Raw genomic sequence first — 144,179 nt, forward strand, 5'->3', positions numbered from 1 at the left:
TACACTAATCAGCACTCTGTGTCTAGCTCAGGGATTGTAAATGCACCAATCAGCACTCTGTCAAAATGGACCAATCAACTCTCTGTAAAACAGATCAATCAGCTGTCTGTAAAACAGACCAATCAACTCTCTGTAAAATGGACCAGTCAACAGGATGTGGGTGGGGTCATATAAAGGAATAAAAGCAGGCTGGCCGCGCCACAAGTGGCGACCTTCGGGTTCACTTTCACGTTGTGAAGCTTTGTTCTTTCATCACTGTTTGCAGTATATTTTGCTGCTGCTTATTCTTGGGGTCCATGCCACCTTAAGAACTGTAACACTCAACCATAAAGGTATGGAGCTTCACTGCTGAAATCAGCGAGACCACGAACCCACCAGAAGGAAGAAACTCTGAACACGTCTGAACATCAGAAGGAACAAACTCCAGACACACCATTTTTAAGAACCGTAACACTCACCTCGAGGGTCCACGGCTTCATTCTTGAAGTCAGTGAGACCAAGAACCCACCAATTCCGGACACAGCAGGATAAGAAAGGAAAATGGGGACTTGTTTTACACATGATTTGAAAGGTGAGATTTGTGTTTTTCAATGATATTTTTAAAAACAAACGAATAAACAAAACAGGGCAATGGGCTTTCAGTAAAAAGGATAAATGTGACCATGACTTGGACTTAGAAGGTTCTCTTTATGACTTGGGTAGGAGGAGGTCAGGATGGCAAAGGGTATGGCCTGAATACTAGGGCTTTCTGGTCCTGTTTTATCATGCACAACAGATTAAAAAGTTAGAAGAGGACTTGGGTTTCAGCATAGACCTGATAAATGTTTAAGCTTCTAATCCTGTCATTTTTGCAAAGATGGTATTGACAGCTTGGTGCAGTAGAAAGGGAATGGGTCTCATAGTTCAATACGGTTTCAAGCCACAGTTCAGACTCTTAGTCATGTGGCTTAGGAAATCTACTTTACCTGTCTAAGCCTCAGGCTTCTCATCTGCAAAATGGAGGCGCTAATGGAGTCTACTTCTGAGGGCTATGATAAGAGCAAACAAAAACTTTCATGAACTGTGCCTAGCACAGTGCCTGGCATGCAGTAATCACTCAATATTAAAGGTGATGACAGTACCTCTTCCTTCTCATCCTTATGATTACTGCTCTTATTTTGGCTAAACAGAATTAGTAGTGCATGATACAATGCACACAAGCCTGACTCAAGGCATTTTATTACCTGCTTAGGCTCAAAATAATTGTCTAGAAATAAGCATTTATAAACCCAAAGCCAATGGCTTAGCTTTGGGTGCCCAAAGACTTGGCTGTTTTACCTTGAACCAGGTAATTTCGTTAAGTTAACCTGAGCCTCACTTGCCCCATCTAATAATCTTCATAAGGTTGTGAGACTAGTATGAATAATTCATGTGTTATGTTTAACATAGTACCTGGACCTTACACAATTTCAATAAAAATAGTAACAGTAATAATAATGTGATTTTCTAGCAATTTCTGCAAGGCCGCCTTAGGTCTTGTGTAAAGAAGGGTTCTGATGGAAAGGCAGAGTTGTCTCGTGAGGGCAAAGCAGTTGTCACTTGATAAGCCTTCTCAACCATGTGGGTCATCTTTCTCATCTTTGTTGGTTGGAATCTGACATCAGAATCCAGTTGCCTGTTGGGTTCCTTTTGAGGCAGGGACTTTGACTCCATTCCACCAATGATTGATTGATTGATTGATTTTTGAGACGGAGTCTCGCTCGGTCGGTCACCCAGGCTGGAGTGCAGTGGCGCGATCTTGGCTCGCTGCAAGCTCCGCCTCCTGGGTTCGCGCCATTCTCCTGCCTCAGCCTCCCGAGTAGCTGGGACTACAGGCGCCCGCCACCATGCCCAGCCAATTTTTTGTAGTTTTTAGTAGAGACGGGGTTTCACCGTGTTAGCCAGGATGGTCTCGATTTCCTGACCTCGTGATCCACCCGCCTCGGCCTCCCAAAGTGCTGGGATTACAGGCGTGAGCCACCGCGTCCGGCCCCACCAATGATTTATTTTAAAATGCCTGGAAGTGGAGGGACACAAAATGTTCTGAAAAGTCAACGTGTGCATCTTGTCCCAGAGTGATTCCGTGACTATTCGTTTGATGTTTACATGGTTTAAACTGTCTAATTTATAGACTCTGAAAGCACCGGTGAAAGAAACAAACTAGCTTTTGGATCGCTTAATATAGTTTATAGTGCAACCGTAAATTTGGAACCATTTATGGAACATTATGAGTTGCAAACATCTCCCCCAGTTTTATTACTCAGGGAAAAAAAATGTGTGGTGCTTACAGTTCCGCTAAAAACTGTAAAAGCATTAAAAAAGAAAAAAAATCCGAACAGCATTCACGGACTACATAGTACAGGATGCAAGCTTTTATCTTGAGCAGTATATTGAAAGCCTAATTTTCTACTAAAATGTCAGCTTGTTTCAAAACACACGAGATGACTGGCTTGGAATCCTTGCTGAAAGGAACTCGTCTTTGCTCTTTTTCCGAAACAAAACAAAACAAAACAACAGAAAAAGAAATGCACTGTGCTTAAGGAGGAGTTTAACAATTAGATGATTGCTATAAAATAGCAGTTGACATCTGCCCTATATGTATTTTTTTCTTAGCATCAAAGATGTTTAATTTGAATAAAAGCTTTCTCCTCCACAATCTGACATTTTCCCTGAGTTTTACCTTACTGTGGAGTCATTATCTTACAATTAGATCTGAACTTAGGGATAAAAAAACAACAAAAACCAGGAACTCCAACACAGGGATCTTACTTGGGCTGCAGTTTTCTGATGTTATCTGAGTTGAACTGCTTTTTTAAATCATCCTGGCGTTTAAAGCGAAAAGTCTCTGTTCTGCCTCCTGTCCAACTACCCCCAGCCCCCACTTTATTCTTCTTTTCACTTGAACCTGTGGAGTAGGCCCAGACCTCTGGATGTCAGGACAAGATACTGCTATCATACAAATGAACGTGGAGGTCATACATTTATCTTTGTCTCTGTCTCCCCTGCAGGATCCAGAGAAAGGCAAATTATGGATGAGGTGATTTTATCCAAGCAAAGTTTGAATGGAGATAAATGGTATGGGATAGAAGGCAAATAGGAACAGAGCAAGGCTAGGGGAGAGCCTTTGGGGAGAAGATTCTGTTCTTTTGAGTCCCATGACTGGTACCACGGAAGGGACCCTAGAGACAATCTAATGAGGGTCCATCATGGTACAGAAGCATTGCAGCATGGGATATATGAAAGGGCAAATTCCTTCCACATTGTTCTTACACTAGACGTTAAGGGCACAGGGAGGGCATAGGTTAGGTGTGTGGGGTCTGGTGTCAGACCATTTGCTTTGAGTCTTGTTTGTGTTGCTTTTTGGTTGTGTGTGGGCAAGAAATGTAACTTTTCTCAGCCAGAGTGCCCCAGCTGCCAAATGGGGAAGAACAGTAGTTCCCACCTCATGTAGTATTGACTGCATGACTTGGAGTAATGGGTGGGGGAGGCCTTCCTGCCTTCCTTCCCTCATTCATCTCCTTACTCAACATATAATTATTGAATATTTATGATGTGTCTAACCTGTTCTGGGCACTGGGGTTATAGTGATAAACAAGATAGTTGGTGTTCCTGATCTCATGAATTTTATTAAAATTTTAACTACCATTATTATAATAAATGGGAAAACTGAAATTCCAGGAAGCTGAGTCATGCAACTATATTAATAAAAGGGCTCAAATAGAGTGGGGTCTTGAGTCTCCAGTCCCATGCTTTCTCCTCCACCCGGACTGACATGATGTTGCTCTCTACTTTATTAGCTTCAATTTTCTTCATTAAGAAAAAAAAAACCACAAACTTTATTTTTTAAGAAGTTTTAGATTTATAAAAAATTTTTGAAGCTAGTACAGATAAATTCCATGAACCTCACACTCGGTTTCCCCTATTATTAAGATCTTACATTAGTATTGGTACATTTGATTCAGTTAATGAACCAATATTAATGCATTATTTTACTAAAGTTTTATACTTTACATACTTTATTCAGATTTCCTTAGTTTTTTTTTTTTTTTCCTCCTCCAATGTTCTTTTTCTGATCCAGGATCCTATCCAGGATGCGACATTAAACATCTCTTTCTATGCCCATTTGCCATATGTATCCTATTTGCTATTACACCTTCTTTTGTGTGATGTCTGTTCAGATTCTTTGACCTTTCTAAAATTGGGTTTCTTAGTTCCTTATTGTTGAGTTTTAAAGTTTTTTGTATATTTCTGATACAAGTCCTTTTATTTTAGATACAAGTCCTTTTAAATGTGTTTTGCAAATATTTTTTCCCAGTCTGTTACTTGTCTTTTGATTTTTCTTAATACTGTTCCTCACAGAGCAGAAATGTTTAATTTTAATAAAATCTAACATCAAATTTCATTCATGGATTATGCTTTTGGTGTCAGACTCAAAAACTCATTGCCAAATCAAGGTTATTAGATTTTTTCCCCTACATTTTTATCTAGAAATTATTTATTTTTGCCTTTTACATTTAGTCTAAAATCCAGTTTTTCATGAAAGGCATAAAATATCCCTCTAGATTCATTTTTTTTTTCAATGTAGATGTTCAGCTGTTACAGGACTATTTGTTGACAAAACTAACTTTTGTCCATTTCAATGCCCCTACTCCTGGCCAGACTGGGTGGCTCATGCCTGTAATCCCAGCACTTTGGGAGACTGAGGTGGACAGATTACTTGAAATCAGGTTTTTGAGACCAGAACATGGTGAAACCTTGTCTCTACTAAAAATGCAAAAATTATACCTGGGCATGGTAGTGCACACCTGTAATTCCAGCTACTTGGGAGGATGAAGCAGGAGAATTGCTCGAGTCGGGGAGGCGGAAATTGTAGTGAGCTGAGATCAGGCCACTGAACTCTAGCCTCCATCTCAAAAAAAAAAAAAGCCCCTGCTTCTTTGTCAAGGGTCTGTTGCCTACATTTGCATGAGTCTATTTCTGGGATCTCTATTCTGTTCCATTGATCTATGTGTCTATAGTTTCCTCAATACCATGCTGTTTGTCAGTCTTAAAATTTGGTAGTATGAGTTACAACTTTGTTTTTCTTTTTTTTCTTTGTGTGTGTGTTTTTTTTCATTTTGTTTTTGTTCTTATTCTTTACTATTGTGTTAAATAGTCTAGGCCTTTTGCCTTAGTGTGTGTGTGTCTGTGTGTGTGTATTACATGCATTCTAATATATACATATTAGAATGTGCATTTTATATATATTTGAATTAGTTTGTCAATATCAACAAAATAGCGTGCTGGGCTCTTGGTTGGGGTTTTGTTGAATTTTGAATTCTAGATCAAATTGGGATAAATTGAGTTTTCCAATCCACGAATACAGAATATTTCCCTATTTATATACATGTTCTATGATTTTTTTATATCAAAGTTTTGTTCTTTTTCACATATAGATCTTGTACATTTTAAGATATATATATCTAAGTATGTTTTTTTTTGATACTACTGTAAATGGCAATCAAAAAAATCAAATTTCAATGGTTCATTGCTGGTATATAGAAAAACAGTCGAACCGCCAGGCATGGTGGATCACGCCTATAATCCCAGCACTTTGGGAGGCCGAGGTGGGTGGATCACGAGGTCAGGAGATCAAGACCATGCTGAGTAACACGGTGAAACCACATCTCTACTAAAAAAATACAAAAAATTAGCTGGGCGTGGTGGCAGGCGTGCCTGTAGTTCTAGCTACTTGGGAGGCTGAGGCAGGAGAATGGCATGAACCTGGGAGGCAGAGCTTGCAATGAACGAAGATTGCGCCACTGCACTACAGCCCAGGCGACAGAGCGAGACTCTGTCTCAAACAAACAAAAACAAAAACACAAAAAAAAAGAAAAAGAAAAGAAAAACAGTTGACCTTTGTATATTCACTTTTTATCCTGCAACCTTGCTATACTCACTTTTTTGTTACAGAAAGGTTTAAAAAATTATTTCGTGTTTTCTACATAGACAATCACATTGTCTACAGACAATTTGGTTTCTTTTTTCCCCAACTGTGTGCCTTTTATTTTAGCTTTTTATTCTGTTACACTGGGGGCTTCAAGTATGGTGTAAATACGAGCGGGGGGAAATCACCCATTTTCCCCCACTAAGGATGATGATTGCTGGAGGTTTGTTTGTTTTGTAGATGTTCTTTATCTAATTGAGGAAGTACCCCAGTTCTATTTTGCTTAAGGTTTTTATCAGCAATTGATATAATCATATAATTTTTCTTCTTTTACCTATAGATGTGGTGGATTACATTGATTGAGGAATATATTTTGCTAATATTTTGTTGAAGATCCTGAAGGATACTGGTCTGTATTTTACTTTGTTGTAATGCTTTTATGATTTTTGGTATTAAAGTAATATTGACCTCATAGAATGAGTAACAGTGTTTCCTGCCACTTCAATTTTCTGAAAAAGATTATGGGGAATTGTTATTTCTTCCTTATATGGTTGATAGATTTCATTTGTGAAACCACCTGGCCTTCGTTCATTCTTTTTGGAAGGTTATTAATTATTAATTTAATTACTATAATAAACATAGGCCTATTCAGATTATCTGTTACTCCTCATGTATGTTTTAGTAGTTTGTGTCCTTCAAGGAATTGGTTCATTTACCTAAATAATAAAATTTGTGTATATAGAGTTTGCTCACAAATGCCACAAGTATAATTCCTTTATCATACTTTTAATGTTCATGGAGTAGTGATGGCCTCTCTTTCATTTCTGATAGTAATAATTTGTGTCTTCTTTGTTTTTCTCTTGATTAGTCTAGCCAGGGGTTGTCAATTTGACAGATATTTCCAAAGAACCAGCTTTTGCTTTTGTTGATTTTCCCTTTGTTTTCCTGTTTTCAATTTCATTGATTTCTGCCCTAATTTTTGTTACTGTATTTTTTCCTGCTTTATTTAAGCTCAAGTTTTTCTTTTTTCTCTAGTTTTCTAAAGTGGAAGCTTAGATTATTGATTTTTGATTTTTCTACTTTTTCAATATAAGTATTTAATGCATAACTTCCCTCCAAGCTTTTAATGCATCTCACAAATTTTGATGTTATATTTTCATTTTAGTTCAAAATGGTTTTACATTTCTTGTAAGACTTCTTTTTTTGACCATGTGTTATTTAGAAGTGTGTTGCTTAATTTACAAATATTTGGGAAATTTCCAGGTATTGTTCTGTTATTAATTTCTAGTTTAATTTTATTGCAGTCTGAGAACATACTTTGCATGATTTGTATTCTCTTAAACTTATCAAGGTATGGTTTCATATCCCAGAATGTGGTGTCTCTTGGTGAATGTTTCATGTAAGCTTGAGAAAAATGTGTATTCTGCTGTTGTTGGGTGAAGTATTCTATAAGCATAAATTAGATTGATTAATTAGTGCTAGTCAGGTCAACCATATCTTATAAATTCTCTGTCTGCTTGATCTATCGATTACCGAAAGAAGGGGTTTAAATCTCCAGCTATAATAGTGGATTCATCTATTTCTTTTTGAAGTTCTATCAGTTTTTACCTCGTGTATTTGACATTCTCTTGTTAGGTGCATACATGTTTAGGATTGTTACGTCTTCTTAGATAATTGAGCTCTTTGTCATCATGAAATGCCCCATTTATATCTGATAGTTTTCTTTTCCTGAAGCCTGCTTTATATTTTTCATATGGGAGCTGATCCCAAGAATTGAGAGTGAGGGAGTAAGAAGGATGAGAACAGGAAAGGAACAAAAGCCAATACTGAGACTGCCACTCTGAGAAATGGTGGCTTGATTCTGCTGGGACATCTGAGAAATGTGTTGAATGCTTTCCAGAATTGTCTACCCCAAAAATGGGCTGGGGCATTCATCCACCCCAACCCCCTTTGGATGAGGGCTGCCCCTGGGAATTAACTTCCTCACCCTCAGGAGCTGGGCTTGCTCTGGGTCCAGTAGATTCTAGAAGTCCCAGAAAAGGTACTGAGGCAGAATGTAAGGTGTAGGGTATGCACTTGTGGTGAGTGCCAACTGCCAGCATGAGGTGCGTGGGAGTGACTGCAACAGGAAGCAAACCTAGCTGATAGAACACAGCAGACAAAAAGTAATCTGCTATGATGGGTTTCTATTACAATCCTTAGTGTGGAAAATTGTTCTAAAATACATCCATTTACTTTCCTACCTGAACACTACGCTTGAATGTGAATAGCACCCAGGTGCCAAAGGGTGATATTTATGCCTTTTCACCACGCTGAAAGTTATTCCAAATAAGCAAACTAAGAGAATACAGTGTGTTTACTATGATTGGTGGCTTCAAAGCAATTCCTTTGGCTGTTCATTTCCGCTTAGATGGCTGCTTATAAATTAAAATTCTGAAGGCTTGATAACCTGCAGGGCTGCTGGTGCAAGTCTTGAAGTCCAAAGAGCAGAGAACCTTGAGTCCTAATGTTCAAGGGCAAGCAAAAAAGGGTGTTACATCTCCAAAAAAGAAAGAAAATAAATTTTCCTTTCTTCAGCCTTTTTGTTTTATGCAGGCCCTCAGTTGATTGACTGGTGCTTGCCCCCACTCAGCCCACTGTTTCAAATGCTAATCTTGTGAACATGGACTGGAAACACCCTCACAGACATATGCAGAAATAACGTTTACCAGTTATCTGGGTATCCAGTCGAGTTGACTCTAAAATTAATCCAGTCAAGTTGATACCTAAAATTAACCATCAAAGGTATCTAGACTGGTTGGTGAAAGAGAAATTTATTGAATATCAATCACAGCCTCAGGACCAGCTGTAAGTAACATGATAACCTGGTTCATTAACGCCCTTGCACTAAGTCTTTGCAGAGATTGTGTTGGTTACCACCCTGAAGGAGACTGTGTATTTGAACTTAGAAGGCAAAAGCATAGCTGAGCTGTTCAAGAGGTGGACTATATCAAATACATCTCATGTACCATCTCAAAGCTTCTGACGTCCTTTTTTCCTCACCTCTCATTTCAGCCAGTTCAAGACAACTGGTTCCACTCATGCTTCATCCAGTTTCCTGCAGGAGAAATGTGACCATGTTGCATCTCTGACTTCCATGGCATGCTTCTTTCTTTCTGCTTTAGATTTTTCTTGTGTCATGGTATGAGATGCCCTTGGGAACCCATTTGGCACTCACATGGCATAGTCTAATCAACAATTGATCCACGAGAAATGGCAGCCAAGAGATAAATGGTGCCTCTTTTATTCCTCTGGGGTAGATCAAGCTTTTTCTGACAGTCCCATGGGGTTAAGTATCCAGTCTACTCCAGTAGTAACATCTTGATAATGCATACTTGTATTTTGTCTTCTCATTCTCTGTGTTTATCTATCCAACACCCTCAAAATAAGCTACTTGCACCTCAGTCTACTCTTGTGGAAATCCAAAACTAATTAAAATTAAAGCAGTTTGAGAAAACTATGATGGACAATTAACATTTTCTCAATTTTAGGTAAATTAAGAATAAAAAGCATCTTTAGAAATCTTTGACATTTTGTTTTAACTGTCAAATGTAATATTAAAAACATCAAGACTTCTATGCAAATACAATATCGAGATAAAGCCTCTTCCAACCAGATCAGAATCCCTACAGAGGATCATAGAGATGCCACTGAATCAGAGGTTCTAATATCTTGGGGAACAAGCACAGAATATGAGAAGGGGGCTAGAGAAAGGGTCTAGCTAGAAGTAGATTTACTGCAATTGGATGGTGGAGAAGTTTCTATTTTTAAAAGCACACCATAATTTTCCTTCTCTTTCTATTTGTCTCATGTTCTGACCATTGATGTTTCATTTAGGTACTGAAGAGAGGGACCCTTGTGTTTCTGCTAACATCCTTTCATCATGGTCTGAACTTCATTAAAGATTCATTAAAGATACTTTGCTAAAGATACTTCATTAAAATGAAACGTGCCACTTTTTGAGAATATGTATGTTTCAGTTATCCATTTGTGTGTAATGAACCATCCTAAATACAGTGGCTTAAAACAACATTTTTTGGCTCATGGTTCTGCAATTAAGACAGGATACTGTGGGAACATATTATCTCTGCTCCACCCGGTATTAGCTCAGGTAGGAAAGGCTGGAACCTGGAATCATCAGAAGGCTTTTGGGTCTAGAGTTTAATGCTGGCTATCAGCTGCGACTGTAGTAAGAACTGTTGGCCAGAGCACCTTCATGTGGCCTCTTCATATGGCAGGGGCTTTCTTACAACGTGGTGGCTGAGTTCCAAAGGTGAGCATTTAAAAACAGACAGTCAAGCAGAAGCCCTATTGCCTCTTCTGATATAGCCTCAGAAGTCCCATAACATCACTGTCATCTCATTCAATTCGTTAGAAGCAAGTCACCAAGTTTGGCCCGTATTCAAGAGAAGGAGAATTAGACTCCACATTTTCATTGGACACATGTCAAGGAATTTATGGCACCAGCACAGTGTTTGGGGGTATAACAGTTGCATTGCTCCTTAACTAGCTATGGCACTATTTATCATGTGAATCACTTGTTCCATGATGCTTAAGCTTATTTCCTAGAGCAACACTGCCCAACAGAACTTTCTATGATGATGGAAATGTTCTATATCTGCTCTGACCAATACACAGGTGGCTACTGAGCACTTGCAATATGGCTAATGAGACTGAAGAAGAGAATACAAATTTTATTTAATTTCGATTAATTCAAGTTTAAATAGATAGGCACATGTGCATAGTGGCTACTATACTGGGAAGCTCAATTGTAGAACAACAGGGAAAGAGAGTTAAATTCCAGAAGTGATGAAAGCATTGGGCCAACTTCCTAGTACTATGTACAACATTCCAATTACAAGCAAAATGCTTCCAGGCCTGACTGCATTCAAAGGTCCAAATCAAGATGATTTGGCATAGGATGTCCTAGAGAGAAGAAATTTCCTAATGTGTGAGTGTGGAAATGCAGATTAATTGTTGATGAGAAGTGTCAGGATACCTCCTCCGGTGGGCAAGAACCTGGAATCGTTTAGACATGCAGATCCTTGCTCAACAACCTATCTCTTCACACAGAGACTCTAGCCAACTGCTTTTGGCCTGAAGTATGAGGAATCTGCAACGCTGGAGCTCACAGAATGATGACTTCTGAAATTTCTGTGTGTGCCTGTCTTCCAAGCCTGCTTCCCTGAGCCTCCTTATTTTCCTTATCTTTATTCTTCTCGTTCTTTAGTTTTGAAACTTGTGATTTTGAAGTGTGTAGTCACAATGTTGAAAAATGCCTTGAATATCCCATTAAAATAATGAGCAATCATTATCTAAAAAATTCTTGATCACCTATTAAGTGTAAGGCTCCGTGATAGACAGGACAATAATCTTCACCCTTGGAATGCTATCATCTAATTGTGATTTAATAGAACAGTTAACTTTTATGGAGATGTTAGTGTGTGCCAAATACCATGCTACTATTTTGATGAATATGATCTTTTTTGGTCCTTTTAAAACCCTATGGCACAGATACTTTTTAAATCCGAACTTTACAGATGGGGAAACTGAGCCTCGATGAGGTAAAATAGCTTGCCCAAAGAAAAGCATCTATGATACAGTTGAGTAGAAATTTGAAGCTAGGCTGGGTGAGCTCCCAAGTCTATACTCATAACCACTCATCTCCAAAGTCCATACTCATAACCATGTCTAAATGATTCCAGCACCCACTCTCCTGTGCTTACCTCCCATTACACTGAATAGCATTTCCCACTTCTTTGGGGACTCATGTTTGACAAAGCCAGTTTATACATAGTTGGGAAGACCTAACAGAGTTTCTGAAGGACACTAAGACATTGGTATTTGGGGCATGCCAAAGAGTGAAGATGGCAAAATTTGCTTGTCTGTCCCAAAGATGATATAATAGGTTTGAGGAAACAGTTATCAGGAGAGGCTGTGAGAAAATTTTCTTTCTAGCATTACCTATCAGAGGAAAGAATCATAAGGAAAACAACAAGGTAACTGGGAAAGAGTAAGTGGTAAATGAGAGGCTCTTTTGAGAGTCACAGCCCTTGTGAAATGTTGAATCCTGCCAACTTACTCTACCTTGGAAGGAATGTTACATCAGGTGTACATGTTTCAACTTACTTAGCTCATTGGAAAGCCTCGAGGAACTGCATTCAAATGCCAGCATCGGCCCCCATAAGACCATGAACAGATCCACATCACCACAAAATCCAATTTGAAGGAAGCTGATAAGCTGTAGGGAGGGAAAAATATCTCCACTGAGGACACACAGAAAGATAAAGAATGTAATAGGATAATGATTTATCTAAAACTCAGTATAGCAGAGAGACTACTTACTCCAGTCCTGGATTCAGATGTCTGGATTCAAATTCCAGCTCTGTTAACTAGCTCAGTAACTGTGGAAAATATAGTTCGCCCTTCATATCTGCAGGTTCTGTATGTGTGGATTCCATCAACCACGGATCAAAAATATAATGTATTTTGATTTGTAATTCTTAATTATTGTGTTTTTAAAATATATTTTTATAACAGCATTACATTGTATTGTGTTATAATCTAGAGATGATTTAAAGTATACAGGAGGATGTGCACATACTATGCCATTTTATGTCAGGAACTTAAGCATCCACGGATTTTGGTATTGGTAGGAGGCCTGATACCAATCTCCCCACAGATACAAAGGAATAACTGTAATTAATTTCTGTCTTGCTCATTAGAAAAGTAGATGCAATTATAAGAACTATCTTGCAGGCCAGTTATGAGGATTAAATAATTAATGTAAAACGCAGTGCACATAGTAAGTGCTCAATAAATGGTAGCTTATTTTTAAAAGGTCAGTAGAGAACAACATGGACTCTGGACTCCATTATGTGGGTTTGAGTCCCAGTTCTTTAACAGTTAGTAGCAATCTGACCTTGGGCAGGTTTTATTTTTACCTCTCTGTGCCTCAGTTACAAAATGAAGATAAAAATAATCCCTCACACCTTTTACCTGTTAGGATGGCTACTACCAAAACAACAGAAAGTGGTAAGTGTTGGCAAGGTTTTGGAGAAGCTGGAATCCTTGTGCAGTGTGGTTGGGAATGCAAAATAGTGAAGCCTTTGTAGAAAACAGTTGTTAGTTCCTAAAAATGTTACACATAGGATAACCATCTGATCCAATTCTACTTCTGACTATCTACTCAATTAAAATCAGGGACTAAAGATAGTTTTCATGGCAGCTTTATTCACAATAGCCAACAGGTGAAAGCACCTCAAGTGTTCATTGATAGGCAAATGGATAAGTCAAATGTGGTATGTATGTACAATGGAATATTATTCTGCCTCAAAACCAAAAAAAATCACATATTCCACAACTAGAATGAACTTTGAATACATTATGCTAAATGAAATAAGCCAGTCACAAGAGAATACATATTGTGTGATTGCTTTAGTAGTCAAACTCATAGAGACAGAAAGTAGAATGGTGGTGGTCAGGGGCTGAGAAGAGTGGGGAATGAGGAGTTACTTTTTAATGGGTACATAGCTTTAGTGTTGCAAGATGACAAACTTCTGGAGATGGATGATAATGATGGTCATACAACTATGTGGATGTACTTAATGCCAGTGAATTGTACTCTTAAATATGGGCAAGACAGTAAATTTCAAGTTGTCTTTATTTCACCATAGTGAAAAAGAGTTAATTTGTATCAAGTATTTAGAGTGTTGCCTGGCACTTAGTATAGGGCTTTGCTATGATGATGATGGTGGTGATTGTCCCTATCATTATTTATTAACAACTTTATTTGTGCACTAGCCCTGTGTAATGTTGTATAAATTAATCCTCCTCACTTTGTCTCCATATGGCAAGGAAGATAATAAACCCAGAGTTAAACAGAAGATTAGTACTTGGCGTGACCTACCTACCTGCCAAATTCTTCACAATGCTGACTTTTTAATGTCTGAGAGAAATGAATATTAATGACTTCCAATTTCTTTCTTTGACCTTCATGACTAACCTTATGGCATCCAAATAAAGAAGATAGAGATGCAGGAAGATTAAACTGATTTTATTTTTTAAATAGCAATTCAAAAAATAAAGTGTCTTACTATTGGTAGAATCTAGAAGAGACTTTGAAAAATAAAGTATGCCATCCCATCATTAGTGAAAAGGTTAACGAAAAACTCTGCAAACCACTAGGCTGTAAGAAATTGCTCACATGCTAAAAGTAATAATGGTCATTTTCAAATAAGATGCCAAAATAGTTGAAGTGTCAACTTCTGGGAAATTGTGTGTTCCCACTGACAGTAATTCCTAATGCTGAGGAGAAAAAGAAAATAAAGTGAAAGCCTTGTTCGACTTTGCTAGTTTCAAAGGTTAAGGCTTATCTCTTGGGTGTGTCTGAGAACCAGGGTCACTGTGACCCCAGCTACTGATTTAAGGCAGTAGACTCCAGAATATAACAAACATTTATAATTTGTGTTGACAGTAGTGTTTGCATTTCCTTTATTCTTGTATCTCCACGACAGTATCTGGCACATACATAGTAGGTGCTCAGTGCAAGTATGATAAATGAGTAAATGTGGAAATAGTGACCCAAATGAATGCATGCATTGCACACTAATACTTTCTAGTGTTTTAGATTTATAAAGAGTTTCCATGTAATTTCACTCGATTCTCATAATATCCTTGCTGATGCCTGAATTTCTTTTTTTTTAAAATTATTTTTTATTATTATACTTTAAGTTCTAGGGTACATGTGCATAACGTGCAGGTTTGTTACATATGTATACTTGTGCCGTGTTGGTGTGCTGCACCCATCAACTCGTCAGCACCCATCAACTCGTCATTTACATCAGGTATAACTCCCAATGCAATCCCTCCCGCCTTCCCCCTCCCCATGATAGGCCCCGGTGTGTGATGTTCCCCTTCCCGAGTCCAAGTGATCTCATTGTTCAGTTCCCACCTATGAGTGAGAACATGCGGTGTTTGGTTTTCTGTTCTTGTGATAGTTTGCTAAGAATGATGGTTTCCAGCTGCATCCATGTCCCTACAAAGGACACAAACTCATCCTTTTTTATGGCTGCATAGTATTCCATGGTGTATATGTGCCACATTTTCTTAATCCAGTCTGTCACCGATGGACATTTGGGTTGATTCCAAGTCTTTGCTATTGTGAATAGTGCCGCAATAAACATACGTGTGCATGTGTCTTTATAGCAGCGTGATTTATAATCCTTTGGGTATATACCCAGTAATGGGATGGCTGGGTCATATGGTACATCTAGTTCTAGATCCTTGAGGAATCGCCATACTGTTTTCCATAATGGTTGAACTAGTTTACAATCCCACCAACAGTGTAAAACTGTTCCTATTTCTCCACATCCTCTCCAGCACCTGTTGTTTCCTGACTTTTTAATGATTGCCATTCTAACTGGTGTGAGATGGTATCTCATTGTGGTTTTGATTTGCATTTCTCTGATGGCCAGTGATGATGAGCATTTTTTCATGTGTCTGTTGGCTGTATGAATGTCTTCTTTTGAGAAGTGTGTGTTCATATCCTTTGCCCACTTTTTGATGGGGTTGTTTTTTTCTTGTAAATTTGTTTGAGTTCTTTGTAGGTTCTGGATATTAGCCCTTTGTCAGATGAGTAGATTGCAAAAATTTTCTCCCATTCTGTAGGTTGCCTGTTCACTCTCATGGTAGTTTCTTTTGCAGTGCAGAAGCTCTTTAGTTTAATGAGATCCCATTTGTCAATTTTGGCTTTTGCTGCCGTTGCTTTTGGTGTTTTAGACATGAAGTCATTCGGAAGTGCTTCAAAGAGAATAAAATACCTAGGAATCCAACTTACAAGGGATGTAAAGGACCTCTTCAAGGAGAACTACAAACCACTGCTCAGTGAAATAAAAGAGGACACAAACAAATGGAAGAACATACCATGCTCATGGATAGGAAGAATCAATATCATGAAAATGGCCATACTGCCCAAGGTTATTTATAGATTCAATGCCATCCCCATCAAGCTACCAACGAGTTTCTTCACAGAATTGGAAAAAACTGCTTTAAAGTTCATATGGAACCAAAAAAGAGCCCGTATCTCCAAGACAATCCTAAGTCAAAAGAACAAAGCTGGAGGCATCACGCTACCTGACTTCAAACTATACTACAAGGCTACAGTAACCAAAACAGCATGGTACTGGTACCAAAACAGAGATATAGACCAATGGAACAGAACAGAGTCCTCAGAAATAATACCACACATCTACAGCCATCTGATCTTTGACAAACCTGAGAGAAACAAGAAATGGGGAAAGGATTCCGTATTTAATAAATGGTGCTGGGAAAACTGGCTAGCCATAAGTAGAAAGCTGAAACTGGATCCTTTCCTTACTCCTTATATGAAAATTAATTCAAGATGGATTAGAGACTTAAATGTTAGACCTAATACCATAAAAACCCTAGAGGAAAACCTAGGTAGTACCATTCAGGACATAGGCATGGGCAAAGACTTCATGTCTAAAACACCAAAAGTGATGCCTGAATTTCTTTAGCTCAGAAAGCCTACCCAGGACTTGCAACTTCAAATCATGAATGCTCTCTCTCCCGCTACTAATCTTGGACCTGGCACTGTGGAGAGGCATTTGACTTGCAATCATATTGTTTCCTATTTCTCATATTTACTGTCAATCTCCTCCACTAGGCCATAAGCCCAATGAGGGCAGAGCTCCTGTCTGACTTATTCATTGACTACTAAATCCCTGCAGCTAAAAAAAATTTGTTTTTTAAATGAATGAATTGGAGCCTTCCCCCATTAGAAGATATGGGATCATGCTTTAACGTGGCAGTCACCTTCTTCGCTGTCATCATGCTGGAATTGGTTTGAACTCTGTTTACCTATTTGTTTTCCTAAGGAGCAAATTACTCTTCATATTATTTGTGCCTCATGGGCTCATTCAGCTCTGAATCCACATTCACAACTCAGGACACTGGGAACTTTATTCTTTGAGTGACTGAAAAACGTACATGTGGGTACAAGAGCTCTTTTCCCTGTATATGCAGAGGTATCCAATTCTTTCTTTACATCCTGCAAGACTGCTTTCATATAAATGGCAGCTAATTCATTCATTCACACATCCATGATCAAATAGTGTTTGAGCATCCACTATGTCAGGCAAGGTACCTGGGGGCCTGATCAGGGGTTAAAGCAGATGTGGTTCCTGCCCTAGAAGGATTTGAAATCTAGATGGGGAGATGGTGACAAACAGGTAAATGTGCAAGTGATCACACACAGGCTGGCTGTGAGGTGACCTTTTGATGTAGTTTTGTTTGCTTGTGTTTTACTTTGTGTGGCACCTTGTGTAAGAAGGTGATACCCACAGGAAGCCTCAAGTTAAAATAATTTGGTTAAACAAAACAGCTTTTACCCCTAAGAAGTTTCAACCACAGGGCGTTTACTGCTTTGCTAATTGGTTTTGTTTTCCTGGTTAGACTCCTACTAGATACTTGGTATTTAAACATAGGCAGCTGAGGTGGGGGTGGAAGATAAGGTCTAAAAAGTTATCTGAGCTCTGAGTAGAATACACAACGATATCGTTAAACCCATGTGTTGTAACATGGTTTTTATTCAACTTTTTAAGTGTTTCATTTTGTAATAATTCTAGACTTACTGAAAAGTTGCAAAGTTAGTACAGACAGCTCCTATATACTCTTTACCCAGTTTCCCCTAATGTTAACAGCCTACACTACTGAGGCACATTTGTGAAAACTAGGAAATTAACGTTAGTGCCTTTCTATTAAACTCCAGACTGTATTCAGTTGTCTCACTAATGACTCTTTCTGTTCCAGAAGTAAATATTGTATATAGTGTTATTGATTTGGGGGATAAAAAAATTATAAATTAGAAAGAAGTGCTTAAAACAAACCTCCAACAGTACATATGATTACTTTTTAATTTTATTTTTTAAGAGACAGGCAGGGTCGTAATCTGTTGCCTAGGCTGGAGTGCAGTGGCACAATCACAGCACACTGCAGCCTCGAACTCTTGGGCTCAACGAATCCTCCTGCCTCAGTCTCTTGAGTAGCTGGGACTACAGGTGTGTATGTACCACCATGCCTGGCTAATTTTTAAATTTTCTGTTGAGATGGGATCTCACCATCTTGCTCAGGCTGGTCTCAAACTTCTTGGCTGAAGACATCCTCCTGCTTTGGCCTCCCAAAGTGCTGGGGATTATGGGAGCAAACCACTATGCTGGCCACGATCACATTTTGAAATTACTTTGTTTCCGTACAAACATGTGTGAACGATAACTAAAGTATCCCAACTAATTTAAAATTTGCTTAATGTTCATGAGAGCCTATGCAGGTCAAAATAATTCATGATGTTTAACAGGGAAACTGACAAAGACAGAATAATTAGTTAGAAAAATTAAAAGCACAAACTTTTTTTTTTTGATAGTAATCACTAAAGAATTTTAAGCACGTGCCAATGTATAAGTAAAATATTATAGCACAGAGTAGCAAGTTTGCTTACCAAAACATGCATTTGAAACACAAGAAATGCCCTATGGCAACTATTTTGAGTGATACTTATTTAAGAAACAAAAATTCACCTAACCACTGCATGAGCTTTTCTTTTCTGTAAATTCTCAAACATTATTCTCAACTGGATTGCTTGCAAAAACATTTTGTACTTAATAGTCTGAGATTTTTCTCGAATTTTAGCCAATAATTCATTTTTATGGGCAAATCACAGCTCTTTAAAAGAGAAATGTTGATAGGCCTGAGGTTTCTGAATGGTGTTTCTGAGTTATACAGTTATCCCTTGTTATTGGTGGGTACTGGTTCCAAGACTGCGCCCCATTGATACCAAAATCCATGGATGGTCAAGTCCCTAATATAAAATGGCATAGTACTTACATATAACCTACTCACATCCTCCAATATACTTTAAATTGTCCCTAGATTGCTTATAACAGGGGTCTTGAATCCCCGGGCTGCAGACCTATACTGGTCCGTGGCCTGTGAGGAGGTGAGTAGTGGACAAGTGAGAGCATTACCACCTGAGCTCTGCCTCTTGTCAGATCAGTGGCAGAAGATTCTCATAGGAGTGGGAACCCTGTTGTGAACTGCGCATGTGAGGGATCTACATTGTATGCTCCTTAAGAGAATCTAATGCCTGACAATCTGAGGTTAAACAGTTTCATCCCCAAACTATCTACCCCTTCCCCTGCTGTCCCATAGAAAAATTGTCTCCCACAAAACCAGCCCCTGGTGTGAAAATGGTTGGGGGGCCACTGGCTTATAATACCTAACACAATGTAAATGCTATGTAAATAGTTATTATAATGTATTGTTTAGGGACTAATAACAGGAAAAAAGTCTATACTTGTTCAGTACATACACACTGTCCTTTTTTTCTGAATATTTTTGATTTGTAGATGGTTGAATCCATGGATGTGGAACCCACGGATATGGAGGGCTGACTTTGTTCAACTATGCTAATCCTTTGGCCAGGTCACATCCCTGTACTTCAGCTACTTTATAATCTGAAAGCTGTTCCTGCATGGAAAGGTAAGCTGCTCTTATCTTGCATACACACACACACGTGTGCGCACGTGCGCACACACACATACACACACACACACACGGTGGCAATTGCTTTCAAACCAGACTGCAATTGGTTTCCATTTGGTGCTTGACCCTGAGGTTAGTAATGAAATCAACATGGAACATTTTGAACTATGACAAGAGATGCATTTGGAATCTGTAAAGGCATTGGACATTATATGTTAATGTTTTCATTTTAGCCGTAGAGGAGGGTGGGTCTACTTAATGTTTCTCAAAGTATGTTTCTCATAAATAAAGAACAGGGTTGCGTGTTGAGAATATGAGTGTTGGAGTTAAGCAAAGTTTCAATTCTGACCTCTCCTACTTACCAATGGTGTGGCAATGAATCAAATTACTTAATCTTTCCAAACCTCAGTTTACCACTTTGTAAAATGAGAATAATAATCACCTCTTAAGGTTGGTAGAATTATGTGACATTTAAGCATGTAACACAGTGTCTGCAGTGTAGTAAGCACTTTATAAATGTTAACTGCCATTATTACTATCATTATTAGCCTGTGGAATATTAATAGGTCTTCTTAGGAAAAGAATATTTGGAAACAGTGGATTTCAAGAAGTTAGAAAAGGTTCTTTAGTGCGATATTTCTCTTAGTAGTTTTCATGTAAAAGCTCTAACAGGAGGGTGTGTGGGATTTCCAAAATTTATTTCATCAAGAGGCCCATTTTTCATAAACCACCCATATTAGTTCTCTATTGCTCCTATAACAAATTACCTCAAACTTAGGGGCTCAAAACCACAAATGTGATCTTTTATAGTTCTGGAAGCGAGGGGTCTGTAATGAGTCTTACTAGGCCACAATCAAGGTGTCGGCAGCACTGTGTTTCTTTAGAAGGTTCTAGGGGACAATCTTTTATTTCCTTGCCTTTTCCTACATTCATTATCTTGAAAGCCAGCAGGCAGTACCCAAATCTCTCTCCTTCTCCTCCCTTTCTTTGTCACATCTTCTTCACTGACTATGACCCTCCAGCCTCTCTTTTATAAGGACCCTTGTAATTAGATTAGCCCCCTCCCCTCATAATGTAAATAATCTCCCAATATCCCTAACCATAACTTAATGATATCAGCAAGGTCCCTTTTTTGCCATGTAAGGTGACATATTTATAGGTTTTGAGGATTAGGACATGAACATCTTTGGGCGGCGGTCATTATTTTTGTCTACCACTCCACCTAAGAGGTCTAGATTTTTGAGGAATCAACAAAAATCCTTGCCTACATTTCTCAATATCTTCATAGATTGGAGTGAAGCAGAGAGGGGAAATAAGAATATAATTGAGTAATACCACTTAAGTTAATAATACATATGGCTTGTATACCAGTCACAGTACTAACAGGAAATAGATGACACACTCAAAGGGCTTAATAAAGTGATTTTTTTTCAAAGGTGTTTTCCAAAAACAAAACAAGGCAAAAACAAACAAACAAAAAGGTGTTTTCCAGGGGTAGGAGAACCACAAGGAATAGTTCGAATGTCCCAATCTTTTTTTCCATTCTATCTCCTGCCAGGGCTACACACAGGTCAGACCCAACCCAAAAGCCAGAAGACAGGAGAGCCTGTGGATACTGACTAGTTGTTCTCAAACTTGGGCATGCATTAGAAACACATGGAGGGCCTGCTGCATGATAGACTGCTGGAGCCTATCCCCAGAGTCTGATTCCGCCTCTCTGTGTGGGGACCCAATGATAATTTGCATTTCTAACAAGTTCTCAGGTGATTCTGATGCGGCAGTTTGGGGTAACACTTTGAGAACCACTACAGTAGACGGAACAAGTCAGGCTCCAGGGGCACAGAACAGGGTGAGAAGGATGAAGAATGGGTTTAGAGGGGAAAACAGAAGATATCTGGCACAATAGACAATAAAACACAACAGATCGCGAAGTAAAAAGTATTAATTACATGTGTGATGGGAATTCAAGCATGGTTGAAAGCCAAGCAGACTGGAAGAGCTGAAGAAGATTTCATGGAGGAGATGGAATTTCATCAGAGGGATTATAGAGGTTTCAAAAGGAGGGGAGAGGGCATTCAGCGGGTAGGAAGCTCACAGACCAGGGTACATTGGCATGGTCTCTTTTAGGAGATTTAATTGCCTAAGGACAGCAATCTTGCTCAGTGAGAAAGTCAATTTTTAGGAACATTTAGAAAAACAGCTAATTCTGTAAGAGCAGGGCAGAAAGATGGATAATTTTGTCTGGGATTGATGAGGGTGAGAACAGGGAGCCAGTACAGGTTCCTGAGTAAGGGAATGTTAAGAAAGACCAGGATTACTAGAAGGGAAAAGAGGACTGACTTGGTGACCCAATTAAGAAAGCTGTTAAGATAGTCGACTATAGTAAAAATAAAAAAGAAAAAGAAAACATCCCCAATCAATTCGGGGACAAGATACCAGGGTTTAGGTAAGGCTTTTGTATTAACTAGCTGGATGAGGTTGATCTGACTGTTGAACCACTCTGAAGGGAGCAGATATATTTTATTATAAGAATGAGATGATTACCTGGAAAGGAAAAAGCAAATAGGAGACACATTTCAAATCCTACCCACATCCACACTTAGAAAACAGTGATGTCTGGCAACTAGGGCATAAATCTTTTCAGTCTTTGGTAAGAACAAACTAATCCTTGCTGGTGCTGACTTGTTACTGACCAAGTAAGGATTATGGCTCACACTTTGGGTAGATGAGATACATTACTGGGGCGAGGCACGGTGGCTCACACCTGTAATCCCAGCACTTTGGGAGGTTGAGACAGGCAGATCACAAGGTCAGGAGATCGAGACCATCCTGGCCAACATGGTGAAACCCCATGTCTACTAAAAATACAAAAATTAGGTGGGCATGGTTGTGCATGCCTGTGATCCCAGCTTCTCGGGAGGCTGAGGCAGGAGATTTGCTTGAACCAGGGAGCTGGAGTTTGCAGTGAGGCGAGATTGCACCACGGCACTCCAGCCTGGCGACAGAGTGACACTGTCTCAAAAAAAAAAAAAAAAAAAAGGAAAAAAAAAGAAATACATCTTTTTTTTTTTTTTTTTAAAAAGTAACAAAGAACAAAGTATTATACCACTGAGGTTAATTTACTTTGCTTTAAATGTTTTTATTTTATTTATGTTTTTAAATGAATTGCTACTATAAATACCAACACTAAGCCTTGGAGACTTTGAGAATAAGCCTTAAGTGCATAGTAGCTCTTGTTGAAGAAATTTACTATCTTCAAAGTAATAAACATGGAACTGACATGAACCATCTGTCAGCAGATGATGTTGGAGGTTTTGTGTATGTACTATAAGCATGGTGTCTATATTGCTCTAAAGGAAAAGGAGACTTTTTTTTGAAACAATTTTTATTTCTATTCAAATACATTTTTTTCCCAAATTTATTTGCTTCTGCTCTCCTTGGAATGTTTTGGATACAAAGAACTTAAGACAATCCAGTTAAATAAAGTAAATCATGTTTCTGATATATTTTAGAATAAAAAATAAACCAGAAAAGAAAAAATCCAATAAGCGTTGAAATGGTACTCTGTTCCCTGCAAAGTCAGGCAGTGCAGGTCAGCAGTGTGTGTCATGTTTACCTTCAATGAAGCGATCACTAATAACTTATACCTGTCTAGTGTCTGCGATGTGTGAATTAGGTATTTCCTGTTCATTTTATCTTTTGATCTATAGCAGCTATGTGAAGTAGTTACTATTATTTTGAGAACACAGATAAAAGGAGACATTGCTGCTTAGAGAAGCTAAGTGTTTGCCCAGGGTCACATAGTTAATAGGTGTCAGTGCTGGTTTCAAATTCATGTCTGATTTATCTTAAAAACCCATGTTCTTTACCATGACACTATTCTCTTTCAACCTCTCCTGCCTCCAACTCCACTCCACCACTTGCTGTCTTTTTTTTTTTTTCCTGTTCATTAAAATTTTTGGACTGGTGGTTTATATCTAATGTTTCTATTTTTCTTAGAGTATAAGCTATGCTCATAATAAATTACTCATAGACTTGGTGGATTAAAAAAACTCAAACATTTCTTATCTTACAATTTCTGTGGGTCAGAAATTCAGGAATGCCTTGCTGAGTGATTCTGACTCTGGTTTCTTGTGTCAGCTAGGGCTGCAGTTACCTGAAGGCTTGACAGGCTGGGGGTCGTCTTCCAAGATGGCTTGCTCATCTGGCAGCTGCCAGCAGGGCTCAGTTCCTCATTGGCTGTTGGCAGAAGGCCTCAGTTCTTTACCATGTGAACTCTTCCATAGGGCTTCTTGAGTGTCCTTATGATGTAGCAGCTGGCTTCCCCCACGTGAGTGATCTGAGACAGCAAGATGGAAGGCAGAGTGCCTTTTATGACCTAGCTCTGGAAGTTGTGCTCCCTTGTCCTGCAATATCCTCTTGGTTACATAGGCCAACTCTGTTCAGCATGGGAGGAAACTCTGTGAGGGTGTGCATACCAGGTGAGAGTGCTGCGAGCCTGGCTAAACACCACCCACTGGGAAGCTGTTGGACACACCTTGCCATTCATTCCCTTCTTTTTTCTTTCTTTCTCTTTCTTTTTTTTTAATTTTTATTTTTTGAGACAGAATCTCCCTCTGTCATTCAGACTGGAGTGCAGTAGCACAATCACAGCTCCCTGAAACCTCCACCTCCCAGGCTCAAGTGGTCTTTCCACCTCAGCCTCACGGGTAGCTGGGACTTCAAGCGCGTACCACCACTCCTGGCTAATTTTTGTATTTTATATAGAGATGGGTTTTGCCAGGTTGCCCAGGCTGGTCTCAAAACTCCTAGTTTGGGTGGAGCTCAAGTGATTCACCCACCTTGGCCTCCCAAAGTGCTGGGATTACAGGCATGAGCCACCACACCTGGCCCTTAATTCTTACTGATGTAGCTTTTCATCCTTCTGCCTGAGTTTTTAGAGACTTCCTCTTAACAAACTTAATACTTTCTTTCTTACTGATCTTACTTCGAAGTTTTTTTGCTGGATTTAACAATTTCTTATCACCTCCTCCTACTTGTCTTGGTTTTTCATTCACATCTAACGCTTAGCATAGTCCTGGGCGCATATGAAGTCCACCTGAATGGATATTTATTGAATGAATGAATCCTTGACTTTATCTCAGTTTCCTCCCCTGCTGCTCTTCCCTAGTTCTTCTCCACCAAGGCCCAGTTGCAGGTTGGCCCTATTAGGCCAACCAATGTGTTTTATTTGGCTCATATAGAGTTTTAAGGTTATGAGTCAACATTTGAGAGTTAGGAGGTTTCACACAAAAATATGAGTTCCTGCTCTTCTTGAACAATTAGAAGATCTGGCATGGAAACAGTTGCTAGAACGAAGGGAAGGGGCCCCTTTTAGAGATGACAGGTGCCCTTTTGTTCCTCATCGTCCCTGGCATTCTTGCTTATCTCTCCCTGACACCAAGGCTCTTTTAGCTTTTCATTTCTTACTGTGTTTACAATATTGTTGTTCTTAAGAGTGTAGAAATCATTCCAAAACACATGTCTTTATCAAAGTGGGGAAAATAAAAGATGAACCAGGTGTTCATGTGATTTTTCTCACACTCATCTGGCTGAAGTAGGCAAGAGAGTTGGCAATCTGTGTTCTGTACTCCCAAGCTGTAGAAAATGACCCTATCATGTAATTTGCCCAGTAGGCCTCCTGCCTCCTTATCTTTGATCTCTTTTCTTTCTTATCACTCTAGGTTTGAAACGGAGAATGAGGTCAGTGCTCCGCTGTAGGAGAGATTAACTTTTCTATTTCTATGGGGGCGGAGAGAAACCACTATAGAATGCATAGTCTTCTGATAAAAATACACATCACTCATGCACACACTTCAATTATTTTGTTTTGTTTGAGAAATCTATTTGTCCAGCCAGGTGTGGTGTCTCACACCTGTAATCTCAGCACTTTGGGAGGCCAAGACAGTTGGATCACCTGTGGTCAGGAGTTTGAGACCAGTCTGGGCAACATGGTGAAACCCTGTCTCTACTAAAAATACAAAAATAAGCCTGGCATGGTGGTAGGTGGGCATCTGTAATCCCAGCTACTCAGGAGGCTGAAGCACAAGAATTGCTTGAACCCGGGAGCCAGAGGTTGCAGTGAGCTGAGATCATGCCACTGCACTCCATCCTGGGCAACAAAGCGAAACTCTGTCTCAAAAAAGAAAGAAAGAAAGAAAGAAAGAAGAAAGGAGGGAGGGAGGGAAGGAGGGAAGGAGGGAGGGAAGGAAGGAAGGAAGGAAGGAAGGAAGGAAGGAAGGAAGGAAGGAAGGAAGGAATCTATTTGTCCAAGACTTCAGTTCCACTGTCAGAGACTGTTCTTGAATTTCTTCTCATCTTCCTATTCAAGACATCCTCACATGTCTAGATCAGAGCTCATGTTTCTGTGTGTCTATGTGTGGATCAAGGAAGAAAGGGAAGATGAGAGTACAGTATTCAATGAGCAAAGTTGTAGGTAACTGAGGGATATTCATCTCCCCAAAGGAAAAGTGAATCCTGGGTTAAATGGAAGGAGCAGATTATTCCTACAGAGGCAAGTGATGAATGAAAAGGGAGACAAGCTAGTTACACCTGTGCAAGTGTTTGTTGGCAGGTCAACAGGAAAGTGGATGTAAATTCTGAAGATTTTCAATATTTAGTGTATTAGTTAGAAATCACTTTTTGCTCTTGATAACAGAGACTCAACAATATTAGCTCAAACCAATTAGGGATGAATTTTCCCTCATTTAAAAGAACATTGGTGATAGTCGTCCAGGACTAGTTTAGAGGCTCCATAGAATCACTGTGGATCCAGCTTCCCACTATCTTTTTGGTCTGCCAACCTCAATGCATGGCTTCCATCCGTAGGTCCTGAGATGGCTGCTAGAGCTCCAACCCTCAGCTTGCCAAGCAGAAGGGAAGAGAAGAGCAAGGGCAAGGTTCTCTCCCAGAAGCCCTCTGCCCAAGGCTTCTGCACACATATCATTGGCCATTCCTATGTATAAGGGAGGGTAGAAAAGTAATTTTTTTCAGCTGAACACATTGCTCAGGGTTTTTATGCTAAAGACCAAAGGATAAATAAGTATAACAAGCTCTGCCAAATCTATTTAAGGGAAGATAAGAAAAGTAATGGTCATTTTCTGGCCATTTACTAAGTGCTAGCACTGTGCTATAAGTCATCAAAACAACCATATGAAATAAAGTTGTTGCAGATAAGGAAACTGAGGCTCAGAGAGGTTAAGTAACTTGGCTGAGGTCACATATTTAGTAAACAGGCCAGCATTTCCAAAAGCTGCTGAGTCATCCTTGGAAAATTTACAGGAGTTGAGATATCCTTTCTTGATAACCGTCTTGAGTTTCTCATTTCTTCTAGCATGGTAGAATTCCTGCAAACCAACATGAACTCCTACCATAAACTCTCCTACTCTGTACTATTAAGCTTTAAAGCCACAATAAAACAGTAGTAAAAAGCCTTTGGGAAATTTAGGCAAGTGATAAATTATCTTTGGATTTTCACCATTCCTAGACATTTAACTTAACATTTATTGAGGCTCTACAACATACAAGGTTTTTTTTTTTTTTTTTTTGAAGCTGTGTTCCTGTATATGTACTTTGCTTGTGCAAATCAATATTCTTTGCTCTTTGTTTATGCATTTTGTCATTTCAGGATAAGAAGTTGTACTATTCTAGTCAAACCAAGTATAAATTTTGTCCTATATACATACTCTTTGTCAATTGTCTACTGTAAAAATAAAAGCATAGTTCTGTTGTTTTAATATGCTAGTTCATTCTTATTTGTAAGATGAAACTCAGCAATTTATGAGTGAGATTTTCAAAGAAAGCGTATTACTCATAAAAGCTCATGATGGGAAGCTTGGAAATTCAGCCAGACTAAGCATAGTGTCATGGGCTTTGTGTTCTGTGGGAGAACAAAGGAGGAGATTTCCTCAAACCCAGGAACAAAACAAGTTGCACCTAGGAGATTGAACTGTGGATCAAATGTTCAGAGACTTAATCACATAAGTCATTGCCATCTCGACCAAACTCCTAGTGCTGAGTTAAAAAGATGTGTTACTCATAACTCATCCAAATTTTTCTCAGTCTCTTCCAGAAACAAAATTCAAAGCTTACTGTGTTAGCATATCTTCTGAGGAGTTTGAGTGTCAGTGTGCAGAATATACAGTTGACCCTCCATATCTGTGGGTTTTGTGCCCATGAATTCAACCAACTGTCATCTAGCATATTTTGGGGGAAAAAAAAACTACATCTGTGCTGAACATGTACAGACTCTTTTCTTTGCCACTCTATACCCTAAACAATACAGTATAATAACTATTTACACAGCATTTGCATTGTATTAGGTATTATAAATAATCTAGAGATGATTTAAAGTATATGGGAGAATGTGCATATGTTACATGCAAATAATACACCATTTTAAATTAGGGACTTGAGCATCCATGAATTTTGATATCTGAGGGAGGTCCTGAAACTACTGCCCCTCAGATACCAAGGGATGACTGTACTAGGATTGAAGCTTTCTAGAGCAAGTGATCATTGTATATCTGCTTCACTTCCTCTGGAAAGCCCCAAGCACATAGTGGGCACTCAGATATTTATTCAATGAGTGAATTAAAGAGTATCTAATTTCCTAGTTCCCTCTAAGTCTGAGGATCTAATTAGGGCCATACCTGTGGCTTCCAGACCTTAAAGGCACACCACCTTCAACTTATCACCTCTTATCCCATTTGATATCCACCCTCTGTGTACTTTGGTCTAATGAAATGGTCTTGAAAATCACCCCTTGCTTCTTACTCACCAACTACTCTGGATTTTCTCTCAGTCCTTTTCCTACCTAGTATGACAACAGCATTGGTCAAGGTTGGCTTGACCTTGTAGCAGTCTCCTCTCTTAGTTCCTGTGATGCTACATGAGCTTGATTCTCTTTCCATTTCTGACTTCACCTCTGTCATTCTTTGGTTTTTCTTCAATTGTTACATGGAAAGTCATAATGTTCAGTTGCCCACTGAGGTCTCCTCATACCTTTCTAAGGCCTCTTTTTTGAGGATCTTGTCTCTATAAATATTGTCTTTAAATATTTTCTCTCATTTGGTTCTAACCTGATTTCTCTGCCTTGTGTCTTTTTTACTTTCATCTCATACTTCCCATTATTCAGCAGCCTGGAAAGCTTCTGCAGGCTAAAGAAAGAGTGATTACTGCCTCTCCAATGCACCACCCCCGCCCCCACACTCCCACATCCATGCTCACACTCACACAAGCAGCTCCTCACTAAAGGCTTCCTAATCCTGGATCCTGCACCACAGTATCTCAAGGAACAGTCTTCAAGGTGGCTTTGACCCACCCACTCCTTCATTCCTCACAGCAAATGCATTAAGCACCGTGGATGCCTCCATTTGTGATACCTTTCAAAGATAATTTTCATGCCATTGAACAAGTTGTTTAAAAATAATTTCAGTCTTACAGAAAAGTTTAAAACTAGTACAGAAGATTCCTATGCATTCATCACCCAGCTTCCCTTAATATTAACGCCATACACAACCATTGTTCCATTATTACAGCTGAGAAGGTAATCTAAGTATAATGCCATGAACTAAACAATAGACTTTATTCATATTTCACCAGTTTTCCCAGTAATATCTTTTCTTTTCAGCTCCAGGATCCCAAAGTACATTTAGCTGTCATATCTCCTTGCCTCCAGCCTGAAACAATGATAATGTTCATCTTAATTACTTGGATAATATGTCTTCTGGGTTCCTCTGCCCTCAAGTTAATACTTTCTCCTTTGTAATGAATAAATATCTTAAGGAAGGTACTTTGAGATCTTACAGATATGCCGTTGTATCATTTTGTTGCCCACAATTTTAGCATCCATCAGTGGATCTTGCCTGTCTTATTACTGTGATGTTCTAACAGTGATTTTCTATTTCCCTCATTCCCTTTATATTTATTAATTCCTTCAACTTCATTTGAATTTAAAGTTGTTACTGTAAAAATAGTCATGAATAGTTTTTTTTTGAGTGCTTACTCTGTGCCAGGTATTGGACAAAACTCTTAAACACTCACGGTATCATTTGATGCCCATGGTAACCCTTTGAATTAGATACAGTTATGTCCATTTTGCAAATTAGCAAATGGAGGCCCAGAGAGGCCAGATAATATGATCATGGTCAACAGAATGGAGTCAGAATCCCACCCATGTTTGTCTGATGCTAAAACCTGTTCTCTTACTCCCTACATAATGCTGCATTGCTTTGGTTAAAACACTTGTTTTGTTAGAAGTTCTGTGAGAAATCTTGCTGCCACCAGAAACTCACCCTCAAATGCTTCCCAGAGTCTAACTCATTTCCCTAAACCTTAACATTCTGTCATGTTATTTTTCCCAAAACATTGCAATATTTCTCATTGAGGACAGGATGATGGCAGAAGTTCTTAACCCACACTGAAGGCATTTATTATAATATCTGACTCCAAACTGACCTTCCATGCCTTCCCTATATTAGTTCTCCACTCCAGTCAAATTTTCTATTTACAATGGCCTGCTAATTCATTGTGTTTTCTTTCTCTCTGCTTTGCTTTTCTATTTCATTTAGTTTGGATTTTTTTTTCTTTCTCTTCTTGCAAATCCTGCCCATTTCTTAAAGCACATGACCTAGTGGAGGTGGGAGGTAGAGCCATAGGAAGTAGAAATCCTGTGGGCTCTACCTTCAACACTTAATTCAGAATCTGGCCCAACCCTACTTCCAACAGCTATTACCCAGGTCCCAGCTACTATCAGCTCACTCTGGGATTGATGTAGTTGCCTCCTAATGCTTTTACCTGCTTCTGTTGTTCTCCAGCTACAGCCTGTCCTCTACACAGCAGCCAGAGTGATCCTTTAAAAATGTACATCAAAAGAGGTCACTCTTCTGGCAGACCCTGCAATGGCTCGCATTTCATTAAGGTTCTAAGTGTGTAGAAAGGCCGGGAAGACCCAACCAGGTCTGCTCCACTTCCCACTTCCCTACCATCATCTTCCCAACCTGATCTCTTTCTACTCTCATCTTTGTTCACACCAGCCCAGCTACACTGACCTCTGTGCTGTTGCTGGAATATTCTAGGTTCACTGAGGCTGCAGAGCCTTTGCCTTGGCTGGGCCCTCTGCTTGGAATGCCCTTCCTCCAGATATTCACACAGCTCATTCAGCTCCTTCAGTGTTGACTCACATGTCACCTTCTCGGCGAGGCCTGCTCTAATATTGCAGCATCTCCAATCTCCCTTACTTTACTCCATCTTTTCCCGTTTTCACAGTACTTATTGCCTTCTAATAAACTCTACGGTTATTTTTACCTCTGTGGTTTACTGTCTGGAATGTTAGTTCTAGAAGGGCAGGGATCTTTGTTCTGCTCATGGATGTTCTGGCACATAGAAGTTCCTCAGGAAATGATATATGAATGATTGACATGTCACATTCAAAATGACCTCCTCCTCCTCTGTTGTCCTGCGATATGCATCATGGCTGAACCATTCTTTTCACTTCATTTCACTGCCTCACTTCATTTCTGGTACCCATGATCTGTCTTCCCAACTAGATTGTAAGTTTGGAGTGGTAACATCTGTGGTTTCATCTTGCGAAAGATCCAATCTGCCTCCTTTGGCACAGCACTCTAATTTTCCTTAATGGAAGCTATCCTTTCTCCATCTCTTAATCCATGTGATTTTGGTTGGGGTAACATTATTCTGCCCCAGGGATGGATGTGTGGCCCAGACTTACCTAAATAGAACATGGCATTACTCTAACAACAGGGATTGCTTTGGAAATGTCTATTGAATCCATCAAGGTACTGATGGGGAAATACGAGTACTTTTTTCCTATTGAGATTGCTAGAAATTTCTAGTATATCTCTTTGCCATACTTTTTGAGTTCCTGTCTGGAATTAATGCTTTAACAGAAGAAAGCAGAGTCCAGAGATGTACAGTGGCAGATTTGTGACATTACTTAACTACCTAGATCCAGTTATGCCTAAAGTCCAGCCCTAGAGTTTTCCAGTCACCTGAGCTAATGTGTAATTTTTTAAGAAACTAAAGCCAGTTTTACTAAAGTCAATAGTACAGTGCCTTATGCTATTTATTTTCTTATTCATTTATTCTTAAATCTGTTTCATGAAGAACTTAAAGATGCTTACAGAGGTGCATACAACTGTAAGATCAAGAGTTTAAAAAATAGTCGAGAAAAACGAGATAAGGGAGCAAAAGAGAGGGAAAAAATATGTTAGTCTGCAAAGCATCTGCTAGGAAGTTCTGTACATTTTCATGGTGGGCCACACATTTAGCTCTGATATTTCAAGAGCCAAAGTTAAAGGTACAGTGAAATTGGTTATAATCCCAGCACTTTGGGAGGCTGAGGTGGGTGGATCATGAGGTCAGGAGATGGAGACCATCCTGGCTAACACAGCAAAACCCTGTCTCTACTAAAAATACAAAAAATTAGCCATGTGTGGTGGTGGGCACCTGTAGTCCCAGCTACTTGGGAGGCTGAGGCAGGAGAATGGCGTGAACCCAGGAGGTGGAGCTTGCAGTGAGCCAAGATTGCGCCACTGCACTCCAGCCTGGGTGACAGAGTGAGACTCTGTCTCAAAAAAAAAAAAAAAAAAAAAAAAGAGTCACCGCTTACATAAAAGACATGAAACTGTGAAATTCCAGACGAGAGAGATTGATCTTATTTATCACCTATTTCTGGAACTCCACAGGTTTATTAAAAAGAATTAAATAAATGAATGCAAACAAGTTGTATAGAGCTACCCAACTGCTCCTGCTGTTGAGGCCACAGGGAATTACCTGCAATAATCTATCTAACTCTTAGTTTCACAGTATTATTCTGAATCACAAAATTCACTCATCTAGGTTTCTCTTTGGGCTATAAACATTATAGTCACATAATGATTTGGACTTGAATTAAATAACAAAAACCCTCCAAATTTCATTTAGTGTATGGGTAAATTTGGCTTTGTGCAACAAGTGCGTTGTTTGTAAAGTAGATTATATCACAAACATTATTTATCTTGACATTTATGTGCTCCTTAAGGCTACAATATTATCCTTATTTGTTTTTATGTATTGTGCAAAACTTTGAAATTGTAGGTGATTAGGGGTTCTATGTCGAATGGTAACTTCTCATTGCTTTGAGTAATTTGCTCTTTTTCATGTTTTCTTTTTTTTTTTTTTTTTTGAGACAGGGTCTCACTGTGTCACTCAGGCTGGAGTGCAGTGGCACAATCAGGGCTCATTGAAGCTTTGACCTCCTATGGCTCAGGTGATCCTCCCAGCAGAACCTCCTGGGTAGCTAGCACTACAGGTGTGTACTACCACTCCCGGCTAATGTTTTTATTTTTTGGTAGAGACGGGATTTGCTATGTTGCCCAGGCTAGTCTCAAACTCCTGGGCTCAAGCGATCCACCTGCCTTGGCCTCCCAACATTTTGGGATGACAGACATGAACCACCATGGCTCAGTGGTGGCTTTTGGCTTCAATCTGCCAGCTCTATGATCGAAGCAACTCACTAGCTTCTCCATTCATTAACCTCATCACTTCCAATAATCTTTTCTTTCATCTACCTCAGTTGGCCCAGAACTACACTTATCAAGAAATATACTTCCTCCTATCCTTCCAAATCATTTTCCCAGCACAATAATTCCATCCATTCCTTTGTCTAGCCATTGATTCTACCACTTTGTCTTCTTCTGAGAGACCTCTCATATATTTTCCCCATTTGCCCAGGTGAAAGTCTGAAGTCTAACATTCTTACTCTTGTCTTCCTTATACCCTCAAATTTCTTGCCCTGGCACATCCCATCCCTAGTTATATCCTCAACCCAGCCCTCTGCCTGCTCCATGCTTGATCCCCAGCAAGAAAATGTGATGTGAGGAAATGCTGCTGATGGGTTCCACATTACATTTATAGCCACCATATCAAGTAGGAAAGAGTATAGTTCAGCAACTTGATTACATATCGTTAGTTGGTTTATTTGCTTACTCATCCAGGCCACTCATGTTTATTAAAGCTTTGTGTTTCCCTAATCCGGGGTGGAAGAGAACTTGCCCATCTTCCCAATCACCTCTGAACATGTACTGCATCTGCATTCTCCTTCTCTGTGTACTGGGTCTCTTCTTTTCTCATCTACTCATGCACTTCCCTCCTGTAGTTGACACCGCTCTTTCCTACATAATCCATTTCTCCCTGTCTTCTGGATTGTCTCTACCAGCTTACAAATGGGATAAGCAATCGTCCTTCTTGAAAAACCTCCCAAGTCTCCACTTCCATGTCCTATTTCTCTGCTCTTTTTTTAATAAAATATGTTCACTGGGATAGTTATCTCTACTTACCGTCCTTTCTTCTCCATGTACCATTCTTTCCTAACTCATTCCAATCCAGGTTTTCATCTCCACCACTTCACTGAAACTGCTTTTGTCAAGTTCACTGATATGGTTTGGCTCTCTGTCCCCACCCAAATCTCATCTTGAATTGTACTCCCATAATTCCCATAATTCCCATGTGTTGTGGGAGGGACCTGGTGGGAGATCATTTGAATCGTGGGGGCAGATTCCTCTGTACTGTTCTTGTGGTAATGAATAAGTCTCACGAGATCTGATGGGTTTATCAGAGGTTTCTGCTTTTGCACCTCTCTCATTTTCTCTTGCTGCCACCATGTAAGAAGTGCCTTTTTCCTCCTGTCATGATTCTGAGGCCTCCCCAGCCATGTGGAACTGTAAGTCCAGTTAAGCCTCTTTCTCTTCCCAGTCGAGGGTATGTCTTTATCAGCAGCATGAAAAGGAACTAATACAGTCACCAAGGGCCTCCATGTTGCCAAATCAAGTGATCCCATTACCTCCCACTGGGTCCCTCCCACAACACATGGTGATTATGGGAACTACAATTCAAGGTAAGATTTGGGTGGGGATACAGCAACACCATATTACCAACCTACTCCTGTCTCAGGGCCTTTGCACTTGCTGTACCTCCCCTGAAATCTTCCTCCACTAGATCTTCACATGACTTGCTCACTCATTTGATTCAGTGTTCTGCGCACGTCTCCTCTCCTCAGAGAGGCCTTCCCTGACACCCCATCTAACAGTGCCTGCTGCCTCCATTGTTCTCTATCCTCTTGTCCTGCTTTGAATTCCTTCATAGCACTTAGCACTAACTGACATGACTTTATAAATTTCTTTGTTTCCTACTTGGCTGCACTACTAGAATGGAAACTCTCTGAGGACATGGGACATCTTTCTCTTGTTCACTGTGGAATTTCCAGTGTTTAGAACAATTTCTGACAAATTGTACATATTGAATAGATACTAATTAGATAAATAGCTACTGTCATTTATTGGAATATGGATGTGTAACAGACACAGCAGTAGGTGCTATGAATACTGGGACAAGTGAGACTATTCCTGCCCTCGAGGAGTTGCCAGTCTCATGCGGTCATTCTTGACATGTTCTCCTTGGGCTATCAACATTGGCATCATGTGGGAATTTATTAGAAAGACAAATTCTCAGATCCCATCTGGACCTACTGAAATAGCAACACCATGGGTGGGGCATCTGTCTGCATCTTAACAGGCCCTCCTGTCAGCACTGATGTGGGGTGGAGTTTGAGAACCACTGGTCTAGTGGGAAAGTCAGATCTTAAACAAGCAGTTATGGTATAGTGCTGGCCAGTGTCATTAGCAAATGCTAGAAATTTAAAGAATTTCTTTGCTACAGGTAAGACTACTATGCCAGTGCAAATAAATTCCCCAGCATATTTGTCATTTTCCATTTTCTTGTTTCCACTTTTCTAAAGCAAGTGAACTTATACTCAACAGAAGGGAAAGAAAAACAAAACCAAAACCAAAACTGTAAAGACCAAGGGAGTTGTAGCCTAGTTTAACCAGTTTTCTAAATCCAGTTAAACTAGGTTATAACTCTCAGGGCTGGCCCACGCTCTGTGCTGTTTAAATTATAGAATCTCAAAGTGGATTGGAACAACAGGCCCAGTGTTGCCTGGTGTGAGCCCGTAGAGTACCTAGACAATGGAAGTCACTCACAAACAAGGACTTAATACATTGCTACGGATCAAAACCTCAGTGGAAAGTTAGCCTTGGTCCAAGAGAGCAGGCCAGCTCGATTTCAGCCCCACTCTATCTGCACTGTCCACATGTGAGCGTCTCTGCTTGAGGTTTCTGTTAATGAGTTATTAGAGTTTTTAGTGAACACTAGTGGGCTGTTTCCCCACCCCCCTTACAAACACCAGTTAGCCTGCCCAGACCTCTGATTTCAGCATCAGATAAAAAGACGACTTCCTGGACGTTTCCACCTCATGTTTACCCACTGAGCAATACTCTGTGAATCAGTTTAATTGGCTTGAATACCTCAGACATGCTATCAGCTGATAAATCAGCAGGAGGCTCTTAGAAAATTAGGTCAACCTTAACCGTATTTTAGAATTTGGAGTTGGAAAGAAAGAAAGAAAATAAAAGAAAGGAAGAAAAAGGACAGAAGTTTGACTTGGTTTCAGTGCGGTGAATTTATTGGCTATTTCAAATCTTCCAGGATGTCTGCTGAAGCCCATATGAAAACAGTTAAATGCTATTCTAACAGACTCCAATATGCTAGGAATATGATAGGGGATGTTGAATGGAAAATTCTCTAATTACTATGTTCATATTTCATGTTGAAATATATTCAAGATTAACTGTATTCTAATGGGATGGTACGTGTATCCAAAACATTTGGGGGCAGCTTGGTTGGGTGGGAAGGAAAAACAGCTTAATTAGGCCAGAGATAGAGTGTTTGTAGAATTTCTTGTTGTATACAGCTAGTTTTAAATTTCTTCTTTCACAAGTTTGAGCTACTGTTTATGAAATCAGCCTTGTTAGGAAATAAAGTAGGTCAGCATGCCCGTCTTTCCATTTCTGCACATGTGGGGCCATATTTGATGCAATGTGAGCCATAAGAGTCAGGACAGCCGCCTAAGGTAAGGTATGAGGTACATAGGCCCTCTGTGGGTTTCACAGTCATCTACTGAATTTGGAAACCAGTCAGTTTTTCTGAAAATATACTGAAAATGACGTTAAACTACAGGCCGAGTTTTCAATATGTTGTAAACATCCTCACAGCGAGAGCAAAAATAGCTTTTGATTCATTGCCTGCCAGTGCTTGCTCTTAAGAGTAGCCAAGAGGAGCAAAGAAGCTGGAAAGGAAAAAATAAAACCAGAAAGAGACAGAGACAGAGAGACAAGAGAGAAAAAGAGGGTCGCGGGTTGAGAGAGACAGAGAGAGAGAGTGAGAGAGGAAATTTTAAAGTAAACAGGCAGCTCTAAGTACCCTGGACTTAATTTGCTAAACACCTTCAGCGGAAAGGTCAAGCCTCACTTGGAGGATCCTTGGGTAATAAAAGACGTCTTGGTTTTATGAAGGTAACTGGCACTGGTAGAGCTGCTGGCTGCCTGCCTGCATAGTCCCACGACCTATAACTTAATTTGGATTTTGGATTCATGCAAATATGAGCATCAGAGAGGAAATAAAATCTCAGCTGACAACCAGAATGAATTTCCCAGCAGAGCTCATGAGTACGTCCTTACTGTGAAGAAATAAGGGGTTTTCCAGGGTTTCCCAATTCTCAATGCTTCTAGCACTTGGATATAAAATGATAAGCAGGGTCCATTTATAGATGACAGAGGGAGGGAAAAAATACAAGAAGAAATGATGTTCATAATATTTAGAGTATGCACATGGGAAAGATATTCAGAAGAAACAATGCTGATTATGTAAATATTTCACTCTAAAGTTTGATGAAGTTAGTAGTATTTGTTTTCTTTTTTTTTTTTTTTTTTTTGAGACGGAGTCTCGCTCTGTCGCCCAGGCTGGAGTGCAGTGGCGCGATCTCGGCTCACTGCAAGCTCCGCCTCCCGGGTTCACGCCATTCTCCTGCCTCAGCCTCCTGAGTAGCTGGGACTACAGGCGCCCGCCACCGCGCCCGGCTAATTTTTTGTATTTTTAGTAGAGACGGGGTTTCACCGTGGTCTCGATCTCCTGACCTTGTGATCCGCCCGCCTCGGCCTCCCAAAGTGCTGGGATTACAGGCGTGAGCCACCGCGCCCGGCAGTATTTGTTTTCTTATTCTCTACTATTCTTATTGCAAATTTATAGAATTTAACATTGTTTTCTTTTACAATGGCATTGTTTTTTTTTTTTTTTTATTATATTTTAAGTTCTAGGGTACATGTGCATAACGTGCAGGTTTGTTACATATGTATACTTGTGCCATGTTAGTGTGCTGCAACCATCAACTCGTCAGCACCCATCAACTTGTCATTTACATCAGGTATAACTCCCAATGCAATCCCTCCCCCCTCCCTCCTCCCCGTGATAGGCCCTGGTGTGTGATGTTCCCCTTCCCGAGTCCAAGTGATCTCATTACAATGGCATTTTTAATGGAGTTTTGCAAACCTTCAAGCATGTTTAATTCCATTGCATTCTTCTTTATTCCATATTCCTTTGAGTAGCTCACATCTTTTAAAAATCTTTGCTCCGGGATCTCATAGACTCAATTTTAGAAGTGATGTTCCCTGTTTCAGGCCACTGTATGTGCTCTATTTAATAACATGTTATTGTAGGGATTTCATAGGTCACCAAAGAAGCTCTAGTTATCTGCTTCAGCCCAGATTCCTGGGTCCACATCCCAGTTGCACAGTTTGATAATTGTTCACCTTTCACAAGTTACATATTTTCTCTGTAATTCAGGTTCCCCATTTTGGAAATGGAGACAAAAATAATACCTATCGCATAGGGTTGTTGTGGAGGTTAAACGAGTTGATATAAATTAAGCGCTAGAGTAATTCCTGGCACATGGTAAGTACCATAGAAATGTTAGTTGTTGTTCTGAGTCACTCAATCGTTAATTTATACATCCAAGTTTTATTGGGTTATCTATGCTCTACTCCTTTGGCTATAGGGCCTTGGCAACTATAGTTCTCTTCACCTCAATGTTTTTCCCCTCTTTACCTGAATAAACTATACTTTTCCTAACTTAACCTGAATGCCATTTTCTATTAGAGGTTCCCCTGTACCCCCCAGAATAGATCAGATTTTCAGTGTCCTGAGTTCTCTTCCTACATCACATTTATAACAGAGTTTGTAATTATGCACGTGGCTTTTATTATTTGGCAACTATATGCTCCTCCCTAGACCATGCACCCCATAAGAGCATGTACCGTGCAAGTTTTTGTCCACCATTGTATCCTCAGTGACTACCGGAGAGTAGATGTTCAAGAAGTAATTTCTGCTGAACCAGTGGGCAAATGTGCCATCACTGTACTGGGCACTAATGAGTAAAGATCAGTAATTCCTGCCCTTAAGGTGCTTGCAGACAACTAGAGGCTGGAGTCCAGTCTGGACTCAATTTCAATTGTCCAGGTGAATAATGAGGAAAAGCTCAACCTAGGGCAGTGGCAGTGTTTCAGATCAACTGGTTCTGTGGCCTCATCACCTGCCCTGGTGGCCTCTTGATGGCAGAGCACTTGATGGCAGGGTCCCAAGGACAGGCAATAAGAATCTGGCTAGCAAAGCGGGATAAAGTGCCTATGCCCTTTCAGAAAATTGCCCTTGGGAACCCTCAATTCATACTGACTCTCTAGCTTAATGATAGCAGGAAACTCCAAGAAATTTCTCTCCAATTTTTTTCTTGGATAATTTATTCAGGCTGCTACTGACAGTGCCTCTGCAAAGCTTCCTCTTCCTGTAAAATAACTTTATACTTAATTGTGAGTTTAGTGGTAGTTGTGATTCTTAGATGTCTATTATTTTAAGGAGTTGGCATAGATCTACTGTTCTATGCATAACATTTGACTGCATCTTCAAACTTTGCCTGGTGTTTCACTACCACATACTCAGTTCATCTATGTAGTGTGGAGAAAAACACAGATTGGAGGACTTCATCTCAAAACTTCAATCCAGCTGAGGTTGTATCTTCTATTTCCTTTCTACACTCACAGGAATAATAGTTTTACAGCAATGAACATCATCAAGAAACACTTATTAAGTATTATATCTTAGTAAGTAGGTCATGGCATATAGGACTTTAGGTTATAGGTCTTTTATATCTCTACTATATATCTCTACCATATCATATAACCAGCTATATGACTTCGGGTTAATTACTTAATATACTGTGCCCTCGTTTTCTTTCTGTATTATGCAGGTTATTATGATACTTGCATCACAGTTTCTGTGCAGTTCAAGTGTGAGGATGCAGTGAAGTGATTAGATCAGGGGTCCCCAACCTTCAGGCTGCAGACATATATGCGGGCCTATTAGGAACCAGGCTGCATAGCAGGAGGTGAGCAGCAGGCAAGTGAGCATTACTGTCTGAGCTCCACCTCCTGTTAGATCAGTGATGGCATTAGATTCTCACAGGAGTGTGAACCCTATTGTGAACTGTGCATGTGAGGGTTGTAGGTTAAGTGCCCCTTATGATAATCTAATGCCTGATGATCGGAGGTGGAAGAGTTTCATCCCTAAACCATCTCCCCCAACCCTTCCCTGGTCCATGGAAGAATTATCTTCCATGAAACCATTCCCTGGTGTCAAAAAGGTTGGGGATCAATGGCTTAGATAATACATGCACAGAATGCTCAATAATGATAGGAATAAGGCTGATGCTGATACTTACAATGTGCTCCTCATTTGTGAAGTTCATCATGATCTCAACTCAGGAATTTACATTAAAGTTGTCCAGGACTGCCTATGTATCTAGGTATGTACTAGAGGCAAACTCAAATTATCTCCAGAGGAAGTCATCTTCAACTTAAGTCACATAGAATCCCCTCAGATACTTAAGAGCAATGACCAACATACAGTTAAAAATAATCAAGCACATAAGGAAACAAGGAAATAAAGCGAAAAGAGTGAGAGTTGAGAGTGAGAACCAGCAGAGACAACAGAGAGCAAAAAATAAATAAAAACAAAGACTTCAGATATTGGACTAATCAATACAAAATTATAAAACAATGAATTCAGAGTATTTACATAAATAAAAAGCAAGCTTGAGAATAGCTACAAGCAATAGGAAACTCTAAAAATGGCAGAGACGAACTCTGGGTAACATTGTAGCTGAATCTTTTCATTAGCTGTTCCCTTTACCATAGCCCTTTACACAGCCTGGTCTGCCAATTTCCCATTTTAGGTCTGGGCCTTGACTTGAACCCTAATTTTAAAGTTGGGGTCCCAAAACATGCTTTTGATATGTTGCTTACTCTAGAATGGGATTGATTCCACTTCCTGTGCTTCCTTGGCAGAGTTGGAAATCTTGCTAGGAATGGACAGATATCCTGAGACCTCAACTTGTTGTAGGCTAGTAGCAAATCTCACTCCCTATTCTCTGTCCACTTTGGTTTATATTTCACAGAAAACAGATCTCAAAGTGGTTAAAACAGAAAAGAACTTTATTATTTCACAAAACAGGAAATCAAAAGGTAGCCTGGGCTGTAGGGTTGGTTAATTCAGTAGTTCAGCAATGAACTCAGATTCTTTCTTTCTGCCTTACTGTCCACACCATTGACTTGATTCTACAGCTGGTTTTACTCTTCATCTCAAAGTGGCTGTCAGGAGCAATCAGAAGCACGTGTATGTTTATTCAAACTCTATCAGGGAGAGAGAAAGCGAGGCTCCCCAAAACCGCTGGCTAAAAGTCTTTTATTTGTTCTGATTGGGCCAACACAAGTCATGTGACCACTCTGGTCTAAACATATTTACTGATTGGCTTAAATCCGAATTTCTCAACCAATCACTGGCACGAAAGAACTGATTTATAGAAATGGCTTAAACCAGTGAGTGGTTCCTGATTCTCCAAAGGGCTGAAACTAGCACTGTGAGGAAATGTAAGGGACTATTGTCACAATGATTTGAGAGAACAGGTGGAATAGAAGTTAAATGTCTTGCAAAGCATAAAGATGATGACAATATAGTCTCACACAGTAATACACTGTCCTCTGACCTGCAGGACATTTAAAAAAAGACCTTTATTGAGATATAATTTACATACCATAGAACTCAAACTCACCTATTTGAAGTACACAGCTTAATGCTTTCTAGGTTATTCAAAGAGTTTTACAACTATCACTACGATCAATTTTAGAACATTTTCATCTTTCTCTCTCCCCCAAAAAACCCCATACTTGCATACTCACTCAACCGCCCACTCTCAGTCCTAGGAAACCTCTAATCTACTTCCTGCCTCTATAGATTGTCCTAGTCTGGATTTTTGAAATGCAGTCTGGTGTCACTTAACAATGGCAATACTTTCTGAGAAATGTGTCTTTAGGCAGTTTTCTTGTTGTGTGAACGCCATAGAGTGTACTTATACTAACCTAGATGCTATAGCCTACTACGTACCTGTGATATATAGTATAGCTTATTGCTCTTAGGCTGCAAATCTGTACAACATGTGACTGTACTGAGTACTGTAAGCAATTGTTACACAAAAGTATTTATGTATCTAAACATATGTAAACATAGAAGAGGTACCTGTGTTAGGCTTTTCTTGCATTGCTCTAAAGAAATACTTGAGGCTGAGTAATTTATAAATAAAAGAGGTTTGGTTGGCTCATGGTTCTGTAGCCAGCACAGGAAACATAGCTCTGGCATCCGCCTGACTTCTGGGGAGGTCTCAAGGAGATTTTACTCATGGCAGAAGGCAAAGCAGGAGTGGGTGTGCCACATGGCCAGGTCAGGAGCAAGAGAGAAAAGTGGTGAGGTGCCACACACTTAAACAACCAGATCTTGTGAGAACTCACTCACCATCACAAGGAGAGCACCAAGCCACAAGGGATCCACTCCAATGACCCAAACATCTCCCACAAGGCCCCATCTCCAACACTGGGTTGAGATTTGGTGAGGAGATATATATACATACAACAACGTGAGATTTGGTGGGGAGATATATATATACACATACACAAATTATATTGGTACTGTAAAAATATGGTATGGTAATCTTATGGGACTACTGTTGTATATACAGTCCGTCATTGACCAAAACATCAGCAGCACATGACTGTAAATCGAATGAAACAATATGTGGTCTTTGGTAGCTGGCTTCTTTTAGTTAGCATGTTTTCAAGGTTCATCCATGTCGTAGTATGCATCAGTACTTCATTATTTTTCAGTGTGAATGAGATGTTCAGTGTGAATAAACAATGTTCCATTGTTTGGAGATACCACATTTTATTTATCCATGCATCGTAATGAATATTGAATCATCACTGATGGGCGTTTGAGTTGTTTCCTCTTTGTTGCTGTTTTGGACATTCATATACAAAGTTTTGCGTGAACATATGCTTACATTTCTTTTGGGTAGATACCTAGTAATGGAATTGCTGGGTCATAGGGTAACTCTATTTTTAAACTTTGCAGGAACCGCTAGACTGTTTTCCAAAGCAGCTGCACCATTTTTACATTCTTCCCTGATCTGCAGGTGGGAATATCTCCATAATCATTTGAGTGCATTATATGACTGATTTACATATAAACATAAAGCATTGATTTGCAAGATACAATTGGCAACCACACTATTCGTTGTATTTCAGCTACCAACAGAACATATCTTCTATCAGTCTATACCAGTGGCTGTCAGCCAGAGGAGAGAAATCTTTCCCCCAGAGGTGGTTTGCAATGTCTGGAAACATTTTTGATTGTGAGGTGTGTGTGTGTGTGTGTGTGTGTGTGTATGTGTGTTACTGGTGTCTAGTAGATGGGGTCCAGGGACGATGTTAAATATCTTACAATGCATAAGACAGCCTCCAACAACAACAAAAAGACTTACCTAGCCCAAAATGTCAGTAGTGCTGAGGCTGAGAAAATGTGATGTCAACTCATAGTTCTCAAATTCACAATGCTTCTTTTTACAAGTATACCACTTTCCTGTTATTTATTATGTACTTTCAAGGAGTCATGCCTGGGCATTTTCTGATTGGAATGCATATAATTTTATTATAGGAAATGTTTAAAATCTCTTATAGTTAGGAAATTATGTAGATTGTATAAAGTATATAGATTATACTAGCTTTGAATTTCATTTCTGGATAATACAACTGCTAGAACAGGAATCAATGGTTTGGATCCCTCAGAATTAACACTGGGAGCGGGGTGGGTGCAGCTTCCTCAGAGACCCTTGAGCCTCCAGGGGAGGGATGGATGCTGGAGGGAGACTGGGGCTCTGTGAGGGAGGAGGAAGAGGAGAATGCTGGACAGACAGTGAACAGGGTCTACTATAATTCCTAGTGTTTGCAAAGATCCAGATTTTAGCTCCTGGGGAAGCCTAATTGTATTTCCTACCTTGTGACTTTATAATCTCCTTTCTTTTGTAGCTTCAACTCATTTCAGTAGATTATGTTATTTACAACCAGAAAGATCCAGAAGTAAAACAAAGGCAGGTGCGAAGATAATGTAAGGGAAGGAAAACATAGTATGATAGTCTCATAAGTTTAAAGAAGGACTGTTACAGAGATGAATTAAAACTGTCTTGCCTGTTGGCTCTTATCAGCAGATGTGGCTATGGGGCTTATCCGTTTAAGAATTTGAAAAAGATGGAGAAAACTTAACCTTCATATTGAAGATGGTGCAGAGTTTGCATGTGGGCAACAAAGGCTTCACAACAAAAGAGGTGTCATGGGAAAAATTAGAGCTGAAAACGTTTCCTGCCTCTGGGAAGTAGGTGCTGTGAAACTTTCCTCTGCTCAGCAGTCAAGTAGCACATTTCTCTACCGGTCTGTGAAGAAGAAGGCAGGACTATGGCTGACGAGTTAAACTTTTCTTTGCAGCTTTGAACCTCACTGTGCATGAGAATCTCAGCATGTGTGTCCATGCCTATCTGTGCATGTTTGGGTTTAAATCAGATTCCTAGATACTGTCCTAAGGGATGACAATCTTAGTAGGTCCTGTGGGTGCCTTGGAATCTGCATTTTAAACAAATGCTTCCTCCCCATCCTTTATTCCCCTCTCCTCTCCGTGATTTTGATCCAAGCTTTGAGAATTTGGCTTTAGATGTAATGATTCTGGTCTTTTTCATGACTGAGGCAAGAGTTGGGAAAGACAGCGCTGCTAGTTTGTCGTGTTGCAGTGAGCTTACTCAGATCCGTTTGTCAGCTCAGCTTTCTGACTGCTTAGAGGGCCAGAGAAGCTGGCTCTTCTGGGAATGGCTGACATTCCCTCTACAGTGGAATTTCCTTTGCTGCAGAACCTGTGGCCTGCATCACGCTGTGCACAGATTTTGTTGCTACTCAGCAACATTTCCTTGAAGTGGCCTCAATTGAGCGATGGCTAGGAATGGGGCTTGCAGGTCCTGAGAGCACACTGATTGCAATGTGGACATCATGCAGGGTTTTGCAATGCAGAGGAAAATGGTGTTGGGCCAGTGATCATGTCGGCTGCCTTATGAAATGTACTACTTGTGCCCTCACAGAGGAGTTACTCTTGACACTGACCAGGGTTAGCGGAAGTGATGAATGTATTTATATGTGTATATAACCCCTGATGGGTTGAGGTTTCTGTGTTTCCAGTGGACTTTGATGTGGAGGAGAAAATACATTTCAAGAAGAAATCCCAGTAGGAGAGAAGGCTGGGTGCCTTCCCCTACCCCCAGAGGCATTCTTATCCAGATAGAAAGCAGGCCCTGAGGATATAAAAATTTGAAGTGCTGTGGAAAACAGTAATTTCAGCTGGGGCTGCTGGTGGGTGTGGAGAGATGACTCAGATTCATGAAAGAGAATCAAAGACATCCTGGAAAGAAGAAATGTGTTTGGTAGCATATGGTGGTTTTGCCTTTCTCTTCCCGGGAATGGGGGAGCTTTGAGAAGGAATAAAGGACATATACTAGTGCTAGGGAGGACTAGGGAGCTAGATGTCACTTGCCAAGGCCAGAGGTGTCCTCAGAAAGAACAATAGGCCATCTTGGTGACAGAAATGGTACCAGTGCTTCCTGGGTAGCAAATACCAGGAACTCTACAGCACTGCTCACCTCAGCCTTCCCCGTGACAGACATTGCCAATGGATCACAGTGCCCTTTTTCACTTGAGGCAGTCATTAGCAATAGGTCAGAGTTAGTACTCCAGATGAGGTTGAAGATACGTACGCATTACACCAAAGAAGATCAGAGAGAATGTCTCAGACCAGATGAAATGTAGAAACAAGACAAATATCACAGAATGGTTCCAAAGCTTCAAAATATCTTGGGGGATTCTCCGATTCCTTTCTAAGGACTGTGAGAAACCTAAGATAATTTATATTAGTGATAATAAAAGCAGCTATTATTTATCAAACACTTTCAATATGCAGGCACTGAGCTATTTTTGTGTCATTTAATCCTCATAGCAGTGTTGTGAGGGGCTGACATTCCCATTTTATAGGTGAAGAAACTGAGCTCAGAGAGGTTGATTGACTTTCTCAGGGTCACACAGCTGATAGGTTGTAGCTTATTGTCATTATTATATTTTACTCACCCTGTAGTTACCCTCTTATCTCATTCCTCATACTCTCCCTCCAGTGTTTATCTTATATTTAGAGTTTACCTGTCACCTATAGTCAGGCACGGTTTCCTACACTCAAAAGGGTGCAAAACTGCATGGGTGTGTTTATACAAACACACACATCCTCTAAGGGCAGCTTAGGTGTCCCTCCCCTGTACTCCCACAGTACCTTATGATTACTCCCATCAACGCACGTATCACCCTGTTTTTAATTCCCTTATTATTTATTTCCCCCATAAGACTGAAATCATTTAACACAGGGACTTTCTTGTTTATTTTTTGGAGGCTTTCAATAACTAAATTATTAAGATTCCAAGTTGTTCCATAACTTGGCAGAATACTATCTTGGTATCTTGAATATTGTATCTCATATTCAATGAGGAACCATATACGTGTTGCTCATTGAATATTCTGACACCTTTTTTTCACTAAACTTCTGTATAGAAACACTGTGTGAACAATACTGGCCAGCTGGTATTTTGAGCCCTCAAATTGGTGAGATTTTTGTAGGATAGAATAAGAGCTCTAAGTGAAATGCTATCATTCTTTCTTTCCCCACAGAGTATGAGGCTCTTTGAGCAAAACACATGTATATATGCATACTTCTGTCTATATACATTTTAATAATAACAATAGCTGTCATTGACAACTATTAATTGACAACCTAATATGTCGTAGGCCTGTGCTAAGACCTCAAGTAACATTCTCTCATTTATATTTTGCCTTAGGATCTGTTTTAAGCCTAATTTTCCAGAAGAGAAAATTGAGGCTCAGAGAAATTAGGAAATCTGCCTGAGGCCACACAGCCAGGAAATGATTGAGCTAATATTCCGACCTAAAAGGTTTACCTACAGAGTGTTGGTCTTAAGCGGGCGTTTAGAATCCAGAGGGCTTGGGCTCAAGATTATCTCCCTCAGTCTGGTGAATGCAGGGTAATGCAAAGGCTTAGCCCCAGTCAGACTTCTGACCAGCTCCCTGAGATTTGTTTATCCCCTAAATTACCTGTGCGAAGATTTCTGCCACCGCCATCTCCCATCTCTCTGCTTGTGGAGAGTGGGCTCGGGAGTGAGGGGAAGCATGCAGAAATTGTTAGCTGACACCTCACCCTGGTCATTCCCATGACTTATGAGTGCACATCAGACACACAGTTGCCAAACACTCTCGCGTGATACTTATTTTCCTTGGGTCCCAGCTGCCTGTGAGTCCAGAAAGAAAGCTGGGGCCAGCGCCAGGGTCAGCCGAACAAACAGATGGAGATGAGCAGAGGTGACACACGATCACTCCTCGGCATCTGCTGGGCCTGTCGCGGCTGCTCTGGCTGGCTGATGCCTTGACCCAGCTAATCCTGTTGGTCATCCTGGTGCCGGCTGTGTTGTGTCACTCATCCTACCCTTGGGGTGACTTCTGCTTTCCTTTGGAAAGACAGACCGATAATGCTGGACTGCTTGCCTCCGTCCTGGTCTTGAGTCAGCCAAGCCCTCGCGTGAACTAAAGGGCTAGCCAAGGTGCCAGTCTCTAGGGAGTTTACGGATAATATTAGTCTATCTCCAGGTACTTCTCTTCTTGGTGTTTTGTTATCTGACACCAACAGTGCTTATATGCCTGCTACGGTTAGCTAAGGTTTTAAGAATACCATGCTAAAAGAGTAAAAGACCCAGGCTTATGTAGGGGTGGTTCTTTGGGTCCATGGCTGCAAACTTCATCCCTCTACCTCTCTGATAGTTCCTGAGCACCTATGATGTGCCAATCACCGTATTAGGGATACTGCCAAATTGATAGTGAAAAAATCCAATTTCATTAGTGCCGCCACAGAACGTAGAATCTGCTAGAGGAGCTGAAAATTAAACTAGCTAGAAACAGATCGATATGATTACGATACGAGCAAAGCCATAAAGGAGAAGAGTGTTGCAGGAAGTGGTAGGTGAAGACCCAGAAGCAGACAACAGCTTGACTCCTTCTAGGAACTGAAAAGGGGCCCTGGGACTGGGGTGTGGTAGATGACGGGGAGTGGGGAGGAGATTGGGAAGGCCAGGCGGGCACAGGTCAGATCATACAAGGGAGCTTGAGCGTGTTTTTTTTTTTTTTTAAATTTAAGTTCCGGGATACATGTGTTGCCAGACATGCAGTTTTGTTACATAGGTAAATGTGTGCCATGGTGGTTTGCTGCACCTGTCAACCCATCACCTTAGGTATTAAGCCCCACATGCATTAGCTATTTATTCTGATGCTCTCTCTCCCCCGCCCACCCCCTACCCCCAATAGGTTCCAGTGTGTGCTGTTCCCCTCCCTGTGTCCATATGTTCTCATTGTTCAGGTCCCACTTATAAGCGAGAACGTGTGGTGTTTGGTTTTCTGTTCCTCCATTAGTTTGCTGAGAATAATGGCTTTCAGATCCATCCATGGATCTGATGGACATGTTCTTATTCTTTTTTTTTTTTTTTTTTTTTTTTTGAGGCTGAGTCTTGCTCTGTCACTCAGGCTGGAATGCAGTGGTGCAATCTCGGCTCACTGCAACCTCCGCTTCCCAGGTTCAAGCAATTCTCCTGCCTCAACCTCCTGAGTAGCTGGAACTACAGGCATATGCCACCACACTTGGCTAATTTTTTGTATTTTCAGTAGAGATGGGGTTTCACCGTGTTAGCTAGGATGGTCTCTATCTCCTTACCTCATGATCCACCTGCCTTGGCCTCCCAAAGTGCTGGGATTACAGGCATGAGCCACTGTGACTGGCTGATCTTGTTCTTTTTTTTATCGCTGCATAGTATTCCATTGTGTATATGTACCACATTTTCTTTATCCAGTCTATCATTGATGGGTATTTGGGTTGATTCCATGTCTTTGTTATTGTGAACAGCTTGGGTTTGAGTTTCACTGGAACATACTGAAGGGTTTCAAGCACGTGAACGACATAATCTGGGTGATATTTTAAAATAACTTGTCTTTCAGTGTGAAAAATATTTGGGACAGAGCTAGAGTGGAAGTAGTAAGATAAGAGGCTATCACAGTGCCTTGGGAAAACTAAGATAGCTGTAATAGCAGTGGAGAAAAGTCAAGGATCTTAAGATTATTCTTTGTGGTGATGTGGAAACAAAATGACAATAGGTCAATGGCCTGGGTGACTCAACTTCTCTTTTGCAAGTTAAAAATTCTAAAAATTAGTCTATTTAGAAATTACCATTCTCATCATGTATTAAGTGAAAGTAATGGGACAACTGAACACCGATTTTGTGTAAGAATATACATTGCAAAGCTGTTCGTAATAGCAAAAAATTCTCCATGAGTTTCCCAAATATCAAATCTAGGAACTTGTTTAACATATTACAGTTCACTATATAATGCTATTACATGAAACAGTTACCATACATCTATTTATTGCTATGGACAGATATTCATAGTGTAGTGAGTGAATAGAGCATATTTAAAATCATATGGACAATATGATGATGCCATTGTTTGGTTACATCTGCAAAGAAAACTCTTAAATAACATGCAGTGAATATATTAACAATGATGAATACTGTGTTTGAGAAATTATGGGTAATTACAAATCTTTTTATCATCTGTATTTTCTGTTTATTTCACCATATATTAGATTGTGTAATTTTAATAATTTAAAACTCATTTCGTATACATAGGTAGTGGATTAACTGTGATAAGCTTCCAATACACTATATATATTTATATTTATCTGTGTTATGGCTAAACACATTGGTTTACTCACTGAATCTTTGTACATGCCTTACTTTTCCCTTTCTCTTGTTTGTAATCTTTATTTATGTCATTTTGGAGTATCTTTCTCACTTTCCTTCCTTGTATCTAAATTCACTCTTCCATAAATATGGTGAGCACATAATTTCTTATACAAACTGCAACACTTTAGAGAATGAAAGGAGGCTGGGCACAGTGGCTCATGCCTGTAATCCCAGCAGTTTGGGAGGTTGAGGCAGGTAGATCACCTGAGGTCAGGAGTTCAAGACCAGCCTAGCCAACACGGTGAAACCCCGTCTCTACTAAAAATATAAAAATTAGCCAGCTGTGGTGGCGGGTGCCTGTAGTCCCAGCTACTAAGGAGGCTGAGGCAGGAGAATTGCTTGAACTTGGGAGGCAGAGGCTGCAGTGAGCCGAGATCGTGCCATTGCACTCTAACCTGGGCGACAGAGAGAAACAACATCTCGAAAAAAAAAAAAAAAAGAATGAAAGGAATGAATATGATACCAGGACAACAAGTATAAACTGATTTTTTACAGCCAAATCAGTATACTTGGTCAATCATCATAGCCCCTTACTTAGTTTGCATCTCCACTATAATACTCTCTCTGCCATTTTGAACTCTCATTATTCTTATTATTTTTTTTTAAGACGGAGTCTCGCTCTGTAGCCCAGGCTGGAGTGCAGTGGCTGGATCTCGGCTCACTGCAAGCTCCGCCTCCCGGGTTCACGCCATTCTCCCGCCTCAGCCTCCCGAGTAACTGGGACTACAGGTGCCCGCCACCTCGCCTGGCTAGTTTTTTTTGTATTTTTTAGTAGAGACGGGGTTTCACCGTGTTAGCCAGGATGGTCTTGATCTCCTGACCTTGTGATCCGCCCGTCTCGGCCTCCCAAAGTGCTGGGATTACAGTCATTATTCTTATATATCATCCTAGGCAACTGTTACAAACATACCTTTTGCTATTGGTTCTTTTTCAGATTATTATTTACATCTTTGATCGTCATTGATCATTTCATCTGCTTGTATATTCTCTGTTAACTAGATGCCAAACTCAGTAATAGCAGATACTCCGTTTCTACCAGGCCCCTCTCACTTCAATGCTAGTACAATGCCTCATAACTCATAAATGCTTAATAAATGTTGTGATTAGTTAGTAGTAAAATTGTTCCATTATTCCAGGCAAATGAAAAAAATATATAGTTAACTCAGGTCAGAAAGAGAGTGAAGGCAAGACCCCCTGGGAGGGTGCAGCTAGCAGAAACATTGCCACATCAAATCAGGTTTCCAGTTTACCAAGAGTCAGTGAGCCCTATGGACATACTCTAACCCAAACTGGGGAAATTGGGAACAAACGCTTTTGGAACCCCACATGTTTGGGGGTGGGGTGAGGAGACCTTCACAGGCTTGTAGGCCACATGGCAGTTTCAAGTTTTTCATACACAAGACTGGGAAGTGAAAGTCAGATGTGATTAAAAATACACGTCTTACAGATGTCTGGATACTGTTCAAATCCCCAAAAGTGCGTTAGAAAATGCAGTTGCTTTCCAGATTTTTAGGGCAGAAAAAAAGGCCACCATGGTCCCTTTGTCTCATTAAATGGGTATGTTCAAGTGACGTTTTAAATTTGTAGTGTTATGTCAGCTGCCTGTTTACCTTTTGAGCGGCCCTAGTCACTGCCCTGAAACTGAAAACAGGGTAATTGGAGGAACACGTGATGTGTCCCAGGAGATGAAAAGTCCGTATTATTTTTAGCATATGCCAAGTAGACCTAGGTAAGTGTAACATGCATATAAACATCATTTATGGAAATGAAAAATATAAAATCCTTGATACCGTCTCCCTGATACCAAAATGGAACAAAATTATCTTACCATTTTTCTACATTCTCATTTTTAAAAAGAAAATTTTGATTTTACTTATTTTACTTTTAAAAAAAGCCTCTGTAACCATGTGCAGCTGTTTGGCTTTGTTTATAATAACCTGTTTACTTATCAATTTAAACACATGATCTGAACATCTGTCTCCTTCTACCCCTACTTATTTGCTTTCAGTCTTTACTTAAGCTTGATATTGAAGTCAACATCTTTTTTTCTGGGGCTCAGAGGAGTTGCAGAGACCTTAGAGGTGTTTCCTTGCAGAGGACTTGAGAGGTATGTTTAATTTAAGAAGTCACATCCCCCTCCCTTCCCAAAAAAGAAAAAAAAAAAAATTGTCTCTGTTACACAGGCAGAGAACAAAATGGGAAAGAAAGACACTTTGTTTTGCCAGACAAAGATAGGCTATCAATTTTCATAAATCTGCATTCCCAAGACAACTGCTCATGTCTGGTAAGGGGTCTATTTCTTTGAACTTACATACCAGAAAGTATTTTTTCCCTGGTCTCAGAAAGCTGAAGAATACAGTTTAATAATAGTAGTATTTGTATAATTTAATCAATGTAAGACAGATAATTGTATTAATCTCAAAAATTCTTTCTCATAAGAATAGGGGTAGTGAATGTGGGAAGGGGGTGCAGAGCTGAGTAGGGAAGTCCTAAACGCAATGTATGCAAATACACTTTCTGATTGTCCAGAGAAGAACGCTCTTTGCAAATGTAAAAAGTTATATGTGTATGTGCTTGTTTGTATGTATTTATGTATATATATCAGTTGCTAATTATAATATGTACATTTACATACGGTAATTAAACAAGAACCCGGCACATCTGAAAGAGGACTGACAATCTGTGATTAAAAAATACTTTGCAAAGAGCCAAACATTCCCCAAATTTACTGGTTTTCAAGTCTTATAACCTTTCTTCTTGTTCTTTACCTTCTTCCCCTCCAGTTTTAACCACTGAGCAACTGACATGCTTGGACAAATAAAACCCTAGCCATACATAGATATCAACACCAAGCATGCATATGTATAGTATCTGTTCACCTTAATTCATTTCTCAGCAAAGTTTTATATCTGGGTCTTTGAGACAGAGGGGATCATGTTGTTAAGACTGCCTAGTATACATACAGTTAGTGGTATAACGAAATCCCATAAATCATTAAGCATAGATCCGTTACGACACATTGAAAGAGGGCACAACTTGGATTTTTAAAGTTGGTAGTTGTTCCTGTATATCCGTAGTATCAGAGAGTGTCAGGCTTTGATTTTTAGGGTAATTTAGACCAGGGATTAACTACCTGGTTGATGACCTGAGTCATTTCATGTGCCTGACAGATTTGTGGCTTTCCTGGCCTCTCTTCTAGAGATTTTGATTCAGCAGGATGAGGGGTTTCCTGAAAATGGTCATTTCTCACAGGTGTCTCAGATAATTCTTGTGACAGGTCAATATGGGAAAACAGCACTTTAGATCTGTGCTGCTAGAGTGAGGTCCATGGATCAGAAGCTTCAGCATCACCTGTGCTTAGCAACCAAACAGCTCAAAGAGGACAGCCTGGTTGATTCGTCTGTAGGAGACAGGAATTGATTTCGTGCAAGACATCCCAGAAGTGGGGCTTAAGGTAAGCTGGAGGGCTTGGCAAAGGAAGGTATGAGGCAATGTTTCCATTAGGGATGACTGGAAAAGAAAGAGGCTAGAAAGGAAATATCCAGGGGCAGGTTGTTGGACTGCCAAGAAGAACATGACCTACCAATAAGAGCTTTGTTATCTGAGCCTCTAAGTCCCTTCTTGAAAAGTGATCCTTTTCCTGAGGTGGATTGGACTCAGGAAGAAAGAGATGTGGGAACCTGGATGGGTTCCATTCTGAGGGCTAGTGATACCAGACTGTACTCTACCGCCAGTACCCTCAGAGGCAAGGTACTGCATTTTCCCCTGGACTAAATTACAGATGTACAGACCTGATTGGCAGTTGGAGGTGCAACAGACCAACCACCACAAAACAACAAATTTCTTCCACGGAGCCTTTACTCATGCCTGGGATTTGTCCTTGCTTCCCTCTCTTCTTCCTCCACCTTTTTCCCCACATGATGAAATTCTGCGTTACTTTAAAGGTCAAGCCACAAATACTGCCTTCTCTGAGGATCTTCCTTAATCCTCTTAAGTTGGGACTAATTGCCCCTCCTCACTGCTTTCATAGCAGTGTGTTTACTCTTGTCAAATCATGCCTTGCCTTGGCATAGCATGCCTTTTACTGTAGCGAGCTGGATAGACATTGGCCTTCTCTGCTATTGTGTAAGCTCTTTGAGGGCAGGGACTAAATCTTGTTGTCCCTAGATCATGACTCAATGTCTTGCCCAAATATAAAGTCAATAAATATTTGTGGAGTGGAATTGTAAGAGGTTCATCTGCATGCTACAGATGCATTTATATAGTGAAGACTATGGGATGAGGTAGGAGGCATACTTGGGAGAGGGAGGGAAGGAGGCGGATATGATGCAGTACATAACAGATCCAAGATCACCAGAAAGAAGAGTCAGCTACATCCTTTACCCTCTTTCCTCTAAAGTTAATTTATGAACTGATCTGAAGTCAGTAATGATATTAAGGACACGGAAGATTGAAGGGGGAGAGCACAGTGGTGCTGGAAGAATGTCAGATTAGGGTCCTGAATGTCTGCTCATCTGGCTTTAAGAAGGCCATTTAACTTCCATGCACCTTAGGCTCTTCACCTATAAAATAGAGATAAAATACTGGTCCTCCCTCCTCCTTGGTTTGCTGTAAAGATGCATGAGGTCACTGTGAAAATGATCTGTAAACTGTAAGGATGCTCTTTATGACCTTTGGGCCAGCATCATTGGCACACCTAGGAGCTGGTTAGAAATGCAGACTCTCAGGCCCCACCCTAGACCTACTGAATCAGGACCTACATTTTAACAATGTCTTCAGGCAATTTGCATGCACATCATTGGTTTCAGAAGCACTACTCTAAAGGACTATATAATAAAAGTTACAATTATTGTTAATAAGGTCCATGTGTGTTGGCAAAACTGAGCATAAGCTCTCACTCCAAAGGACTCCGTGATGGGGGGTGGCGGGCAGCAGGCAGGTGAGTGAAGGATTCTGGCACTCAGGGGTCCCATCGGTAAGGTAGGAAACAAGATTCCTTTTCTGTTGCATAAAAAAATGGTGGGCAAGCAGACCCCTCAGATATACGTTCTCTTGATGTCACCTGTTGCTTAGTACTTTTTCCCCGTCCCTTTCCCTCATCAAAACTGCCCTGTCTGTGTTCCTTGTTCTCAAGAACTGTTGCCACATGAGAGCTAGGTGATACAAAATCTTGACTCAGTGTTAAAAGGTGCTAAGATGGTATCCCAGACATTTGCATTATGTTATAGATATTCCTAAGATAGTGTTTTCATCCCGAAGAGTTAAGTAGATGATGGGAAATTTGGAGTGTCAGGGAGGACCCCAAAGGACTCATTAAACAACACCATATAAATAGTCATGGCTGTTAATGACCATAACTTTGTTTACCTCAGAGTGGTGGAGTCAGAGCTGGACTGGAGGAGTCACATTCGTCTTTGGACAGTAAGAGACCTGAGTAAAAGAGGCTAGAAGAATATTAAAAATTGTCACGAGAACTGCTACATATTAAGTGCTTGCTGTGTACTGAGCGCCCTGTAGGGCTTTTTACCCTCACAGATATGATCCCATATAATCCATACTTTACAGTTATCCTATTTCATAAGCACAGAAGCTGAGATTATGAAATTGACCCAAGGTCACATAGCTTGTGGAGCTGAGATTGGAACTCAGGTTGATGATGGCAGAGAATCCTACTGACAAGAGAGTGCGAGAAGCAGGGCTTTCTAAAAACGTACTGTGGACATCTAATTTTTGATACCATCAAAACAGATACAACAAAATTCAGAGGGACTGGTTAGGATACAAAAAAGACTTTCCCTCCTTATAATTTACTTCTGCATGTGATAATATTTCGTAGTACAAGTCAATAATTTGGATTGTAACTAAAATACTCTTTAAGCCTTATCCTCAGTTTTTGTACTTGAAAAATAAAACCAAAAAAGCTGACCACTTTCATTAGACCTTCATTTTGTTTTCTGCTGAATTACAAACAGCTCTTCTATGAAGACACATGAAGATTAATTAAATTTGACCTGAAAGAAAATCTCCACAAGTTTATATGGAGAGAGAATTTTTGTGTTCATAAAAGTATATCTTGAATTGTATGTTCTTCCTTTATATTTTTGAAAAATAGATTCTAAAGGACAAATAATTAAAATATTTTTGAGCTTACAGTTAGGAAAAGATAAAATACTAGTATATACTTTCTGAAATTTTAAGGAAAATTGCAATATTGTGCACTCATGTATGTATATGCCAGATGTATAGGTATATGCCAGATGTATAGGTATATGCCAATTTTTTCCAGATTTGTAATATGATAGTTTTAATTTCAGAAGACCAGGACTGTGGAACAATATAATATTAATATATTTCATAATAATAGTCCTTGAATTTTCTTTTACTCTATGTCCTAGCAGTTACATTGTTAGAGGCTGGAACACATGTGACAGCGTTCCTCCCAATCATTTGGGAACACAGATGTCTGTTAACTAATAGGGGTCATTTTAAGAAATGGCTGGGCCAGAACAACAAAACCTTTTGTGCAAACATATATTATGAGTGCATCTGTTTTGAAGATGTCATAGAATTCTCTCCAGTTATCTGTTAAACTGAAGACAGAGAAGATATAAATTTATGAGGGAAGCAGGAGTATCTCAGAAGTTTTAGCCATGGTTTCAAGTGTAGCTTCCATGACTTTTGTGGGAATTTGGACAGGTTATTTAACTCCTTGTTCACAGTTTTCCAATAAAATGGGGGACGTGAATAGTATCTATATGCTCTAGATAGGGTTATTGGGAGAATTGAATGAGATGATCCGTGGTATGCTTTTAGGACAGGACCTGGTATGTCAGTTCAATAAGAGAGAGTTATCATTACTGACACCAACAAATGTTTGCTCTTACTATTGTTTACAAAAAGAAAAGCAGTTCTGACTTGAGTTATCCATGGGCACTCTGGATGAAAATTGGGGTTAATTAGAACTGGAATTGTGGAAGTTTGCTTTAGAACTTGTGCACCTCCCTTCTGGTTTCTGCTTCCTTGCCAAGAACTGTGGTTTCTTATTGGGTCTTGTGAAGTCCTTAAGTCTCAGAAGGCAACAGTTGGGACTTAAGCAAATAGGGTCCTAGTAGATATATATTCATTTGTATTTGTGCCAAGCCTTTTAAGATGCCCTAAAATCCTGCCAAGAATTGGGTTTTTCAGAGTTCTATCAGCTCTGAGAATTTGAAAACCAATGTCTAGGGCATGATGGGATATTTGATAACTAGACCAATGTGCAGCGGATAATGTTCCCCAAAGATCAGCAAAATCTTAGATCACGCTGTGGTTGACACTTCTATTCTTAATTGAAATGCTGGTGCTTTAAAGGCTAGCAATGGCCTTCACTAGGAACTGATAGCGTATCATGTGGGAAAATGATAAATTGCACAGGAACTTTTTCATCTTTAGATAATTGTGGTTTAATTTCTATTGTTTATGTGCAACAATATGGATGAAATTGTATCTTCCCAGCAGCTGGTTTGAGAATTTTTTCTAACTGAGGAAATATGCTCTTTGCTGAGAAGCTGCATTCAGCCAGCTGTGGACTAGGAGACAGTATGGGGCTGGGACAAGATTTCATACAGAAGAAAGAAGTGACTCTACATCTATATGAATTAGGAGCTGGAGTCGGGACGAGGGGCCACGGGAGACTGAGAGGCAACATGGGGAAAAAGATGAGAGACAGCAGGAAACCCACTGGTTACTTGGAAAAGAGCCCTGATGTAAGAGAATGTCTTGTGGGTTTTTTTGAGATAAACACTGTGGGCTCTGAGATGAAAGCATCCTCTCTCTCTTTCACATAAAAACTTCCATAGAATTTACATTGCTCACCAGAGCTCATGGGTGGAGTAGATTCTTTCTGGAGAATGCAGAGAGGTGCTGTGTCTGCCTAAAACTGGGTGTCAGGAAAAAACAGAGGCTGAGTGGGAGGAAACCGACATATGGTACACACAAGAGGCGCATGCTAATTGTGGAAAAATGAGAAAATATGGGGGAGTCCAAGGAAGGAAAAAATATCCAGATTTGTACCAGCCCAAGATAGCTATTGTTAATGTGCTGATGTCGTCTGGTTCTTGTTCTAGATGGTGCACATTTGTGTCATTCTATTACATTCTTCTCAAAAGAAAATGAGATCCATACAGTATACACTGCTTTATAATTCTTTTCATTTGCTTGACAATATGCTGGGGTCATCTCTCTGACTGTAGAGTGTCATTGGTAGAGGCTAGAATGTTGATACACAAAATATTGGTTTCCAAGCTTTTGTGGTTATAATTATTGGTCTGATAAATATCCTGAATAGTTAAATCTTGTACACTTATCTGATTCTTTCCTGCATATAAATTTCCCCCCCTCCCTTTCTTTCTGCCATGCATTCATCCAATAGATGGGAGGAAGACATCAACAAACGGTTGCTGTCTTAGCTTGGGCTACTATAACAGAATACCATACACTGGGTAATTTTAACCACAGACATGTATTTCTCTCGTTTCTGAAGGCTGAAAAATCCAAGATCAAGGTGTTGGCACATTTGGGGCCTCTTCTTGGCTTGCAGATGGCCATCTTCTCACTAAGTCCTCATGTGACAGAGACAGAGACAGAGACAGAGAGAGAGGGAGGGAGGGAGGGAAGGAGAGAGGAAGAGAGCTCTAACCTCTCTTCCTCTTCTTATAAAAACATTAATCCTGGGAGTTTCAACCTCATGCCCTCATCTAAACCTAATTACCACCCAAAGGCTCTGCCTCCAAATTCCACCACATTGGGAGTTGGGGATTCAACCTATAAATTTTTAGGGGAAATAAACATTTAGTTCATAATTTAGTTTTGAATTTTGAATTATGAACATTCAACATTTAGTTGCTGAATGTTTCCTTGGTGTTGGGCTGTGGGTGAGATTCTGGGGTTACAGATCTGTTTCCCTTCATGTGGAAGACATAGGCAATAATCATATAGCCACACAGAAAGAATGTTAAAGTAGCAGTTGTAACAAGCACTGTGCCAAAGAGATACATGACTCCATGGGGACCTAGAGCAGGAGATTTGGTTAATTTAGGCAAGTTACAAAGACTTCCCTGAGGAAGTGACACTTGAGCTGGGATGTGAAGGATGAACAGGAAACAATTAGAGAAAGGAAGAGGACCAGAGGGAGAAGGAACAGTAGGTAGTTTTAAGGGCAGCAGGGAATTTTCTACAGTAAAGGACTAAATAAAGGTCAGTATTAGGGGAGCAGGCACAGCCAGAAGGTTGCAAAGACTTGCTGGTTGAAAGGATATAGTAATTCCAGGTCTCAGTTTAAGTAAAAAGTTAAAGTAAAAAGAAACATATCATATTTAATTATGTGACATTTAAAATGCCCCATTGAGTTTTAAACCATTCTAAGGAGCAAATTTAAATATGGGATAATGGATATGGTATTGAGAAAGTTGAGTAAACCTGGATGAATTTGCAAAAACGTGTAAGAGATACCACTCTATAGTGTTTGTGACTCCTTCTGATGGTCCATATCTAACATCTTATCTGGTTGGGCTTAAAGGAGACATCCATATCACCAGCTCAACAGATCAGCAGAATAACCAGACAGCCCCTCACATGGGGTAGGTTTCATTAAAGAACCATTTTGCCGCCACTAATCCTGGCCCGAGTCTCTTCTCAGTCATATAAAAATATGGTACGCAGAGCAGAACAATGTGGACTAAAGGCAAGAATGCTATTGCTGAGCTGACAAAATTCCATGATATTCTTGGACAGGGTGCTGAATTAGAACACATTTTCATGAAAACTTCCATTATTTTTTGACATGGTTATTTGTTGACACTCCTGGTGAGGCTTCTAAAGAAAATATCACTTCCTAGTCAGATGCAATACTTGGCAGTCACATTGCTTTGCTTCAGGGCTGGTCCTAGCTCATACAGACCCTTTGTGTGAATTAGAGAATGGCATCCCCATGGCAGGTACTTGGCATAGTGATCTTATATGTTGTCAGTGTGAATAAGGAAAAGATAAGCCTTCCCCTTCTCCATCAGTGTGGCATCACACTGAGATGTATGGCTTGACAAGGGGGACTGTAGGCTGCACTTCAGCCTCGCTTGTCCCCATATCTGGGGACCTCTGTGCCAGCCACAATAAAGAGAAAGAAAAAGCCAGAGAAGTATCTACAAGCAAGAGTTGTATTTCTAGCAGAGCAGAGAGAAACATTGTAAGAAAATAGCAGAAACTGTAAATGAACGGTGTCCTTAATCATAACTAAATCTGCTGAACTTCCTTGCGGAAATAAGATGTCAGTTGTATAATATGACCTAATACATCAGCATGAAAGACCAGGTTACATATTGGATCAAATATTGGAAAGTGGCCTTGCTCTATCCTGTGCTCATTGTGATGCAAGGCATGACTGTGAGGTTGCTCGCCTCATCTTTTATTTTGATGATTTTTCACAGGAAACTTGAAAAATAAAAAAGCAATATTTGCAAACCACCTCCTCTTTTATATGCTTTCCAATATTTGATCCAATATGTAACCCAGTCTAATCTTCCATACTGATGACAATTAGGTCGTATTGTACAACTGACATCTTATTTCCACAAGGAAGTTCAGCAGATTTAGTTATGATTAAGGACACTGCTCATTTATAGTTTCTGTTATTTTCTTACAGTGTTTCTCTCTGCTCTGCTAGACATACAACTCTTGTTTGCAGATACCTCTCTGGCATTTTCTGTCTCTTTATTCATGGTCTAGAAAGTCCCCAACTTACAGCTCTTTATGCCTTCAGAAAGTCTAATCTGATGCCAATTGGGTATAAAGGGAACATGCTCAGTTTTTGAAAATTTTTTTAAATGTAGTTTTAAAAAATGGTTTACTAGAAAGGCTCTTCCCACAAACCACTGAGCCCAGGGAAAATTATCAATGGTAATGGAGAAAAATACTGTGCTCAATTCAATCAATTGTCTTTTGTTTCTGAATTGTGCTTCTCAAATATATAGTCAGTATGCCAAATATTGGCCCAATTTAGGCCAACCATTAAATGAAGCCTGGCACCAAATTTATAACAATCGTTCAAGAAAACAAAGCTAGCTGGTTCTTCCCAGTGAGAATTTGTGGATATGATCTCAAAAAATTCCAGACATACACAATTCCATTGAAACTTATTCTACCCATGGGTTTCTTTAGAGCTGCTATGCTACTTGAATCATTCTTTAGCTCTTTATTTATATTGCTTTTTTCATTATAACACTGTCTTTTTCACTTGGAGGGAACATGATCGTTTGCTCTCAAATCCGTTTTCAAGATAAACAAAACGAGATTCCTCACTCACAATGTGCCAAGTTTTCTTGGGAATTAAAGCAAAAAGAGAAAGAAAGAAAAATACATACAGTAACAATTATTCAAAGCAGGACAACGTAGGAAGCAAACTCAAAACGTGGCAGAAAGTGGGTGAGGGTTGGTACCCTACGGGAGCTCAGAAGCTTCACCTAAGAATTAGGGTTCATTAATGATTTCACCCCATAAACACCAATTCTTCTATCTTGTTCAGGAAATGGTGATTATGGTGCAAAACAAACCACCTGAAATCTCAATGGCATGCAGCAATAAGCATTGATTTCTTCCTCACTGGACTGTGGGTTGGCAGACACAGGTTTGCTTCTGGTGGTGGGTCTGAGGTTCAGCTGGGGTGACCCCGCATCAGGTGAGGGCAGGCTAGGCTGAAGGGGCAGCAGCTACCTAGGGCATATTCTTCTTCATGAAGGAGGCCAGAAACTGCTGGAGGTCCAAATGGAAACACTTGATTCCTCTTAAGCCCTGTGCTAAGAACTGGCACATGGTCACTCTACCCTGGTTAGCCTCTCTGCCTTAACTGGCCAAACTGAGCCAGCTGACCAAACCTAGGATCAAAGGGCAAGATTGGAAGTGGGGCTGAGGGGAGAATATTCCTCCCTTAGAGGGGGATGAGGAGCAAACAAACTAGAATTTGCTACAACTCGATTTTAAGTTACAACTGTATTTCTATTTTTTAAATTTGTAAAATAAGGCTTTGGACCATATAGGCAGAGAAAAATCTATCCTGCCAAAGAGTAAATCAGGAAACAATGTTTATGAAACTACCCATTCATTATTTTTTATGGACAAATAAAAATTGTATATATTATTGTGTACAACATGTTTTAGTGTATGTATACATCGTGGAATGACTAAAGCTAGCAAACATAACTGTTGCCCCACATACTTACCAACATTTTTTGTGGTCAGAACATTTAAAATCTATTCTTGGCAGTTTTCAAGTATATGATACCTCGTTATTAACTGTGGTCCCATATTGTAGAATAGATTTCCTGAGTTTATTACTCCTGTCTAACTGAAATTTGGTATCCTTTGACCAACATCTCTCCGATAGCACCTCCACCATCCCCAGCCCCGGGTAACCATCATCCTGCTTTCTGTTTCTATGAATTTGACGTTGTTAGAGTCCACAGATAAGTGAGATCACACAATTTTTATCTTTCTATGCCTGAGTGATTTTGCTTAACACAATGTCCTCTAGGTGCATCCATGGTGTTGCAAATTATAGGATTTCCTTCTTTTTTAAGGTTAAATAATATTCCACTGTGTATATGTGCCACATTTTCTTTATCCATTAATCTGTTGATGGGCATTTAGGTTGATCCCATATCTTGGTTATTGTGAATAGTGTTGCAGTGAGCCTTGTGTGGAGGATGTCTCTTTGAAATACTGATTTCATTTCCTTTGGGTATATTCCCAGAAGTGAGATTGCTGGGTCATATGGTAGTTCTATCAACTACCCTCTTTAAAAGTCAAAATTAAATAAATTTGATGATCTCCACAAAAATTATAGATTAAGTATATGATTAAATATCAGAATGTCAATGAGAAAATTGTCATTGCTTTTTAGCTTCTCAAATGTTTCTATTGCAGCCTATTTGAGAAGTAGCCACCAGGCTGAGGCAAATGTGCAAAGCTATCCAGGTTGCATGTAACAATTCCTCAGTCTCACCCTGGGGTTTTTGTTATTGAGCTAAATCAGGGCTTAACAAAAGTTGGCTGGTAGCCAAATCTGGTAAACCACCAAATCTGGCCCACTGCCCGTTTTTGTACCACCTGTGTGCTAGAGATGCTTTTAACATATCTGAATGGTTGTAAAAAACACAAGAATATAATCTGTGACATGTGAAAAGTGTATGAAATTCAAATTTCAGCGACATAAAAAAGCTTTATTGGAGCACAGCCATGCTCATTTGTTTACGCATTGTCTCTGGCTGCTTTTGTGCTACAGCTGCAGAGTTGAGTAGCTGGGACAGAGACCGTATGGCCCACAAAGCTGAAAATATTTTCTATATCTTTACTGGCCCATTATCGGAAATCTTTGCCAATCTCTGGACTAAATGATTCCCCCAGATATAAAATGTCATAATTCTAGATGGTTCTTAAAAGGTTTGAGACTGAACATTTTTGTCCCGTGAGACAGAGGTGAACAGAATACTTGATGCATCCATCTGTCTCCTTGAGTCCACATTCTGAGAAAGCAGGAAATGCAGATGAAATGGTCGCTGACACTCCCTGAACACACTCTGCAGAATGCAACTTGGATCTGCCATTTTCTGTTAATGAAGATGGAAATGGCTCCTTTCTGTCTCCTCAGCAAAATTTCACACTCTGCTTTCTAGGTATGTTTTAACACTTGGTATAATTAAAGACTCTGGCTGGGCTCATGACTGTAATCCCAGCACTTTGGGAGGCCAAGACAGGAGGATCATTTGAGCCCAGAAATTTGAGACCAGCCTGGGCAAGATAGTGAGAGCCCAGGAAGTTGATGCTGCTGTGAGCTGTGATCACTGCACTCCAGTCTGGGCAACAAAGTGAGACCCTGTCTCAAAAGTAAATAAATAAAAATAAAAATTCAACTATTCAGTGGTTTATGGAGCATTTTTCCATGTCATCTCCATTTATGTCTCTCATTGAATTTTGAGTAATGCCTAAAATATCTCTGACTTACGTTCCATGGTGGTTTATGCTGACTATTTATTTTCTGCCTATTGTTTTTCACACACTTTTAAAAAACCTTTGTAAGCTTAGATTTTGATTTAATTTTGGTTTTATAAAAACAAATGTCATCCCACAAGGGGAGATAACTCTGGTTATAAACACACGTGTGGAGGATTGTAAAACTTAATGAAATTCACAACCCAACGTTATAATAAAATGGCCTCAGGACAGAAACAATCTAATCATTCTCCAGTGAGTCACAGATGATCAGCTAGAATCGTACACAGGTGGCTGAGGGCACAAGGCCGTTGGCGTCTTGCCTCACAACGCACAGGGGACATGCGTTTTATGACCTAACTCTGCTTGCCCTGTCCCGCTTTATTGTTCGCATATTTTTGTCCAGACCTGCCCTGGCAATGTAGCTGCATCGAAATTACAGTTTGCAAATCACACTCATTAGGAAAAGTTTGCAAACATTTTACTGCCTGAAAAAGGACCAATTCTTTTGCAAAGCAGCATCCAGATGAGGTAAGACTCAAGTTTTGGGGTCCCTGGCTGAGTTTGCAGCTTTGAAAAGGAGCACAAAGAAACAATTACCCTTCTCCTCTCTTTATTTGCCTTCAGGTCTTCTTTAGATAATTCTGTGAAAGAATAGAAAGTATTTTCTACAAAGCCGAACATGGTGGCTCACGCCTGTAATCCCAGCACTTTGGGATGCCGAGGTGGGAAGATCATTTGAGACCATGAGTTTGAAAACCACCTGGGCAACCTAGCAAGACCCCGTCTCTACAAAAAAAAAAAAAAAAAAAAAAAAAAGAAAAGAAAAAATTAACTGGGCTTGGTGGTGCACACGGGAGGATCACTTGAGCCCAGGAAGTTAGGCTGCAGTGAACTGTGATCATTCCACTGCACTCCACCCTGGACAACAGACAGAACATGTCTTAAAAATAATAATAATAATAATAATAATAATAATTTTTTTTTACAATTTGTACTGTATGCTTTGAGTTGAATAGAGTCATTGAGAAAGTTGGCATGACTTTTAGTTAATAAAATATAAACATCTGAGCAGTTTTGAAAAGTAGCAATATGGAGAAAGATTTTCAGTCTTTCATCCTCAAATTGTGAGCTCTATCACAAAACATGATAGATGCTATAAGGTCATTAAAACTAACCAGGGGGGCCATTTACTGTACTTGATTATGCACTATTATGCACTAATACTAAGCAAGACAAGTGAGAAGTAGGAGCATATTTTAAGATAGTGCAGACTTTATTATGGCATTGAAAAGAAGAAAATGTATGCATTCATCAGCCACATGAAACTGTAGGTGACAGAAAAATGTGCTTTGCAAATAAGCGTGTAAATAGTATTTCATTATTTTGAGAATAAATGAAGTACTTCGGTTTTTTGTATCACACCAACTATGGCACCACCACTACCAGCAACTTCTTCCAAGGACATGTGCAGTCCTTGTTATGATGGCTTGTAGACAGCAAGTGGTAAAGAGTAAACTCTGGAACCAGGGCACCAGGGATTGACTCCTGGTCCACCATGTGTGAACTCTGTGACGTTGGGGCAATGCAGTTAACATCTCTGTGCCTCCGTCTCCTTTGTAGAAAGAAGAGATAATAATAGTACCTGCTTATAGGGTTATGGTGTTGATGTAATGAGTTCATCCATAAAAAGAGCTTAGCACAGTTCCTAGCACATAGTAAGTGTATGATTGATGTTAGTTATTATCAATATAATTATTTGGTCTGTATGTTTATTCATCCACCTAGAACTCTATAATCATAACGTTATCTAAGAAGAAGAAAGAGGTGTGAGAACTAACATTTGTTGAGTACTATGGGATAGATCTTGGCTGATTGCTATTTATAATCTTATTAATTCTTTTTATAATCTTAGGTAGTAGATACTATCTCCACAGATGATAAAACAAATTCTAAAAAGGCAAGAAACTCAGAAAGTGACCATCAGCTAAGTTAGGAGAGCTAGTGTCAGCCAACTACAAATCCTGGAGCACCACTTAATCTGACCCCCAAGGTATACCTGGGATCAGTACCCCTTGGTATATCCCATTTGTAACCATTCGACAATTCTAAATATTCAACAAATATTTATTGAGTACCTACCATTAAAGGAGTTGATTCTTTTTAAAGAGGTTAGAATAACGTCAGGCACAGAGTAAGTGCTGTGTGCCTTTGATAAATAAATACGTTCTTGACTTGATTGGAATATATCAGTGAACAAAGCATATCACCATCCTTGCCTTTGTGAATCCATGCTTGGGTTTAAGGGTTGGGGATGTAGATTTAATTCCACCTACATCTCTTATAAACTCTCTGATCTTGGGCAATTTAACTTCTTTAAACTAAGTGGATACTGATAGACACTACCTCATAGATATGGCAGAAATATTAAATGAAATGTTAATACGTAAATGTTTACCATAGTACTCAGTACTTGAAAGATGGTAAGGTCAATAGCCTTAGTCATTATAATGTAATTTCTGTGTGTCCTTGTGGCTCTGTGTTCCACCATCCTGGCATTTGTCACATTGTGAATCCACCCATCACCACTGTGGGAGTGTGAGCTGTGTATTAGTGGTTACCCCAACCATATTGATCACTGCGTGTGCTCTGCTCCTGACACACAGGTTCAATACACATCAGGTATTTGAGAAACACAACAAATGTTTGTTGCATGGCTGAATAAATCCAATTTTATACTTAAGTCATCCATCCTTGTGTTTACATTGAAAGTTTAAAAAGAATGCACAAGAACTAAAATAAAAAAAAAATTCTCCCCTTAATCTTAAGGGAACTTAGCTACAGAAAATTATTCCTTCCTTAATATGTCTCAACTGATATCTTATGGACAACTCTAAGAGGCCTCTTATCTATCTTTTGCCCTGTAAATAGTGAGTGAGTGAACCATGGAAACAGAAAGTTATCATGGCCAACCTGGTAGTTTAAAGACTCTGCCTAGTGTCACACAGCCCCATCACCATCGCTTTATTACCACCATTAGCTCTTTCTCTGTGGAGCAAACTATAACAAGACCTTATAAACAATATCTTCTTTAATCCTACCTGAAATTTATACATGAGAATTCTCATTCCTATTTTCTCAGGGGAGTAAAAGGAAGTTCAGAAAGGTTAAGTGACTTGCCCAAGGTCACACGGCATGTCAGAGTGAGGGCTGGAGGACCACTTAATCTGACCCCCAAGGTGTACCTGGGGTCAGTGCCCTTTGGTATATCCCATTTTTAACCATTCTACAATTCTAAATACTCAACAAATATTTATAGAGTACCTACCATTAAAGGAGTTGATTCTTTTTAAAGAGGTTAGAATAACATCAGGCACAGAATAAGTGCTGTGTGCCTCTGATAAATAAATAAGTTCTTGGCTTGATTGGAATATATCAGTGAACAAAGCATATCACTATACTTGCCTTTGTGAAGCTTACATGTATGGAAGGAACAGAGTATGGTAGAAGGTCATACATGTGATGGAGAAAGTAGAGCAGGACAGGGTTGGATCCATCAGGCATGTCCTTGGGGTTCTAGGCTGCAGTATGTAATTGGTGTTCAGGGTAGGACTTACTGAGAGGACGAAACTGGAGTAAAAAGTTGTGGCTGTCTCAGGGAAGGGTGCTCCTGGCAGGAGAACAGCTGGAGCAAAGCCCTGAGGGGGACTGAAAAACAGCACCTAAACCAGTGTGTCTGGACCGGAGTGAGCAGGGCTAGCAAGGCAGGAAATGAAGTCAGAGTGGGGACACCTGTGTTAGGGTATCCTGGTCCTAGCTGCTTTACATAGATCCCATCTCCTGACCCCTATAGTCTAGCCCGTTCTTTACAATTCCTTCTTGGGGACAGTTAGAAGGTCTCAGTAACCCCTTCCAATGCTTGACACCTTTAGGGGTGAGAGCATTAAGACAGAATGCTCAAGCATCCGCCGGTTGGCAGGGTCTGCTGGACCCATGGATATTAGATACCATAAAGGGGAAGGGTTATTTGGGGGACTGCACACCTATAATATCTGTCAGCCATGCACAGATATTGTAGGAACCAAAACTGATTTGAAGAAAATGAACATGTAACTGAGGCAAGGGCTTTCTGGGAAAATAAAAGGCTGAGCATCAGCAACAACCCCAAAGTAATTCATATTAAATAGATACATTTAATTCAATTCCATTTAATTTAATACAATTAAACTGCTAGGTAGTAACTGCCTTCTATGTGCAAGTCACAGTGGGGAATACAAGAGAATTTTATGACAGGAAGTGACATTTCAGGCATTTTGAAGTTTTGGAAGGAGCAGTAATATTTGGATTTAAGAGTGCAGGTTGGCAAACTTTCCCTGTGAAGAGCCAGATAGTAAATATTTTAGGCTTTGCAGGTGATACAGTCTGTGTTGCAACTCTTCACCTCTGCTGTTGTAGTGTGGAAGCAGCCATGACAATATGGAAACAAATGGGTGTAGCTATGTTCCAATAAAACTTTATTTACAAACACAGGCAGGAGTGAGGATTTGGCTCACGGGAAGCAATTTGGTGACTGCTGAGCTCGAGTATATTCCGTTGATACTGCAGATGTTGGTATCCACTGAGTGTCCCTACTCATGGCCAGGACCATGGTTGGTGCTCCTCCTATCTAATCCTAACATAATATTTTAATATTGTCCCTATTTTACAGATGAAGAAATAGAGGCTCTGCCCAGAGAGGGTAAGAAAATTGTTTAGGTCACACAGTGATTAAGTTACAGACCTAAGAAGCAGCGAATCATGGCACATGATTCCACACAGCATATTCTCTCTATCACAAGATACTGTATCTCACAGAAGAACCAACACAATGTTTAGGCCTCTGCCTAACGCATGAAAGACTACATGGAATTGAACTGAGATATTAGTCACTGCGTATCTTACAATTGCAACGTTCAGTTCAGCTTTGGAGAAGGAAAATAAAGATGTTTCCCCTTTGCCTTCACTCGCACGTATGTGAACTTCCCTCCAGAAATTTCTAAGCTGCTTGATTTGCAGGTTCTGCATACCTCTTGGAAACAGTCTGTGCCTTTGTGAATAACACAGAGGGGCTTTTAGGTTATGGGAGAATAAATTAACATTCTCCCTGTTCAGTGCAATGGACTGGCAAATTTGAGAATGAAGTTAGCGGAGCAAAATGCAAACATACTCCTCGAGTCAGGTGAAAACTTGGGACTTGAACGTAAGTCATAATGCTGCCACCACACTATCCTCTCTTCATTCTTCTATGCCTGCTTCTCACAGTGCTCAAGTCCCATCAGCATTCTTTCTGTCCACAAACAGAAGTGCCAAGCTCAGTCCTGACTCTCAGCTTTTACACTTGTCCCTCTGCCTGAACATTTTTACTCCAAGATCTTCACATGCTTGGCATCTCTTTTCATTCCAGCCTTAGTTCAGTCTTCACAATTTTGGAGGGGTTTCCCAGACTCCTAGTGGAAATTTCCCAATTCCAGGTCTCTCTCTCTCTCACATTAACCTGTTTGTTTCTACATTGCGTGTGTCACAGCCTTGTTTATTCATTTGTTTTTCTTCCATTTCCACGGATGAAGTCATAAACTGTGTAAGAGCAAAAACTTTGTCTATCTTGTTCACCACTGCCCATGGTGCCCAGGACAGTGCCTGGCACAAAAAGGGCATTCAGAGAATGTTTGTTGAACGAATACATGATCAACTGCAGCAGCAACACACATATATTGAGTGCTTATTATCTGGCAGGCACTGTTCTGAACCTTTATAAGCATTCCCTCACTTAATCCTTTGAACAATTCCAATTCCCCAAGGATTATTATCCTCACTTTACCGATGATACAATGGAGGTTTGGAAGGTTCAGTCTTACAGGTGCACAGCCACAGAACGGATATGCAGCAGAGCCACCATTCTCATACAAGTCCATCTGACTTGGAAGATGCTGTTTGCAAAATACTGTTTGGTGAAACTGGAAGATTGAGCTACACGTTTTTTTACCTTGAAGATAGTGAAAAATGTTCTAAGGGGCAAAGAGCCAGGTCAGGAAAGACAACAGAACTATTCCAGCTCCACTTTATTTCTTAAAGGACCTGTAGAATGGTCAAGGAATTGCCATCTGTGTCCAATTCAAAGCAAAGTTCAAGAAGGGCAGTGGGGCATGCTGTCTGCACATTTTCATGAAAGCTCACAGAAGAGTGCCTGGGCACGGCTTGTTCTGGTGTCGTGGGGAAAACAGCACCTTGGTCATTTGTGTTTGCAGCATTTGCAAGGTAGGTTATTAAAGAAGCAAATTCGAGGTTAGACTAGAGATTTTGGTGGGAAGCCTTAGCCTCCGTTCAGGCTGGCATGCCTAAATTTTGCTTGGGGTGTGAGTGTCATCACCTCTGCTGGTATTGTGGGCCGTATGAAGAAGTGACACTTCTTAAGGCTTCTCCAATTTGGCCTCTTCCATTTGGGCTTTTGGCACATTTGCTTTGAGGCCCTGGCTTTGATGTTGGGCCTTGTTCAGTGAGCTCTGGGAGTTGGGGTGTGTGAGCTTCAGCAAGCTGGAGGAAGGCTGTGTGTTTGAACTGGCATGGTGATTGATTAACCCTTTCTGCAATGAATCTGGTGAAAAATGGATGGCTCAGCAAAGCAGTCTCCAGATGGCCACAGGATGCAGGCCTTGCTTCCTGAGATGCTGATTTCAGGGGCTGTAATACCCTTTAGCAGATTGAGTTTGACACGAGACCATACTAACATGCGAACTCCTGGAAGGCTGGTTGCGTGGAGTGCAGTTTGCATGTTTGGGAGTAGAGATTTTATTCTCTGAGCAAGTTTTAATCTCAGGATGGCCCTGGTCCCCACATGACAAACAAAGCCATCCAAACAGAAAAGACAAAAATAAACTCTAAAATAAGGAATATTTACAACTTATTTTGGTCTTGATTTTTTTCATTTTATATTTTGTAGACTCCACTGTTAATTCCCAAGCCTTGAATCCAATTGGGTAGAAAGAAAGAAAAAAGAAGAGAAGAAATGGAGGGAGGAAGAAAGAGAGGGAGAGAGAGGGAAAATGACAAAACTAGTTTAAAATAACTGACCATCTAAAAAGTTTAGGAAACATGACTCTGTTGCCCCAACATGCATGAGCAAAGAAATATTTTAATTTCTAAAACATCACTTAATATTTTAAGGCAGCAGAGATTGGCTCTTCTTTTTCACTTACTGTGTTACCCCAAACTTATTCGGAGAGTAAGATAAAAATAATTCAGCTTTATTTTCTTGCTTAAGTGAAAAGGAAGGGAGTGTTTACAAACATGTTTTTAATCAGACTTCTTTTCTTTGTGTCTTTGCATGGACGAAACATGCTGCTAGTTCTTTCGAGGAAGAGAAAGGCATATGTGACACTCGAGTTAATTTCCTCTACTACTCTACCTATAGGTCCAGCATTTACAGTTACCGACTCTGAGAGTGGGAAGACTTGGTGATCCACCATCGGGACATCAATATGTAACTTAGGGACTGATTGCAGCAGCTGGTCTAAGCTCCTCACACAACCTCAGAACCCAAACCAGAAAAATAGAACAATATATCTTGCTCTGTTTCTTACGCATGTTTTTAGTGGAGAACTGGATGCAGAAGCACAGCATCGATATTGACTTGGGCATATGTTTAAAGCAAACAAGACAAGGCACCCAGTTGTTCACAGTAACTCAAGCTGTGCCATTCGGCCAGAGGACATTGAGACACAGCTATCAGATATGTGAATTTTAACCAGCTCACCATTTCCTCTGATAAATGCCATGGAGAAATGCTTATGTATATCCAGCCTGGACAAACGGGCTCTGATGTTGTTAGAATGGGGCATGCACATGTATGGGTTTACACTGTTCTTCTTCCATCTCTCATTTGTGGCAGACATCACTAATCAATGATGGCACTCATTTCTAGCAAGTCCATGATGCCTCGAAATCTTGTCAAAATCAGGCCCCGGGTAGTCAGTCTATCAGTGTTTGTCTCCAGGTGACCCAAAAGTGTCCTGCATTTTTGGTAGCTTTCTACCACGCCGAGTATTCCTTCTGAGATCTGGGTCCTTGTCTTGCCCTTCCATCCTCAGTGTGGGCTAGACCTAATTATTTGTAACTTGATCCCAGAAGTGACATCCCATCATCACTTTTGCTGTGTGGTGAAGGGATAGCAAAAGTGATGATGGGATGTCACTTCTGGGATCAATTTACAAAAGACTGTGTCTTTCATCTTGCCAGCATTTTTTCTTGTCCTCTCTAAGGAAACCAGCTGCCATGTTTTGGACTGCCCAGTGGAGGGGCCCACAGGGCCAGGAAATGAAGGAGGCTGTAGTAAAGAGCTTGAGAGGAACTGAGGTCCTTAGTCCAAAAGACAGTGAGCAACTTAATTCTGCCAATGATGTGAGTGAGCTTAGAATTGGATCCTTCCCTAGCTGAGCCTTGAGATAACTGCAGCCGAGGCCAACACCTTCCTTGCGGCCTTGTGAGAGACCTTGAGCCAGAGGACTCAGATTCCAGACTCATGGCAACTATGAGATAACAACAGCTGTTGTTTTAAGCCACCAACTATTAGGATAATTTGTTCCACAGCAATAGATAGCTAACACAGCAAGAATTTAGCAGATTTCATTAAAGGAAGTCTTTGAAAGGAAATTCGGTCTCTGAAGGAAAATCTAAATTTCTCTGGGATGGCAAAAAAACGAAACCAAAATACCTAATATAAAGTCATAGCACAGGGCTGGGCTGCTTGGATTTGAGATTTTATCATTATTATCAAACATTTATCTCATGTTTAGCCTAAGGCCCCGTGTGAGATGTTGGCATTTTAAAGAGGTAAGCCGCAGTCTCTATTCTTAGATAACACAGAGTTAAGAAATAGAAGCTTAAAGATAAGAATACAAAGTAAAATAAATGCAGTGGGCATTGATTTTTTTTTCTTTATCTGCTCAGCAACCATCCTCATTCTTGCTTAGTTTCAACAGGCTGACTTTTCTTAGGGAAACCACCCTGAACTCTACTAAACCCACTTGATCTGAGTGAAGTTGATGCCATCATAGGTCAAATCTGACACTGAAGTTGCTAAGCTGGTAGAATATGAGCTTAGGGATATTGATGATCATCTGTATCCCTAGCTGAGGAGAATCAACTTAAATGAAATCAGATAGAGGAAAGCAAAGCTGAGAGAAGGAAAGAATCACATTCCTGATGTGGTCCCTTGAGCACCTTCTCCCACCTGCTTTTGAACTGGGGTTTTCTGTTTTATTTGCCAGTGACTCCCAATCCCTCTCACCTCTACCTCTGCTTTTTATTTTTTTTAACCTTATACCTGTTTGAGTTGGGTTTCTGCAACTTACAATGAAAATAAGCTAGAATACGACAGTATGAAAGATGCAAAAATGTAGAGAATGTAAAGAGCTAGCACCCTGTAAAGCTGGGCTTGAGATAGATTAGTCAAGATGAGACAGACCCATGCAATTTTCTAGGCTGCTAAACCCTTTGAAGACAACTCAGATGTAAACAGGGGCATCATTACTGATACGAACTATGTGAGTAACCCTTGATCCATCTGGGGTCAGGTAGAAAAGGAGCCAGGATATTAACAATATTCATTCATTTGGCATAGATTTATTAAGTAACTACTACATGCTAGGCACCATTTGAGGTGCTGAGAATACAATGATAAATAAAACACAGTATCTGTGCTCTAAGAGTGTCTGAGAGTCTAGTTGATGGGGGAAGTGGATGACAACTAAGGCTGGTGGAGATGAGGGCCATTAGAGACAAAGCAGGGAAAGGCTAGAGAGTGATGATGGTGGGTGCTGAGGAGTATGTGTACTATTTTGGAAATATTGGCTAGAAATATCTGGCCATTGATCAGTGGCATAAATAAAAGGGGAATGAACTATGCAGATATGTGAGGGACGTGTTCTCAGCAGAGAGAAGAGTAAGTGCAAAGGCCTTCAGCTGGAATGAAGTACCTGGCATGTTTGGGGAGTGCACAAGGGCAAGTGTGTCAGGGAGAAGTGTGAGTGGAGGACAGTGAAGGGGGAGGTCAGATTGCATCGGGCCTTGGAGGCCATTTTAAGGATGTTAACCTTGACCCTGGGAGCAATGGGCATTTGGATTAGTGCCATGATCTTATTTGTTGGGATTACTCTGACTGCTCTATTGAGAATAGACTATCAAGGACGGGGTGAAAATGGAAGACCAAGTCAGAGGCTACCACAACAGTCCTGGAAAGAGCTGATGTAACAGTTGGGGTTGGATTCTGGACATATTTTCAGGTAGAACTAACAGGATTTGCTGAAACATTGGATGTAGCATGTGAGAGAAACTATAGAGCAAATAAAAAGGTGGTGCTACCTTCAAGCAAGATGGGGAAGATGGGTGGAGAAAAGATTGGATTAAACCTGCTAAATGTGTGCCTGTTAGACTCAAGCCACTGAAGTGACCCTCTGGGTGGGTGGTTGGACATATAAGTCCAGAGTTCAAGGGAAAGGTCTGGGTTAGAGACACACATTTAGGAGACATAGTAGACAGAGGTATTTAAAGCTGAGACCAGATGAGATCACCTAGGAAGTGAGTCTAGACAGAGGACAGGACAGGTTCAATGAACCCTAAGACACTCTGTCATTTAGAGGCGAGGAGGAAGAGGAATTTGCTAGAAAATAAAGAGATAGAAAGTTAGAGCCATGGTGCTTTATAACCAGGTACAAAAGTACTAATCTTTGTGCTTCTATTTTTCTCTATTTTACTTAATGCCACTTCCAACTTATTTAGTACCTTACTTTTTCATTAATTAGGAGAAATGCCAGACTATAAGCACACAGAATTGCTCTAGCAGAGTTTTTTTTAATTTTAATTTTTATTTATTTATTTTTTTTGGTTCAAAGATAAAGTTAAAGCATAAGACACCAGCTTTAAAGAAGGTATAGACTCTCAGGCACATTGAATTGTGAATGCAGGCTGAATGGCAGGCACTGGAGAAACCAAGGCAAGCTTCAGGGAACCAGGGAGATATTCATGATTAGAGCCACACGAGGAGTCAAAACTATAAAGGCAAACAAACCTGAAATGAACAAGCACTGAGCATGAAGTTTGGGGAACATGCAGGCAATAAGTAAGTTAGATAAGGGTCTGACAGGTCCAACATCCTGAAACTAAAGGTGGGAGGTCCAAGTCCAGGTATTCAATAAATATGCAGAGCAGGAAATGGAGTGGCAGTTCAATAGATGTGATGACTTAGTAACATCAGTTAATCATTGAAATGACTTTTGACATATGAGACATACCAATTATAAAAGCAGAACATGTCTCAGGGGTTGTAGGTGGAGGTAAGTAGAAGTACTCAGCTGGAGGGGAGAACCACAGGACAGAGAAAAAAGTGTCCATCGACACTAACATCCCAGAAGTCAAGCAGGACATTGCTGTTCATGGCATTCATGGCTTTCTGCTACATATAGAATTAATACACAAGACCTTGAAAGCACTTCAGGGCAGCATCTTCATCTTAACCTCCTCATATCTTCTTCAGTGCTTAGCAGCAGTGTGCTGCAGTGCAGAGAACATGGGCTTTGGACCCAGCAAATATTTTAAATGTCTTGAACACCTTTTATTTTGTGTTTTGGAGCCTCCTTGTCCCCATGGAATCAGCAAATTGTCAAGCTTGGCTATATCACTTCTCACTTAGAATGTAAATTTCCTCACCTATAAATGAGAGCAAAGCCCTTTGTGAACAACAAAAACTATATCAGAGTACTTCCCATGTGTCAGGCGCTGGGCTAAAGCTTGGTTTTGATCTTACAGCAGCTTATAAAGCAGGGTCATTATCACCCCATTTTACAGATGGAGAAATTAAGACTTAACAGAGTTAAGCAGTGTGCCCAAGTTCCCACAGCTTGTGACTAGGGGAGCTGCATTTCATACCTAGAGCTTTCTGACTCCATTTCAACAGCCTCAGAGGTGTGCAGGGTGGGGGTTAACTAAGTACTGGGTGAAGTGAGGCTGGATGAACCTGGGTTTGAATGAGGGGCTGTCTGGCCATGGGGGTTATAGTAGATGTTGAGCAAAAGTGACAGCACAGATGATTTGTAACACACTCTATGAATGTGTGTCATCGTCTGCCACCACGTGTTCCATATCTGCCTAACAAAGACATGTCCTGATGATTTAGATGAATCTAGGGAATTAGGATATGGTGCTCTCTCGGGGTTTGTGGTCAGTAGCCTCAGTTCCTGATATGGTTTGGCTCTGTGTCCCCTTCCAAATGTCATGTTGAATTGTAATCTCCACATGTTGGAGGAGGGGCCAGTTGGGAGGTGATTGAATCATGGGGGTGGACTTCCCCTTGCTGTTCTTATGATAGAGTTCTCATGAGATCTGGTTGTTTGAAAGGGTGTAGCATATCCGCCTTCACACACTCTCTCTCCTGCTCTGCCACGGTAAGATGTACTTACTTCCCCTTCGCCTTCTGCCATGATCGTATGTTTCCTGAGGTCTTCCAGCCATGCTTCCTGTATAGCCTGCAGAATTGTGAGGCAATTAAACCTCTTTTCCTCACAAATTACCCAGCCTCAGGCGTTCTTTATAGCAGTATGAGACTAGACTAATACAGTCCCCTAGAGAAGAAAGGTGGGAAACACACGTTTATTAAGCATCTATGAGGCTAGGTGACCACTGAGCTAGGCACTTCCCCATGTGGGATTTTAGTGCCTTCATATAGCAATTCAACAGGGTAGGTATTACTCTCTGTTACAGATGAAGGAACTAAGACTCAGGTAATCGTAGTTCCTTAGTTTAGTGCCACCTAAGTCTACACAGGTTTGTCCAATAGTGACAGAGATGAGGTCCGTTGATAGCAGGCTATGCTTGATTCCAAAGCCTATGCTCTTTCTCATATTCCTCGGCAAAGAGTATTCTTTTTCTTATCTTCAAAATCAGTACAAAACCAGATACATCTTTTCTTGCCAGATTTCCCTCACTCTGTAGTTCTGGGGAACATTCAAATAGTGAAAAACAATATTTCTTTCCTTCCCTCCTGTTTCCTTTCCTCTTTTAGTCGCTTAAGTACATTTGAAACTTTGCCCTCATTCCCTTCCCCCAGAGTGAAAGTTGCTGTCTTTTTGTTAACTGAGAATTTCAGGGATAAATTCTTGGGAAAGTCATGTGCTTTTTATTATTATGCTGTTTATTCATGTACTTGAAACACATTTATATTGTTAGGCTATTCATGGAATAAAACATTCAAGTGAAAAAACAATCCAGTAAGTTTGGTAGTTGTCTTGAGGAAACAAAGAGAAGCCTCCTAGAGAGAAGCACATTTAACTCTTCTTGTCTCATTTCCTAATTCAGGACCCCTGTTGACCACCACCATGGGTTGAAATAGATCCCAGCTTCCCCATGTGAAAGTCATCATGGCTGAGGCTTGGCGTTTGTTGTCACCATTATAAAGGAAACTAGTTGCCCAGAGCTTACTGGAATCACGTGCAAAATGAACAAAATCAGTGCCTACAGCTACCTGCCTCCAACTTTCCATTTCAGACTTCTTGTTGGGAGTATAAGCTGTTACAGGAGATAGGGGTGGGGAACTAATATATATTAGGTGCTGTGATCAAGCACTCTACAGTGCTGCAACTCAAAGCATGGTCCAGAAACCAGCATTATTGGCACACTTGCAAGCCTGTTAGAAATGCACTTTCAGATCCCACCCAAATCCTACTGAATTAGAATCTGTAGGTTCACAAGATTCCCAGGAAAATTCTGATATGAATGTTTGAGAAGCACTGCTGATATGGTTTGGTTCTGTCCCTGTACCTCCATAGGTTCAGCAACCTGAAATCTCACCTTGAATTGCAATCCCCATAATCTCCACATGTCAAGGGAGGGACCTGGTGGGAGGTGACTGGATCATGGGGGTGGTTTCCCCCATGCTGTTCTTGTGATAGTGAGTTCCTGTGAGATCTGATGATTTTATAAGTGTTTGGAAGTGCCTGCATCCCCTTTCACCATGATTGTAAGCTTTCTGAGGCCTCCCTAGCCATGCAGAACTGTGAGTCAGTTACACCTCTTTTATATGTAAATTACCTAGTCTTGGGCAGTTCTTTATAGCAGTGTGAGAATGGACTAATACAACTGCTCTGCAAGGCATTATTATTATTATTTGAGACAGGGTCTCACTCTGTTGCCCAGGCTAGGATGCAGTGGCATGATCTTGGCTCACTGCAGCCTTGAACTCCTGGGCTCAGTTAATCTTTCCACCTCAGTCTCCTGAGTAGCTGAGAGTACAGGTGTGTACAACCATGCCTGGCTATTTTTTTTGTAGAGACAGGGTTTTGCCATGTTGCCCAGGCTGGTCTTGAACTCTTGGGCTCAAGTAATCCTCCTGCCTTGGCCTCCCAAAGCGCTGGGATTACAGGCATGAGCCACCGTGCCTAGCCTGCTAGGAAATTAATACCTTAGTGAACAGTATTCTTGTCTTAAATGAGAAAACAAAAGCTCAGGGTGGTTAGTAACCTGACCAACTTCTCAGCTAGTTAGTGCAGGGTTGGTATTGGAACCATGTGGTATCTGATTTTAAATCTTGTCTATTTTCTTCTCTATCACACTACCTTCATTTTTCCCTGATGCTTCATTGTAGTGTGCAGCTTTAAGCTCAATGAGAGGAAACATGAGACCTGAATTTCCAAAAGGGGAGAACCAGTGAAACAAGAATTGGGGTCATCAATAATGGTGAACTAAGGGAAGCACAGGGCAAGCCAATGAAGGCAGAGTGTCATAGGTGGGGAGTGAGGAGGGCGTGGCCTGAGAACTGGGCTGCTGTCTGTGTGTGCTCAGGCCATGGTAGTGTGTCCTGAAAATACATCTGCACATGCTGGAACAGTAGCTATGTTTGGCTCTTTCCTTCCTCTCCTGTCTTTGACATAAATGGTAGAAAAATCAGCATTTTCTTGCCCTTCTAAATCCTCTAAATTAAAGCTTATAAAGAATAACCTTGAATGTGCCTGGGCATGGTGGCTCACACCTGGAATCCCAGCACTTTGGAAGGCCGAAGAGGGCAGATCATGAGGTCAGGAGATCGAGACTATCCTGGCTAACATGGTGAAATCCCGTCTCTACTAAAAATACAAAAAAATTAGCCGGGCGTGGTGGTGGGTGCCTATAGTCCCAGCTACAGAGGAGGCTGAGGCGGGAGAATGACGTGATCCCAGGATGCAGAGCTTGCAGTGAGCCGAGATCACACCACTGCACTCCAGCCTGGGCAATAGAACGAGACTCCGTCTCAAAATAAAATAAAATAAAATAAAATAAATAACCTTGAATGCTTAATTCAGCCCCTAGTTGGGCATTATTTGGTCTACATGATGTTGGCTCAGAAAATGTTTTAAAATTTCCCTACAATTTTAATTACTTGCCAACGCATTTTAAAGCTTTTCATGAAAGTGTAATATACATACAGAAATGTGCATACATAAGTGCCCAGTTCAATGAGCTTTCACAAAGTTAACACATCTGTGTAATTAGCACAAAGATCAAAACCCATTATGAGCACCCCAAAGTTCTATTTGTACTTTTTATATAAGAGTAATCAATATTTTTACTTCTAATTGCATTGACTAAATTACTTGCCAACATTAAAAATCCAGAAGGTTTAATTTTTAAAAAATCTGAAATTTCTGGTTTTTCCTGAAAAATGGAAGCATCTAGGCACATTGGGCTCTTATTCTCACAGGGTACCAATCAGCTGGAGATAAAGAGGGATTGCCCTTTTTAACTAGGCATACCCTTTCTAGTTTGCCACAGTCCCCACCACTCCGTTACCCCCAACACTCAGGCTTAGTGACAACTATCTTTAATCAATGCACTTGCAGTTAATAGAATAATTTAAAAGAATTAAGACTTAAGTAAAACATTTCTTACACTTGTGTGCTTCCCTTGTTTACATTACGTGCCTGGTCTTCATGTACATTTGAGTTTGAGATCCCCTCTCCAGGCCTGAGGATTCCCCATATAATTATCAACCTCAGAAAGTATCTCTGATAAAACACACGACACAATACTGTCACACAACACTTTTGACACCAGATGTATGTTTTTCCCACACTAAGCAATTCTCCAGTTCTTTGCAGACACCAACTGGGGACTATCCTATAATTCAATTCAATTCTGACACTATCTACTTGGAGATAGCATCAGATTTCATGGGTTGAGGACTCAGTCTCACAAGACTGCCCCAACTTCAGACACTAGTCAAAAGCCACAGGTTGTCACCTATGTTGCTGATCGAACACCTATAAAATTGGAGGCTCCTACAACTCCTTCCTTGGGTTCGATCATTTGCTAGAATGGCTCATACAACTCAGGAAAACATTTATGTTTACTGTTTTATTATAAAGGATACAACTCAGGAATGATCAGATGGAAGAGATGTGTAGGGCAAAGTATGGGGCAAGGGGCATGGACTTTCCACGCCCTCTCTGTGTGCATCCTTTCTCCTAGCACCTCCATGTGTTCAGCATCCTGAAAGCTCACGAAATTTCATTGTTCAAGAATGTTTATGCAGCTGTATCTCCAGCCCTGTCCTTCTCAGAGGTGAGTGGGTGGGGCTGAATGTTCGAACCTTCTAATCACTTAGGCTTTCTGATGGGCAGCCCTATCCTGAGTCTCTTTAGGGGTCCTCCCCTAAGACACCACATTAGCATAAACTCAGGTGTGGAAGGAAAGGGACTGGTTATGAATAACAAAAGACATTCTGATCACTGATCACTGGGGAAATTACAAGGGTTTTAGGTACTCTGTACCAGGACAAAGAGTAGGGGACAAAGACATAATGTATTTCTTATTATGCCATAGTATAGTATCTCAAATATTTCTTAAGAATAGAAGTTACAATGATCCTTACCCTCATAATTTGGCTTTTGGGATGCTAAGTAAGTGGTTATACATACTTGCTAACGTTAATTCAAAGAGAAGTAGATTCAACTTAATAGGCGTTTTTCTTTTCTTCAGTGATTTCGTCTATTTTGTGCTATTATAACAGAATTCCTGAGACTGGGTAATTTATGATGAACAGAAATGTGCTTCTTAAGGTTCTGGAGGCTGGGAAGTCTAAGACTAAGGGGTGGACATCTGGCAACAGCCTTCTTTCTATGTCATTCCATAGTGGAAGGGCAAAGAGAGGGAGAGAGAAAGGAAGAGAGAAGAGAGGAAAAGAGAGAGAGAGAAAGAGAAGGGAGCCAAAGTCCCATAGCAAACCTACTCCAGCCATAACAACATTAATCCATTCATGAAGGCAGAGCCCTCATGACCTTATCACCTCTCATTAGACTCCATCCCCCAACACTGTTGCATTGGGGATTACATTTCCAACACATGCTTTTTAGGGGACACAGTCAAACCGTGAATAGCTAGCACTCGGTTTGGCATAGCGAGGTGTTTTTTGTAGGGAGTTTGGGAGTGGTAACAGCAAACACAGGAAGAAAGCTTAAGGATACAGCCTAGGCAGGTACACCAAAATGACCACATCCAGGCCTAAGTTCTGACAGCTACACTTTGCTCTGCTAAAATAGGTATCTCTGCTTGTTTAATTTAACTGCAAATTGTAAATTGGAGAGAAAATATTTTCATGGAATAGGTGTTGCTCTGGAGAATTCCAAGAGTAAGGAAAATAAACCAGGAATTTGGCAGGAGCATTCCATAGGAGGAAAGGATAAAAACATTGACAACAGAAATTGGATTATTTCCCAGCTGGAAGGGTGGGGAGTCTAAGGATGATGACAAAGGCAAAGCTAGAAGGAACGTGCAACCTCTTTCTTAAGGCCCTACCTCCTCTGTCAAGGGAAACCCCATCAGACTTAAGAAAACCACTTTGATTTCAAGGAAAGGAAGTATTCCATTCCCTGATAGATAACACAGGTATGAAATGATCCCTTGAGGTGATACAGGTTGACTAAGTTTAAGGTTTTGATTAACGATTCTAGGCTAACATGAGGAAGGTACAGGTCAGATTTTGTTAATGAGGACAGATTTGTCCATTTAAAAGGTTTCCAGGTACTGAGCAATTAAATTTGGGCTGCATAACTGCAACAAATGGTATTGGGGGAACTCTATATCCACATGCAAAAGAATGAAATTGAAGCCTTATCTTACACTATACATAAAAATCAACTCAAAATAGATTAAAGCTTAAATGTAAGACCTGAAACTGTACAACCTAGGGGAAAACTCTAAAACCTAGGGGAAAACATAAGGGAGAAACTTCTTGACATTAGTTTTGGCAGTGCTTTCTTGGCGATGACACCAAAAACACAGGCAATGAAAGCAAAATTGACAAGTGAGATAAAATCAAGCTGAAAAGCTGCTGCACAGCAAAGGAAACACCAGAGTGATAAAGCAAACTATAGAATGGGAGAAGATATTTGTAAATTATATATGTGATAAGGGGCTTCTATCCAAAATATATGAGCAACTCCCTTAACTCAATAGCAGAAAAGAATAATGCAATTTAATAAATGGGCAAAGGACTTGAGTAGACATTCCTCCAAAAAAAGACATACAAATGGCTAACGGGTGTATGAAAAGATGCTCAACACCACTAATCATCAGGAAAATACAAATCAAACCAACAGAGATATCACTTTATACCTATTAGGATGACTATTTGAAAAAACAAGATAATACGTTTTGGCAAGTACGTGGAAAAATTTGTTGGTGAGAATGTAAAATGGAGCAACAGCTACGGAAAATGATATGGAGGTTCTTCAAAAAATTAAAAATAGAAATACCATGTGGCCCAAGTATCCCACTTCCATATATTTATCCAAAAATGTTCAATTAGTATCTCAAAGAGATATTAGCACTCTAATGTTCATTGCAACACTATTCACAGTTACCAAGATGAAGAAACAATTTCAATGTTCATCTATGGATGAATACATAACGCAAATGTGGTATACACGCACAATGGAATATAATTCATCCTTAGAAAAGAAGGCAATTCTGCCATATGTGACAATATGAATGAGGCTTGAGGACATTATGCTAAGTTTAAAAAGTCAGTCACAGGAGGACAAATACTACATGATACCACTTATGTACATGAGTTATTTAAAATAATCAAACACAGAAGCCAAATGTAGAATGGTGCTTGCCAGTGGCTGGAGAAATTGGGAAATGGGGGGTGTTTGCTATTCAGTGGGCATAAAATTTCAGTTATGCATGATGAATAAGTTCTAGAGATCTGCCATACAACATCGTGCCCGTAGTTAACTATATTCTACACTAAAAAATGTGTTAAAAGCGTAGATCTCATGTTAAATGTTCTGACCACAATGGAAACAAAAGTTTGCTTAGCATGATAGCCTCTAGCTCCATCCTTGTTGCTGCAAAAGACATGTTCTTGTTTATGGTTGCATAGCTTTCCATGGTGTATATGTACCAGGTTTTCTTTATCCAATCTGCCATTAATGGGCATTCAGGTGGATTCCATGTCTTTGCTATTGTGAATAGTGCTGCAGTGAACAATCCTATTGAGCAAGGGACTGGAAGTCTCAGCCAGAGCAATCAGGCAAGAGAAAGCCTAGATACCATTTGTTCTTAAGGAAACTGAAAATGTGAGAGTAGAATAATCATCCCTTCTGGCTCGGCAATATAGTCATCAGCTTGTGTGACACTGTAATGACAAAATCCTTACCTAGCACCACAATGGAACACTTCCTGTGTGCGCCAAGCTCTGTACTAGGCACCCAGCTGACGTAGCTTACATAATTTCAAAATTACCCTGTGGGGTAGACCTGAGATTTCCTGTTTTTGCAGACGAGGAAATGGAGGCTAAAAGGAGTCAAGCAATGTATCCAAGTTGCCAAGCTAGCATTTCTAAAGAGGGTTGTTTAATGCCGAAACTTGATTTTTAAAAACCACGCCCTATTGCATCACCATTAAAACGAGGATTTGGACTTGACCCTTGGTGCCAGCTTCCCTTTCTAAGTGTGCTGATAAAGAGATAGAGATTGAGTATCAAGTGGGTGTGCATTGTGCCTAATGAGGGTTCTCCTATGTCAAATGGCATCACATGGAAAGTATGAAGTGTTGTCACACAAATAATTGGCCACCCAGGAGGGAGGGAGTAGGAGAACTCTTTTGCCTGTCAGTGTCCTGGATGTACTCTTCTAGATTCTCTTGGTAACTCTTTACCAGGAAGTGTCTTGAGTACGTTTTCTATTTCAGAAAGATTGCTTGCTAAAATTATCTGGGTTAAGAATGTGACAGAATTCTGGCCCCAGAGCATTTGGTATGGAAATAAACAGCAGAGCTGATTATCTCTATTCAAGCTTAAATAAAACCATATGAAGAGCTCAGCCGGATTCCTCCCCCACCATCCCCACCTCACCTCTTATGAAAGACCAGCAATTCTTGGAACATCTATTACAACAGGGCTTTTTTTTTTTTTTCTCCTTTCTCTTTTTTCTCCTCTGAAAAAGGCCCTTGTAATCCCAGCTGTGGCTGCAAGTCAGCGTATGCCTCCAACTCGTTCCCAAATGTTTTCAGGCTAGAGAAATCCCAAACACATTTCCACCAAGGCTCCTCCTTCTGAAATTTTGAAAGTGTGGACATTTTTAGAAATGTAATCAGGATGATTAGGATTCATTTGTGCTTTGCTCATCAAAGTTCTATTTTGCAAGAGCCATTTGATGTCAAGTAAGTTTTTTTAGTCCCCTCCACCCTCCTTCGCAAGTCTTTTATCTTAGAACCAGGAAGTCACATTTTGCCAGCCGACTATGAACTAACTAACCACAAAAAGTTGGAGATTGGTTCAAAGCACAGGATTCATGAGGCTTGAATATGTTCTAACCTTGGCAGAAGGCGTTCCTCACTCATTTGGGGGTAACGTGTCCATGGGGGGCTGGTGGGGGAAGCTGTGTTACTGGGGACATGGCTGGTGGGTTGTTCTCACAGTCTGAGGAAAGTAACCTTGATCTGGAAGGTACTTAGTTTCATTTTCCACTCAGAAGCAGTTATGGAAAGTTGTGAAAAGAATCATTCTCTCTGCTCCCTCTCCCTGTGTTTAGGCATAAGAAGGTCACTCTTCTCTTACACTAGGAAAAGAAGAGCAGGCCCATATTGACTGTCTACTGTACACACACACAGTCTAGTTTGTGATTCTCTCTTCTTAGTTTCATCTCCTTCCATGTAAACTTCCTCAATCCTCAATCTTTATCCTTCCACAACATAAAACAGCTCAAATTTCCTAAAATACCTTGTTGTTTTTTGTCTTTCTCAATATGTTTATACATGATTAAAAGTGGACCTTTTCTTCCTCTCCTTAAGTCTTCCTGAAAACACCTTGACACTCCTCAGACTACTTTTTGCCATCTTTTTTGTAAAGGCTTCCGTTAAAATCTTATATATATCTATATCTAATCTAGACTTGCTTTGACACCACTGGAACGAGTTTATCCTCCCCAGTTTGTTTGACCTCTCTGTTTATATATTCGTCTCTGATGGCACTTTTCAAATGGGTCATAAACTCCTGAGTCCCATTTTGCTTTTAGATCAGTGCTATCCAATAGGACTTTCTGCAATAATAGAAATGTTCTGTATCTACATATCCAAATGTTCCAAATCTGCATAGTTACAGCCACTACTCAGCTGTGGCTATCAAGCACTTGAAATGTGACAATGCACCTGAGGAACTGAATTTTTAATTTAAATTTTAATTAATTTAAATTCAAATGGCTGCATGTGGCTAGTAAATACTCTATTGGAAAGCACAGCTCTAGACTGTGCCCTTCTTCAGGCACTGATTCTCTGTGCTTGACACAATGCTTGGCACATAGTAGGGGCTCAGGAAATATTTACTGAATCCAACTAGTGTATATACTTATGGCAATAATCCTGCTGGGCTGATATTACTAACTCCAGTAATTTCATCTTTGTATACCAAAACAAGCCAAACTAAAATGAAATGAAATAACAACAGAACGTGGCTCAGTGAAGTTCAGTAATACAATTGGGATGTGAATGACAATCTGTTTAAAATAAATCCTCTGACTTTTCTGTTCCCACGGGCAGTGCTTTGGTACCTGTGAGTAAATTTGTATGTAAGTGGTTGCACATGCAACATAGGAGGAGACAGCATTTTATAGAACAGCTAATTGTCTCCATACAATTAGACATGCAAAGATTTGCTCGTATAAAAGCCAGTAGAAAGAAACAAAAAGAGGAAAGCTGGCACACTGCTAATACAGCTTTAGTATTGTGCAGACTTAAAGGATATATTGGCTAAATTGATCTCTTCTAAAAGAGAAGAACTGCATCATAAAAGAAAGGATACAACAGCCAACAAATTGGGCAGCTGGTATGCAATTTGCGATTGTTAACTTTCAAATGTTGATAGCCTCTGAGTTGGCAGATGAAGATTAAAATGGTGGAGGTAATGCTGCCATCTTCTGGTGATCAGTCACAGTTAACTGATATTTCAGAATTAAAACTTCCGGAAGCTGGGCAATCATAGTTAACCGATCCTTTTAATTTACCATTACTTAAACTTACACATTAAAAATAGTTCCAAAATTATTTTAAATTTGAAAAAGAAAACATCATGCTTCAAAATTTGCTTTTTTGAAATTTTTGAAATCTAACCATCTGGAGTTTTTCAACTCCTTCTCCTCATTTAGCCTAGCTTGTCTGCTGAAACAATCTGATAACATTTTTAGTTGGCTTTCCTCTGATTCATGTTGTATCTCCTGACAAATGATTGCATTATGCTGTATTCTGATGGGACTACACATTATCATGGACCCTGATACAATCTGTAGAGTTCCTTCCTCTCTGGATCAAATCTATTTTTAGATTTGTGTTGAAGGGTGCACCTGAAGACATGCAGTTGGGTCAAACTTTGGGATTTTGTGATTGCACTGAGTCAGACAATCCTAATTTAAAGAAGCCTTTTATTTTTTATTTTTTAATTTTACTTTGAGTTCTGGGATACATGTGCAGAACGTGCAGGTTTGTTACATAGGTAAATGTGTGCCATGGTAGTTTGTTGCACCTATCAACCCGTCACCTAGGTATTCCACATGCATTAGCTGTTTGTCCTGATGCTCTCGCTTCCCTTGCCCTGCTGCCTCCAGGTCCCAGTATGTGATTTTCCCCTCACTATGTTCATGTGTTCTCATTGTTCAGCTCCCATGTATAAGTGAGAACATGTGGTGTTTGGTTTTCTGTTCCTGTGTTAGTTTGCTGAGAATGATGGCTTCCAAAGAAATCTTTAAGAGAGCTACAGTTACAACAAACTGTGATACATTAATAGTGTCTGTCAGAAATTAGAAGTCATGCTCCCATCTTGCTCAGCCATGAGTGCTCAAAAAGCAAAATGGGACATGGGGTTTTGACATACTATTAGTTGGACTTTGTTCAGAAAGAACTACACTTCATCTAGTGATTTTATAGTGAGAATCACATTGAATATTCCTTTGTTTCTACCTGGGTAGGCTACTGGGAGTAAAAGAAGCAATATGAATGTTCAGAAGTAGATGAACAAGAGAAAAGAAGCGTTTATATTATCTCTGGTTCATATATAGATTGTATATGCAGATATGGGCTTCAGTGGACTTGAAATGACAGTTGGTAGGAAGCCCATCCCATCATCAAACTTCTCCACTCTCCATGTTCCCCTTCCTGCAGGATCCAGCTGCCTCAGTGGGTCATTGGTCAACCTCAAGCATTCATCAGTCTTTGATCTAAGCAGTTCTTTGGATATACCCTACTAGAGATTAATTGCATTGATGCGTACTCACTCATTCTTTGATTCAACTATTCATTCAGTGAACAATGTTGAACACATACTGTCTGATACGGTTCTAGGGACACAAAACAGAAGGAGAAATGTTCCCTGACTACAGAGAATGCATTGCTTCATCTTATGTATACGGTATATCTTTAAAGAATCTTTTTTGTGTGCCGGGTACTATGCTGAATATTTTATAACTGTTATATTAGTGATTTATTTGTTTAACAATATTTACTCAGGGCCTGATCTGTGTCAGTCATTGAGCTGAGTGCAAAGACGAAATGGTACCAAATTAGATATGGTTCCTGGTCTCATGGATAATTGCTGTCTACTGAGGAAAGCAGACAAATAAACTAGAGATTACAACATGATTTAACTTTTGCAATTCATCTTGGCCCCTCAGCATTTGACTACCTTTCTATACAGGGAAATCCTTTTCTTATCAGTCTGAGGTGGGGGCAAAGACCTCCTCCAACTATAAAAGCTAAAAATGCTGGGTATTTTCTCCTAGCATCCCTTGCAGCTATGTCACAGGCATGTGACACAAGTTTTGCCAATCAGACAGCATCTTGCTAGACTTTGAGTAGGGGCCTGGTACCTCAAGGAATGGAGCAGGCATTTAGTTTTTCTTATGGTGACTGTGATGGGTGAGGCAATTGCCTCATCAGAATCTCTCAGAAGCATGGTTTTAGATATTTTTTTTCTGGTGATTTTCTGCAGCCTTTCCAGAGATGCTAGGGCCCTCATTACTCTTTTAATAACTCCTTTTCTTTTGGATCTGAGTCACTTTCTGTTGTTAACAGTTGTTACAGTGATGCCCACTGTAATATGGAAAAGACTGGGTGTGATCTCATCAGTGTGCAGGAAACACTGCCTTCCTACACCAAGTGACATCTACACTTGCATCATAAAGATTAGTAGGAATTATCCAGGTTAAAGGTATTGGAAGAAGAGGGCTAACAAAAGGAAAGCCCAAGGTAATCCTCTGAGGTGGGAATTCTTAGGTCTAGTTTACATTTGAGGAAACTGAGGCCAAGGAGTAACAAATCCTGGACTGACTGTAGAGTCCCTGAGTTTACCCACTATGGCTCTCTTCCATTTGAGGCCTAGAAATATATTTATGCCAATGGATTCCAGTACAATTTTTGAAAAACTCTTTATTTTGAAGTGGACATGTACAAAAAAGTGTCTAATACATAAATGTAAAGCACAATAATTTTATTATAAAAAGAATACCTTGTAACTACCACTGAGATAAAAGATGTAGAATGCTCTGGGCACTGCAGAAGATTCTCGATGGCTCCCTTCCAATCAATACCCTTCCTTCCCCCTCAGGGGTTACCACCATCCTGACTTTTTTTTTTTGAGAAGGAGTCTTGCTCTGTAGCCCAGGCTGGAGTTCAGTGGCACTATCTCGATCACTGCTACCTCCGCCTCCTGGGTCCTGGTTCAAGTAATTCTCCTGCCTCGGCCTCCCAAGTAGCTGGGATTACAGGCATGTGCCACCATATCCAGCTGATTTTTGTATTTTTAGTAGAGACGGGGTTTCACCATGTTGGCCAGGCTGGTCTTGAGTTGACCTCGTGATCCACTTGCCTTGGTCTCTCAAAGTGCTGGGGTTACAGGCGTGAGCCACCGTGCCCGGCCACCACCATCTTGACTTCTAACAGCATAGTTTTGTTGTACCTGGGTTTGAGCTTTGTGTAAAAGGAATAATCTCCTTTATAGTTAATGGATGTTTGCTTACTTTCAGTTTATGGAAATTATAAATTATATTTCCAAGGACATTCTCATACATGTTTCTTGGTGTGATAAAATTTGTTGAACATATATTTAGGAGTGGAATTGCTAGGTCATAGAGCATACACTGTTCAACTTTAGTAGATAATGCCCAATAGTTTTCCAAAATTATTATACCAATTTAAGTTTCCACCTGCAGCTTTTGAAAGTTTCAGTTTCTCCACATCCTCTGCAACATTTGGTAAGGTGAATCTTTTTAACTTTAGCCATTCTGGAGGATATAGGGCTATCCTGTTTTGATTTTAATTTGCATTTCCCTGATGACTAGTGATGTTAAGCAACTTTCCATATGTTTACTGGCCATTTCCGTGGTACTGTTTATCAGATGGCCACTTCTTGGCATATATTTCAGGGTTAAGTGCCTTAAGAATGAATCGATATGGTTTCCAAAGATAGTGCAGTCATTTTTTTCAACTGTCTGAGTTCATGGTTTTTATTATTTCTTTAACATAGACAACCTCTAGATTTGTGGGGTTCTGTTCTTTCTCACAAAGTTGCTCTCTTCATGCAAACTTTCTATATGTGGAGTTGGTTTAATAAATGTAAAAAGTCAAGGAGAGACTACATTGAAAGCCAGTTGAAGACTCTTGGCTGGGTCACTAATGGTCTCTTGGATGTTGTGTGGTGAACATTGGCCTAGACAGTATTTGTTTTTTCCCACACATTTACTGGGTAAAAGTCTCAATGGACATGTTACTGTGAATTTACGATACTCTTTGAGGGGTTTGGGTTAGTTCTGTAATAAAAATTCTGGCATATGGAGACGTATGTCTGGTTCCCACACATTTGAGGCTAGAAAGCATATAACTAAATTTTCTTAAGGTCAGCTTACTGATGTCTCTAAAGATAAAAGGCACCTTCTGATTGAAAGCCTGCTCTGGAAATATTCTTGGCAAAGGATTTCCAAGTTCCGTTCTCTTGAGATGATCAAATTGAATTCTGTTTTGCCTGTTGTTTTGACAAACTCACTTTGGCAGGGACAAGGGTGTATTGCAGGCCTTTCTGCTTTAATTTCAAGATTTTATGGTCAGAAGCAAGAAGACAATTGCAATCAATGAAAACTATTCACTCAGAATACAGACTAAGGTACAAATATATAATAGCAACCAATAACAGAAATTGTTGTCTTGCTTTTAGGTTTTACTAAAGGTTTTCAGTCAAGTTATATCTATAGCCCCAATTATTTTTTAGCTTTAAGTCACAACAGACTGATAAGACTCTAGATTATTCTACCAATATTATAATGTCCATGGTCCCCCAAATATATGGGTATTAATTATCCCCCAACCTTTTGAACAAAGCTCTTTTATATTAGCCAAGATTTTGGTTGCAAGCAACAGGCAGTGACAATCGTTATCCTAGAGAAGAGATTTGCCTAGGGAATATCAATGGCTTACAGATTCAGAGGGAAGCTGGAACACCAGACTTGGAAAATTGGGCCAGAATCCAGAGAGCTGCATCCAGCTCTCCAGATACCCAGAGGGCTGGACATTAAGGACCTTGACCATGGTCACATGGCAGGAAGTCCAGCCTATCATGATGCTGGCCCCATTGAAATATCTCTCGTGGGAAAGTATATCTTGTACAGAAGTACGTGGAGATGGGTCTTTGTTGGATTCATTTCATTTCATGGCAGCGCCTGTGTGAATAAACTCTCCTTGACTCCTACTGTCCAAAGGCTGAAGCTGTCCTGCTTCCTATCCTTCCCTGTACATTGCTGTTCATCTCTTCCATGAATTCAGTGAGTCACCCAGTATTCTTCCAATAAATGATTTTGATGGCTGTTGGCCAGAGTTTTCCCTTCCTTACAATCCAAGAACTCTAACAGAGACACTAATGATGGTAGATGTGGTTTAGGCTTGTGTTCTGCCATAGAAAAGATGGGAGAGAAAACACCTTTACCCTTAGTATAGCCAGAAGACTCATGCAGTCCAAAAAGAGGTCCCGCAATTGGCTAGTTTTATATCTCCATCTATCATTCACTCCTTGCAGTCACACATGAAGACAATGGAGAGCAGAGTACTCTGGGCATGGTGGGTCCTCAAAAGATATTTGTTGAGTTAGGTAATAAATTAAGTTCTTGGTTTTGAAGCTGGAGTCTTACAGTCCTAAGCATTCCTAGGAGATATGTAAGGGATTATTGGGAAACGGTGAAGAAAGGGTTTCTCTCCTCTGCCACCACCTTTATTCTGAGCCATTCTGCTAGTCTTTGTTTTATATTCTGAGTTTCCATTTAAAATTTGTTCTTCAAATAGTGATTTCAGAATCACTATGCTAAGCCATAATTGTCCATTAATATTTCATTTTGATTCATTTACTATTTTGTTTAGAGAAGAGAAACTGATACTTACTGGGTTCCTACCGAGTTGCAGGCACTGGACCATACTTTTCACCTGTGTAATTCCGTTTTATCTCTATAATCACAGAGGTCAAGTTACCTGTGGGGCAATTATTAATTCATTTCGCTTACCAAGTCTTTCTCCTCTGCTTCCTCATAAATTATTCCACAAGTTTGTGTATTTCATTAACTTCTCAAAGGGCTGGAGTTAGGTTAGGCTGATCCTCATTACTGTTTGTTTCTTTAAAATTTTCTTAAATTTTGCCCTTATCTTTATTATTTCCTTTCTGTTGCTTGCTTGCGTTTACTCTGTTGTTCTTTTTTTCAGCTTCTTGAGCTGCATACTTAGCTCGTTGGCTTTCAGTTTTCCTTTTACTTAGATATATGTTTTTAAGGTGATACATTGTTCTCCAAGTAGAGCTTTTATGCTATTATACATGAAGGAGTTTTTGGTCACTTATTTCTGAATATTTTAATTTGCTTTCTTCTTTTAATAACGACTAATAACAGAGTGTATTTGGAGGGATGACTGTTTCTGAGTTCTAATTTTATTGTATTCTTGGCAGAGAACATAGTCTGCGTGATCTAAATTCTTTGATATTTGTTGACACTGCTCTGTTACTTCGTGTATGCTGAATTTGAAAAAAAAAAATCTATGTTGCATATCCTTTTGAAGAGGATTAAAAGTATTGTATTGTTGGGTGAAGGGTTCTAAACAGGTACTAGTTCAAACTTTTTAACTGTGTTCATAGCATTTTAGTTCTTATTAATATTTAGCTTCTGATAAGCACTTTCTGAGGCAGATGTGTTAAATCCCCCTCAACAAATGTAGGTTGAATAATTCTTTGTTTTAGTTCTATCAGTTTTTGACTTACACATTTGGAAATTCTGTTAGGTTCATATAGGTTCAGAATAGTTACATCTTACTTTTTTCATTGCATAACATCCATGTGTATTCTTAATGATTCTTTTAGCCTTGTCTGTATTGTGTGATATTCACATTTTTTTTTTTTTTACAAGAGCTTTCTTTAGATTTGTGTTGGTCTTGTATATATTTTTATACTGCTTTAGTTTAGACTTTTCTATGTCATTATGTTCTACATATGTCTCCTGTAAACTGTGAATTTTATTTTTCTAAATCTAAACCTGAGAACCTCTGCCTTTTAACTGGCAAATTTTATTTGTATATACTATTGTGATTACCGATATATTTGGATTTATTTCTGTGACCTTTATTTGAAGTTTTATTTGATTTTTTATTCATTTTTCCCCCCTTCTACTGCCTAGGTTAAGAGTATATAGGCTTAGAACAGAAGTAGGACTTGTGCTCAGTTCTTCATGTTGCTGGGACAGGAGGTCCCGTAACTGAAGCACATGTCAATCTATATAGCAGGGGCAGGGTAAGTGGCTCCTCCCCAGTGACTCTCATATTTCTCTGCACAACCTTTTCAATCTGCCACAGCAGAGTTATTTTTTTAAGCTATTTCTTTATTTATTTATTCATTTATTAACTTTCCTAATATTGACTAAAAGCCAACTATGTACCATGCTCTGTACCAGGGGCTAGATGATCAGTATGGAATAAAATAGATGTGACTTCTGTCCTTACATAACTTACAGTTTAGGAGAGGAGACAGTGCATATATATGTACAATATTACACATTTTATTATGAGCGATAAAATAAATAATTTGAGTGGAGTGAAAGAAAACAATGGAATGGGGTTTACTCTGACCTGGTGGCTTGGCTTTTTCAGAAAGATAAATTTAAGTTAAAGCATATGTCTGGGTGTTGTGGAGCCACTGGAGGGGCTGAGGCAGGAGGACTGCTTAAGTTTAGGAGTTCATTGAGGTCAGCATGGGCAATATAGCAAGACTCCATTTCTAAAGTACATATAAATAAATAAGCACATGTAGGGTGGGGGATGTCCTCTTCTGTATATTATTTCCTTCTTCCTTAGCAACTGTATTAGTCCACTTTCATACTGCTATAAAGATACTACCTGAGACTGGGTAATTTATAAACAAAGGAGGTTTAATTGAATCACAGTTCTACATGGCTGGGGTGGCCTCAGGAAACTTACAATCATGGCAGAAGGGGAAGCAGGCACCTTTTCCACAAGGAGGCAGGATAGAGTGAGTTTGTGAAGGAGAAACTGTCAAAATACTTAAAACATCATCAGATCTCATGAGAACTCACTCACTATCATGAGAACAGCATGGGGGAAACCGCCTCCATGATCCAATCACCTACCTCCCTTGACACATGGAGATTACAATGCAAGATGAGATTTGGGTGCAGACACAGAGCCAAACCATATTAGCAACATAATCACAAATTTTATCTGGGAATAGAGACAACTCAGAATAAACATTTATATCTGATCATCTTTCTTGCACCTGGGTATGACCATGTGACTAGACTCTGGTCAATGGGATATAAATGGAAGTGGTGTATGCAACATCTGGGAGGTGTCTTTAGCGGGAAGGCCATAACCTTTCTTCCTTCCAGTTGCCTAGAATGAAGCCATGACAGCTAGAGCTGGAATAGAGATCTTAGATCATAATGTGAACTGGAGTAGATATCTTGGATCATGATGTGAATCTGAGAACAGCAGCAATGAATGGTGAAGCAACAAGATAGTAGGATTCCATAGAAAGTAAAATCCCCAGATTACCTGTACAGACTTTTTCAAGGAAAAGAAATATATTTCTTCATTTTTCATCTCCTATTATTTTGCTTTTTGGGTAAACTGCTGAAATCCTAGAGCCTTCCAGGTCCAGGGAACAAAATTTTGCAGGGTAGTGACTCTCAAAGGTTACCACGCAAATAAATAAATAAATAAATAAATAAATAAATAAATCACCTGGTGAGCTGGTTAAAACACAGACTTCTGGATCCCCACCCCAAAAATTCTGATGTTGTAGGTCAGGATAGAACCTCACAATCTGCATTTGCTATCACCTTTCAGATTTTGCAGAAGGTGGTTGGATCACATTTTGAGAAGCACTGGTTTAGGGGTTTGAGGAAGAAGAGTTGGGCACATTTGAAGAATGGAACCAAGGCTGTTTTTAAAGAACAGTGAGTAGCATGGGATAAGAATGGCAAGGTGGTTGGGAGCCAGATTATAAAGGGCCCTGTAGGCCCGATAAAGGAATGGTTTTCTCCTCTAAGTGTGGGGAAACCATTGAGTAGGGAAGTGACAAGATCTGATTTACATTTTAAAAGATCACTCTCTACTACACGGAAAATGGACTGCAAAGGAGTAGGATGCTCTATCAGGAGTCACAGCCAGAAACACTGGTAACTTGGTCCAGTGTAGTAGCAGTAGAAATGGATTCAAGATTAATTTTAAAAGTAAGAATAGCAAGTACTTTGCTGGTGGTTTCAGAATGTGGAATAAAGAATGAGGGGGAACCAGGGTTGATTCCCAGGTTTTTGTCTTAAGCAAATGGGTGGAACCTTCCCAAGATACACTGAGCAGATTCCTGTGCGACAGACCGCAAACCAGAATTAGGGATGGTAGTCCACCACTCCCATTTGTGGCAAGTGGCACTTTCTGAAGATGCCAATGGTTCGGATTATCCCTCCACCCCAAGCAATTTATTGCGATTTCCCAACAGGCCCCTGGGGTGGGTCAACTCCACCCACTTCACATCTCTTCATAAGTCCTTGTACTTCAGATGTGGTTCAGAATTATTTTGTCTGTTTTCCAGTGATGACCTCCAGGGTGTGTGTGTGTGTGTGTGTGTGTGTGGTTATCTTCCTTTTGGCAGGGTGCATTATGATTCTTCAGTCGCAGGACACAATGAGCTCTCAGAATCCTACAGTTCTGGAAGTGTCTGGGTCTCTTGGCCAATGTGTACAAATGACCTGTCTTCCAGCACTTTTTAATGATAACTAACCTCACTATGGAATGATTTTAACAAGAAGAATCATTATGCTTTCTTTGGCCTTAATTCCTATAATTTCTTGTTGCACCTAAAATAATGTCCTAAATCCTTAACAAGTCCCTACCGTTTCTAGCCCCTACCTTCTCCTCTGGTCTCATCTTGGCTACTTGTCCTGATTCTCTTTCCATGTTAGTGCTACTAAAGTTCTCTCAGCTTTACCCACTCAATTTGCTTTCTCCTGCCACGGGGCTTTCTTTTTTCTTTTCTTTTCTTTTTCTTTGTCTTTTTTTTTAACAAGCTATTCACTATTTGTAGAAAGCCTTTCCCCTTGATAACCAGTGGTTTATGACTAAACTTGAATAAATGGTATTTCCTCAAGGATACTCTTCTGTGTCTCCCCCACCCAGTTTTACATACACCTAAACTTGGATAGACCTCCTGATTACATGCTACTGAGAATTCTTGAATGGTTATTTTGCTAATTTTCCTTAATTTAATTATCTATAGTTATTTATTTGTCTTCTCTAGTCGACTATAAATGCTATGAAGGCAGGGATTATGTGTGCCCAATTCTTCTTTGTACATCTCCAGTGCTTACCCTACTGCCTGGTATACAACAGCAAGTGTTCAATAAATACTTGTTGCTTTCACGGATTGATTTCAACAGTTGGGATACATTGATTTTTTCACTCTAGGAAGAATCATCATACGCTTGTAACAGTTCAGATTATTTGCAACTTCAAAATCATGTACTGAGTTTATTTGTATTCCAGTGCATTTGGTGGCCAATGTAATACAGCTTCTCAAATTTCTATAATGCTGTTTTTGTCTCTTATCTCCAACAAATTGAAACATAGATTTGCCTTTTAAGCAGATCTGTCTGCTGACAAATTATTTCTCTCTTTTGTTCCTTAATCAGTTTCAGTACAGGATTCTGTTATGTTCAGAATTTCTTGCCCTTCTACCTATTTCTCTTTCCCTTCACTTTGAGTATTCTTGGGTCTTATTTTGGATTTTCCTCTGCAGTCAAGGGACACTGTCCATTCCCAAATACTGTTCCCTACTTCAAAAGAGTGAGTAGGGGCATTCTCTACAAGGTACCCATTCTGGTTAGTTTTTCAGCTTCCTAGATTAAAGCTAACTGCCTCTATCTTCAGACTGTAAAATTCCTCTAGCTGGGAGGTTTTCTTCTCTGTGTACTTTTATGACATTTTGTAAGCATTAATGATATGCTACAGCATTTTGCAGAGTACTATAACAGAGAATTATATATTAGAGAAAAATTAAGGCCGTCAAGCCTGTAATCAGGCCTCAGGAGAACTGCTGAATATCTCAAGTGCGTTTTGGATTTCTATAAAATTTGGCTTGACATTTATATGGGTTTCCAAATAGTTTTTAGCTCTCTCATCTTAATAATCACCCCAACTTGTGTACTCTGGTTTTCCATTTTGCAGGAGAAATCAGCAAAAACATTTACAGATCAAGTCAGAACTGGTAGAGCCAAGAACACACGTTGCTCTCTCTAGGTCTATTTATAAAATAAAGAGAGATATGTTTAGTTACCAAATCTCCCCAAATTATGGACACAATTAAAATGTAAATATTAACTAATTTCCCACACTCATAACAAAGAAAGACCTTAAAGAAGTTAATTTGTTAAAAGGCTAGTAAGTGACAAGTCCTCCAATTGGCCCTTTATAGATGTCTTTGTTCATACTCTCAACATTCCTGAGGAACAGAGACCATCTTCATGTAGAAAGTAAGAAAATAGGCTCAGAAATTAGGCGACTTGCTCCAAGTCTTTATAAATAGAGAACGGTGAGACTGAGACTAAACCTAGATCTTACTGTTTCATCATTTGTGCTCTTACTAAGACATGAATGATTCTGACCAGGTGTCTTCCGTCAAGAAGTTTAAATCATGGTGGGAGATGGAGTGGTAAACACATTGACAAGATGATTCCGTGGAGATAGGTACTGGGAGAAATATAAAATGGGACAAAGAGGGGAAGACTGTAGAGTGAAGGGGAATCATTTTATATTAATTATAAAAAGTATTCAAAATTTTCTTTGTTACGGGAAAATTCAAATATACAAAGTAGAGAGAACAGCAAAATGAACCCCCAAGTAACCACAGCCTCCTTCAACAATGTCATCTCATAGCCACTCTTATTCTATCTTCCCACCAACTCTGATTATTTCAGTTGTAAATCTTCCATTAAGTATTTGCAAAAGATAACTAAAAAAAAAAAAAGTTTTTTTCCTTTTATACAAAACCACACCACCGTGATCACATCTAAAGACAAGTTAATAATTCGTGGTATTATTTTAGATTTCAGGTTTGAGGAAAGGCCTGTTGGAAGAGGTTATGTTTTGATGATAGCTGAGTTTAAAAAACAGCCAGCCACGATAACACAAGGGGACAGCACCAGATTTTAATTTGGACAGCACCAAAATGTCAACGTTTATTAGCTATAAGGAAAAACAGCTGGGTTTGTCCAAAACAATTCTGTTGTTCCCTGTAAAATAGTAAGCTTACAGAAAATTTGTTTCTAAGGAACAGATAATCTATGCTTTTGGTCCAAGGTATGTTGAATTTTTTCCTTCTATTTCAGATGACAGATGGATGTAGCTGAATCTATGAAGGTGTGTACTTGTCCCAAATGTGCAGGATAAATAAACACAGAAGTCACCAACAGAAGACTCAGTCAATGCTAGTGTCAGAGGCATGTGAACCAGAGCAACTCCATAGGAGCTGGGTAAAACGAGGCTGAGACCTACTGGTCTGCATTCCCAGACGATTAAGGCATTCTAAGTCACAGGATGAGATAGGAGGTCGGCACAAGATACAGGTCATAAAGGCCTTGTTGATAAAACAGGTTGCAGTAAAGAAGCCGGCTAAATCCCACCAACACCAAGATGGTGATGAGAGTGACCTCTGGTCGTCCTCACTGCTACAACTCCCACCAGCGCCGTGAGAGTTTACAAATGCCATGGCAATGTCAGGAAGTTACCCTATATGGTCTAAAAAGGGGAGGTATGAATAATCCACCCCTTGTTTAGCATATCATCAAGAAATCACCATAAAAATGGGTAACCAGCAGCCTTGGGGGCTGCTCTGCATTAGAAGTAGCCATTCTTTTATCCCTCCACTTTCCTAATAAACTTGTTTTCACTTTACAGACTCGCCCTGAATTCTTTATTGTGCGAGGCCCAAGAACCCTCTCTTAGGGTCTGGATCGGGACCCCTTTCCTGTAGCATTAGGACAGGGCCAGCCTCGAGCCGCAGAGTCTTCTCTGTAGAATTGCTCCACCCCCAGTGCCTGTAGAGTGAAGTTCCACAGCTGGCAGGACTATAGATCCTGCCACCTGGCTATTTCATTATTTGTTTTTTGAAAATCCACTTAAACGAACCATTCTGGAACCAAGAGATGAAAATACTCCTAAAAACCGTTGGATTACCTCATCCCACTGTGAGAAGTATCTCTGTGCTTGCTTGTTCCTTTTCTGGATGAAGATCAGCTGAACACAGCGGCAGCATTAATGTTCCTTGCTGGCATTTCAGCTCAACGTCTCCAGGCAGGCGCTTCGCCAAGCCCTCCTCTGCCCATTTGAAATTCAAATCCCTTGAATAAGCCTCAGTGCCACCTTTGTCCAAAAACCTCAAAAGCCCCAGTCCGTGTCGATCTGCCTTTAAATTATAAAGAGACATATGACTGCGTAGGGAGATAAACTGTGTTGAAATAACATCCAGGGTGGTTGTTAAATAAATTCAGGAAAACCAAGACATTCACTGTTAAGCCGAGACACTGTCCTCAACTCACCTCCCAGACAAGAAGTGGGCAAAGAAGCCACATACTGGGAGCCCACACTCTTGAACTCCGGCTCAGCTTTTAGGATCTTCAACGGCTATTTGTACTTAAAAATAATGTAAGTTACCAACTGTTTGCAGCCTCTGAGCTCCTGGAGAGACGTTCTTAAAGTCTTAGCTTAAAAAATCTTTAGTTATGATGGGAGAATCTTGGGTCCATTTTCTTTTTAGGCAATTCATGTGTTGTATGTCCTTGGAAAAAGCACTTGACCACCCTGCACTTTATTTTCCACATCTGCAAAATGGGGATATTCAGATTTGGATCATAGGGTTGTTGCGAGGGTTAAATAAGAGGCATGGGAAGATGCCTTGAGAGCTAAAAGATCCAATGTAATGTAAGCTTTTTTTTAAAAAAAACGAAGACTCTAAGAGCGATGCAGCTGCACTTTGGGACTGATGAGGGATTTGTTTGAAGCCTGTGGCTCAGTTCGATTTAAAAGGAATTTACCAGACACCTCCTCTTCATTCAGCATGCTTTCCCTGGTGCCAAAGAGCTTGTGGGGGTGTGGTTGGAGTAGGGGTGGTGGGGAGACGAGAAACAGAAATAAAAATGACTACACAGCAGTTCACAGAACCAAGTGTCTTCGAGCAAGGTTAACTTCTCTAAGCTGAGTTTCCCTAGTAATAAGGTGGGTGACATTAACAAGGCCTACCTCATAGAATTCTTGTAGGCATTAGAAGAGAGAGGAGGGACAGAGCATTGAGCAGAGTGTCTGGCACACAGGAAACTCCATAAATTTATCTGCTTTTTAAAAGACAATTTAAATTTGTTTTCCTCAATAAAGGCAGTCAAATTCTGATATTCTTTTCTATCAGCTTTAAGAAAAGGGAATTGTTTTTTTAATGTCTGTAATAGAATCCAGGAAGGTTTCTGAACCAGAGTAACTGTGCAAAATTAACCTAGCAGCAGTTTGGGGAGGGAATGAAAGAAGGTCAGGCAGTAGTTAGGAGACCTATTAAGATGATATTTTAATCATCTCCAAGAGGCAGGCCTGGAAAATGTGATTGAGGAAGATGATAAATGAATGAGTAAAGGCTCAGACGAGGCAAGAGGGACCAGGATTAAGAATATGGGACTTGGTGGCATGTATCCATCGCTCATTCTGTCCATCTCCTTTCCATGGGCTAGGCCCATGGCACCATTTGGTCATGGCAGTCTTTCCCCCAGACCAAGCTCTGTAGGCGTTATCGCCATTGGCTTCAGCTTGGCACAACCCATGGGCTCTCTTTAGCGATGGAGGAGCTCATCTTCAAAGGGAGGAGCATGACTTTTCCAGGAGTAGGAGCTAAGGAAGAGAGGGAGGGTGAATCTAGCAATGGAATCTCAAGATGGAAATTACCAGATAACTCAACTGCCTCTTCAGGATAGGAATCTGGTTTATGATTTAAGTGCACAACATAGCAACGAAGCAGCAGGGGATGAAGAGCAGAGGGAAGATTTAGACTGCTCTCCATAAAATAATGACGTATTTATTGTGCCATTATTATGTGTTAGGTCCTCTGTTAGAGGCTTTGCATGCTTTTCTTGTTTAATTCTTACTGTAACATTATGAAGTTAGTCATATTATCTCCATTTTGTAGATGAGGAAACTGAGGGCAAGGGGCCCCAAATGACTTAGGAGTAGATTTAAAGGCAGGCAGTATGACTCTAGAGCCCAAGCTCTATGCTAAACTGAGCGTTTTGAATATATTAAGGAAACAAGAAATGGAAAAGACCTAATAAATGTCTTTTGGGTTTTGCTTTCATACCCAGGGCTTACTTAATTAATTTTTGAAAATATGTTCTAATGTCAATTAAAGTTGAGGAAACCTGAAACCACTTCTCTGTCATAAATTAGGGACAAAAAGCTGTAAAGATGCCTTTGTTTGATCAGAAAAAAGAATTCTGTTTGTGTCTAACAGAGAACTGATTGTAAATGTTACAGTGAAGTCTTTTCAGTAATAACGTCCTCTTTAAACTACCTGCTGATTGTTGGCACATGGTAAGAATAATAGAGTCAATGTCTGTGTGTATGTGTGTGTGTGTGTACCTGTTTGTATTATGTTGTTATGCTAAACTCAACTAAAAATCACACAAAGAATCATCTAAGCAGAAAGCAGCTAAGCAATTGCTTGCAGTGGTTTGGCTGTCATATTATACTCCTTTGATTCATTTTTATTTTTGCTTTCAAGTTTCATTCTAACCATTTAGTGGAGCTGCAGAGTAGAGCTTATTTATTCTGCATAAGATAGGAGGACCCTGTAATCACATATGATTTTTTAATATATAGATGTGTCAGATGTCCAGAAGAAACACACTCCCAGGGTAAAATTGCTCTACGCCCACTTCTGTGTTAAATAAGACTGTTTACTGATAGATGGTCGGTTTCAAAAACATTCCCTTTCTCATTTAACAGTGCATGACATTCAGGAAGTCAAATATTTATTATATAATAATAAATGCCTGTTAGGATTCATTTTTTTTTTGTTTCATGTTTCTTATCAGCGTCAATTGTAATCACTTACCTGTAGAAAAAGATGGAAGTTCTCATTTACTATATGATGACACACAGTAGACACAGCCTTTCTATTTAGAATTGAACAAAACCTCTGTATTAGTATTTTGTGAGTGCCAAGGGAAGGCTCTGGGGATAGACCTTAAATGAATAAAGCGTTTTTTTTTTTTTCTTAGCCTCCTTTCTTAAATACTTTAACTTTTAGAAATAACACTGGCTAGCCAATGAAAACACTTCTTTGATAAAAGCTAAGAATTTAAGATAAAAAACAGCTGGGCAGGTTTCTTCTCTACAAAAGGAAACAACTTTGAACTACATAGACAATGTCATTTAAACCCAAACAGATGTGGTTTAATCTTGTTTTTGATCCTCTTGTAGATTTTTCTCAAAATGCCTGCATATGCATAGAAATGATGACTTTCAGATGTTTGAACCTAATTTGTCTCTGTTAGAATATCACCTTGGTACATAGATCATGTACACCAAATACTCCAAGACTTTGAACAGGGACAGCAGGGTACAGAGGGAATTTATGCTGGTCTTTTGGTTTAGCCCAAAAAGTCTGTAAGAAACTAAGGGGGAAGAAAAAAGCAATGGTGTCCACATAATGTCATTTTCAAAACAAGAAAGTCACATGTGTTCTTCACGACTTCAGTAAATCACGGTGATAGTTTCAGATCCTCGCATTTAGAAATGCTTTTAAGATGAATCATATCACATGAATGCTCTAAAAATAACACACATGGTGGATTTATGCACCCTTCTGTGTCTCCACTGATTATTATCCACTCATCCTACAATATCCTCATGCATTGGAGCTTTCCCATCCTAACACCAGGAGAAGAAACCACTGGAGCGAAATGATTTTAAAACAAGGAATGTCATAAGTCAGACTGTGAAGCCACCTACTAAAATATACTCAAATCCACTTTCAACTTCAAAGCCTATTAGAGTTGTTACCTCAGGCAGCAGCCAAAAGGTTGAAGGAAGAGTTGTGCAGGTAGAAATTTTATACCGATTTTTCCTTTTCTTCTCTCTCCTCTCCCTACCTGAATTAATATTATGGTGAATGGCGGGGAAAGGATCTAATGGAACAGCATATGGAGAGGCTTATGATCACTAATAGGAATCAAAAGGAAAGAGAACTCTAGGACAGAGGACACTGGTAATTAAAGCCCAGACTATCAAATGACCTTGGGGAAGTCCATGGACAGCATTGTTCCAATTTTGCTTTTCCTTCAAGGCGCCTCGTCTTTAGTTTCTATAATTTTCTCCATGGTTGTAACCCTTGAGAATATGTAAAAGGCCACATCTGGAGTGGGAGGAAATGAGATGCATATATTTGTTGGCAAAATTTTGAAAAAGAAATGTGTGTGTGCTGGGGATCTGCGGGGGGAATGAATAAGAGGAGAGATGGGGGTGAGGTAGACTGAGGGTGGTGGTGGTGGATTTGTGCTGGAATCATTGGGAAACCAGCCTAATGGCTCCAGTCAAAACACTAAGGAAGGATCCAATTCATAAGTGGTCAAACATTTTCTAGAACTCTGTTGGCTCTCTAGCAACAAACTATTGTTCTATGTAATGTCTCACCTCATCAAAACCCCCCTCAGGCCATACATGTAATGTGAGTTTATCCCTCGCCACAATCTAATCTACAACAATAATCTGGCATTGTATGTGAATGCTTATTATTTCAGAAATGCAGATTTGTTTATACGGTTGGAGTCTCTAAGTCCTCTGCACTATCCGTTTGTGCTGTCTGTCTGGATGTGTTTCCTGATCTTTGTGTGAGGAAGTTGCCCCTGCTCAATATGACTCAAAAAGAAAATAGTAGACTCATTGGAGTTTTGTCATGATGTGCCAGGGGCATCATGAATGATGTCTCCCACCAAGAATGACAGCAGCTGCCAAAGGATGCAGGAGGCAGGCACTGGCCTGATTACAGAGCAGTGAGTCAGTTTCAGGAGGCTGTGTAGAAATCCAACTGATTCCTGAGGCAGTGAGGAAGGGGGAAGAGCCTGAAGAAGTTACAGGGAGAAGCAGAGGATACTGCCATCATTGGAGGATGCCTGGGTCCTGAGCAAAGTAGGAGAGGAACTAAAGGCTATAGCACTCCCTTTGGTGAATGGTTTGGAAAGGGGAAAGAGTGAAAGGGGAATGACAGTGTTACATGGGACACACTAGAAGGCAACTGAGAAAGATGGAGAAAATTCCTCAGATTAGGGAACCACAGAACTGACTTCTAGCACTGGAACTCTCACTGTGTGACTTAGACAAATTATTTCTACTTTTCTTGTGGATCTTGTGTAAAATAAAATGGTCTGATGTTTTCTAAAGGTCCTTCCAACTAGAAAATGACGTGAGCATAATAGTCTTATATGACACTGCTTCTGAGTCTATAAACGCATACATTTAACTCAGACTGTTTCAACTGCATGACTGGCAGAAAGAGAAGGAGTAGGTGGAGTGGAAAGGGGAAGAGAGAGAGCCCAAGACCAAGACAGAATAAACACATAAATGAAGCAGTGATGATAATTCTGGCCCATCTTCACATCTATGAAGCGACTTAGCCAGAGTGACTTAGAAGACACATGATTCTTCACCCCTCACGTTTGGTCTCGGCACCTACAGTATGAGCATCTCACCCTCTTGAAAAACACTGGTGTTTAAATATGCTACTATTAAACATTATAGTGCTATAAATATTTGTTGCTATTTTTGGTACAGCATAGTCTTGAACACAAGTCAAATATTCCATTGAGTATTCAACCAAAGAATCACTCATCTATTGTGATGCAGGAAGAAAACCTGTTTGGGTTGGGTTTAGAGAAAAATGGCACATTGATCTTTGAAGTAATGTCTTCCTAAATAATCTTCAATGACAATTCATAATATATGTGATTTTTTTCTTACCTCATGTGCTGACTCCAGAATTGTAGAATGCTACACCTACTTCGTTTTGCTGTTGTGGGAATCTCTGTTGTAACTTAGGGAGTATATTAAAGAGATCCACTAAGCCATGAAGAACTGGATGAGATCATAGTCATCATTCTTAGAGTCTCTGTGGAAAAGTGATGACAATAACAAAAATAATTTGTGTCAGGGGCCTTTGTGCCATGTACCATGTGGAACATTTTACAGATATTCTCGTCTTTTCCACAACAATCTCATGGTTCACTCAACAACTAACTTACTTGATTGCCCACCTACTACAAGACAAACTCTCCTGGGCTCCAGGGAGATAGCAGTAAACAAAACAAAATAAAGTTTCTGTTCTTATGATGTGGAATTCTGATGAGAGAGAGATGATAAGCAAATAAATATATACAATGTCAAGTGACGATAAGCCCTACGGAGAAAAATGAAGCAGGGTAAAGATAGAGAAGGCCAGAGGGAGGCTCACATCTGTAATCCCAGCACTTTGGGAGGTTGAAGCAGGAGGATCACTTGAACCAAGGAGTTTGAAACCTGCCTGGGCAGCATTGTAGAAACCTGTCTCTACAAAAAATTCAAAAAAAGTAGCTGGACGTGGTAGCATACACCTATTGTCCCACCTACTTAAAAGGCTACCTTGGGAAGATTGCTTGAGCCAGGGAGGTTGTCCCTGTAGTGAACTGTGATCGCACCACTGGACTCCAGCCTGGGTGACAGAGCAAGACCTGTCTCAAAAATGTTTATATATATAAACATAAAAATATTATATATACAACTATATAAAAAAGGAGAAAATGCCAGAAGGAAAGGTGGGTGCAATTTAAATAGGGTGGACAGATAGGTCTCTTTGGTAAGGTCCAGGAAGCAAGGGAATGAGTCCTATGCCCAGGCCAAGAAAGCACTGGGATTGCCCTGTCTGCAGATGGGAAAACCAAGCTCCCAAAGCCTCTTATTTAATAAAAGATGACGATCTTACTACATCTCAACACAGCCTCTGCTTCACATATATCCAGATATAGGTCAGAAGAGGGCTGTGACTATACGAGATTAGGAAGTCTGGTTGAAACATGAAACTCCACAAGTCTCCTAACACCATTGCTTTGTCTGTGTAAGGCTTGATCTTGTTAGTTTCTTCCTATTATGTTGAATTCACAGAATGGCAAGTTGCATTGTTGTTACATAGAAAAGATGTAAGTTTTCCTGATTGTTTTCTCTCATTTTCTGACTCAATCCAGGAACAAAGAGTCACTGCAGCATGGTTTCAGACATTCTCACAGAGGGTCAGGAGACTCCTCAAAGAGGCTGCAGGGACTTCTTTGACAGATGACAGTGATGTTCAGTGGTCAGAGCTCCAGGATGACAACCCCTGCTTTAACCAGAGCATCAGTGACTCTCTATTATACACTGTGGCTCTGAAAATGAGATTTCTGGGACCCGCACCAAGGTTGAAAATGGTGTGCATGCTATGGCTCCTTGTGAAGAGTAAATAAAGATGTTCTTGGAGTCATCTTTTAAAAAGTGGCTTTAAATGCAAAATTTCCTTAAAAGTTTCCAGTGGAATAAAAATCATAGGTGGTAGCTTGTATATTTTGAAAAATAAATGTTGTGTGTGGGTATGGTATTGGGTGAGAAAGGATTTTAGGCAATTCTAACCAAAGATTTGAAGAAACAATGAAAGATCACTGTCTGACTATGCTTTTCTCTCTCATCTTTTCTGATGAATGTAATGGCTATGACACACTCTATTTAAATATACAAACACGGGTACTTATCTATAGCTTAGAGGTTTATGGTTTTTTTTAAGGTCAGTTTTTTTTTTTTTTTTTTTTTTTTTTAAATATAAACATTGAATGAGGAGAGACTTCTTCCACTCCAAACATTTCAGGAAATGTCTAATTTTCATGCTGATTAAATCAGATGTCTTACCCATTAGATGAATAAATAATTAAAGGAAGAACTGTAAAGAGGCATCGAAAGCCAGAGTTTATTGTCCAATGATGTTAACAAGAAAATCATTTCCTCATAATTTCACTGTTTGTTGCAGTTTGGTTTTAAAAAATGGTGAATATTCAGGGCATATAGATAGATGCTGGCTGTGGTAGTTGGTTGTGTGTGTGTGTGTTTGGGGGGTTGCTGAGAAAAAAGGCCTTTCTGTCTCCCTTTTTCCCCCCGCCAAAGGACCATTAAAGCAGGGAACAGCAATTGTTCTCCAGTTTACATTTGCTCTTTTCTCCTTTGAGTGACAGCCCCTCACTGCTTTTTGGCAGGTCACATGGCCGCCAATTAGAAATATTAGAAATGCTTCCCAGCAGCTAAGTGATGCTTTGTGACTAAGCTATCACTAATGGAGCAAGAGTGGAAGTGACAGGCAGACCTGCTGAGCTACCTCCTTAAATGCAATTTGTTTCCTCTCTACTTTCTCTCTTTCCTCCTCCCCATGAACAGGAACTTGGATACATAGTGTGAACCATTCTTACCCAGGTAGGTGAGAAACACACTAGAGGGTGACAGAGCACCATGGAAGAAGGAAGAAGCATCCACCTGTGGACGCTTGGGTAATTTAGTGGAGAGGAGCTGCCTACAGCCTGCATCACATGCCTACTTCTGAAATATTTCAGGAAAGAGAAATGAATCTCTGGTTTGTTTGGGCTACTGTATTTTTGTTGTTGCTATTGTGTTTTTTCTTTGTCTTAGCAGCTTATACTCAAATCAATAACATTGGATATGAGGAAAAATTAAAAGTTGACCTGGACCCAGAATACTGAATGTTTGAATCCCATTCTTAACTAGTCATCTACTATCCTTTTAGGTGCACAAGGAAATTGCATATGTAAATGAGGATTTAGTGTCAAACTCTAGTTCTCTGCTCTACTGGATCATGCAAAGCAAATGTTGCAAACTTGGTCACCAACAGGGGCTGAGCAGGTAAATGCAAAGAAGCAAAACTTACTGAGCAGAGCTTGGCGTACTGGAGAATGTGTGATTCACCTAAAGGACTGTTGTTCTGGAACATGGGCCTCAGTATTTCTTGATATTTTTACTTGTTTAAAAGAAAATGGAAATCCAGATTTTTAAAAAGTAAAATCCATAGATTTTCAATTGACAAGCTAATTTTCACAACATTTTAAAGTAAAAATACTATGCGCATTGTGATACTTAATTTTATATGCCAAGTTCTCTGGGCTCCAGGGGGCCAAATACCTGGTTAAAATATCTGGGTGTGTCTGTGATGGTGTTTCTGGAAGAGATAAACATTTGAATTGGTAGACTAATAAAGCAGATGGCCCTCTTCAATGTTGGGTGTGCATCATCTAACCCTTTGAGGGCCTGAATAGAGCAAGAAGGTGGAAGAAGTTTGAATTAACTCTGCCTAACTTCTTGAGTTGCGACATTTATCTTCTCCTGCCTTCGATGCTCCTAGTTCTCAGTCCTTCAGCTCTATACTGGAATTTATATCCGTGGCTCGTGTTTGGATCATAATCCTGAAAAACACAATTCCAAATGCCATAATCCTGAATGTTGAAATTCCAAAAGATCAAAATTCCAAAAGTTTAAATCCTGAAAGATCAAAATTCCCAATGTATAAAATCATGAAATTCACAATCCCAAAACATTAAAATCCCAAATGTTGAAATCCTGAAAGCCAAAGTCTGGGAAAGGGATCAGTGCATTTTCAGTTGTATGCAGGATAGTTACATCATGTTAGGCAAAACTATTATCTTGTTGTCTTTATTTGTACTTGGTGGAAAAGTCGAATGAGTGGATTAGCCACTGCTTACAGCCACAAAGAAAACTTCAGTTTAAAAATGCATCATTTACCTTCCTACTGGTGATATTTCAGGAGGTTTTAATGAATTAAAGCTGAATTTGCCTGAAGAAGCCCGTAAAGCTTAACTGACTGGTTCAAAAATTATTATGTGCACAGTAGGATAAGAAGACGTAATGTTCACAATGGCATTGCTGTTCGATCACCAGCATTATTTCTGCCAAACTTTTGTTCTGTATATGAGGGCATGTGAAATGGATTTCTGTAAAACCTAAACAACATAGTAGTGTGGCATAGAAGGTAGAAAGCTTTAATAGGAAATGCTCATATCAGTATACATAGTATCATAGAAGAATTTTGAAAAGAGCAGTGCCACATAGGAAGTGAATGTAAACATATTATCTGAAGAGAGCCATACCATAAAAGAAAAAAGCAACTATTCTTTGTGATGAAAGACTTCAAAATATAGTTAATGACCATGAAAGTCTGCCAGTTCTTAGGGATTATCTCTGTGCAATTGCCCACAATCTATCCTTATAATAATATACTTTTTCATATGTCAAATTTTATTTTTAGTTTTCTTTCTTAGTACTTTTTTTTTTTTTTACTATTTTAAATTGTATTTTTTTTTACAACTTACTATGCGTTTCATCTTTGTATCATTTTCAATACTGGCAGTGTAAATGGTGTAGGAACTTTTAGAGAGTTCTAATACTTTTTATGCATTTTCAAATTTGATTCCATAAAGTACATTATCACAATGTGGATGGTGTTTAAACATTATGTGTATACATAAAAATGCTGAAACTTCCTCAATAAATAAAGAGATATCCTTTCTGTACATCTACATTGTGAAAGACAGAATTTCTCAAGATCTTAGCTCTTTGGGGGATGGTGTAAATGGTGGTTTTGATTGGTGCCATCAAAAGACTTAGGTGATTTGTCACGGTATTTCAGATGACCTCAGTTATAAAGCTAGGTGCACACAATTACCAACCACAGTGATATGTGTTTATACATTTTCCTTTTTGACCTCTTTATGAATATAGTACATCTGCTTATAACTGTTATACCCATGTGACTGGTGTTAGCATATCTTGCAAACATACGTATATTATTGCTTATTTTATCGTATAAAGTGGCCTAGGAAGTATCCATTCATGTTTTTATGTTTCTTAGATAAATCCTCCTTTAAAAATGTAAATAAATATTTTAGATAATTTTAAAATTATTTTTTCTAGAATTATATTTTGGGGATTTTGATCTCTTGGGATTTCAACATTCAGGATTCTAGTGATGGGGCTTGTGCCTTTCGGGATTATGATTGGCTCTCCATTGACTCTCTTTCTGTCAGGCCTTGGAACTACATCAGGAGCTTGCCTGGGTCTCCAGCTTTCAAGTGGCAGAATGTGGGACTTCTCTGCCTCCATAATTGCATGAGCCAATAATTTATAATAATCTCTTTTATCTACCAATCAATTATCTATGTATCTATCTATCAATCATCTATCTGTCTATCTATCTATCTATCTATCTATCTATCTATCGCCTATTGATTCTCTTTCTCTGGACAATCCTGACTAATATATGCACCAACAAAAATATTTCTGCAGGGTAAGGCCCTAAGGCCTAAGAGAAATTTCCTGTTGCTTGGACTAAAAATTAATCTAGGATCTATTACCAAAGCTATGTGGTTGGTGGACTTTTTTGAGTCACTCTGTGCAGTCCCACACCAAAATCCTGGACATCTAATCTGTAAAATCTATGTTAGGTCAAATGTATATAGGCGGCAAAAAGATGCAAGTCCAAATGAGAGAGAGAAAATTAGCCTAATGTCTTGAGCAGATATAGTATGGGCCATTTGATCAAACCTTTCTTGGCCAAGCCAGTAGTTCTGGAGTCTATTTTCCTTGCCATTGGAATCAGTTAGGTTTTCCGGGTTCCAAGCAAGCAAAATGAACAATTTATTGGAATGTCACAGACATCTGGGAATTTGGGTAGAGCAGGAACTAATGAAACGTTTAGAATCCTGTTTCTTTTTTTTTTCTTTTGGCAATGAGAAGACTCAACATCAAGTACTTTTGACCCTGTCTTTACATCTTAGCTGGAGTTCCATACCCACAACTAATAGCTGCTAAAAGGCTTGAATCATGTCTGAAAAAGGGACCAGGTAACTATACCATAGTACACAGTCAATGGGCTAGGATGAAGCCATCAGAAAGAATGTGGTAGATCTGTTTGCTACTTGGGGAAGGGGGGCACCATGGTTATCAGCCACACAGAGTGGGACAGGGAAGTTCCACAAACGAAAACCACAGTGCTCCTTCTAAAAGAAGGGGAAATTATTCTTGGTTCGGCCAAAACAACAGATATTCATATCATAACACTTTCTACATGGGGGTTCCCTTCTGGCATTTCTTCGGAAAATTATATATATATTTTTGAATCCCACATCCTGAGAAAAATGGGTTTTAGAAATCAGAAAAATGGGGAGGGGGAAGTATTGCAATTCTCCTGTGAGAATAAAAGATTAATGTTAAACTTAGAGACGTTGCTTCTCAAAGCAATGCAGTAATGTCAAGAAGAAAGCAAGAACAGGAAAAGCTGGCATGCAGAGTTGAAAGTCAAAGTCAACATTTCCATAACTGGGACGGGGCAAGAAGGTGAGAAACAATCACTGTCTCACCACTTTTGCTTGTAGCTGTGGCCATGTAATAAATACACATCATGATGCTGTCTGTCGCTAATGGTAAATTCTTACAATTAAAGTGAATGTTAAGGTTCTTCACATGTTATCCTCTCTACTAAACCTATGGATGGTGTTCCAAGAAATAAAAAGTTTTGAAAGCAAAATAAGTTCTTCAGTTGATCTCTACACATGGTTCTGTGTAGAGCTGTTAATCTTACAAGACTAGAATTACATCATTTAAAAGCCACCCAATAATGTTCACATTTTCTAGTACTTATATATTCAGTCTAGGCTACAGTTCTTTGTAAATAGTCTTACTAAACCTATGTATCTTACTTGTTGAACAATTTTTTGATCTTCCTAATGAACTAGTACGTGGGGAACATTGGAAGTATTTTAATCACAATTTATGATTTGGGGTATTCTGGAGAATTCTGATCTTATTTCCAAATCCCTAACATTAGTGTCTGTCTGGAGTTTGGAAACTACACAAGCCACAGGGATGAGAGAGTGTTCAAAGAAAAAGCAAGGGAGCATAGTATTCCATGGTGTAAATGAAAAAGGATGATTTCATGTACTTTGTAGGGACATGGATGAAGCTGGAAACCGCCATTCTGAGCAAACTATCGCAAAGACAGAAAACCAAACACTGCATGTTCTCACTCATAAGTGGGAATTGAACAATGAGGACACTTGGACACAGGGTGGGGAACATCACACACCGGGGCCTGCTGTGGGGTGGGGGGAGGGGGGAGGGATAACATTAGGAGATACACCTAATGTAAATGACAAGTTAATGGGTGCAGCACACCAACGTGGCACATGTATACACATGTAACAAACATGCACATTGTGCACATGTACCCTAGAACTTAAAGTATAATTAAAAAAAAAAGAAAAAGCATGGGAGGGAAACAAGGAGAAGGAGAGCTGCCTGAGTCTTCTTAAGAGGGAGAGCTGAGGCAGGTCTTACACTGTCATCCCTGAGAAACAGAGAAAGACCCTTATGAAGGAAAACCAAAGGAGAGGCAGAGCAGGCCCCTCTTTTAGAGAGATATGAGGGAGGAGTAGGGACTGCGTGTGTGTGTGTGTCTGTGTGAGAGAGAAGGGGTGGGGAGACAGAGACAGACAGAGACAGAGAGAGGCATGTGAGGGTAGGAGGAAAGGAAGAAAGCAGAAATAAGTTCTTTCCAAGGGGTCAAGGAAACCCATTAGAAATTCAACTTTTTCTTAGTATTTAAAATTAGATAATTGTCAAATGTGGCTGTGAGAACTCAGTCTGGGCTGATCAGGCAAGACAGGTGGACCCGAGGAGGACCCCTCGACCCTCACTGGGAGGGGATGCACCTGTGCATGGTTTCTAATGGGGTTGGGGTATCCCTTCTGTCAAGGAGTAGCTGTAAGTTCCATTTGGCCTCAAGGTCTCCAGAACCTTGAGGTGGACCAGCTGGTGTTCCCTGACAATTGCTGCAAACAGTGGGAATATATTATGGAATTTGTCCCCCAAACTCCACTGGAGATCCAAAAGGACTCACCTACTAGGACAAGGACCAGCTGAAAGTGTTTAGAAAGAGATCTGTTTTATCAATGACTTGAATGACAATACAGAAGACATGCTTAATACTAACTGTACAAGTATAAGAAGTGAAGAGACTTCAAGGTTTAGACTGAGAGGAGACTCAGTGTGAATAAATAATAGGGCTGCAAAACATCTAATATGACCTGTGATGAACAAACAATAGTATTTCTTGTGAGTATCAAATTAGATACTGTATGTGGTGTCAGGAATGCACTAAGTGCTCAAAAAGTGTTACCATTAATGCTGTGGATGCTGTTTGCTCTTGTTAACACGAGGGTGAAAAGAAGGGAGAATTGTCACTGCTCCAGGGCCTGTGGCCTTGCTCTGCCCTCCTGTTTCCTCTCGTTTCTTTTCTCTACACTCTCCCTTAACTCTACTTCAGTGTTGCTGGGGCTGGTCAAAATGGAGTTAGGCACTGAGGGGAGATAGGGACTGGGATCAGCAGTCAACCTTAAATTCCTCATACCTATTAGGCTCAGGTCAGGAGCTTTCTGTGAGGCATGTGACTGAATCCTCACAACACCTCCAAAAGTTAGAAATCATGGCTTCCTCATTTTCCAGACAACAAACCAAGGCTCAGAAAGTGACTCTTCCAATGTTATAGAGCTAAGAGGAGGCAGAACTGGGATTTAAAGCTACACCCTTTCATTTTTCTTCATGACTTTCTCTATGTGACTAGAGACCCCATGGTAGCCGTTGCAATTTTCTGGGTCTGCAGCGGGGATGGTGGAGTTTGGAGGTGAAAATGAGGTGCGTGGAAGGGTTCTGGGGGATTCTAGATTGTGGGAGGAGAAGAAAGAGGATTCAACAGACGTAAGTATATGTCTATGTTGTATTTCCCACCAATTCAAAATGTCTGTTCCTCTAAGCGGGGCTCAATAGTAGTATCTTTGCTTTTTAGTTCCAGAAAAATGGTTGGGTTTTAGACTTCTAAATTTGCCTGCAGCCCCTGATGGGTCAGATGAAACACCTCCAATTAGAAGTGGCTGTACAAGGAAAATTGAGATGTGAGAGTCATTGGTAAGTTTTTATTTTCCTTTCACCTCAAAGCTCTCATACTCAATTTAAGATAAAAAGAAAATTACAGGATGAAAGAAAGCTCTCCCTTTGGAGATAAAAATAGCACACGCTACATCATTTCTAAGAGCAAAAGCCAGCAGCTGGAACACATTATTTATATCTTATCTCTGGCCCTTTCTAAGTTTGTTGGTCACCTTTCTGTTTAATTACTTTTGCCATTATGATTTAAAGCTCTCACATTTATGGCATTCATTATTTCAGTAGCACCTGCTTGTATGGATTTTTTTTTTTCTCAGCTTTAAAGTTTAGCCAAGTCATACCAAATAGCAGTTTTAGAAGCTCATCACCCGCTTCTGAACCCGTTACCCTGAAAACAATAGCTATAATTTTAGAAGAAAAAGATCCTGACTAGTCAATTACTTTACTTATATTGCAAAATTTTCACAAATTATCTTGTTCTGTATTCAGCTACCAGTTCCCAAAACCATGTAGAAAAATAATCAAGTCTGAGGGTCTTTGTTTTCTCTTCTCTTGTCTCTTATTTGAAAGTAAATAATATTTTAGGGGGCATGGGGAAGAACATATGTTTAGAATGTGACTTTTTTTTCATACAAAAAAATTTTCTGGTATCCAGTGGACTTGGGATAAGCAGAAACCTTACTATTAACTAAAATTTGAGAGCTCTTTTGTTTGGTAACTTTGAAGTGGTTCTTTGTTGTGGTTTGAATTCTAGGATGGGAGCAAAAGCTGTCAACAACCTTGGAGAATTACTGATCTTTTCCTGCATTTGTTCCTCACCCCAATATAAGAAATTGCTCTCTTCAGCATAGGGGCTAGTGGAGCTTACTTTTGAAAAATAAGGACAGGGTGATATTTCTCTTCCTTTGAACTATCTTATCCTTGGGAAGAAGGAATAACTTCTAAACAGAACTTTGTCCCCCTACCCATGGTGATTGAAAATGAATGATGCTGAGGAGAAAATAGGCAAGGAGGGATGACAAAATATCGAAGGGGGATTTGGGAAAGGCCTGTTTCCCACCATCCACACATTCAGATTAGAAGGCTAACAGTTATTTATGAGGTGGTCAAGTCATGAATTATTAACTATAGAGTGATGCCTTTGCTAGTGATAGTATTTTCTTAGCACTTTGTTTATTTTAGCGAACATTTGCTTCCCACACTACATTAAGAGTGAACATTTAAAAGAACTGTACCAAAATATTTTTGTCGGTGTGTTTGTCATTGAGAATTTGAGAGGAAACAGAAAGCTTTGTCCTCATGCAGTGAAAGCTCTCACTTGTAGCCTAGACAAAGCCAGAGAGGTAGGGCCAGATTCATATCTGCACTTGTGTGGGGCAGAATGGGGGACTCTGATTGGCAGGGGCCCTAGCTCTGTGAGAACCTGGTTGTTATGAACAAATCAGGACAGAGAAGCTCCTCACTTTCGTGGGCTGTTCAAGTTCAAATTACCTTTGGGGAGCGGAAAGCCAGCCTCACTGATTGGAGAGTGGAATCTTTCAGGCAGAGTGAGTCTCATGAGGTCAACCTTGTCAGCATCCTGCTTCTGGGATAAAGGACACTGGATAAGTGACCGTCCTATGGCAGATATCCCTCAAAAAGGCATATTTAACTTTAATGAAATAACAGTTGAGGGTTGAACTTACATTGAAATTGACAAATATAATTTTGAATCTGTTATTAAGGCTGTCCAATTTTTGAGTTAGACATAAAGTAAAAGAATGCTGCAATTGCAAACTTCCTGTTCATAATGTAAAAACTAAAAATTATACATTTCTGATTTATATTTTACCTTTTTGATACAAAATTCAATGACCTAGCTCCATAACACACATTTTAAAATTTTGTTCCTTTCCTTCTTAATTGACCACCTAAAAGTAAAATTAATCCTTCTGGGGTTAAAAGTAGTTCACATTTGGCATGCCTAATAACTTCTTTCAAACTTATGGTCAACACACTTGATCATTAGAATCAGTACGCTTGCTTTCCAATTTGTACTCATTTAAAAATAAAAACATAAAAGCTAAATTCAATATGTTGGTTGTACAGTTTGAGGATCACCTGCAGACAATAACGCCCTTTATTTACAGAGTAGTTTACTTTTTCAGAGCATTTTAGATAGTCTTGCAAAAGCACTAGTTTCTCTGAGAATACACATTTGAAAGAATATCCATCTATCAAAGGACAAAATGAGGTTATTAAAATGGCTTTGTTAACTGCAATGATTGTGGCATCAGAAACTAGGGTTTGAATTTCTTTTTTGAAAGTGGAAAAAATTAATTTTCTTTGAATGCAATGTTTGCCTGATTCAGGAACAGCTGCTCCATTTCCAACTTTCTAATCTTTTCTTTATAAAACTAAATAACCTAATGACAAGTTTTACACTTAAAAGTTCTTAGGAGATAATTCCTTGTCTTGTAAATTTTGATACAACAGCAAAATAGGCTAACACAATAGAAAAGGCATGTGAAGAAATGTTACTTCGTGGCCATGAATGTGGGCTCTGACATTGAGCAGGCCTGAATTGTACCCTGGCACTGACACTTACTAACTATGAGACTTCGGGGCAAGCCACAACAACTTTGTACCTCAGTTTCTTTACCTGTAAAATGGGGGATAGCAGTATTTGTTCATAATTGCTGGGTGAATAAAATAATAGGATGCATGAAAATATTTTAGAATAGGGCCTGGCCTAAAAATATATTAACATTTTATTGTATTCACATATTAATAATTACTATTATTTTCCCTTTAGCAATCATTATTGTTTTACTCATCTACCACAAATTTCTATTTATTATTTTACAGGTACCCTAACTACTTTCCAAATAATTTTAGTCAGTTTAAAAGAAAATCGGAGGTATAGTAAGACCCAAACCAATTAACATAAAAGACAAAAATCTGAAAGAGAAATGGACCAACTCTGATGAGAATTCCTGGTTGAAGAAAGACACAGCAATGAACACACAACTTAGCTCTGAGATTCTTACCAACCAGGGCAAAGAGGGAAACACAAAGGATTCAACAATTGAGTAGATTGTCATCTAGATGAAAATATTCCAGTTTGTTTTAATTATCAATTAAAACTTGTGGTTTAAACTATAATGATTTATATTTTTTCAGGGTTCTGTGAGTTGGCTGAGTGATTGTTCTGCTGATCTTGCTTGGGGTCACACATGTGACTAAGGATCATATATGTAGTTGATGGATCACTGGAGCCTGGGATCAGCTGGGGATGTTTATCACAATATTTTATTTAGTCTCCATGTGGTGAACTTGAACTTCCTAACAGCATGACAGACTCAAGTTAGCATTGCAAGAGGGAGAATTCCAACGGGACAATCCTTTATATACAAGTGCTTATCAAGTCTCTCCTCATGTGATGTGTCTCATGATGAAATCAAATCATATGACCAATTTCAGAGTAACCCAAAGTTGGAACGCCAGAAGTCATGGGTTATGGGGTCCACAGTCCACCATAGTTTCTTAGGACAGGCAGAGTTAGAAATCTGAAACTCATTAGCCCCTATAACTACTTTCTTTTTCTTTTTTTGAGCTGGAGTCTCACTCTGTTGCCCAGGCTGGAGTGCAGTGGTGCCATCTCAGCTTACTGCAACCTCTGCCTCCCAGGTTCAAGCAATTCTCCTGCCTCAGCCTCTTGAGTAGCTAGGATTACAGGCATGTGCCACCATGCCCAGCTACTTTTTGTATTTTTAGTAGAGACAGGATTTCGCCATGTTGACCAGGCTGGTCTCGAACCCCTGACCTCAGGTCATCCTCCCGCCTCAGCCTCCCAAAGTGCTGAGATTACAGGCATGAGCCACTGCACTCAGCCCCCATAAGCATTTTTAATATTTGCTTTGCAGCTGTCTTCATGCTTTATATGCTTTTAATTATTAAATCTTGCTTCTCTGTGTTACATTCTTCTTCCCTTTACTCCCTCTATAGTGACATCACCAGTCTATGGCTTATCAGTCCTATCAGCCAGAAACTACAAAGATTTTGTTAGCCTTCTGCCTCCAGCAGCCCTGGAACAATTTTCTCTGCCTTTTTGCTGATGACTCCCCACACCTTCTCTACTAAAACCGAAGTTCAGCAATAATCCTGTGCATGCTGCTGGTGGATGCAAACACTTCAGCAAATCTCCTTGAGCTGTGATGAAACACCGTTCTTGTAGTTGTAGGAGGTGTGAATTAGGCCAACTGAATGAATAGTCAAAGTACAAATTCCTGGGCCTATTATAGCCTTATAGAGAGGTCATATGGGACATTCTGTAAGCACAAATAAGGATTGCCCTCTGAATTATACTCTCTTGCCCTTCTTCTGCCTTCTAATGCTCATTTTTTCTTTTAGCATTTTATGTATCCTTGGCCTACTTTACCTCTGCGTACATAAGTATGGGTAAGAGAGTGGGAGCAACAACCAAACGGCCTTGGATACAATTCTTTCCATCTCTCTTGATCACGGTGTGACTTTGGGTAAATCATGTTGCCTCTCTGAGCTTGCTTCATCATTGGTTAAATGGAAATAATACTTCCTACCTCATATTATCTTCATAAAAAAACTAAATGTGACAATACAGCCTAAAACATAGTAAAAATTCTATTATTGCTATGATTGTACTTTCTGTGGTGCATAAGAATAAAGCCAGTGCAGAAGAAAGCAGAGTTGACAAGAACCTACTCAATCTCGATGTCATTATTTGAGCCTTTGGATCCAGCTGTGCGTAAAGCCTGTTCTCCCCGCTGAACTTCTCAGTTACTAGGGTTGATGGATTCCTTTTTTGGTTTAAGCCAGCTGGGGTTAGATGTCTGTCACTTATAACGGAGAAGTTCTGGCATGTGTAGGACCAAACCTACTCTGTGTCAGTTTCATCTGATGAATATGTTTTAAATGCAGATTCTTGATCCTACCATTAGAGATTCTGATTTTGTTGGCTTGGAATGGGGCCCAGGAATATGTATTTTTAGGGTACTCAAGATGACTCAGATGTCACCAGCTTACACATCCACTTTAGGAAACTATTGCCTTAAATTAGGAGTCTTTTTATTTGGCAGTCTCTTCAGGACTTTCTAAGGTACCTTGCAAATAAATGGACCATTAGCCCATTACATATTTGTTGAATTGAACACACATTTCAAGAATATGAGCAATGAGACAGTCCAAATTCCTTTTCCTTTTAAAGTATTATTTTTAATAGACAAATAACAGTTGTAAACCTTTATGGGTTACAATGTGATGTTTCGATACATGTATACATTGTGGAATGATCAAAGTGCCTAATTAGCATATTAATCACCTCAAATATTTATTTTTTCTTTGTTGAGAACATTCAAAACAATTTTTTTTAGCTATTTGGAACTATACAATAATTATTCTTGTCAGGAGGATTATATGAAGTTGGCAGGACAGCCAAAAAGAATCAGATTATCTCCAGAAATTTCTATGTACCTTTGGGTACAATTGCATCTTGCAGTAGCTACCTTGAATTAATGTAGTACAAGTTTTAAATGCCATTTAGTTTTCTCCCTCTAGCTTTAAAGTTTTAGTTATGACTCATTCATCCTATGACCTTGGACCTGTTGCCTGAAATAAGTGAATTCTGCACTTTATTGTTTGTTTCAAATTAAGATCTCTTTGCTACATATAAAGATTTCATGTTAGGGTTGCCCTTTATGATAAATTTTATTCACACTGAATGATTGTTTAATAAAAATTTCAGTCTCATTCCAACCACATCAAGGAGTTCCCAGGGACCAGTTTCATATACTCAGGATCCTGATAAATGGAGTGGGAATCCTCTTTATTAAAGACAGGCTGTAAAAGGTGCTATTGATGAAAGTATTAACAGCATATGCTATCAAAGTGGGAGAAAAATCAGAGTCCACCTGGAATAGAACTTTGTTTCATTTATTTGATGCTCACTTGGGTGATTTCATGCTCTTGGCCCCGCAAATATTACAACTGCTCCCTCTGAAGGCCTATCTGGATGTATTTTTAAGGGTTATAGGCTGAAGCTGAGAACGTGACCACAGAAGATTTATTCTAAAGACTTTCTGTGGAAACCACTCATCATCTGCACTGAGAGGGAGGCAGTTTGGATGTGAGTTTGGAAAGATAATTTTTAAAAGCAGCAATACATTTGGTGGTTTGAATTACAAAGCTGAAGGAGGCCAGAGATAACTAAATTAGAACCACTGGAATTAAATTCGAACCTAGAAATTCACAAGCCAGAGAAATATAACCAAACATATCTACTCACACATTAGGTCTCCCTCTGATTAGATGCACAATAGTGTACAAGGGTGAGAGGTACCATCCCATTTTAAACATCATGATAAAACCTGTAGCCCCATCTTTTTATGGGGAACACAGGCAATTATAACATCAGAGCCATGGGTTCTTCTAGTAGAAGACATGCTAAGGATCTCCAGCAGGGAGAAATATATTCCATTCCTCTTGATACACTGACATTGATAAAATGACGTTTTCAGATGGACGAAAACTTTGGCATTATATAGCCCAGATTTCTTATCCTTGATTTCATGGATCTATTGTGGGGAGGGGTAGGCAGGGGTTGAGGTTTATAGCATCATTGGAAACCATGAAATATGTAAATAAGATTGCATGTTTGTGTGTATATGAGATTTTATTGTGCAGAAGTACCTGAGAAAGACAAAGAACCATTGTTTTCTCCCACGGACTCATTTTACAGATGGAAGTACTAAGGACCAGGCTGACATCCCCAATGTCTCACAGCAAGTAACTGACAGGACTGGCTCTAAATCTTTCAATTATGACAGACAAATGGGAGCCTGCTTGTGAACTTGAGGTAGAGGGTCAGGGGCTATAAATTGAAAACCCTGGAGTGAAATTAACCTGCAGTTCAATTTTGTTTGATCTGCATAATTTTTTATCCATTGGGAAAAGTCACATAAATACCCAAATTCTTCTGAAAAATGGCAGGATTTAGCAACAAGGAGCCCACATTTCCTTAGCATGTGCTCACCAGTTTGACCCAGTCCCTTCCCCTTTCTACTATCATGTGTTCAGCTGCTTTTCTTAGTCACCTGCTCTACTTGATCTGCGTAGCACTTGAGTTTATGATTCTGGGTGTAGAGAATTCTAACACCTGCTGGGTCTCTTGGGAGGTTTCAAAAGCTCCTTTGGGTCTGGTTCTGTGTCAGTCAGAGTAGACTAGTTTTGTTTGTAGTTTATATTAAAAATACCCTTGATATTGTCTGGCTTTGTGTCCCCACCCAAATCTCATCTTGAATTGTAATCCCCACGTGTTGAGGGAGAGAACTGTAATCCCCATGTCGTGGGAGGGAGGTGATTGGATCATGGGGGCAGTTTCCCCCATGCTGTTCTCATGATAATGAGTTCTCATGAGATCTGATAGTTGTATAAGGCAATTTTTCCCTGCTCTTGCTGGCTCTTCTCTCTCCTGCCACCATGTGAAGAAGGTCCTTGCTTCCCCTTCACCTTCTGCCATGACTGTTAGTTTCCTGAGGCCTCCCCAGCCATGTGGAACTCTGAGTCAATTAAACCTCTTTCCTTTATAAATTACCCAGTCTCAGGTGTTTCTTTATAGCAGTGTAAGAACAGACAGATGCAACCCGCAAATCACAGTGGTTTAAAATAACAGACATTTAATTCTTGCTCATGAAACATGCCCATCAGGATTGCCATGATAGTCATTTAGGGATCCAGACTGATGGAGCAGGTGCCATCTCAAATGATGCTGGCAAGAGCTCTGGATGGTGTCTAATTGACAGTTAAATGCTTGTGGCCAAAAGTGACACGTTTCATGTGCTCCTAGCTCATTGGTCACTACCAATCACATGGCCTCATACAACCTTAAGGGCTTGGAGGTGTGATCCTATTGTGTGTGCAGAAGGCAGAGGCTGAGGAATACTTAGTGAGAACTACTGATTCCTTTTGCCAGCCTTGTGGAAACTGAGTGGTGGGATGTAATTCCTGCACGTGTGAGATTTCCTTGGGTCACCTGTAAACACCTTATCTACGATAACAAAGCACTCTGTGTGTGAGGAACATGGAAGCAGCAAAGTCCATGTGAAGTTCAGGATGTTCTGTGGCGATAGAAGCCTGCCATCTGGCCTGGATTCAAGTCCCAGATTTCTCACTGTGTGGTACTGGGAAAATGCTCTGTATATTTGAGTCTCAGTTTTCTCATCTATAACTTAGAGTACTAATATCATCTGTCTTTGTTAGCATAGCAGCCTAAACTGACTAAGTACTAAAGATGACAGAAATTTCTCACAGCCGTGGAGGCTGGAAGTCTGCGATCAGGGTGACAGCATAATTGAGTTCTAGTGAGGGCCCTCTTCTGAGGTACAGACTGCCAACTTCTCATTGTATTCCTCTGTTTTGGAAAGAGGGTCAAAAACCTCCCTGGAGTCTCTTTTATAAGGGAACTAATACTAGTCATGAAGGCCCCACCCTCATGACCTCATCACCTCCCAAAGGCTCCATCTTCTAATACCATCTTGTGGAGATTAGAGTCTCAACATATGAATTTGGAGGAGACACAGACATTCAGTCAACTGCACCATCTTCTGAGTTTTTAGAGATAATTACATTAAATGAATTCAGAGAGTAGGCATAAAGCCCAATATTGTATCTCTATCAGTGGTAGTTACTATTTTTGAGGATGCTACATTGTAGTGGCTATAAAGGGGGTTCACACGTAGCTATAAGACTTTGGGAAAGTCATCAAACTTCTCCATGCCTTAATTTACTGATCTTAAAAATGAACAGTCACTGTGCCTGTGCCTTAAAATCATTATGATGATTCAATGTGGTTTTGTATGAAAAGCACCTCACAAAAATTAAGTACTTGAAAAATATGGCATACTAGTATTTTAAAAATATGACATGGATTAGTATGCAGATATACAAATTCTTTTATTTCTTTAAAAAATAAAAAATAAAAAGTACCACTAACAATTCTAGCCCAAAGAGGTCTAAAAAGCTCTCTGGGGTCCCTGTTATAAAGATACTAATCCCATTGATCTCAGTCTTATCAACTCTGCTAACCAATATTACTATCATTTTATTGGAGCCTGTTTCTATCTTAAAATGTTTTTACTTTATAACCGTCTTAGATATAAGACTCTCTGTTGTTGGGACTACAGACTTTCCTGGTGTTTTCTGATGAGGATGAACTCTATTCTGAGAATTTGGCAGCTCTACTGGTCTTTGACCCACGTGGTACATTTGTGCAGCAGTCAGACATTTATAACACAGTTCAGGGAGTTGCTGCCAGTACTCATCAGTGCCAAGTTGCTTAGGCAAAAATGTGGGGAACATTTTGTCTTATCTACTCAACTCCTTCCCTAAGAACCCAATGAACGAATTGACCCTAGGGAATCAAGCAATCAAACAGATTACTATTGCCACAGATCCTCTTGTGAGTATCCCAGACAAGCATAAGAGAAATAGAAGATATTATAAGCCAAACGAAAAAAAAAAATCAAGAAATACAGAAAAGGGTGGTTGTCTGTACTGAAAACTTGAATCTCAGTTCTCCAAATATCAAAGTCTTTAAGGGTTTTGTTTCCCTTCCCCGCTACCTTTTTGTTTGTTTCTGAGACGAAGTCTCACTTGTCGCCTAAGCTGGAGTGCAGTGGCGCGATCTCGTATCACTGCAACCTCCACCTCCAGGGTTCAAGCAATTCTCCTGCCTCAGCCTCCTGAGTAACTGGGACTACAGGTGCCTGCCTCCACGCCCAGATAATTTTTTGTATTTTTAGTAGAGAAAGGGTTTCACCATGTTGGCCAGGCTGGTCTTGAACTCCTGACCTCAAATGATCCGCCTCCCTCGGCCTCCCAAAGTGCTGGGATTACAGGTGTGAGCCACCGCACCTGGCCACTTGTTCCCCTTTTATAGATGGAGAAAGTGAGGCCCAGAGAGGTTAAGCAATTGTCTAAGGTCACACGGGACACATGGTGAATCTTAAATTTAAACCAGACCTAACTAGCTCTTTCCACTATACGATGTTGACAGGGTTTGGCTGTGTTCCCATTCAAATTTCAACTTGAAATGTATCTCCCAGAATTTTCATGTGTTGTGGGAGGGACCTAGGAGGAGGTAATTGAATCATGGGGGCTGATCTTTCCCATGCTAGTCTTGTAATAGCGAATAAGTCTCACGAGATCCGATGGGTCTATCAAGAGTTTCTGCTTTTGCTTCTTCCTCATTCTCTCTTGCTGCCACCATATAAGAAGTGTCTTTCACCTCTTGCCATGATTCTGAGGCCTCCCCAGCCATGTGGAACTGTAAGCCCAATTAAACCTCTTTTTCTTCCCAGTCTTGGCATGTTTTTATTAGCAGTGTGAAAATGAACTAATACAGTAAATTGGTACCAGTATCGTGGGACATTGCTGAAAAGATACCCGAAAATGTGGAAGTGACTTTGGAACTGGGTAACAGCAGAGGCTGGAACAGTTTTGGGGGCTCAGGAGAAGACAGGAAAATGTGGGAAAGTTTGGAACTTCCTAGAGACTTGTTGAATGGCTTTGCCCAAAATGCTGATAGCGATACGGACAATAAGGGAAGTAGAGCATAGAAGTTTGAAAAATTCACAGCCTGACTATGTGATAGAAAAGAAAAACCGTTTTTCTGGGGAGAAATTCAAGCCAATTGCAGAAATGTGCATAAGTAGCATGGAGCCTAATGTTAATCCCCAAGACCATGGGGAAAATGTCTCCAGGCCACATCAGAGACCTTCATGGCAGCTGCTCCCATCACAGGGCCAGAGGCCCAGGAGGAAAAACTGGCTTGGTGGGCCGGGCCCAGGGTCCCTGTGCTGTGTGCAGCCTAGGGAGTTGGTGCCCTATGTCTCAGCTGTTCCAGCCATGGCTGAAAGGGGCCAGTGTACAGCTCGGCTGTGGCTTCAGAGGGGGAAGCCCCAAGCCTTGGCAGCTTCCATATGGTGTTGAGCCTGTGGGTACACAGAAGTCAATAATTGAGGTTTGGGAACCTCCGCCTAGATTTCAGAAGTGCCTGGATGCCCAGGCCAAAGTTTTCTGTAGGGGTGGGGCCCTCATGGAGAACCTCTGCTAGGGCAGTGTGGAAGGGAAATGTGGGGTTGGAGCCCCCACACAGAGTCCCTACTGGGGCACTGCCTAGTGGAGCTGTGAGAAGAGGGCCACCGTCCTCCAGACACCAGAATGGTAGATCCACTAACAGTTGCAACGTGCACCTATAAAAGCTGCAGACGCTCAAGGCCAGACTGTGAAAGCAGCCAGTAGGACGGCTGTATCCTGCAAAGCCACAGTGGTGGAGCTGCTCAAGAACATGGGAACCCACCTCCTGCATCAGCATGACCTGGATGTGAGACCTGGAGTCAAAGAAGATCATTTTGGAGTTTTAAAATTTGACCATCTCACTGGATTTGGGACTTGCATGGGCCCTGTAACCCCTTTGTTTTGACAATTTTCTCCCATTTGGAATGGCTGTATTTACCCAATACTTGTACCCCCATTGTATCTAGGAAGTAACTAGCTCGTTTTTGATTTTACGGGCTCATAGGCAGAAGAGACTTGCATTATCTCAGATGATACTTTGGACTGTGGAGTTTTGGGTTAATGCTGAAATGAGTTAAGACTTTGGGGACTGTTGGGAAGGCATGATTGATTTTGAAATGTGAGGACATGAGATTTGGAGGGGCCAGGGGCAGAGTGATGTGGTTTGGCTGTGTCCCCATTCAAACCTCAACTTGAATTGTGTCTCCCAGAATTCTCACATGTTGTGGGAGGGACCTAGGGGGAGGTAATTGAATCATGAAGGCCAGTCTTTCCCGTGCTATTCTCACATGTTAGTGAATAAGTCTCATGACATCTGATGGGTTTATCAGGAGTTTCCACTTTTGCTTCTTCCTTATTCTCTCTTGGTGCCGCCATGTAAGAAGTGCCTTTCACTTCCTGCCATGATTCTGAGGCCCCTCCAACCATGTGGAACTGTAAGTCCAATTAAACCTCTTTTTCTTCCCAGACTCAGGTCTCTCTTTATCAGCAATGTGAAAATGGACTAATACACATGTAATTTCTCCTGTCAGGGGAAATGTTAGCTCCAAAATGTCAGCTTTAGAGTCCCCTCAAGATATGGCCTAGAGAGGTTAATATGTTTCTCAGAGAGATAAAATAATTAGCTGAAGATTTCAGGGCTGGTAAGCTGGGGGTACTGGCTCAAAAGCCTACATTCTCTTCCTGGTTCCTGGTTCCATCCAGCTCTTCAAATCAGGTTGGGCTGGATGCAAATAGTGGCTCCTTAGACTCCTTCAGGTTTCCCCAATCGGGAATTTTAGGGACTCATTCAGGAATTTCCCTAATGTGCTTTAGGGCAAAAAGATAAATGCCAAGACTAGCCAGTTTCTGCTGGCTTTGGAATAAAGAGCTGTGGTGAAAGGCTGCATTCTAATCTCCCACATGGGGGCTGTGCCATACTGTTCCTACACTGCTTAGTGGATTTGCATTTTGAACGAATCTGCTGGTCAAAGATCACTTTTTCATCTGCTGTTTGCGGGCAACTTTCCACTCTCTTGTGCTGACTGAAACGAAGTATGATACCAGTCCTGCCCAGGCAAGCTGCTTCTAGTGAATAGGAAGTGAGCAACCCTGGATTCCAGGCCAGGGGGAGAGAGGTGAGAGGTGAGGTCAGCACATCTGGTTTCTGCCCTCAGACTTCTTTACAGCTGAGGGAAAGGTATGCTCTTTAAAAGGACAGTTAAGTGGGCCCTAAGAAAGCCCAAGAGATCTTGGCTGTCCTCTACCTGGGGGATGTCAGGCTTCTTCAGCATCAAGCTGGCAGAGGCTCCCAGGACTGGTGTGGAAGGACAGAGCAGTTTTCCCATGTGATAGTGAACTTGTTTCAAGAGGTGTCAAGAGATCCACACTAAGCCTGGTGCTGTTAACTCCAGCTGGTTCTCAACTGAAGTTTTTGGGGGATGGGGAAGAGCGTGATTTCTCGGATAGAGGAAATATGCTGTTGGTTGAATATAGGATTGTACTTCTCTCGATATGTCTTGGAAAATTTCCTTAGGTTTTGGAAGCCTCGGAACCCTCTAGCATTTCTATTTCAGAGGCTAAGTCTATGAGGGTCCCAACAAGAAATATAAACAGTACAGTCTGCTGGTGATAAAAACAATGGCGGTAGTGAGGAGAGGAGGAATTGAGGAAAATGTTTCTTCTTGGCTCATGATAGTTCCTTTCTGTGAAAGGGTGCAATTGACAGAAACAGTGGGGGATTCACCTGTGGCACCACTGTCCCTACCCTAGCAAGGAGGGACCTATCTGGTTGGAAAATTTCAGAAGAAAAACTAGCTCTTCCTTTTTGTCCTCTCAGATATGAACCCATTGGCAGAAATGTGAGTTCTTCCCAGCTTCTCCATGCTCTAAGTATTACATGGCATCACCGCTTGGGTTGGTTGTGTTAACTTACCTGCCAGAGGGTTGAGGGTGAGAGTACCTGAAACCATTGAAATCTGCAAATACAAACCACAGCTTCCATCCTAGTCTTTATCTGTCATACAGGTTAGAGTTGCACTTTCCAATCCGCAACTCTTATGTCTTCTTTCTCTGTGAAGAATGCAGGTGTTGATGGGCATATTTATTGTATCCCTGTGATAATTTTATGTGTCAACTTGGTCAGGCACCTAGTTCTTTCATCAAACGCCAATCTATATGTTGCTATGAAAATATTTTAGATGTGATTAACATTTAAATCAGTTGACTTTAAGTAGAGCATATTTGTGTCCATAATGTGGGTGGGCCTCATTCAATCAGTTGAAAGCTTTCAGAGCAAAGACTGCGATTTCCCAAGAAAGCAGCAATTCTGACTCAAGACTGCAACATACAAACCCTGCCCGAGTTGCCAGCCTACAGACTCAGAACTGCAACACCAACACAACTGAATTTCCAGCCTGCCAGCTTGCCCTACGGATGTGGACTGATTAGCCCCCACAGTTGCATAAGCTAATTCCTTGAACTAAGTCTCTCTCTCATATGTATCTCCTAATGGTTCTATTTCTCAGAAGAACTCTGGCTTATACAGCCTCTCAGGATCCCAGCACATAATGACTAATAACTGTGGCTGATATCATTGAGTCCTCACCTAATCCTCACAATTACTCACAAGGTAGGCAATAACATTCCTCTGATTTTAAAGATGGGGGAACTTAGATGTGAAACAGTTAAGTAACTTGCTCAACTAGTAAGTGGAGATGCAGAATTTGAATTCAAATTTTCCTGAAACCATAACTGATGTGTTTAACTATTATACCATGCAGCCTCCAGACCAGAAAAGGAAGTCCTACTCAAAGTTATGATATAGTGCATAGTTAAGTTGAATACACCCAGTTGATCACAGTCAAGAGAGGAAAGTCTTTGTCTATTAGTCTTATGCTGAGTGTTTATACTTTGAGTGTCTCTCTGTTTCAGTGCTGGATGAAAGAATTACATGTTAAAGCTGATAGTAATAACCCAATGGTTACTTCTCTGGCCAGCCTCATTGGTGCTTCCAGCACTTAGCTTGGGATATGATCAATGGTTCTGAGTGTCCTTTTTGTATTTGTTAGTCTAATATTTAACATAACCAACAACTCCCAATGATGGCTATAGGGAGCACACGTACCAGCAAGGATAGTGGCATGAAGAAATGAAAGAATCATCATTGATAAAATTCACCTTTGAGGATTTGTTCATACATTCCTCTCTCTCTTCATGCATTTATCTGATAGTCAACCAGAAAGGTTTATTGAGAAGTTATTCTGTGCGTGTATTTTTATTTCATTCATTCATTTATTCAGAAATGAAATTCTTATTACATACTGTGCCTTGCTAGTGGATTCTCCCAAATTCACCCTCATTTTCGCATCCTGCCTTCAACGTCTCTCCTGCCTACCTCTTGGAAATGAATTGTTTCTACTCCCTCAGAGCCTTGCTCTGTATTTTCCATGATGATATTTAATTTGATACACTAATACAGAGAAATGGATTAATGGAATTGAATGGCATAACGGTTAACATATACTCACTTTAAGTGAGATTTTTTAAAAGCACATCATCTTGATGCAGAAGCAACAACTTCTATGATAGATGCATTAGGCAATATATTGTGGGTGGTTTTGGTCTGATGAGCCTTCCCGGTGCCATGTTGAGGGTAACACTACCGTTTTGTGAGAAGCCAGCAATATGTCATCTTGCCTGACATTTTACTTGTTCACAGGATGATTTTGTCATTAAATAAAAAGAACCAAATAAGTATTTGCATTAAGAAACTAATTTATCTAAGATAAACACAATGATTGAAAGAGGCCAACAGACTTCAAAGTGTCTCCTCTCTGGTTTCAAAAAATATTACTTTACTCATGTCACAGAGACTGAAGCTGCCTAATCAATAGCCATATTCCTGAACCAACATTTTGGTTAGGATGTAATTCCCACCAATATTTTGGTTAGGATGTCTAGCTAAAAGACTGCGTTTTCCACGCTCCATGTAGATAGCTAGTAGGGTGTTTCTTCTAGGAAGGTTCTACAAGTAATGCTGACTCAGCTAAGAGGTGTTTGCCTTTTGTTTTTCCCTCTTTTTCCTTCCTGGAAAGCAGACATAAAGGCTGTAGCTTCAGCAGCCATTTTGGAACATGAAGCAACGTTAAGAATTGAAGACACATAATAGTATCGTAGAGTATAAAGATAGGGAGAGTTTGTGTCCTTGGTGAGTAGGGAATTATTCCCTCCATATTGGACTATGTATGTCCAGAATTCTTTGATGTAAAGAAGATATACATTTCTGCCTCATTTCAACTAAATTTTTGTTTCCATGTATGTGTTCTAGGCACCTGAATCTAATGGCAACTAACACATCCCCCAAGTTTATCATTAAAATTTATGAACTATATTATCCTAATAATAATGTTTCATTAATGGAAGCAGTCTGGTATCTTGAGTTTATTCACAGCTAACTGTTCTAGCTGGTTAGTGTAAATGGAAAACAAGTTTCTGTACATTTTGAGTCATGGCTCCATGTCTCTTCTTTTGAACATGTATCCTTGATTTTCTTTGTTGTCTTATTATTGCTACTCATGGATTGTTCAATGTACTTTTAAAGAAGTCACTGTTCAGAGAATATAACTCACTTTAAGTGAAAAGCTGCTTACTCATTCTCTTCCTTCCCCTTCCTCCCCATCCCCCCAGCTCCCAAATTTGAGTACAGTTATGCCCAATGTAATTTATTGTGATTTTCCCCCTTCTTCTAAACAATATCTATGTTGAAGAATTGAACACCTGTAAAACGTTTGTTATTCTCACTTGTCCTAATCAGGAATTCAATAAAAAGGCATTCTGAAATCTTGGAAATACTGAGGTTTTTCTGAACTTAAACTGATCTGTTAAACCAGTTAGTTGAGCAAGGCCAGATGAGCCCTCAGGAAAAATCATGAAAACGAAATTAAATCGAACACAAAAAGCAATTTGCCAGCGGTGAACTTAATTCACAATTTGCCTCCTCTGGAGAAGAGTATTCAGCCTTGGCCACACGCCAATGAGAGCTCCATGCGATAATCTATAGGATTGCACAATTCCTCTTAGGACAGTAATGAACGGAAAAATAACATTTGTTCTGCCAAAGTATGTGGACTTGCTGACATTTGCTGAAATACAGATATCATCTGAGTGAATAGGATGTTTTCCTGAAGGTGCTTTGGAGAGCCAGTAGGTTACACATCTTTTCCACGCATACATAAGACAGCTTGAATTTCTGGTAATTGTGAGGGCTTGAACCTTGCAACTATTTCCAATAAACCCCTGGTGGCTTTTGAACTTTGTCAAGATCATCTGTTGATATACACAACCTGGTGAGAAACTTGCCTTTGTGATTTTCAGTAATGTTTGTCTATTTCTCTCCACTCCTCATTGGAATGATGATTTAAGGGAGATAGAATCTGGAATAACTGGTGGGGAGGGGAGTCAGCAGACTTTAAATCAAGTGGACCTGTCATTTAAATTGCCTGATTCTAGATTGAACAAAGGAAACATGCTGGGAAAGTCTGGGGGAAAATATGCTACATTTTATATTCTCTGACGGAGCAAATGGGGGGAGATTTTAAAATGATGGAGATTAACACCTATTCACATTGGATACTTTCATGTCAGAAGGCTTCAGGGATGGATTTGTAGAAGGCAAAATACATGAAACTTGACAGCTAATGGCAAGTCTGAATAGTCTTGCCTAGATGATATGCTGTATTTCAGGTATTTCTGGGCATTTCATTGTTGGGAGATTCAGATCTAAAGTAGGCTTTGAGGGATGAAAAGGAGATGGTTTCCAGCTAAGAATACAGTAGACATTGAGTATAATTAAGGTGAAACAGAGATGAGCGGTACTAAACATGTGGTAAAAGCATTTCAGGATGAAATGTGGTGAATTACTCAGAAGCAGAAAAAAATGAGCAGAAATGGACAAATTATTCAGTAACACAGTCAATAAGGACTTGGCCAACAGGCATCAAAATATTAGAGAATCAAAAAATAATCTTAAGGAATTAGAATATGTGTTTTGGTAATATCTATTCCATATATTTTAGGATTAGATACATGGGTGTGTATGTATTCCATTATGTATGTGGGAAATTATGACTGACAATACAACTGCAGGAGTTTTCATGTAAAGATAGATTAGATTTGATAGCTTCAAATTCATTTTTAATAATTGTTTTATTCATTAATAAATAGAAGGACACAATTTAGACTCCTTATTTGTGGTATTACAACGAAAACAGTAACCCTCTCTAATATGGCAACAAGTGTTTAAAGATATGTATAGCTGAGGGTGGGGTCAGTCATAGGGAAAGAAATTATAAGTAATTGAAAATATTGTGCTAAAAAGGGCCTTTGATATTACAATGATGTAAAGTCTTAAGAGTTAAACTGGAATGTAGAAGTCACACAGTCAGGTTTGGGTGGGTAGTTTGGTTAGTGTAGTTGTCATTGAATCCAATCTAATAGTCATCAAATGAAGTCCAATTCAGATTGATGAATACACATATGATGCTCACTGTGTACCATGTACTTGTGCTAGTTGTTGTGAAGTCAAAAATGAATGTTACAGCACCTATTTCTAAGAAACTTATAGTCCACTGAAGGCACAGGGAAGACATGGAAGATATTATAAGTAGTAAACTCTGGAAAGTGACAGGACAGAATGTATGTAAGGAGACATATGCATTTGTAGAACATGTATTAGGTACAGAAATAACATCATAAGAGAATAGTAACATTGTCTTGCGAGTGTGACTTTTCTTAGGTTGAGGGAGTAGGGAAAATGGGAAACTTTAGGAAAGAATTTCCACATGAGATTTTTAAAGATGAAAAGGAGCAAGTCAGAGACATTCAAGGATGGTGATATGGTTTGGCTCTGACCCCACCCAAATCTCATCTTGAATTGTAGCTCCAATAATTCCCACATGTCATGGGAGGGATCCAGTGTCAGATAATTGAATAACAGAGGTGGGTCTTTCTGTGCTGTTCTTATGATTGTGAATAAGTCGCTTGAGATCTGATGGTTTTATAAAGGATAGTTCCCCTGCACAAGCTCTCTTGCTTGTCGCCATGTAAGATGTGACTTGCTCCTCCTTTGCCTTCCACCATGATAGTGAGGCCTCCCCAGCCATGTGGAACTGTGAGTCCATTAAATCTCTTTTCTTTATAAATTACCCAGTCTCCGGTATGTCTTTATTAGTAGTGTGAGAATGGACTAATACAGATGGACAGCAGGAAAATAACTGGAGAATATTGATTTAAACATTTGCTTTCTTCAGGGAATGAAAATAGAGACAGATCATCCATTCATCTCTCTTCCAGATCCAGTATTAAGAATCTAGAATTTCATGGTTCTGATGCCAATTTTGGTTTTGCATATTGATCTTGTTCATTTTCATCATTTTTGATAGAATTGAACTGAAAAATGCATCTGATGCTAAAAGCTTGAAAGAACTTTTGAGATGATCTTTGACTTCTTTCTATCACTCATTCACTTATTTTGAAAAATATTATTGAGAATCTACTCTGTACCAGGCTGTTGGGCACTATTGTGGACACTTAGAATACATCAAGAGATTGATGTGTTTGCTCTCATGGAGCTTATGCTGTAAGAGGGAGAGACAGACAATAACTAAAACACATCAGAAATATGTGAATATTATAGTTGGTCAAAAAGCAATAAATGCCAAGGGAAAAAAACCAGAGCATGTTATATGTGGGTGGATATATGTCCAAATTTGCCCAAGGCAGCCTTAGTTTATTCCTGTTGTGCCAGCATAACTATTAACAGCATCCCCTTTAACTCTAAAACATATCCTGGTTTACTTTAGATGCTATATAAATTCATAACTGCAGTTAATGGGAATCAGGTGTGTACATGTGCACATTCCAGGCCACATACAATAATTGAACATGCTGATCCAGCGAAGTCTCTTAGAGGAAGGACTTGAGCAAAGACCTGAAGAAAGTGAGAGAGTGAGCCACACAGGTATCTCAGTGAAGATTGCTCCAGGCGGAGAAACAGAGAAACAATTACGGCAAGGAATGCAGGGGTATTCCTTGTGTGTGGTGGGTGTGTGGTGGGGGGATTCATGCAGCTGGAGTGAATTAATGAGGGGCAGGCTGTAGGAGATGAGGTCAGGGAAGGTAGGAATAGGGAGCAGAAAGTGTAGAACCCTAGATCATCAGAAGGGAGTTGAGTTTTTCTGAGTCTAATGGGAAGGCATTGGGGATTTCTATACGGGAAGTACATAATCTGACTTCGTTTTAAAAGTATCAGTTTGTGGAGTCTATTCTTTGTGAAATATATACTTTAAGGTGTAAAAGTAAAGGCAGATTGTATAAGTAGGAGGCCCCACAGTACACTAAGCAAGAGATGCTCATGGCTTGGAACAGGGTGGTGGCACTGGAAGAGATGAGAAGCAGTCAGATTCTGGATATGTTACCACCAACAGAATTTCCTGCTGGACAGGATATGAGGGGATGAGCTCCTCATATCTTGCAGCAGTAACAAAAGATTCCTTCCAGGACTCGTTCAACAAACAATTTGGTGTTTTGTTTTAACTGAGCACTTCAAATAGAAGCACTTCTCTTACCTTGCTTCAAAGCCATGCCTCCTGTATTAGTACATTTTTCATGCCGCTGATAAAGACATACCCAAGATTGGGCAATTTACAAAAGAAAGAAGTTTATTGGGTTTACAGTTCCACGTGGCTGGGGAGGCCTCACAATCATGGCGAAGGTGAAAGGCATGTCTCACGTGGCGGTAGACAAGAGAAGAGAGCTTGTGCAGGGAAGCTCCCATTTTTAAAACCATCAGATCTTGTGAGACTCATTCACTATCATGAGATCAGCACAGGAAAGACCTGTCTCCATAATTTAACTACTTCCCACCAGGTTCCTCCCATGACATGTGGGAATTCAAGATGAGATTTGATTGGGGACACAGCCAAACCATATCACCTCACCTTTCAAAGCATCTGCAAAATGATGAACCCCATTAAAATTTAGTTTCTTGCATAGCTGCTTCTGTCTGGTAAACAGTAAAAATATTTCCAATGTGGATAGTTTTGGTGAATTGCAATGTGGTGTATGTAAGAAAGAGAGCATTTTGCTAAACATGGGACTTTCCAAACAGTAGCAAATAGGTAACGAACATGTTTATTGATATGTTTACATTTTGAAATGTTGGAAAGTGTTGATAGTGGGACATCCACATAGTAAGTAGAGGCCAGAGTTTACAGCTCTGCCTGTGTGGCTAACTGTGCGACTGTCATCACATCCCTCGACCCTCTGAGATGAATACCATTCGTTATAAATGGAGCATTTTATTGTGATTACAGTTCTATGTTTTTGTGTTTACTGTGCTTTCAGCTCTGACATTCTGTGACTCTGAACAGCTTAGGGGAACAAGGCTACAGATAGACATTTAGGATCTTGAGCTCTCATAGCACTTTGTGAGATTGTTATGGTTATCTCAGTCCTCTGATTTGCATATTCTTGCAAATTGCTGTCTAGGACTGATATCTTTTCTAACAACGGGTTATTCCCATGGGCCATAATTTAGAGAGGCCCTTATCATGCTGATTAAGAAGACAGGCATGTTTTTAAATTGGATAAAATAGTGCCTACATCCTAGGAATATTGTGTCATTGTATAAAAAATAAGAGTGATAATTAGTAACAATTATTATAACCAATGTTTGAAAATTTACTATGAGTAAGGTATCTTACGTGGAATCTTTTATTTAATTCTAAGCACAAAACAAACAAGACTGTATGGGTAGGTACTCTTCATATTCATTTTAGAGAGGAGAAAGCAGAGCCAGAGAACTGAATAACTTGCCCAAAGTAAGAAAATTTGCAAGTGGCAGTGTCACGATTAGAACCCAGGCAGTTGGCCTCCAGACCATGCACCACCCCAACCACCATACTTTACCCTTCTCAGTGCACAGAGAGGGTTAGCCCAGCATCTGACAATAGTGAGAACTCAACAAATGGAAACTATTGTGGTACCATATATGAACTATGTGGTACCATGAAGTGGGAATTCAATACCTGCTGGGTAACCAATGAATCTGTGAGTCATCTACACTGAGGCATTGGGGTGATAATTGGAATCAGAAAGAAATGAGCTCATGCAGGGGAGAAGGCAGGGAAGGGTTGAGAACTGAAATTTGGAGGATGAATAACCATATGCCCTAATGCATGCTTGGATGGTGTTCAACCTTGAAGTGACTGTTCTTATAACCTGCAGCAGAAACAAATGTTTTCTTCCAGGTCTGGTTGAGTGACTCTTGGATTTTGGTTCTAACTCTTTAAAACTGTTTCTCCCTCTCTGCTTCAAAGCCATGTCTTCCCTTTCAAAACATTTGCAAAACAATAAATCCTACATCCAAAGAGTCTATTGAAGTTTAGTTGCAAACATAACCACTTCTGTCTGGTAAAGATTAACAATGTTTCCGATATGGATTGTTCTGATTAATTGCTGTTGAAACTCCTGAACTGAATGTCAAAGCTGGAAAATGAACTTTTAACTGCACTCAAAAGACAAGAGCCCCGTGTATCCTTGAACATGATCCAATCAAAGAAATTGCAAAGGAAAACACAAGAGACAGTATTAAATTCATGGTGACACGAAAGTTTCTTGTTCATTTTTGAAAAACCACCAGGTCATTGTTCACTAAGAGACTTTTCTTTGATATTGACCTGCCTGATAAGTAAAAAACATCTTTCTAAAACATTATTCTTGACTTCTCTCGTTAAATATATATTAGTCCTACAAAATTCTGGTTTGCAAATCCTGATGCTCAGTCATCTTAAAAGAACTAAGGGGAAAGGAAAACTCAGTCAAGAAAATAGAAGTGCTTAATTGTCTATAATGTAGATTTTTAGATAAGGGGAGTATTAGCTGGTAATGTCCATTGGTGAATTGGCATCCTATCAAGGCCTGGCGTTTGACCTTTTTAGAGCTGTCTCCAAGGAATGACAGGGCACAGGGCATTTCTGCCATATGAGTTTTATTAGATGGTAATATCATATCTAAAAAACTGGGTGGCCTTGGACAAGTCATTTAATATTTCAGTTTTGTTTCATTCTTGAATAATATGAAGATAACACCACGAGTCTTGCTCACAATGAAGTTGTGTTCAAGTTGAAATGAGGTAATAAATAGACATGTAACTGCTGTATGAACTACAAAGCATGGGGTATGTGTAAGATACCATTATTATTGATTTTATACAGCTTCTCCCCTCTTCCTCATCTGGTTTGGCTAGCTCCTGATGCCATGGGTAGCAGTTTTATGGGAAACATGGGGCAGAGAATTACAGAGGTGTTTGATGTCTTGACTCTGGAAGTCTGTTTTAAGCTCATGATTGTTGATTACTAAAAGGGATGCATCTGTGTCCAACACTTTCAATAAATGTCAGCTATAAAATTTTTTCTTTATGATACAGTCCATGTTTTATGTCTATGCTACTCATCAACTATGTGCAAAATAAGTTATATGATTTCAGATGAGAACTCGTCTTCTTTCACACAGTCATGATAAATAAGAGTCATGATAAATAGCTCTTGTTAAAATGAGAAAATATGTCTGCTTCATGTTTACATGGGTAGAATTGATACATAAAATGGATATTTTGGCCGGGTGTGGTGGCTCACGCCTGTAATCCCAGCACTTTGGTAGGCTGAGGAGGGTGGATCACGAGGTCAGGAGATTGAGACCATCCTGGTTAACACGGTGAAACCCCATCTCTACTAAAAATACAAAAAATTAGCCCGGCGTGGTGCAGGCACCTGTGTTCCCAGCTACTCGAGAGGCTGAGGCAGGAGAGTGGTGTGAACCCGGGTGGCAGAGCTTGCAGTGAGCTGAGATCACACCACTGCACTCCAGCCTGGGCAACAGAGTGAGACTCTGTCTCAAAAAAAAAAAAAAAAAAAAAAAAGAAAGAATATTTTATTTAAGTTATTATTTTTTTAGAGACAAGGTTTCACTATGTTGCCCAGACTGGTCTCAAACTGCTGAGTTCAAGTGATCCTGCCACCTCTGCCTCTCAAAGTGTTGGGTTTATAGGTGTGAGCCACCATGCCTGGCCAAAAACGGATACTTTAAAATACTATTGCTTGATAAACACATTTAGTTCGAATATATCTCTTAGGAAAATATATATACATGAAAAACACACACATACATACATGTTATATAGAAACATCAAGTTTAGAAATGAGCAGAAGAATCCATAAGGAAAGAAGGCAATGGGAAATAATGTCATGTTAGCCTCAGCCTTAGAGAAGAAGCATTTTAATCACAATCTCACATGAACTGAAATAATTTCTAAATAATAGTTGAATGATGACATAACAAAAATATAATGGCTAGGAAATATTGCATACGTGGTAGATCATAGTATTTGTTCAAAATAGTCACTGTTTCTCTCTTCCAGACCCATTCCTCTGAGGCCACCAACAATGGTACCAAGAGAAGTGGGGCACTTCTATAAGATAGTTGAACATATGAAAGCAACTTTGGATAACAGGAAGAGGTTAGAATGCTTTGGAGGGCTCAGAAGAAGAAAGGAGGATGTGGAAAAGTTTGGAATTTCCTAGAGACCTGTTGAATGCTTTTGACCAAAATCCTGATCGTGACATGGACAATGAAATCCAGGGGGAGGTGGTCTCGGATGGAAATGAGGAGCTTACTGGGAGCTGGAGTAAAGGTCACTCTTGCTATACTTTAGCAAAGAGACTGATGGCATTTTGCTTCTTCCCCACAGATCCCTAGAGATCTGTGGAACTTTGAACTTGAGAGAGATGATTTAGGGTATCTGGTGGAAGAAATTTCTAAGCAGCAAAGCATCTGAGATGTGACCTGTTTCCAAAAGTGTATAGTCATATGTGTTCACAAAGAGATGGTCTGAAATTAGAACTTCTGTTTAAAAGGGAAATGGAACATAAACATCTGGAAAATTTGCAGCCTGACCACGTGGTAGAAAAGAAGAACCCATTTCTCTCATTTTCTGAGGGGAAATTCAAGCCAGCTGCAGAAATTTGCATAAGTAAAGAGAAGACAAATGTTAATGGTCAAGACAATAGGGAAAATGTCTCCAGGACATGTCAGAGATTTTCAAGGCAGCTCTCCCTATCACAGACTTGGAAGCCTAGGAGGGAAAAGGGTTTTGTGGGCCCTGCTGCTCTGTGCAGCCTCAGGATATGGCCCCCTGTGCCCCAGCTGCTCTAGTTCCAGCCATGGCTAAAAGGGGCCAAGGTACAGGTTGAACCATTACTTTGGAAGGTGTAAGCCCCAAGCCTTCAAGGCTTTCACGTGGTGTTGGGCCTGTGGGTATGCAAAAGGCAAGAGTTGAGCTTTGGGAGCTTCCGCCTAGGTTTCAGAGAATGTATGGAAATTCCTGGATGTCCAGGCAGAAGTCTGCTGCAGGGGCAGAGCCCTCATGGAGAACCTCTACTAGGGCAATGCAGAAGGGAAATGTGGGGTTGGAGACCCCAAACAGAATCCCCACTAGGGCACTGCCTAGTGGAGCTATGAGAAGAGGGCCACCATCCTCCAGACCCCAGAATGGTAGATTCACTGGCAGCTTGTGTCGTGTGCTTGGAAAAGCCACAGGCAATCAATGCCAACCAATGAAAGCAGCCATGGGGGTTGTACCATGCAGAGCCACAGAGGCAGAACTGCCCAAGGCCTTGGAAGCCCACCTCTTGCATCAGCATGACCTGGATGTGAGACATGGTGTCAAAGGAGATCATTTTCAAGCTTTAAGATTTAATGACTGCCCTGCTGGGTTTTGGACTTGCATGGGGCCTGTAGCCCCTTTGTTTTAGCCAATTTCTTCCATTTGGAATGGGAACATTTACCCAATGCCTGTACCCTCATTGTATCTTGGAAGTACCTAACTTGTTCTTTATTTTCCAGGATCATAGGAAGAAGGGACTTGCCTTGTCACAGATGAGATTTTGGACTTGGATTTTGGGTTAATGATGGAATGAGTTAAGACTTTGTGGAACTATTGGGAAGGCATGACTGTGTTTTGAAATGTGAGAAGGACATGAGATTTTGGAGGGGCCAATGATGGAATGATATGGTTTAGCGCTGTGTCCCCACCCAAATCTCATCTCAGATTGTAATCTCCACATGTTGAGGGAGGGACCTGGTGGGAAGTGATTGGATCATGAGGGCAGTTTCCCCCAAGCTGTTCTCATGATAGTGAGTTCTCACAAGATCTGATAGTTAAAAAGTATGGCACTTTTCATCTCTCTCTCTCTCTCTCTCTCTCTCTCTCTCTCTCTCTCTCTCTCCTGCCACCATGTAAGATGTGCCTTGCCTCCCCCTCACATTCTGCCATGACTGTAAGTTTCCTGAGGCCTCTCTAGCCATGAGGAACTATGTGAATCACTTAAACCTCTTTCCTTTATAAATTACCCAGTCTCGTGTAGTTCTTTATAGCAGTGTGAAAACAAACTAATACACCACCCCATATGGCTTGACCCTGCTGGAGAACAATATTTAACAACATTTTGGATATCAGTCTTGGCCATGGGAGTTGCTTCTGCAATGAAAGGTGAGTAGAAGTGACCTGTGCTATTTTGGAGCAGAAACTTTAAGTTATGGCCTTGTTTGGTAATCTGTCTTTCTTTCCCTTTTGCTGCTCCTTCAGCTAGGATCAGAAATGAAGACAACCTGAAGGAGAGCTAATGTTGACTTCCATTGTCATGTTACATGAGTGGGAAATAACCCTTTATTTTTTTGAACCATTAAGATTTCAGGGTTGTTATTGCAGCATAAACTAAAGAGACCTAACTAATACAGTGTGTTTATTTGATTCTGTTCTCCTCTTTCCTGTTTTATCTATGATCAACACTTAAAAATGGATACTGAGAGGAAAGTTTGGCCAGAAGATTATCCTAGTATTGATGCCTCTGACCATGAAGTTTGTAGCTGAGTGGCTGGAAAAGAGGAATCCTCTTTTTCATGTTCAGTGTAAAAACACTCATCTACCAGGCTGGGATGAATGCAGGCCATGAGGTGGGTAATGGATTAGGAACTGTGATTACATACTTTGGCAGAAAGAAATACAATATTATATTAGCTGTGGTGACCTCTGTGGTCTATTTACAGTTTGATTCTGCAATTTCTGTTGGGTTTCTTTTTTGAGGGGACTATTCTGATATATTTTTATTTTTTTCTCTCCTATTGGCTTTGACTTGTACATTTGTTTGTAATCCTTTCTGTGGTTACCCTGAGATTTCAACATGCATCCTTGATTTGTGACAATTTATCTTAAATTAGTACATTTATCACTTCCCAAACAAAGCAAAAAATTTAAGAGAACTTTATCTTCCTTCTGCCCACTGAGTTATGAATGCCACTTATTTTATCAGACTTTGTAATCTACACAAGACTCTACTAGGATTAATATTGTAACAGTAAATATTCTTTGACTCTCATTCTAATTTTTTACCTGTATGTTGCTCCTTCTTCCTCACTACTAATTCATGCTTCCATCTGGAATTATCTTCTCTAGCCAAAGAACTTCCATTTATAATTTCTGGAAATAGAAGCCTGCTGGTAATGAATTCTCAGTGCTTTTGTCTTGATTTTACACTAATATCTGAAGGATACTTTTCTTGGAGATAGAATTCTAGAATGATTTTTTCCCTTCAGTACTTAGAAGCTACCCTTCTGTTTTCTTCTAGATGTCATAGTTTCTGTTAAAAATTCAGCTCTTAGACTTATTGCTTCTCCTTTGAAAATGGTGAGTCTTTTGTCTCTGGATGCTTTGAAGATTTTCTATTTTCTTTTGCTTTTCAAGAGTTTGAAAATAGTGTATCCAGCCATGGTTTTCCTTATTTATCCTGCATGGATATCACTGAGCTCACAGAATCTGTGAGTTGATATCTTTAGTATAAGGACAATATAAACATTTTGCAACCTTTTCTGAGATTAAAGTCCCCATGTAAAAAATACATCAGTCTCAAAATTTGAGAATTATAAAACAAAATGGTAAATGGAACTTTAATCAAACATTTAAATTGTGCTCTTTAAAGGACACCTTGACAAAATGAAAAGAGAAGCCCCAAACTCAGAGTACACACATTCATCTATCTATATCTATTATATATATGTTACTATATATATGTGTGTGTGTAATATATATATTTTTATAGTTTCTGCTAAAAATTCAGCTATTAGACTTATTGCTTCTCCTTTGAAAATAGAGAGCCTTTTTTCTCTGGATGCCCTTAAGAATTTCTAATTTCTTTTGCTTTCTATTTTTCATGTGTGTGTGTGTGTTGTGCATACACACATACTACATATATAAAATACATCTGACAAAAGATTTTTGTCCAGTGTGTATAAAGAATTACAACTCAATGGTGAGAAGACAAATAACGCAACTTACAGAAACAAGGAAAGGGAAGAACACGGAAAGTTATCAGTACCTTATTCATTATTAAAAATGCAAGTTAAAACTGCAATTAGATATCTCTACATGTCCACCTGAATGATAAAAATTAAAGTTTAATGCTACAAAATTATTTTGACTTACTTGAATTCTCATACCTAATTAGTGAGAGTATAAAGTAGTACTACCACTTTAGAAAAAGTTTAGTTTCTTCTAGATATCAACTTAAAATACTCGAGGATGGATGTGAATAATCATAAAAGTATATTAAAAATCCAACATATAATCCTTGTATAGGTCATGTATCTCATTTATTCATTCACCTGTGCATGGATGTTTGGGTTGTTTCTGGTTTGGGGCCTTTACGTTTCAAGCTGTGGTGGACATTCATGTTTGTTTTGTATGGACATACAATGAGCATATGGAGAAAAACTCATACATTGTAGGTGGGAGGATAACTTGCACAATCACATTGATGGTCAATTTGGTAATATTTCTAAAAGTGGAACAAGTGAAAGCATTGTACAGATACCACAGAAACTTACTGGTATTCTGTTTTTTATGGTCTGAGGCAGCTTTGGAGTAAAACCTAGATATTAGCCTCTGTCTTCCCTTGGTGGGTGCCCCTTGGAGTAATAATAAAGATAGATACCTGGCCTGGAGCCCCTCTTCTATGCTAGGTGTTAACTCTGTGATTGCTGTGAGTCCACCTGTGTGTCAGGAAGGGGCTCAAGCACTCCAAGAAATCCTGAGAAAAAGGTCAACATCAGTGATTCTACTAGCCAGTATGAAAATGATTTTGTACTTTAACAAGTGGTACCTCTGTACCAGAACTTGCCTTAGCATCGACCCTGGTCATCTCTCTCTAGTATATTTGGAGATGTGAGGAAAGAGCATTTGTCCCAAGTTCATTCCTAAGGTTTCCTCTCAGTTCTGTTTGGGCCTCTGTGCTCTTTTTTTCTTACTGGGTACTACTCACTCAAGACTGTGTTGATAGTGAATGTTATTGGTCCTTCTGTGATACGATTGGCTTCCCATCATTCATAACTAGCGAATAACCTACAAATTGAACATTAGCTATTTATTTCATATAAGTGGCTTCAGCTAACACCATGGCTACCATTGCACCCCCATGCCAACTCTCATGTTGCCCATCCACCATTAAATCCATTATCTGGGCATCAGGGTCTCCTTGCTGTTTGGCTTGTATTAACTCCCCAGTTCTTGCTTTTTGAAGTAGAAAAGTTTAGTTTTCTTTGTCTCAGTCTTCTACCACTCCAGCCACACCCCACAGGCACTAATATATTTATTCACTCAAAAAATATTTGAGTCCCTTCTAAGAACCTGGCACTGTGGAAAAGTGAGCAAAACTGTGCTAGTTCTTTACCATGATGGAGCTTACAGTTTCATTAGGGAAACAAATGTTACAGAGGCAGTCATACTAAACAAATGCCAAAGTGAAACAATGTAAAGTGTGGGGGAAAAGGGGAAAGAGAGGTAGAATATTGTGGGGTTAGGAGATGGAGGATGGGGGGAGGCGGATTGGCTTCTGGGAGGAAATGATGGTCATGCAGAGTTTGAGACCTAAAGAGTAAGAGGGAGGTGCTGTTAGCTGCCACCTACACTCACTGACACTCCCTGTGTAGGCACAAGAGGCTGCAGATGGAACAAATTTAAATCTCGTTCTCTCTTTATATACATATATAAAATAACTTAATATATGAAACTGTTGTCTAAGACAAGCAGGCCTTATTTTGAACTCCCCACTGTAATGGGGATTAATAATGACCACTATTTCTGGCTTTATTGTTCCCCTGTGGGAGTTAAAGACACTGAGGAGACACAGATCCTCATAAATGAACAAAGCAATTTAGCTCTATAGCCTGGGGATATTATTGTCAAAATATACTTTGAAAAAAAGTTTAAGAGTAATTCTCTTCCAAGTTCCATCGTAGGATTGGTCTCCCATCTCCCTGCCTCTCCCATACCAATTAACCCTCTGAAACAACTTAGATCTTTTGGCCTTAAAAGAAAAGAAATAGAGGTAATCATTTGAATAAAGTTGAACATTTCTTAATAGGCCCAAATACTCTATTTGTTAAACAATAGAT

The 144,179-nt window shown here is 39.9% G+C and overlaps 1 long non-coding RNA gene across 1 annotated transcript; it reads left to right on the plus strand.

The window, feature by feature from the left end:
* Positions 1-224: 224 nt before the first annotated feature.
* Positions 225-106,812, plus strand: LOC105479593 (uncharacterized). The gene is made up of 4 exons (XR_011620190.1): positions 225-571; positions 6,285-6,353; positions 19,408-19,540; positions 98,330-106,812. It is a non-coding gene; the product is annotated as an uncharacterized lncRNA (long non-coding RNA).
* The last annotated feature ends 37,367 nt before the right edge of the window (positions 106,813-144,179 follow it).

Source organism: Macaca nemestrina, chromosome 2 (assembly GCF_043159975.1).
Source record: "Macaca nemestrina isolate mMacNem1 chromosome 2, mMacNem.hap1, whole genome shotgun sequence".
Classification (NCBI taxonomy): Eukaryota; Metazoa; Chordata; class Mammalia; order Primates; family Cercopithecidae; genus Macaca; species Macaca nemestrina.